The sequence below is a fragment of the Poeciliopsis prolifica genome, unplaced genomic scaffold, assembly GCF_027474105.1.
Source record: "Poeciliopsis prolifica strain line A6 unplaced genomic scaffold, Auburn_PproV2 SCAFFOLD023, whole genome shotgun sequence".
NCBI lineage: Eukaryota > Metazoa > Chordata > Actinopteri > Cyprinodontiformes > Poeciliidae > Poeciliopsis > Poeciliopsis prolifica.
Genome location: NW_026562398.1, coordinates 1,109,010 through 1,218,243, shown reverse-complemented (window position 1 = coordinate 1,218,243; position 109,234 = coordinate 1,109,010). Strand labels below are relative to the sequence as shown.

The following is a 109,234-nucleotide window of genomic DNA, read 5'->3' as shown; positions in this document are numbered from 1 at the left end:
CATTAAAATAAAATAGCTGAAGGTTATTATTGGAATAAATATAATATACATGATAGAAAAGTAAAACTGCACTAAGACAACACCGAGCTCAACTCATGCCACAAGAAGCGCCGCATGTTTAATAGAAATCACTTTGATTGGTTCTTTGCATAATCCTGCTGAGAGTTAGAATTAGAAAAACATGCTCAGATTTCTCTCGCTGAGGTGACTATCCATTGCTGTTTTGAATCGTTGTCACTCCAAATCAGGACACCTCCCTCATGTTCTCCTAATCCTGGACTTGAGATTTTTTTTTAATCTTGTTTATAAATTTCCAGCTTTTGATGCATCAAAATACAAACAAAGTCTGAAATGTGTCACTTTCAGTGTGCCTTTTTGTTTTCATACGGATCTAACTTGCACTGTCAGCCAGAGCGTACACAACAATGCTTTGGGTGGATTATTGTTTTAACAAACAAAGCATGCAGAGTGGGGAATATTTTGGAGGCTTCAACCATTTTAGTTAGCATAGAGGGTTGAGCAAAGTGGGGAAGAGTCTGAAAATCTATTCAGTTTTGGAAAGCAAAATTATTCAACAGTTTTTCCTTTTGTGTTTCTCCTTAAGCACAAAGACCTACAAATGAGACATCTGCTGTAGATTTCTCTTTTTTTTTTCCTCACTGAATAACATGTATTAGCATTCTCGGAAACTGTCACTGTTTTCTTTTTATTATTAAAATGCCAGGTAAAAGTATTCAGACCCTTTAAACGTTCACATTTTGTCATGTTGTATGTTTTGTAAGGAAAAATGCAGCTTTTACACAGTGTTTATTGTTAAAGGAGAAAACAATCAAAACCTACATGGCACTGTGTGAAAAATTGCCCACCTCTGTTAAAATATAACTTAATTACTGTTTATCACACCTAAGTTTACTGTCTCTAGCTGCACCCAGGCATGATTACTGTGACATCTGATCTCAATCAAGGTATCACTTAAATAGGATCTGCCTGACAAAATGACGTACACTAAGAGATCCTCCAAAGCTGGGCATTAAAAAAAAGAATGAAAGTAATTGAGATCTATCAGTCTGGAAAGGGTTACATGGTCATAACTAAAGTTCTGGGAATCCTGTGAACCACACAGAGAGCAATTAAAGAGGTTTTAAGCAAACAAAAACAGTCAGTAATTGCAGTTTTAGGTACCAGTAAGAATACCTTGAAACACCAAATAGATGTAAAATTTTATGTATCACTGAAAAATGGTTTAATGTTCCTGGGAACTAATACCACGAAGAAAGACTCTGCTGCACTATGCAAATGTAGATACATTAAAAGGAAAAGGCGTCTCATAGCTTTGTTGTACATGCAGCTGACCCTATTCAGCTGCATATATTTAGATATCTTCTGACAAGGATCCACAGAGGTGAGGTAACCTTGGACTTCGCATCATCGACAAATCTCGCCGACCTGAAGTGATGACAAAGTGCTTCAGAGAGCACAGCAGCAGAACCGTGCGAGTCAGCGGGAGGCTCAAGTGTTAACGAGAGGAATATGAAGGCTGACAGAACGAGTAACAGAGAAAAACATTATCCAGAGTGAGGGACAGAAAAGAGGAAGAGAGATCACCAGCGATATGTTCCCTCTTTCAAGGCCGTGGCGTTGCACAGCCTCATGGTCACATTCCCCATGCGACATCACCACGATGAAGTTGTTCTTTTTTTATGAGCAGGACTTTAACTTTGCAGCTGTTGTATTGTTTCACTGCCATGTGGAAGATGCTGGAGTAATAAATCACAGCCCCATCATCTTGATGCTGAATAAAATGACATTTTGAGGCTGAAATGAGGTCATTGCTCCAGCAGTTTATCATTCACCTTAGCACTGTACTGAGTGTTGTCATGTGAAAAAAAGATGGATGGAAAAGCTTCCTGATTGCAGAAAAAAAAAGCATTCTACTCGACGGTATAAAAAAAAGCTTCTGTTTAACTTTGCAGGTATTATTCATAAAGGAAGAAAAGACACAAAAGTCTGCTTTAGGAGAACTAAGGGAGATAACTTGTAACTCTTTTAAGACAAATGACGTTTTATTAAATTGTCTTGCAGCATTAAAACGAATAGTATTTATGTGAACTTAATTCTCATCTCTATAAAGCTGTAAATAATTATATCTCCAGAGAAGAAAGATGTGATTTGTAGTCTTTCTTTTACATTTAACATAATTTAAAAGAAACAAAGAGAGCTCATTTATGAGCTAATGGGAATGTGTTATTGAAGAATGATAGGGATGTTTTATTACCAGATTTAATTAATTTGCATCCATTTGCTTTGAAGGAAGGTTGAATAACTTACTGTAGAATGAAGCTCGGTTGTTGAAATGATCTACCTTGATTGATGGTGAGAAGCTAAATCAGTCTTGCCATTTGACCTTTCTACACCAACTTGTACAGCCAATTGTACAAAGACATTACCGTTTGTACTTAGCTGACATAATACCCAACCAGTTTTCATGACATTCTTTTAGTCCACTAGCAGGATAAATTCTTCATATTGTCACATGCAAATGTTTTTAAATCAGTAGACACAGGCAAAAAGATTATGTCTAAACATTGCTAATGTTAAAAAATGTAGCATAAAAATTCGATTTCACAGTTTAATAATTCAGAAGTTCGGAAACAAATGAAGAACCCTTTGGGATTCCTGGAAGCGTCTGACCTGGCACATTTACGCATTTCTGTGTGAGAGATTTCATTGTAGAGCAGTGCAATCTCATTACAAAATGAAACAGGTTAAAAAATGTAAAATCAAAAAAGAAAATGGTGACAACAAAATATAATTTAGATTTCTCTCTCTCTCTCTCTCTCTCTCTCTCTCTCTCTCTCTCTCTCTCTCTCTCTCTCTATATATATATATATATATATATATATATATATATATATATATATATATATATATATATATATATATATATATATATATATATATATATATATATATGCATATATATATATAAAGGTTCATTCTGCAAACATTTAAGACAAATTGCACAATTAGTGGCTATTATTTGTTGTTGCAAGTCATGCTCTCCTTAGCTTCTCCCTGTTGTGAAAATGTAGCAAGCCATTTTCATCAGTTTTGTTTAATTACCTCTGAGTCTTTCACCGTCGGAGGTTTCATACCAACCTTGCATCAGTTTTTAAAATCCAGATGTAAGAGGGGATATTCTCTACTCTCATTATTATTTTTTTTTTTTTTTTGTGGAGTTATATTTTGTAACCAAAATAAATACCCCTGTATATGCAGTAATTCTTTACACATGTGTAAACAATAAAATAAGTTTAAGTGCCTGAGAGCAGAAAACTCTTAGGTTTATTCAGAAACTCTGGTGGCATAAAGGGAAAAATATTTTTGTAATACCTAAAATGTCACCAAATGTTTTTCATCTGCAGTTTTTTTTTTATCATGTAAGTTTAGAAAAGCAAAATAGAAATACAATGTGTGAAACAAACCAGAGCAGCTCTCTTTTACAAGATTTTGACTTGTCATGATCAGCAGCGTCAGCAGAACAGAAATCCAACCGAGAGACTTCCATCACTGGCTGTGATCCGACTTTAAGCCCAAGGTCATGTTCAACGCCCGCATGCAGCCTGGCTGTCCCGCTGCAGGTCATGAGAAGTGTGGTCATTTATCTGCTGAGATCATTTATCTGAGTAAAATATGAGCTGCGTGTTGATCGTACCCCTGAAATCTACGGGTTTTCTAATCATATCACTGAGATCAGTGTGAATCATAATAAATAAAGAAATCCACATGTTTTCATCAAAAACTTTTAAAAATAATCATTGCATCAAAACTGCTTAATTCAAATAAAACTTTTCTTTTAGCCAGATCTCATCACACTATGAAGACGGATTGAGTAATATTTAGTAAATAGGTGAGTAAAATTTGATTTGTATAGCACCTTTCACAGATTAAACCACGACAAGTTCACAAAACACATCGAAAAAGATAAAATATAAACATCAAATTAATTAAAAGCTTGTCTGCAAAAATATGTTTTTAGCTGCATTGTGACATAATGAGTGAAATTGACATGATAGAAAAACAATGGGAGAGAATTTCATAAACAGGGTGCAACAACGTGAAACAACCAAACTGGGTTTCAAACTGAGTTCGTCGGGCTGACAATAGTCTGATCACTGGACCTCGTAGCTGTGGCAGAACAGAAGTGTATCGGGGAGTCTGACCATGCAGAGCCCAAAAGGTTCGAAGCAATTTAACCAAAAATTAACAGTGAACCAGTAAAGAGAAGCCAAGGCAGGAGAAATATGAGCTCCCCTGCTTGTTCATGTTAAGAGTCTTGCTGCAACATTCTGCAAAGTCTGAATTCACTGCACTGCAGCACAACAACATCAAAATGATTATCACTATAAATTAATGTCTTTTTAGGTCAAATGATGTGTGTAAGTTTTGAAATTAAAAGATTAGGACTTGGATTTGACTCAAAACTTGCATGCTTTGACTTTGGACTTTCATGCATTTGCTTGGCAATCGACTCAAAACATAGGTCGAAAAATAGAGACTGGCTTGTGACTTACAGTACTATGACTTGTTCCCACATCTGGTGTAATGCCTATGATACAATACAGCAAGCACAGTGAGGTCACGGGTCTTGCAGGTTGACACTCCCAGCTGAGATAAACACACAGAATATGAATAATATGGATGTATAGTGAAATTTTGAGAGCGATCAATCATAACTGAACCAAGACATCCCTAATTTCAAATAATGACAGATTTTTTGCTAAACTGAGACTGGGCTGAAGGCGACACAAAGGAAGTTTGAATGCAGTCATGTTTTTCAAGCAGCAACAGAAACTACATATTGTGGAATAAGTATTTATTATAATTCATTTGGCTTTGGTTTCAGTTGTGTTTCTCTCCTTTCCACTTCCTCAGTGTTTATATGTAATTTGGCTTAGTTATATTATACTGGATATTATTGCCAGAAAAGTCTTGCAATATCAGTTTCTTCCTTTGGGTTCAGTTTCTGTATTTAAACAATGCTTTGTTTCGGTTTACTTTGATCAGTTTTGCTCCTTTTCCTTATTTGGATATTTCTCTCAGTCTCAGTTCAGGTTCAAGTGTTAATCATTTTTCTTCAGTCTACTAGATTTCCTCCTCCACAAGCTGCTTATGCTCCAGAGGTTTTTTTTGTTGTTGTTAATTATGAAATATTTCCAGTTTCCCTCCATCCATCTCTTCACTCGGGTCCTTTCTACAACCTACAAATTTCTTAATCATTTATTAAAATATACCGCGCTCACATCCATGTGTACAGGGCCTAAATCTCAAAGACTTTGGTCAGACTCTTCCCTTTATAAAGTGTGCAAGTCATAGATTTTTTTATGTAGAAATGTCAATTTATCCAACAGGTGACTGTGCAGCTGCTTACGGTCATATTTTTTAACAATAAGCCAATAGAATGCCTCTGATTTTACGCTCAGAGGAAGTTGAATTTTCTTTTAATGCTGCGAAATAAAATCAGGTTTTCACAGGCTTTGATGTATATTTGTGAAGATAAAGAGAGTATTCTGCTGTCATTGACTCAACAGTAGCATGTCCTTGAACATAAACATCCCACAAAACAACCCCCTATAAAGCGGAAAACATATTGTAGTTTACCATAAGTAGTGGGTGCTGGCATCTATGTTAAAGGAGAAGGTTGTCAGGGTTATAAGTTAGCATAGCACCTCCTCAGGGTAGAAACTTAACTTCACCTGCAGCCCATTTCACCATATGAGTTAAAACATACACTCAGAGAAAATAAATGAGGGAAACAAGCCTTTATTTCCACATTGAAGGGTTGGACGGACTTGACACTCTTTATAATCATCTAGATCAGTCTCCCACCCAAACTACAGTGTCTAGCAGAAATACTTCTTGAACTTTTCCACATTTTTGACATGACAAACTCAAAGTAGCGCTTGATAATGACACAGAAGCAAAATAATACATGGTTCTATTTTTTTATTTTGTAATTTCAAACTGTGAGTTTGTATTCAGTTAGAGAATCAGTTGAGATAAAGTAACAAAGTCATGGCTTAGATCAAAGCATAGTCATCTGTTTGAATGGCCCAGTCAAAGTGCAGACCCTAAATCTGATTAAGAACCTGTGGCAAGACTTGATAATCGATCCAGAATGAAGAATAATTTTAGTCTGCAGTCACACTAGTTATACTCCACAGACGACAGCAAAAGGGAGCACTACACAATCCTGACTTAGGGACTTACAAATCTACACCACACCCTTTAGATTCCTCCATTCAAAGGAACTCAGAGGCACTGTAGTTTAAAGAGAGGTCTTTTGAAATTTAGCATTGCAATTTATAACAAATTTAACTGAAGCCACAGGATACATGATGTGGTGTTTACCTGATGGATTAAAGGGAATTATCTGATTTGTACATTTTTATGTCTTTGCAAGCAATGGATTACATTATACAATGTTATGAGGCATGGCCAGTTTTTGTCCTCCTGCACACATGATGTGTAGGTTCTGAGGTGCATCACATAAAAACGTCAATTATTGGCTGAAAATGCTCCCGCCGGATTCTCCTTTGGTCAACTTTCCCAGCATCACTGTGGGAAAGGACACTAATAATATCCACACAATGCAACAAACAGAGAATGCTTTAAAATACAAGCCATTCTATACTGGATAAAGGATGAGGGAAACTTTACAGAGCGATAGACGGTGACTAAAGTATAGACTTCCACCAGGATATTTGACAGCAGCAGCACAGTGTTACATTATGTGTCAAAGATTAGTGATGTCATGATAGATGGTGTTTGTGTTTTTTGTTTTTTGACTTGTTTTTGTGTTTGGGTGGTACATTGTTGCCATTAAAGTCGTTTTTTTTTTTTTTTTACATATAATTTGAGATTTTACCACCCTTGCTTTTCAACCTTGTGCTCCACTTTTTTTTTGGTAAAAAGCATAATTTGTAATCAAAAACTTTCTAATTTCTTCACTTTTGTGTGGTATATACATTTTAAAATTAAGGACTCCATAAACCTAACCAAGCTGGCAAAGGTGGCTAGTTAAATGACGGGCATCCAACAGAATTCATTAACAGCTGTATGGATAGCAGGTGGTAAAAGAAGCGAAAAACACCGTCTGCATTTTGAACTGCTTCCCTCGGGCCATAGATACAGAGGCACCTGAGTGAGGAGAAATCTGTTAAACACTCATTTTCCTTCTTACATTATTGTATTTTATTTTGGACCTGGTTGCAAACCGTTTCCCATCAAGAACAATGGAACTGATTGATTAATTTGTCGACTCATTGACTGGGTGAGAGACAGCCTCATACATGAATGATCTCAGAATGCCTTTCCATTGGCATGAGTCAAGGAGTCACGGTGAACAGCCTTTTTCCAAATGCCCTAAACAGCATGAAGAGGGTTTAAATAAAAAAAAAAATAAATAAATACAAACTTTACTCCAGTTCTTCCCTTCATGCCTTCATAGACACCGGACCAGTGTCCAATAATTTCTGCGCAGCAACCGGTTTATTTGGCTGAACTCTTACAGGTCCTGTGAAACACATTTTCTTCATGCCATTTTAAAGCAAACTTCTGCTTTTCTAATTCAGGAAGAATAACAGAGTAGTATAATATCAGCTGTACTGACCTCATTAACACGTTCTTTCATCTAACATAATTGAAATTACACTCGCAACTCAATCTAAGTTTTTTTTTTTCTTGTGTGTGTGATTAAGTTCATTTTCATTAACTTTGCATTGAACTGAATTTCAAATAAACTCTATTGACAATATTCCATTGCATCATGAAAACTGAGCCTGTAAATTCCATGTCAGCTTCAACATTTTTAAACCAAAACTGCAGAAACATATCAATAGCATAATGTCTTAGGAGGTTTATCAGTTAGAAAGAGTTCAAACAAAAGTCAAACAAAACAAAACAAAAATCACCAATGCAAATACTGTGGTATTTTAAGAGCACATATAATAAATCCGCAAGACTTATAGCATATTTTATAAATAAATTATCCAAAAACAAGCAACTTTGTATAATTAGGTGAGAAAAACAAAATAAAACTCTAGTTGCAAAAGTTCTAAAATGTTTACAGAAATGTGGAAGGGAAAGCCAGTTGAAGCATTTAATATTAATAGAAATTAATATCAATTGAAACTGTCTATTTGTCTGACAATGATAGAACCTTAATTTTAATTCAAGCTCGTAAATACTCTACTTTTAAGATGGTGGGTTTAAACAAAAAACTAAATAAATAAAAAGAATAAGATACAGAAACAGAAGTTATGGGGCAGTAGTGAGCTTTTTCCTCATTGGCTCAAACTGAAAATAAAAAAAATGTTTTTGATTTAGTCCAAAATCATCAGAATTTTTTACGTGTTCATTTTATTTGTCTGTTTATTCCAGTAGGTGTGTGTTGTGGTAAAAACAAAACAAAACAAAAAAATGTTGAGCACAACAATATTTAATCATTATATTTCTCTGCTCTGGAGTAAATCAATTCTCTCTGGTTCTCAGCTTAGGCTAATAGGCATCTGAAACACCCGGAAGACACAAAATGGCCCGTGACACTCGGCTCTCCCCTGGACACTGAAACATCTGCTCCCTCCAGATGTTTCTCAGAAAATACAGTCAGGGACGAGTATTGCATTGTTCGAGATCTAAATGCTGCGGTTTGCATGTATGTGAGCAGAATACAAAAGAATAGAAATGAAATTAATCAGAGAAGGTAAATATTCTTCTATAAAGATCGGGATCACTGTGCAGATTGTATTTCTTGAGAGACTTTCCCAAGAAACCTGAATTCCAATTATATGATAAAAAAGCAAACAGTGGCAAGTCTGATGGAGAATCAGTCCAACTCCATTAAGCTCAATTCTGAACAGTATTGTGTCACAAAGCTATCCATTAATTTTCTCCACCCTGGGAAATGTGGCAAAGAAACTTTGAAAAGCTTACAGAGTTAAAGCCACATGATTTTTCTGGATCTAAAATAAGGGACAATTTGAAATTAAACATTCTTTTTTTCCCTGGCAGATAAGGACAATCAGTGGTGGGTCTGATTGCTTTATAATGTTAGAGGCGGATTTTCTACACAAGCACAATTGACTTTATAAGATTAATGGCACAACAGGCCATGTCTGACTTAAGTAGCAGAGAGAAAGTGAAGGGAGACAGGAATGTATGCATTTAAGTGTCTTTGCCATTAGGCCACTATTTTAAGAGCAAATGTGAAAAGACATCAGTTCATCAGATTATTATTTCGTGAGGAAATAAAAAATAAATGATAAGACCATGAGACGCTTATAGAAAAGAGTCCCATACAAAGAATACGAGAGGAAACAACTAACTTGGAGAAAAAAAAAAAAATCTGACAAAGAGAAAACTGGAGTCTTAAATCCTGGGGAGGTAATCAATGTAAACTGAATTTGGTGAATCCAGTTAACCGGAATAGAGATCATGACAAGGAGAAGCAGAGGGAATAATATGCAGATATACAAACAATACAAAAAGGTTTTTATAAATATTTTCATGACTAAAAATAAAAAAAGGAAATCAGACACAGGAACACAAATTCCAGAAGACAATTTATGCAAATTAAAAGTATGAACAGTTTTAACAAAAATGTTATTTGTCCATGTGTGTAAAAAAAAATCTACATGTCAGGTCTGTCTGTTTACTTGAAAGAAACCAAAGAAGTCAGTTTTCTGTACTTCACTGAATACTTACTATCAAACCTCTTTGAGGAGCAGAAATAATCTGGGCAGGTTCTTACTCCACAATGCTGGTGCACCTTGTAATATCTGAGTCAACAATTAACTCCTGTGTATTCTATATTATTACAGAGTCAAATTTAAAGGCATCTTTAGCACATGATTGCTATTGCTTGACTGCAGCAAAAAAGAAAACGCTGAAAAAAGTAATCAAGGAGCTGTGATGGGGCTGTAAAAACTGCAGTCGGGAGATCGATTTGATTTCTTTGGGAGACTGTTTGGTCTGCAGAGTTTTTGTGCAGGAGGGTGGGTTTGTTTATGTGGTTCCTCCTACCTTCCGCAGCGCTGGATTGGCTCCAGCTGGTTCCAATTTACTTCCAATCAGAAACAGCCAAGAGGAGCAGTTCCAAAAAGCAGATGGTTTTCTCACCTAGTGGTAAAAAAAAAAATAAAAAACGTTCCACCTTAGCACTTCTTTAAATATTCCAGTGACAATTCTCCTGCCTCACGTAAACCCTGCTGGTATATCGTCGCCGATCATCTGACAGCACTGAACTTACCTGCAATCTGCTCCTTCGCCCAGCGACCTGTCCACCCTCCAACCCGCCTTCTACCGCTGCTTACCCTGGAAAAGAAACAATTACCAACTGTGCCAACTCCCTGCCAGTCACTTCAACTGCCCACCTACATCCATCTGCCTGTCTCCTCCACTCATCAAAACCATAAGACTGCATCCTTAAAATGTAATCCTTTCACAAATTCCAAGTAAAGATCCGCTTGCCTGCATCCTCTGTGCCAAACTGGAACCTGTTCAATTATTTCTTTGCTCAATAAACCATCTTCAGCCATTATTATGACAGAAACCTGAATATAGGATGAAACCGATGAACCAAAATAAAGTGAAGCCATTAAAACAAAAGCAAATACCTAAGCTACTTACAACAAAGTACAACAAAAATTTATTACTTAAATTCAGCATTAATGGTCTATAATAGTAATTTCTCCTCTATGATATCTAAGGAGAATAATAATTACTTTTAAACATCTCGGCTTTCCTTCTCACAAGAACTCCTTTGACATTAATCCATGTCTCACCATTAGCTGTAGTCCCAATAGTGTCATGCGCTGCAAGTGTCAGATGTCATGTCCTCAATGGCCACACATGCAAAGTGTTTGTTCATGTGTGATGCTGAAGGGCCTCCCACGTGATGTGCTAGACAGAAATAGCCTCCCTTCAAATGAACCATGAACAAACCCGAGCTCAATAGTATGAACATAAATCTTCATATAAGAGTTGACTTTGTATGAAACTGCTTGTACACGCAGGTCGTTTGATTAAAAAAAATGCTTATTAAACTCTTGTTCATAGTTTTTTTTTAATCCGGCTTATCTGTTCTGCTGGAAAAACACAACCATATTGGATCAGTGCTGAAAGGGTACAGGCATCAACTAAATCCTCCACAGCAGTTTTGTCATCTCAGACCTGCCTGGTGAAAACTCTTCTTTGGTTGGGACCTGAGCTGGGGTCTTACTGAGTGTGTGTGCACGTGTGCATGTGTTGCAAAACCTGATAAGAGTTACTTCGACATGTCCTCTGGATTTCACAGTACCCGGAGGAAGAAGGTGTCACTGAGGAGGAGATCAGCCCAACACTGAACCTCTCTGCTCCCTGCTTCTTAAACTTGTTGTGAGGCTTCACCTACAGCCCACTTCCTCAATTCATTTCTTAACATTATTCCAATGAATATGGTAAATTTTTAAAGAAATACATGGGTATGCCATGCTACCTTATGTCTGGATGTGGTCTGAAATTTCTCACTCTCGTGCAATAGCTAGAAAAAGAAGGGAGGCCAAAAAATATAGTTTCATATTCTGCTTAAAAAATACAACCTGAGAGACAAATTCAAGAATATCCGACACTGAAAAGGACATTTCTATTCCCTTTAAATCTGATACCTATTTCAATCAAAGGATTCAAAGAGTGAAATAGTTTCTTGAAGTATTCATAACATTTGAAATTTTTAATATTCCACATTTAGCCACATTGCAACCAAAAACCTTATGTGAGTTAAATGTGAGTTTGCACATTTTGCTGGATTTATTTTTCAGGTATCATCATTCTTTTCAACTCAAGATCTCTTGAGAAAATTGTTTCAAGGCACCTTCAGAAATACTCATACTACTTCTATGGCAAATGTCATAAACATACATCAATGATTGACACAAAAAGAGCTGATTCTATCTTAATAGCTCAAAAGAGCCAGAGATTTTCAAAGACATTCATTTTTCCTGAAGTGGTAGAGCTGACTGTTCTCTCTATCAAGGTCAAGACCCATTAATTTTAGTGGTGATGGTCAGTGTGCTCATCTCCACCGCAGTTTTAATGAGAGAGTGTGTGAAAGAAGCTAGATAAACTAACGCAGAAAGCTGGCAGTGCCTGACAGGAGGCTGACCTTGTTAAGGATTATTGCTTATATGCACATTACAAATCAGGATGCACCATGAGAAGTCACTCTACACCAGGTTGGAGAGATGAAAACAGAGGAGCCACAGCAGACAGATGTATAACTGAACATTTCAAGAGTTTGTCTTTACGATTATCAAACTGCACGCAATAGACAATGGTAAATATTCAGCAGCCTTTTGCAGATGAAACACCCGTTGTGTCTTTCACACACATTCAACAGGAATTCAAAGCTGTTCCTGCAAAAGCCTGGATGTGCTAAGACTCCAGATTAGCACATCCAGGTAGTCATGTACAGCTGTCCAGCCAGGCATGCTGGAGACAATTTATCAAACCCCCGTTAGGCAAAAAATTAGGCAGCTGATTTATTTCTTCTTATCTTTGACATTAGCATACAGTGGATTGTTGTTGGCTCTCTGAGCAACACAAGGGGGATATTTTAAGAATCTTGTCTCGGGTCTGAGCCATAGGGAGAAAGATCTCATCTTCTACTGTCTACTATTTTCCCCCTGTTTCGTTTCTCTCTGCTCGGTTTATGATTATGTAACTTTGCTCATGGGAACAGAGGCACAGATGTGAATCAAACTGACGAACACAGATTTGCAAGGACTTCTTATCAGAACACAAAGAAAACGCAAGACTTAATCAAGACAAAGGATTTTACTGATGGTGGGCTGCAGGGCGAGGAAAGCCCTACTTTCTGTTCGAATCACTAACATATAGATCCACAACCTAAATTATGTTTGTTCAATTAAATTGTATCAGTGGTCCATTATCTTTGTTTTGTAACATTTACTTCCCCGTGCATGTTTGTGGATTATCCTTGTTTTGTCCAATCAGATTTCATTTATGGTCTTCAAAACTGCCCTGCATGAATTTAAATGTTTTTTTTTTTCAAATCAGTCAGCTTTCAAATTTGCCTTTCCAGCTCAAAGGCCCACAGTGGTGCCATAAGTTTCCCTCTTTCTAATTGGATGGTTGGAGCACAGCTCTCATTGCCACGTTTTGCCAACAAAGCACAATCTCAGCGTTCTGCCCTGCACAAATTAACACTTGAGAATTTGTTTTAATTTTATGCCCACAATGCGTGATGAAGGAGGAGAAAGAGAAAGAAATTTGGTTTCAGATGTTATTAAAAAATCAGTTTGAAGGTGGACTTTTTTCAAAAGAACTGAACGGCTACGAGATGATTCCATGGATTTGTATCGTTAGAAACACATCAAGCAGTCACTAGGAGAGGAACAGACGGCACAAAAAGAGGTGGTTTATTTCCAAAGGTAAAAAGAGAGCGACGTGACACAGTTGTAAGATCAACAGCAAGTCCAGCTCTCTTGTGTGTGCGGTGTCATTTTGATTTCCCAGTACAATGTTTTTCCCCTCTTCTCTACATACCAAACTTTTCATTTCTCATTCTCCTCCAAGTAAACATGTTGATCTGCAGGAGGCTGGAAACAGCATTTTTGGAATAAGGTTGATTTGCGACTCTTTGCCACAAGGTTGACTACTTGTCAAGTAGTTTTATGTTATCTTAGAAGCACAACAGCATTTTACCAACTGGTCAGATTAAGAAATTTGATGTAATTTTTCAAATATATCTTGCTTTCTATTCTCTTACCTGTGTTGTGTGTTTTTTGCTTCCTGCATTGTTGTCAGATTTATAATTTCATTATGTTTTGGAAACTTACTTTTTCTTGGTACCACGCATTCAGTTATTTTTTTCACGATTAATCTTGTGAGTTTGTTTTTCTTCTCTATAGTTTTTAATTATGAAACTTTTGAAAATTGCCTCTATTGTAGATCAGACAGGTGTCTCAGATGCTGTGTTCCTGCAGTCAGGACATGCCAGTCTAAGTGTATTGCCCCCAAACACCCATGCTACTTCTTAGATGCATCAAAGCTGCTTTGGCTATCAAACATAGAAGCTCCAAAGGGAAGCATTTGGAGTCTGACATTTAAAATATCTGGTGCTTTAAGAAACTGTGAGTGTGCATCGCCTTCAATTTCATATCACTCACTTCCTCATGTTGCATTTGTACTAGCATAAAAAAACTGAATATAAAACATGTTTCACTTTGTGCACACTTTAAGCACTCTAACAGGAAAAAAAAACATCTGAGGGATTGTTTTTTTCCTCTGTCATTGTAGTTTGATGTTTTAAAAAAAGTTGGCTTGTACCTCAAGCCTACAAGTAACAAAGCTGGGAATGGATAAATAAAATGCAACCAGGTTAGCAAAAAGTTTCTTTGAAGAATTCAAAACATTTATGTAAATACCTATCCCTCTACTAACATACCTCTCTTTTTATGCTACTTTTATTACGTTTGTGTGACAAAAAAATAAGTAATTTATAAAATAGAGATGTGAAAAGAAAAGAATGCATGTTTTTTAAAATATATTTTATTGGATTGTGTGAGATCGGCTTGCGTATTCAGAATTGTGAGTTAATACTTTTGTAACCCACATTACTTTAGCGGACATGAATTATAGCCTGTAATACACAATAAGTAGTTTAAATCTACAGTGATATGCTACAGAATATGAGCGAGAACAACCATAAGAAGAAAAAAAACTTTTGTGGTCATTTTATTGATAAAACTCAGGTTTTTTTTCAATGTTGTTCCAGAATTAGTTTTCATCTATGTTTAATTTTTGTGTATCTGGATCCAGAAGAAGTTTGGTTTTTTTAGATCAAATTTCTTTCCTTTACTTGCTGCGAAACGTCACTTAAAAACAATAATTTCTTGTTCGTTTTAGTGATGTTTAGGGACCGTCTACATTTGACATATTAAAATGAATAAACACTGAATTAAAAACCATGACTGAATTCCCAGAACATCACAACCTGGTATCTTTTCAAAACATGAGAGAAATATGCAGCGTAACAATGACACTGTGTGCTTGTTTATGATTATTTAAGACTGAATGAAGGACTGTTTGATAAAATGTGTTTTTGTCTTGCTTTGTAAATCCTTGCTTTGTTTTTGAACCATTCAGCATTCCTACCTGTAATGTTCAGAGTCTAACTGGAGCAGAGTGGGAAAGACATTAAACGATTCAAAATGCCAAAATATGATTATTCTTGCTCATGCTTTTTCTTTGAGTATTTTTTCATTTACTCTGTCTTGAGCTTATCTAGTGCTAATACTCTTCAATTAGTGAGGGATAAACTAAGTTTGTCCTTGTTCTTGCTCATTTTCTGGTAGTAAATAACTCAGAATGTTATTTACTACCAGAATGTTATTTACAAAGAGGTGTCTGCACCTCTTTGTCAGAGGTACAGACAAAGAAAGATGAGCCATGATGCATTTTTTTGAGATGTTCCCATCCAGTTCCTGTGTGATGTTTTGGAGCTACTATTTTATCCCATAAATTACAGCTCAGATGTTTTTATACACTCATAAGTATCAGTGTCATTAATTTTAGGCATCTAAAAATGCCATTATTATAAACCTAACTGAGCTGAATGACCATGAAACAAAGTATTTTAAGAATTTTTTTTTAAAAGGAGACTTCGCTACATAAGTTCGGCTCTGTTGCATTTTTCCATAATCAAAGAAAGGTTCACAATTGCATATTATCGGATTTAAATGCTCGTCCACTGATGTTTGGTTGGCAAGCAGGCTTTAAATAGATATCCTGAAGGTTTAGTGGTTCTGGTTGGAGATTTAAATGCTTTTCTTGGCAGAGTTGATAGAGCTCATCAAAACTGAATGCTTTTCTGGCAGAGATATGGTTTTGAATGACCATGATCAAAGCCCAACTCAGAAAACTGCTGGAACATCAGCATAATGCACCACGGTGCCCCCTCAGTCCAGAAACTGAGAGGGTGATGGACTGAGTGTCCTCTCAGTCCATGGTGATGGAGCGAAGAAGAAACCCCAGATCCAAAACCTACTGGACTTTTCTGAAATGTACAGAAAATGCTGGTTCCTTTAAATCAGTGCTGAAAATATTTTTTTTTTAGTGCAGCATTTGATCAAACAATCTGCTTGAAATATTAGGCTCTGTTTTGTTATGAATGTGTGCATTTTAACATCTTTTTACTGTATGCAATGGTTTTATGATTCACTTTTGGTCTTCCTTTTGATGCACTTTGGATTCCTTTGTGTCTGAGTGGCGCTACGTAAATACGCTTGCCAGTAAGGAGGAGAGGCCAAAAGTTCATCCTCAATGATTGCAGCCTGTGAAGGTGTTTCTGGTTCAAAGCTTTGTGCATTGTAAAGAGAATGCTGTATTTTATCAGTTGTATAATTTTACATTTTCTTCTTTTTCTCAAGCACAAAACAACTACAACAGTTCTGTAGATTCTTATGTATAAATATAGAGGTTTTTTTTATTTTTTATACGACTTACACATCAAAACCTCCTACATTCATAGTTTCTAGTATTGATCCAAAGCAAATGTTCTGAAAGTCACAAAATATGAAACTCCTGACTCATGGAACACAATTTCTGAAATTGTGCTTAAGAATCTGAAAGGGTGTAAATGTTGTTTTGTATTTGCGAAAGGCTGAAAGAAAAACACAGTTACACAACTCCAATAGTAGCTTGTCTGCGACTTTAAGTTCACATGTATGAATACATGGAGCCAGAAGTTTACATACACGAAGTAAAGACAAAATATGTTCTCACTGTTCGCCAGAATTGGATAGTCAATAGAAATCATCCTGGAGAACAATTTCCAGATGCTGCAGGGTGCTGTGTTTATCCTTCCAGATAAAGTATAGACGTGTTAGAAATGTCCAATCATCATATGTCTTAGTAAGATCAATGCGTTTTGGTCTAAAATTGTGACAATCAATCCCAGAAGAAAAGCCGAAGACCTGGCTGATACAACAATGTTATTACCAACACAGGAAAATGTTCCAGCATGGACTAAAAGATGCTTTCCTCTCTATAAAACAAATCTATGCTAATGTTCCCGGGTATATCTACAATAACTAAATGCAGGTTTGCAAAATGTCTTAGACGCAGGAGCTCACAGTTCAGAATCATTGCAGATTTCCTTAATTTCTAGGTTCAGTAAAGAGACTGTCATTAGCGTTCTCTGTGATAGAATAAATAAAACCTGCAAACCATAGGAAACTCACATCTTGAGAAAATTAATTATATTTACTTATTCTCATTCATTACAATACTACTTAACAAAAGTAATCAATACCATTTGGATTCACTCAATTCTTTTGGTTTCCCCTGAGTTGAAATGTCTTACTTTGAATGTTTGCTGACTATTGACCCCTTAGGTTCTTTAGGATGTGAGCTTTGTATAGTTATCAGTTGTCCCTAAAATGCCATATTGTGAGTTCATCTTAGGATAGCAAAGAACCAATAAATAAATAAATAAATAGGCAAAACAACAGAAGGCAGAAAAAAAAGTATTACAAAATTAATAACCGGCTTCTTTGAACAGTGAACATCCACCCTGACCTGCAGCAACCCCAGGCTAGATCAGTCAGTTAGTCCCTCCAAAAACAAGTACTTGGAAACTACCACATCATGCCATGAATAGTTTAATCCCAAAAAGCTTAGTGAGACTTCATGGCAACATCCACTGCTAAAGTAACTCTGGAAACATTATTAATTTGCAAAATGTATTTTGACCCCCCCGCTCTGCATAAAATGACTCATCTGATCTAATCTCATGTTTAATTACAGAGGTAGCACTTCAGTGGTGTGTGTGAGGTAACGTGAAGCAATAATTGCTCATTACTCACCCACATCATTAACTACAGCAATATCTACAGATCATCTGAAAGGTCTGTCCCTCGGCCGCTCCATGCCAACTTCTGTTACCTGCTTCCATGCCAAGACTCGTGTCTCTGTCTTTCCTGCTGGAACGTGACCTTGCTGCTGAATGGTGCCTGCAGGGATGAGAGATGGCTGAGATGAAGAAGAGAATCTCCACATTAGGATTCAAGAGTCAAGAACCATAAGAACCTCAGTAACGTCGCATGTGAAGCTAAGATGAGTAAAGCCGGGATCACTTAGGCCCTGCACACAAAGATAAGAACTGAATTTTTTTGTAAGCAAGAAAAAAAATGTGCATCCAACAACAAAATGAAGTAATACAGAAAGGTTTGCCACGTCAATTGGTGGCATCGTAATACTGCCAGAAAAAGACACAAAAAAGCACCAAAGGGCGCCATATTTTTCATTTGTGAGAGGGAATATAAAGAGATGGCGATTCGATGTCATCGTTTAAAAAAAGACCTGGCCACACGGAAACATGAAACTGGTGTTCTGAAAGATTTCTTCTCCAGAACAGAGTTTTGCAAATTCTGGCCTCCCGAGATGCCAAATTCTGGCCTCCCGAGATGCCAAACAAAACAAATATATGCCGTTGAAATGTCACATGCCTAATTTAATCAGGATTCAGGATTCAGGATTCAGGATGCAGGAATTCAGGATAAACAACAACAAAATTTTGTTTCTTCGCCTAAACTTTTTTCTGTACCACCAAACATTTTTATTATCTCTTGCTCTCTTTGAGCAAGAGGTAAAATGCAAAAGTAACTTGCATTTTTATCAAATTACTTTTTGAAAAAAATGCAAAAAGTAATTTGCATTTTAAAAGAAATTATATGTACATACAATTTCTTTTTTTCTTTTTTTTTTCTTTTAATGACATTAAAACCATCAACCAGTCAATCAGAGTTGGTTCGTATGAGTGAGCATCAGTAATCAGCTTACCGGCTGACCTTCACAGTTCTTTTTAGAAACTTTTGCACGGTTTGCACTTTGCATGTGTTACCAGCACTGTTTGGCTTGCATGCTGTGCCACTTCCTCAAACAAGAGTGAGATGTCAGCCACACCAAAAGTACACTCTTTGATTGCCAGGAGATTGACTCCACATGGTTCTTGTCTTTAGCAGGCCGAGCAGAAAGAAGCACCAGAGGGGAGTGGCTTCCTGGCAGAACCAAACTACAGAGTAATGTTTTAGAAAACATGACAATGCAAAAACACTCTATTAGATAGTTGCTACAATCACAATGTCAGATTGTCTTTGTATTCGATACTTAGAGATCCCTCTCTTTTTGATAGAGAAAGAGAGAAACTGAGACAGATAGAGAGAGCCAGAAATTTCTTGTACAGATATCTGGTTCTGTTTAGTCTTAAGACATCCACATATTAAATAAAAATCAGCAGAGGACGGCGAACAGAAAGGTTTCAGAAGAATTTAAGTAGAAAACTGATACATCCAGATAATTGCTCAACAGACCAAACGTGCTTATTTGGTTGGCTCTTGGCTTGATAGCTGGGCAGTACATCAGTCACTGGAGGCATAACAGAATAACTCAATAGTTTTGAATTACCTGGCAGGTGGGCTGCCATTGCTCTTTCCACATTTCTGTCTCAGAATCGCAAAATTTGAACTCAGGCTAAACCATAGGCAGATATGATGAAAGGGATTAAACTTGGAAACCCTTAACATATTCCTATCGGGATTGATGCTTAATTATCTAATATAGGAGATAATTTTTAGATTCAGTAAAATCTAGCAATAAAATAAATCACCAATTAGATTAAATTAACAGTTCTGCACAGTTGTCTTTGTCATTAATCATCTTTATTTTTGCAGCACCTTTCCAGTGCCGAGGCACACACTCACCTATGTGTAAAACATGCTGTCTGGGCACGAATCAAACAAGCTGCAGTTTTTACAGTCACTTTAGTACATTCTGAAACGGATTGGGTTTTTTTTTCAAAGCCGTAAACTGCAAATTGTTTTTCAGAATTGATTACATATTTGACCTTTTCATCCAGCTGTAATAAAATTCTTGAGATCATCGATGAGGTATTGTCTTTGGCCAGTTACCACACAGTTTGTTTAAAGTGCCTCGCCAGCATTCCTTTTCTTTCATCTTTTCACCGTAATACTCCAAGACAGAGACAGAAAAGCCTCTGAGTCAACGAATGGATTAGGTCAATCTAAAAAACAGAAATGGGTATTTTCTCTTTGCCTTTTGAGTATTTGTCAGGTGCTTTGCCCAGAGATTTTAAGGTTGCTTTAGAAATCTCGAAGATGAATTGGTGTTTGCAACACCGGCTGACGACACACGTGCAAAATTAGCAATTTATGTGATCGAGTGACGCCAGTAAAGCCATTCCACCATGAAAGAAAAGTGAAACAGGTAGCATAAAGAGAGTAAGCAGCCAAGCATGTAATGCAGTTTCTGAACAACCAGGTAAGAGAAGCACATGTAACAAAATACAGATTACACAGAAGAAAAAAAAAATAAATAACAGAATTCAAATTAGCAACATTATGAATGGGTCTTTCCCTGTCTTGCACAGTTTATAAAATAAGTAATAGTATATCTTAAATAAAAGATTACACAGAAGTTTGGAATAACTGTTCAGCACAATACTCATTCGTCCTATTTTTGAAGTATGAGTAACACCTTGGCTTTTAGCAAAGATGGATGAGAACGCATATTCTATCTGACTGTCAAACTGACACATTGCTGTGTACTGCCAAGTCACACATTTCACCACGTGTTTAAAAAAAATTGCAAAGACAAAGATTTGCTGTTTTTCATGTAAATGAGGTCTTGTATTCGCAGAAGTAATTTTGCTGCGATTAGTGGCTTTTTGAACAAACCTTGAGCAAACATACAGAGTGTGTTTACTCCTGCCCAAGGTCACTGTCTTTGCTTTGTCAAGTTGTAAAACTCAATTAGTCATTAATAACTTCGTTTCTGTTGGCTGAGTAGATAAGCTGCTTCTGAGGGATTTAACTGGAATGGACATGCAAATTCATCACTGCCATAACTAAAGCATGTGGACTGAGTTTCATCTTTAAATCAAAAAGAAAAGCTCATCTCTTCAGAGCACAGAGAAGCTCTCCAGTATATATTTATTGAAGTTTGTCATTTTTTCCTCTGTTTTATACAAATAGATTAAGGATGAAAATATATTTTTCCGTGTTTTCACCTTGCTCATCAAAGTCATGCTTTAAAGCTGCAATAGTAGGTGATTTATATAAAAGTATGTCTTTTACATTTGTTAAAACTGTCACCATGTCATTTTGTCATAATATGAGACAGATACTCTCAGAAAACTTTCTAGCTCCTCCTTGTTGTCCTACTGCCATCTGCAAAAATGCACACCTCCCAGGTCAGAAACAATCAATCAGAGCCAGGACAGTGTCAGCACTGTCAATCAAGCTCATGTGTGCTGCAGATGTCCTAACATTACAGGGAATCTGTTTTTCTGCTGTGGTGACAAAAAAACGTTGGCGTCTTTACTGAGGGGAACGGGAACCTGGTAACAGAAGTTTTCTGAGAAGTTATTGTCTTTTTGAACTCATGAATAGTTGTCCAAGGTCACACAGCTGCTGTGTCGGAGATGTGAAAAGACTGTCTTCTTTGTTAAGCTAACGGGAAGGCATGTGTTTACGTAACTGGTGGATATTAAAAAGTGATGCCTCTATTTATTTGTTTACTGTTGGATTTGCTGAGAGTCTCAACGGTCATTTCCTTTTCTTTGACCCTTGAACAAAATAGTGACAGAATGCATTCTGTGTTTCTTGATATGCTCTTAATTGGAACAGTGTGTCATCTCGAAACAGGATAAATGAATAAATCTCCTTACCACTGCCGTTATTGGTGGCCATGATTACCAGCCTGAGCAGTCACGGTATTCTCTGGAGCTGCAGCACAGCAGAGAGGATGGTTATTAAAAAGGGAACCACCTGATTTTCAGAAATTTACATTACTGCCAGATGGAAGGCCTGTCCTTGCAAGCTCCTTAAACAACAACATCTCAGACACTGTGAACCAGCAGACATGGCGTCTGCAGTCACAGAGCTGCTTAGTGTGGAGGATGCAATGATGGAGCGCTGGGAGCACATGCAACTTTTGGAGCAGAATGATTTCACAGCCCGGAAAGCACCACATGGTCACACAATGAAGACGCCAGGAACAGTGCAGCTCTTATCAACAGTCTGTCAAAGCGAGTTACAATTTTGCATCGCCCACTGTGAAACGCTGACGCTACATACCGTTAGTTTGCAGTGATGTGCATATGGTTCTTTGGAAATTGTTTCCTTATCAAAAAAGTGAATGTGTTCTGAGTGTCATTGCAAATGACATTGTTGGTGCATTGACCACACCTCTTGCATGACCATGGCCTGTTCATATATTCACGCATGCAAAAGTAAGGAACACGCTGCCAGTGGAGACACAACCAGCTTGGCTTGAAGCATTATCTGACTAGAGGAAGAGCTGACAGTGGAGAAGGTGCTTAGGAGGCGTCTCAAAGAGAAAAATCTAGAAAGTAGCTCCAGAGGGTTAGGGAGTTAACAAGAGGCTTGAAACAACATTAGGAGAATTAACCAGAGATATAGAGGGCTACAGATATCACTAAAGTTGATACTGAGGCATCAAATGATCGGCAGCCAGCTCCTGTTAAGCTCCTGCTGATGGACTAGTTAAGAGCAGGTGTGCAGGAGCAAACTGTTCAGTCCTGCCCTGCACTGTAAACACACCACACAAACACAATAAACCCAGATTCCTGCCATCAGTTAAAATGCTTAAATCGACAAACTTACTAAACTAGTAAAAATCAACTACACTACTAGAGAAAAATGAAAGAATGAAAACTAATAAACCGGCAAAGGTAAAACAGTAAGAATGAATAAATTTCTATTAGCCAATGATGTCACAGTGCATTTGGGAAAAGTGTTTCTTTTTATAGAGGTCTCTTTGTTCTCTGCAGACCAGTTCTTAATGGCTTGACCCCAACAAGTGGATATAAAATGTCAACACCTGTTTGAGGTGGAAATTTTGGACACTAAAATTTGTGCAACAGCAATGGAGATAATATGTTTCTGTATTGTTTTCCAGATATTTATTTGGAAAGAATTTTGCTTCTCAGCAACTGACATAGTAACATGGAAATCATTCAGCTGAGACAACAGGTACAAGTAATAATCTCCCATGAAAGAGTAGACATTTAATGACAACTCATATAATGGCAGCAATGAGTCTGCAGCAGGAAGGAACGCCTTCTTTTCAACAGCAGAACCAGACTCAGATTGAACAGTTTTCTACCACAACCAACTGGGGCTTGAGAAGAGAGGTAACAGAAAAAACAGAAACACTAAGTCAGAAATTATGTCTGTGTTAAAGAAAAAGTACGTAAAGTAAAATTTGCTTCTGTGAAGTACTCGACTGGGTGAATGTAAACGTTTGAAATAATTTAACCACTTTGCTTATTACACCCATATTCTCTTTCTCTCTCAAATATGGAGGTGATAATCCATCACTTCGAATAGTTAATTTATCTTAATAGCTTTGTAAAGCAATGTTGTCAACATACAACAATTTTTTTCTTAGCTTTGAACCATTAAATTCATTTACACAAAGTTCATGTAGGTTCCCATAATGTCAAAGTCAGAATACATCACAGTCTGCTAGGCTGCATGAGAAGACAAGCTCTTTCCTTCATCTCCATGATGAAGTTTTAAAATGATTTATTTCCAGTGTTTCCCCCACTTACACATCATGCTGGGCTCATGCAAAGCTGGGAGCGCTTGATTTTTTTTTTTTTTAAGAAAAAAAACAAACAAACAAAAAAACACCCCCACCACCAAACATGTCATCAGTGCTATTCATTATGATATTGAAATGATAAGAATGACATCATAAATTCTTGATATTTGTGATGATTAGAAGGTTTTCTGGCATTTATTATTTAAAAATCAAATATTAGAGTGATCTATGATTCATGCAGGTTAAATAATTTTAGTTGCAGTTCCCTGTAACTTGGGTAGACCTACAAAAAAGACAAAAATATCATCATATTTCATTTCATTCTTAATGAGCCTTTCAAACATGTTGTCTAAAAGCATTTTAAGCACTTTTTTCTGACACAAAAAAGAGCACTTTAGTTGCTCTCTTAAAATTGGAAGAGCACAATATTGATCTCTTTCACAGTCTTTGTTTGTTTACAAAGAAAACAGATTGTTTCTTTACAAAAATAAAAACATAATAGGAGTGTGTTAAATATATGTACAATATAAATAGTATGATAAAGTAATGACAAAAACAGGATCAGTTTAAGAAGGACTTATGCAAGAAATGTATCAATAAACAGGTAAAAAGGACAAATCTTTCTTTATCCATAAAACCAGTCTCTCTGTTGGAATTATGTTTTGAACCAATATTATAAATTAATTAAAATGTAGCAAAGAATAAATGCAAAGCTGATAAAAGACAATAAAACACAGTGCAGCGCAGAAGTTTTTTTTCCAAGTTTGACAGTTCTTCCAAGTTTCTGATTAAGCAAACACAAAGTAGTGAAAAGAATGCGTCCACTTTTTGGTGATTTTTTTTTCCCTCATGATTTTGAAAATAAAATACTTTAATAAAATCCCAGTCTGTCAATATATTTAAAGAAGCTATAGCCTTTAAGAGTCTCCAGCAATGAGAACATCAGGGCCAAATTGGGACAGTACTCTGCCTAAGGACACCAAACTGAAATCCTCTAATTGGATCACAATCTCGAAAACTAGAGCTTTTCATTCGAGTTTCATGAAATACAAGCCAAAGTAAAGATGGAGCGTTAATAGGCAGGGATGTCTGGGGTACTTTAAGTTATGGATTTCATGTATTCCCCACCAAATACAGCTGTCTTCTTATTTTGTGAATTTACAACTTGTTACATCTTATTTTCTTTGTTTTTTTGTATAAAATGCAGACACCAGATGTCAGGAATGTTTGGCTGTTCACCAGGTATAACTCCAATGCTGGTGTCTATGTTTACTGATGATTCTTGGAGAATCAAGGTATTGTCGCCAAGACTGAACAGGTGGACAGGAGTTAGATGCAAAACACAGACTGCAGATAACCGGATGTGAACATGCTGCGTTCATTCCAAACAACTTTGTAGTGAAAGGTTTCATATTTGACAATTGTGTGCTCAGCTAGACAAAACAGAACAGTAAGTCCTACCAATGGCTGGAAAAAGCTGGACTCAAGGACAGCACAGAGGCCCTCATCCTGGCCGCCCAGGAACAGGCCCTAAACACCAGAGCAATAGAGGCCCAGATCTACCACACCAGACAAGACCCAAGGTGTAGGTTGTGCAAGGAGGCCCCTGGACAGTCCAGCACATCACAGCAGGGTGCAAGATACTGGCAGGGAAAGCGTACATGGAGCGACATAACCAAGTGGCAGGCATAGTGTACAGAAACATCTGTGCAGAATACGGACTGGAAACCCCGAGATCAAAGTGGGCAACACCCCAAAGGTGGTGGAGAACGCCAGAGCTAAGATCCTGTGGGACTTCCAGATCCAGACAGACAGAATTGTAATGGCGAACCAACCAGACATTGTCGTAGTGGATAAACAACAGAGGAAAGCCGTTGTGGTAGATGTAGCAATACCAAGTGATTGCAACATCAGGAAAAAGAAGCATGAGAAACTGGAGAAATACCAGGGCCTCAGGGAAGAACTGGAGAGGGCCTGGAAGGTGAAGACCATAGTGGTGCCTGTGGTCATCGGGGCCCTCGGGGCAGTAACCCCCAAACTGGAGCAGTGGCTACAACAGATCCCAGGAACAACATCAGACATCTCAGTCCAGAAATGTGCAGTCCTTGGCACAGCCAAGATACTGCAGGACCCTCAAGCTCCCAGGCCTCTGGTAGAGGACCCGAGCTCAGAGGATAAGAACCACCCGCGGTGTGTGAGAAGGGAATTTATATACTTTCATTTAATTCTTCCGACACAGATTTAATTTTTACTATTTACCGGTAGTGAATTCACCGGTAAATTCAGATAATCTGCAGAGCAATGGCACATGCAGCGCTGCCTTTGCTGGAGGCAATAAACTTTGCTTGTTGGCAAAGATTAACAATGACGTTTTGCACTTCAAAGTCTCAATCCCTCCATCCTGAGAACTCGCCCGGGTATCTTTTTATCCCAGTGTTCTCTCTTTGCATCTTTCATTCTGAATTCAGTGTTTTGTAGTGCCCCATATGCAGCACAATACTCACTGAAACCTCATTATAGAAATCAAATCTTATCATAGAGGAGAGAAATAATAATAAAAAACAAAAAAAAACAACAGTTTTTGAAACCACAGCAGTGGGCTACAAAGAGGGCATGGGGTGTGAAGCAAAAAAAATAAAATAAAAAAAATGCAGAGCATGAAGTGCTGAGACCGACAGTGCTGTGTGCCTAGCTCTGTTTCTGTGAGAGAGGGAGGAGATGCAGTGTGGAGAATTCATGTGCTGGAAGGAGATTTAAGTGGAGAGCAAGAGCAGAGCGGCAGAGAGGGGACTGGGGCGAGAGTGGGAGCTGAAGACTGAGAGAGAAAGAGGCAAGGGGGAAAGAGGAGTAAGGGAGCATCGTGGTCGAGTCTGCTTCTAACCACCGCCTGTCAGATCTCCCTGAGCTGACGGGCTGCTGCTGCTGCTGCTGCTGCTGCTGCTGCTGACTGGGGACTGGATCCTTTTGCAGCACACACACCAGAGCTTCCCTGTGGCTATGCGTTCAGCTTGCGTTAACCTCTGCTGGCTCTGCCACTGGCACACATGAGCGAAGGTTTGACCATCTTGGACCTGACTCAACACCCATGAACCCCTGCCAACTCTGGTGTACCCTTCCATTAAGGTAAGGGAATAAAGACTTTTTCTGACTCTAACTGGTGCTCAAACAGCATTTGACCTATTCAGTCATACATTTACATATTTATTTTTGAAACTGCTCTAAAACTAGCGAGAAGTTTACTATGTTTTCATTCTTTGTCAACAAGAAACAAGGCAGCAGCTAGGTCAGGCTGTCACTGTTTTCAATCTTTTGTAATAGATATTAATCATTGACCTCAGAGTTACTCTACATATTGCTGGTTCTTGTGCTTTCACATTTAATGCAAATGTTACTATTAGCTCCACACCATGTCTGTCTCCTGCAGGACTTCAATAAATTGTGATGTTAGGGTGAGATGTAGTTAGTGTGTTGGCCCGAGTATCTATTGCACACGCACTCAATATAGGTCGACTGAGCCAGATCTTAAATCTATTTGTTGTGCAGGAGAAATTGATTGAGTTAAAACCCTGTCCCTTGGAGTTTTATAGCTCTGAGAGACTTGCATTAAAAATCTATAGAAAGTTTAAGGAAAACAAATTAATGCACGTGCTGAATCCCTTCGCCCCCCCTCTAGTTTGTTAGATTTTGCAATGAACATGTTCTGGAATCTCTGCTCCACAGACGCCCCCCAACCTCCTAAAGCAGCTGCCTAAATATACACGTCTCTGTAACGTGAGCTTTAACTACCAGAAACTAACTCTGTTGCTGCATGTTTGTCTTATGTTTATGCTCAGTTTGTATCTTTTGAATGGATCTCTTTCTAACAAGTCAGAGTCTTTGAAAGACAGAGTACACCCAGTCTAACTTCAAGGATTTGATTTGATTTTTTTTTTAAATAAAACACATACAGTCATGGTGTTATTATCTAGTTTTGAATGATTGCTCTTTGCTCTCCAGAGCCTGATGATGATTTTTACATGAAAAGTCTAGAATTGATGGAGTACACTGAGTACTTTTGTAAGCATTCTTGTTCAGAATGACATGATCGTATTTTATAAATACAACATAAAAGACTCGCTGTATAAAAAGACTGCCTGAGCTCAAAATATTCTACACGGTTTTGAGGCAACTTTCTTAAAGTGCCGAAAAACACAACTGCAAAGACGTCAGTAAGTCAAAAATAATAACCCTCAAGACTTTTGCACTATTTATTCCATCGTTATTACATGGAGCGCCGATGGGCTTTGAACTCTTTAACTTTAAGGATGAGCAGTTCAACTACTTGGGTTGGGGTTGTCACAGAAACAGCATGTATAGTTGAAGCAGATACACTTTGTATTGTTACTGAGATGTGATCATTTCAAGAGGATGAGCAACACACGTCAAGTGAAGTTTGGCAGAGCAGACGTCCAAAATATTCTGCTGTTTGATATTCTGCATTACGTTGCCAGCTGTAATAATAATTAGTCTGGCCGTGTCTAAAAGCCAACATTAGGACACCAAGCTTAGCTGTTGTCTGCTGTCATTATTGCTGCGGGGAAATCTGAAATACCCATTGCTCCACGGCAAATTTATTTTAGTCACGTGACGGTCAGGACCAGAGTGGGAGCACAGCTGAGAAACTGCATGTCAAAGCAAGAGACAAAGATGCTTTTGTAACATCCAGATTTTGTTTCTTCTTTTAACAAAAAATTGAGAGAAAGTATAGAAAAATGCTATATTTTTACGCAATGCTCCTCTGGACATGTTTGGAGTTAAAAAAAAAAAATCTGGACAGAAAAATACCTTTGTACAAGTCCCTTGTAACTTTGAATAACAGCCTCACAATATATCGCAAGCACATCATCAATATCATCCATCTGTCGTCTTTCCTTTTATCTGAGAAGTTTTGCTAAAAGAAGATTCCACTTTTCCCTCGGTGAATAAAGGAATTTGATTAATTGGAAGCATTTCTGTTCAAGAGAACTCCCACAGTCATTGTGTAGAAACTTAGGGAGCCCTACATCTGTCTTATTAAGGTGAGGAGGATCACCGAATTATGAAAAAAGGATAATATTCTGCATAAAATATATATTTAGTTTTAAAAAAAGAATAAACTTAGCTGGTGTTCAGTATTTTTCACCTTACTGTCTTAAAAAAAGGAGCTTGATAATGATGCAGTTGACATTATTATAACCATTTAAGACATCAGTCTGATTTTGCAGGCGTATAAATGTTTTATTACTGTTTTAAACAGAGCAGTTACAGAAGATAGCATTATACAATGCCTACTATTGTGAAATATTACAGTGTACAATGGGACATATTCACAGATTGTCACCTGGGAAACAGAGATGGATATTTTCTTAAATAAATTATATCTTACAAAGAAAGGAAGAAGAAATGCAGTAATGGACAACTGAAAGCATCCTTTTCATCTGGCAATTTGTGAGTTTGCTTTTCTCACAGGTTTTGTTTTTGTTTGTCTTTTTTTTTTGGCAGCCGGCCGCTTGTATCTGTGTGTGGCAGGGCTCGGTTCAAGTGTCCCAGTGCTTGCCTCTGTCTTTTTTATAAAGTAGGCACAGGCATTTTACTTTGTATAAATAACCCATGACATAACCTGTAAAGACCCACTCTTAACACCGTAGAGCCAGTGCCTTGTCAGTCTGTTGAAAGGTCTGAACCCGCAATTAATCAGGTTTATGGAGCAGCTGAAGGAGAAGTCCCTTTTGAATCGGAAAGGTGATGTTTTATTGGACACAGTCCACTGGCTGATCCTGTTTTTACTGCATGGTAGATGCATCACATCTGTGCTGTTATCTCTTCAGATAATGCTCCGCTATTTTTTTTAAATCCTTTTTACTTTCATTCTGGGAAAGGCTTGTATTCTTATGATTGTTGAAAAAAATGAAAGCGTTGTAGAAAAGAATAAAGCTCTGATTTATTTTCTAGTAGAATATGGAAAAACACGATTGTACGCAGATTTCAGTGGAAGAGGTCATTGACTTAGTGTGGGAGTGCATAATGAATGGAGGTTTATCATTGTTCCCTTGTGGGCACTTACTCATGCATCTACCTGTTAAATACATACTCAACTTTACACAGAGCAGCAGCAGTCCGCCTACGTTTAAACCAGCTGTACCTCGCACTGTCACCGATTCATTCATATTTACCGGCACTATACGTACTATCCAAATGTCGCCTTTTATTGAGAAAAATGACAAAATGGCTTTAAAGTTGAGAGGAGAGGTCTAAAATTAGAATCAATGCCACAATTACATAGTGAAACCCTCCAAACCCTGGGTTGTCGTGGGCATCTTTTTATCCCTGTAGCTGCATTGCATGCATTGTTTTTTTTAAAATTCCAAATAGTCACAGATTTGCTTTGCAGTACCTTACAAAAAAATAGCAGCAAGAGCTATCAAGTAAACTGAAATAACGACATTTTAATAAGCGTCGCATCTCAGACACATTGTTAGGAATGAACTATTCAAGGCGACATGTTACTAGAATAAATACTAGACAGCTGTGATTAAAGGTTTTACATTTGGATATTTGATCATTTTATTTACTACATTTATGGCAGTGTTTAAATTACCTTTTTACACAACGCATGTTGATGAGATTATCGATGTGAGATTTTCACATCGTTTGTGAAAATGATAGTGATCCTTCTCAGCCCCTAAAAAGAACAATTTAACGAGCCTCCATAAGAACGTAGTTTGATCGTGCTCCACGCAGGCTTAAACATGGGTTAATTAAACTATGAGGGCTCATTCAGTTAAAGCTGTGTAGATTTTCCATCAGGTATAATTTTATTAAAAAATGTATTAATTTAATTTACTAAGTGAATTACATCCTTGAGATTAATTACAGACTGGATGTGTTTCTTTAGCACAAACTCTGACCATATGATCTTACTGCTGCTTGATTCAATCTATTACTCTGAACTTTTGTTCAGTTTACGGTTCTCATTGAAAGAAAATGCAGGTGGAGTTAGTTTTTCTCTGTAATTGTTTGTACTGAAAATAAAGACTTTGATTGTGGGATACCAGGCATCTCAGTGTTATAGAAAGGGCATCTTTTACAGAGGCTACAGATCTCAATGCAGAGATCAAACACACTAGAAAACATAGCGATTGATAATTTTTCACCTATTCCTATGAAGGGTGTGTTGAGAAGCCTTCCCATTTGGATTCCGTCTTTGCAACTGCATAATAGGGAACAGTACTTCTGCTCTGAGGACCCTCAGCAAAGCAAGACTGATGTTTAACAAAGGAGCCTTGCATTTTAAAACCACTCATCCTCCACAGGGGAGAAATTGTACAGTCGAATCACAAACCTGATTGTACCAAATCATTATGATTTCATTTCGTTCTAAATGATCTCTTTTTCCTACACTGTGGTTGAATATGAGGTCAACCACACAAAGCTGCCATTGAAAAATTATCAATGTTCTTCCCCTTAACATTGATGATGGTGTAATTCATCATCTTCTTCTTCTGAGACCTCAGGGTTTGGCAAGAGATGTTTGTGCTTTTGTTCTCCAGTCATTATACTGGTTATATTCTGGTCACCACTGCATATGTAGGAAGTGTGCTGCAGTTTTCTGCAAACATATTATTGTGTAAATATATCTTGCGTCAGCCAGAATTTAATCTTTTTTTTTTGTTATTTTTTCCATATAGGTTATGGAAATTTCTTATAGCCCTGTATATTTTTAAATTCACATTTACTTATGTACAAGTACAATAAATTCCTTACTATGGATGAATTCAGAAATGTGCTTACATATTTCCTTTAATTTTTTATTTTTTTTTACAAGCAGGAAACATGTTGGGGTCAGTTAAATAGCTTGTCAAAAATATTTAGTAAAAAGCATCAACCATAAATGTTTAATTTATGAATAATATTCAAACTGGAGTCTGGAGCCGACGGCAGGACTCAACATCAGCAGCATTTTAATAACGGGTGATGCATTATGTGCAGTTTATCCGAACTGGATCCAGTTTTTAACCAGTGAACTGCTGTGTGCGAAGCTTTCACCACATCATTTGTCCCAGCTGCAGGACGTTCATTAACCGTGTCATGACTTCAGCATGAGGGAAAATCCTGCTCGCTTCCACACAGGGTGCTGGAACAACACAGTGAAAAGTACAAATTAATTTTGCTCTTTAGTAAACATTACATAAGCAAAGTGAAAGCATTGCTCACTGAACAGCAAGTGGAACGCCGATGCAGCTCAGTGGGATCCAGAGCTTTTCCTTTCCTCAAGTAATTGAAAATACCATGTTGTTAAAAGAAGTGCTTTGCTGCGGGACGTATCATGTGAAAATAATTAAAGAAGATGCTCATTATCTGTGTTGGCTGGACGAGCCCAGTGTTCAGCCGGGAGGAAAGTTTTTGTACTTTGGACAGCTTATTGTACTGAAACAGTATGGGATTAAAGCTGAAATATTTGCAGTGATAGAAACCTAACTGCAAAATCCTGCTCAGTAATTGTACAGTTAAAAACACCAACATAATATGCACGTTTAAACTATGTTACCAGAAATCTGTTTATAACAAAGTGAACATTGATTTAATGGCTGGTGGTGGTATGACAATAAAAATCCTTGAATCCCTGAACTATATCAACAATGTGTGCATCAAGCAATACATACACTTAGCATTCCACAGATAAATGCTTTTAATTTGGTTAAGAATAATAATTGTACTATCAATAAATGACTTCTAATTGATGTTAGTTACCAGAGGAACAATAAGCCCAGAGGTTCAAACTGATGAAACATGAGGATGGATGCTCTGAATGAAAATATTTCTCACCATCTTCCATGATCTTTCAGCAAACAGTTGAGACAGAGTTGTTTTTGGTTTCACCACCATTCACCTGCTGCTTTAGTTGAAAAACTGCAGCAGCAGATTACACAGGAGAGAAAAAGTCATCAAGAGAAATCAGAGGAGGACCTGGCCATTCTCCATAACATCAGAGCCGAGAACGCCGTCCTCTTGGAAGAGACCAGACAAGAAATTAAAATCCTGCAAGAGAAGTTCAGCGGCGCCCAGGATGAGTTGCAGAAGGCTGACAGTTTGTACAAAGAGCTCAGCTGCCGATATGAGACAGACATCACTGCTTTGAAACAACAAACAGAGCAGTACCAACAGCAGGTGAGTTGTCTGAAAGATGACTTGGAGAGAGCAAGACAGGATCTGCTGCTGCTGCCCGACCTGCTGAGAGAAGAGGAAGATGACTCCAAAGACAAGGAAGAAAATCCTCGGTTAGCGCTGCGTCTTCATAGAGACCATCTTCTCCCAGTGTTTGCGTGGGTTTTCCCCGGGCGCTCCGGTTCCCCCCACATCTTCCAAAACATGCAGGTCAGGTCAGTGGGTCACTGCAAATCGCCCCCAAAAAGAAACTCCCAACACATTTTATTGTGTTTTATTGCTAAACCTGTCAAATTAATTCAATTTGCCGTCCATTAGACATTTTCCCTCTGCTGGTTTAGTGCCGCAACACTCGGCTCCATATTTATAGCAAAGTTTTGATCTAAGAATTAAACCTTCGTCTTTTAATGGAAATGATTTCTGCTTATTTTTACTGTTCTCGTGCTTTTATGGTTTGTCCTTTTGTTTACCTTTTCTACTCACTTTCCATATTAAACTGCACTGAATTGCAGCTTTTATGCTGTGTTTAAAGCTGTATCTTAAAGAAGACTAGCAAAAGGATCATGCAGTGGCTTCTTTAGTGCGACTGTGGCTCGGTGGTAGAGTGGTCGTCTTGTGACCAGAAGGTTGTAAGTTCGATTCCAGCTTCCTCAGCCACATTCACACCTGCTGGTGGTAGTAAATGTGTGGGTGGGTGAATGTGACTGTGGTGTGAAGCACTTTGAGTGGACAACATGACTAGCAAAGCTCTAGTTCAGTTCATTTACCTTTTGGTCTTTATTAAATCCTGTTTTTGTTTTTACACCAAACAAAGAAAAGCTGATTTAACAGGTTTGGATTTCTTCATGTTGCAGGGTGTTGATTAAGATTAGAGTTAAATCTGTGCATAACATAGATGATAATTGTAATCATAGTTTTATACTCTGGATCCTGAAGAAGCCAAACTTTGTTATGACTGGTTTTTTTGTTTGTTATTAGAAAAAAAAACAGGTTTGATCAAAAGTAAAAGTTTTTGTGTGATCTTTCTGTTAGTCTTTATTTAGAATAACGGATTAAATATAGTATAACTAACTTAGCAAAAAAGTACAATTTAACATGAAAACTGTGTAAAAAAGGGAAAAAGGAAGAACAATCCATGAAAGCATGTAAACAGAGAACTTAATCAGAAATCATTTCCATTACTGGAAAAAATCAATTCTTAGATTAATACTAAGCAATAAATATAAAGCTTTTGTGTTGTTGAGCTGCTCTCTTTTATACAAGCAGTCATGGGTTGTCTGCTTGTAGAAAAGAGAAGAAAAAGGGGCTCAGAAATGCCCAATTCAGGTATTTATTTTAACCAGCTTTATATTAAGTCTGAAAATTAGGTTTTGTTTAGGACGTTACTTAAAGGTTTTGTTTTTCAACCTGGGTTTGATTTCAAGTCCTGGGGAATCTGCTGCATGTCATCTCCTTCTCTCTCCTCCCAATTTCCAAATAACGGCCACAAGAGCCTAAAAAACTTAATTTGAGCATAAAAAACTAAAACAACTAAAACATTCACTTCACCTCACAAAAGGATAAAAAAAATACTTTCTTTCTCTCTCTACTACATAATTAACAGGTTACTTAACCCCCCCACCCTCACCCCCACCCACACCCACACACACACACATTTACGCATTAGAGTCTAAGAAAAATTATCCATGTCATGTACCAGTAGGAAGAACATACAGTATTTCTCAGTTATAAATTCTGAGTATTCCTTGTTATGAAAAGACAGATAAAATATCAAAATGAACTGGAAGCAAAAATCCTTTAAATATTCAGATCAAATGATGAAAGTCTGAGGGTAAAGGCAGGGTAAGGAAAGAAATGATGAAACAGTGGCAACAACACTCAAGTGATGCACCAACTTGAAGGCAACCATTAATGAAGAGTGGCAATTTTATCACAGAAAAACATGCACTAATGATTGTTGATGGTGTACACAAAAGAAATAAGTTTGTAATATCTTGTGTAAAGTGTGAAACGGCAAGAAGAGTTTTGGCAGAGATTTAAAAATATTAGAAGTTGGAGAGTTAATTTCTTTAAAAAAAAGTCATAGAAGATCATTTGAGACGAGGAAATCCAACTTTTGTGTATGTAGCTGCTCTAAGTACAGTAAATGTAATGTTCTTGTCATCTTGTGGCAGCGTGCTGGAGTAGCTCTGTTTCGTTACTTCTGATATGTTTTCTCTAGACTTTTGTTCGTAATGTTTTGGTTGAGTCACTGCATGTTTAAACTGTCTATTCCCCCTGGATTTTGATGCTGTGCAGGTGGAAGGACTGTCGGTCTGTTGCCTGGACTTTGAGCAGCTAGCATGTCATAATCAATCAAAATTAATGAAATGTTATTTGTAGAGCACATTTCACCAACAAAGCATGATGTAAAGTGCTGTACATCATAAAGGACTTTGAGATGTGCAATAGTGTCTTTAGTCAGAGGACTCTTGAGATTGGTTGCAAGACTGACTGCTACCAGAAACTCTTCCTCCCCAAAGGAAGGAACAAATTCTTTTCTAAAAGGAAAGAATTTCTCACCATTTTTTCTTGACATTTTTTTTGTACATAATTTTCCCTAAATATGTTTACCATAGAAGAACATGTATGCATCCTGCTTTTGTAAAAGTGTCATGTTGTTCTTAAACCATACAAATACACATAGATAGGTGGTTCTTTTAAAAATTGGATTTTCTTTAAGTAGATACTTCTTAAAATTGTTGTTGGTTTTTTTTTTAAATTAAGGACTCTAAAGTTTTATTTAGCTTCACTAAACAAAATATAACCTGTTTGGATTGAGAAGAAGCCAAAACAGATGTTAGGAGCCATCTTATTCAGGTTATTTAGACTTTAGCTGTAGCACAACCAAAGTTTTGACAGTACTTTGGACAGCTTATTGTACTAAAACAGAGGCTGCTTGAGACCACAAACACAGACTTTAATAAGCAACAAGGGACAAGCTCCAAATTCGGTCCAAGGCTGCCCCATGAATATGTTTCCCTCAGAGCCTTTTGAAGGTGCAGGGTCTAATCCTCTGCTGTGATTGGTGCCGTGTCCCACAGCTGGTCCAATGGGCTTTCCACAGGAGGGAGGCAGGCCAAAGGCTCCAAACAGCCAAATGTCAGTGTGTATTGCCACGCTCAAATCTGCATGAAGAAAGGCTGCCCCACTTCTTCCAAGGCTAGGTCATTCAATAAATTACAATGTGTAACATTCAGAAATTTCCCTGTTGTCGGACAAGAAAGGATATTTCTATTTGTCTGTGAGATTAAAATAATCTTTTAAAAATAACAAGCATTAAGCAGGTATTAAATGTGATTTTCAGGCCCCATTTTGGCATACATATATTTTTATTGGTCTGATGTAATGTAATTTTAAATGTTGTGTTTTCATTTGTTGTAAGCAGAAAATAATCATGATTATTTACTGACTTAAAAAATATGTCTGTGTGTAATTAATCTATATAATGAGCTGGACTCAGTGAATTGAGTTACTAAAATAAAACATTTTATATTTATTAAGTAGGATCGTTGAACTAAACAAAACATGAGAAAAGCCAAAGATGAGAAAGAAATATTTACTAAAAGTGAGAAAACAGATCAAGGAAAACAGAAAGCAGCAGGATGCAGAGAAAGTAAAATATTAAAATGAAACAGGAATTGCACTCAAATGAAAAGTCAAAAGTCCAAAACCAAAGCATAAAATGTCAAAGGAAAGGAAAAGGAAAATTGATTTAAAATATACTTTTTTGAAGAAAAAAGCTGTTTGTGATCTATAAAGATGTTTTTGCTTGAATCACTTGTTGCTTTTATCTCACATTGAGAACTGGCTGTATCATTGCATCTCTACTTAATATTTATTGGGAAACTATTTATGAATGACAAATGTGTAGGAAGGTAAACAGCTAACAGGCTCAGTCTGGTGCAGAAGAACTGTTTAGCTCAGCATACTTTATTTCCCAGATGCAGCTGTGCAGCATTAGCAGAGTCAAAGGATGTAGAGAATTTGAACAAAATCTCGATTTGTTTAGAAATAAGAGCATATCCAACATACGTCAAATCTCACTGTCATTATGTCGTAATTCATTATTGTTCATGATTTATTCAAGGAGTTTAACATGCAGGTTAAGCCAGGGCTTGACTTTTACCCCATGTGTTTAAAATAATGTTGAGTTCTTTTAAAAATACAACCTATTGTTGAACTTTATCAGAAACATTGTTCTGGTTATATTCTTTCTAAAAGAGACCCAATGAAGAGCTGAAGTTAAATCTATCTAGCTGGCAGAGGGCCAAGCATAACTTTGTTGCCACAGCTTGTATGAAATAGTTTCCTGCAAGTGCAAAGAAGACCGCTACATTAATTATACTCAGCCAACTTTCACTTTCTGGCTTAATGCATATTGAATGAAACACTTTTAACATGGATCTCGTCTCTGTTTTGAAATGTATTAAAGGGCGTAGGCATTAATTTGCACATTGACTTAAATATTCACAGTTTTGTCGAATGGAAATGGTTCAGGTTCAATCATGTTCCCTTGATTTAAGATCAAGGGAACATGGGGTTGAATATGAATCATTTTAATTACTTACTAGTTTCCATGAACCAGGTTAAGGTTTAATCTTAACTTTCTCTTAATCCATATATGTCAGTGACTCCATTTTTTTTTTCTTTTATTAAAACACTGTTTTGTGTAAAATCCCCATTCAAATCTCTGTTGAGACACTGTTGAGGTCTGAGGACAGAAGAGGCTCAGTGTTCATGAGTTCAAGTCAATGCTGCAGTGTGACAGAAGTGAATGTTATTACACAAACTGGATAAAATATCCTCTGACATGTGGCACTAATATGAGATGAATTATGTTGTAGATCATCAGGTTATAAAAGATTTATCAAAACGAAAACATACCCTGGAACTCCTTGAATTATCATGACTGTCAAACAAATACTGGTGAGTGGCGTTATTAAAGGAAAAATGAGGGCAGTCATTGAGAAACAGTTCCAAAAGATAAACAATTTCTTTAAAGAAGTTCATGTCACTCTCGTCATTTGGTCTGCTCTCTCTGAAGAGACACAAACTGCCAGCTTAAAAATAAAGCTGGCAGTTTACCCCATGTTTGACTGCAACAGTATGCTGCGATCCAGACCGAGCAGCTGCCTTCTCCACAACTATGTTGCAGCCGTTGTGTGTATTTATGGCTTTGGTTTCCTAAATGGTAAAGGGACTGTATCTTTCTTTTATGTATCTATTTGAACCATTTTAAGCATTTTTTAAACATATGAATGTTTAAAAAATGCTTGTAATCCATGCAGTCTAAGACTGAATCCAAATCTCAGAAGTGGAAAACATCTTTCATTCACACCAGGCTAACGACAGACAGACATTTGTTGATTTAAGTACTGTATGTGTATGGGTCAATAAGCCAACGTGATTATCAGCTAGTGTGGTCATTCCCTCAGGGGGAATGATTCTTGAATGATGAGAAACCAAATGCCAATCATTCTTCCCATTCTCTGCTTCATGCCTTTTGTATGAGGGTGTCTGTCCCAGCTTAGACGATATAAACAGCTCCAATGTGGTATTCAAACAGACATAGAAATCACAGGAAGTTTTACAGGGAAGATAAGTTATGAGGGTAAATTCATCAAGTGAATGTCCGAAAAGTGTGGCCTGCATATGTACTTTGCCCTGCTGACCCAGTACTTTGTAGAACCATTTTTTTTCTTTCTACCAGGTTTCCACAAGTTTGTTTCTCTAGAAATTATAGCAAAACCTAAAAACTGAAATAGAAAACCTACTCTTTACCCCCAATGTTGGATAAATATTTATATTTTAAAACTCCTCAAATTGATGTTTTTATCCCTCGCTCGATTACGGTGCTCAACTTAATATTCAAAATTTAAAAAATAAAATATTAAAGTGCCTTGTGTATTTTACCTGTCTTTGTGCATTTGTATTAACTTTGTACTTACTCATTTCAAAATAACACTTATTTATCCTCCTGACTTTGGCTTTGAAGTTTGCAGAACATGTTTGATCCCTTGGTGTCTCAGCTTCTCATCTCATGACTTTGAGGTTTGAAAGATTACATCAGGTCTGTGTTGCATTCCCTCTGAAACTGAGCTTCTTATGTCTGTCTGATGCAGAGCTTGATTCACTGCCGCCTTTCCTTTCTCAACATGTGTAATTACGTCGCTGTGTGAGGTCTGCGGATGGCACAGCAAGACGTTGTTTAAGGGGTGAAGGTGAATGGATGCCCAGCACTTCAAGATGAAATTTAAAATGAGTAACAAAAGCCAGGTGGAGGGTGGAAAGCGAGACGAGTGCATCAGGTATTCGGCTCACTGTTGTTGATAAAACCTTCAGACTGGGATCAGATTTATGTTGTCGTACAACAACAACTCATGCTGTGTTCCCGCCTTGACCACCGCTATGTGTTTACAACTCTGCAGCACGTCCTGCTCCAAAGAGTAAAAAATAATGCCAAGGTGAGGAAATCTCTGCTGTCGATGCTGCTTTCACTGATTGGTGTGCTGACTTGAAAATATGTCCCAAGAGTTTGATGACAAGGTGGATGAGACAGTGTATTTTCGTGGGAAGTGTAATGTTGAACTTTTGAACCAAGTCAACAACCTGAGTCTATTTTGTTTCCTGTGGGTAATTCATTTATTTACAATAGGCCAGAGTGTTTGTCTCAATAAATCGTTCACATGGAGATTACTTTATTTCCTCTCTTGAACATTAAGTTCATATTAAAATATTCTAAAAACAATCTGAAAACAAGAAAAGTCTAAAGAAAGTGTTACAAACAAATATAACTTTAGTCCTTGTCAATAAAGGAAGATGAGAATGATTTATAACTTCAGCTTAATTTGACACATTTTTGCTTTGTTGTGCATTATAAATGAAATATACACTAATTATTTTTATTAACAAAGGCAAAAATAAGTAAAGATAATAGTTAAGAAATACAGCAAAAGTCAGCTAGACCCATTTAGCCATAGGTTTATAGAAACAAGTCCTGAAACTCTATTTCACACAAATGTTACACTCTCAGGGGAACCAAATCAGTCTGTGTTGTCCTAGTTTTACATGCATGAAGTAACAGACCGACAGGATGGCTATGCCAAATAAACACAATATATTTGGGTCAAGGAAGCTGTTTGTGCAGTCTTCTCACCTCTGACCCCACTCGTGATTATTTGAGAAGTTTCCTGTTGCTGGAACATCCAGTCAGTGCTACTTTGTTTCTTGGAGTAGCTGTTTGCTTGAGTAGTCTGAAAAACTTAAATCACCTGGGGCTTATTTTATTTCCGGTGTTGAACATTGAAATTCAAGTTAAAACAACTGGAAACAAAAATTGTCTAAAGAAAGTGTCACAAAGAAACAGAATACAGGTAAAATTGGAAAGATTATTTGCAACTTTTGTATTCTTTGCAGTTTCAACAAAGCAAAGGAAAACGAGGTTGGTCTGAAACTTAAGTTTCATGTGAGTTGCTTTATTAAAGGCTGCGTGTAAAGTCAGGGTAATATGTACATCTTCTTTAGCTTATTGCCCTGCAACATCCTCATTTTATTACCCGACATAGCTGTCCCAGCTTTATTTTTTTCTGGTTTAATTATTTGCCCTGTTCTCTAAACAATGCCCGAAGGTTTCAAGCCGCTTAATATTTTTTCCACAACTTGGAATTAAACGTAATAATGTAGATTTTGTTATTGTTTTTGTCTGAGCAACATAGTTTAGTGCCACTTTAAAGGTTCAACACGTTTTTTGGAAAATATCTGGGAAATAAAATACAAATTATTTAATACTGCTCTGGTATTCAATTCCCAAGATTATGACTTCACACAGCATTTTTACAGCATCTTTTATTTGAAGCCTAAAAAATGTTACTTCAATCTAATTCCTTGATTAGATTGAAGTCTGATATTTTTAAGCTTTTCCTTTGATCATTTGATTATTGCCTTTAAAATATTATTTGTTGTCAATCTGGAAAAGAGAATTTCCAGTCCTAGTCTAAAATGCATTTTTATGATACTGCCTGCATTTCATCCATTGCCAATTTCTTTGGTCCTGCAAATAAAAATGATCATTTTTCATTTGGGCCTATCTTGGACATTGTTTTTTGGTCTCAATAAGATATTTTTGGTTTGTTGCAACACAGTAATTTACTTGATGGTTCAAGAAACAAATCTCAGTCTTATTCAACCCAGTGCCTCTGGTACTGAAGAGATTACACTACATCAATTTATGAGCATATGTGTTGACATAGAAATTGTCCCTTGGATCAGTTAATATTTTTTCAAATAGCACAATTAAAATACAGCCAATAAAATTGTCGACTTTATTAAAAGTTGAGGCTGCCTCACTTTGAATGCTATGTTTTCAACTTGTTTATTTTTGCACTTCTTGCAGTTTCATTGGGGACACAATGTTTCTTAATCAGACACATATTCGAAATGGCTTACAATGCATCACTATAAATCTTTTTAGCTCAGAATTTTTCAAAAATGTATTTGACTATCTTTAACAACACACTCGAGAGAAAAAGAAAACAGTTGTCTTTGCTATTACAAAGCACTCTATGTAGACTGATGAGAAAGTAAATTAATTATTTTTTTCAGACTGATTGTCAAAAACTTTAACATTATGAAAGCTTTATGTGCAAATATGCGATTTGTTTGGACTCTGAAAGGTATTACAAGTGAGCATTGCAATGATTTTGTAAATGACTTTCGAGGATAACAGTCTGAATGCTGTCAAAGGTAGAAGCTAAAGCTTCATGAGCAGGACTAGCATCTCCTGATTAGATGCAAATGATGAATGGTGCACTGACAAAGTACAAAGGGGCTTAAAAGCACAGCAAGCAAAAAGAAGAAAGGAAGGAAAAATAAATAAATAGAACAGGGAGAGTGTCCTTCAGATAATTCTCGAAAGCCTTAACCTGAATGATAAACAAAACTAAACAAAAAAAAAAAAGAACAAAAAAAATCACACAAGAAAGCAGCTAATTGCACTAGTAATACATTTAATCTGCATGCATATGGACATGGCAGGCATTTCACACTGCATGAGGTTCCTGGCACATCTCTGCTTATCCTCTAACCAGAAACCTCCAGATTCGCAGCCAGTTGCTCCACCAACTGAGCCACTGTCTCTATCCTACCCAGATCCACTCATCAGCCGCTTTATTTGGTACACCTATTGAATTGCTGGTTAACACACATCGTGAAACAGCCAACTCTATGGCAGAAACTCCTTACAAATGTGCTTTGACTCAGTTTGTACCAGTTTCCATGGGACTATTGCTGGAGCTTGTTACAGTGGAAATACGAAAAATGCTGAGAACAATCACAAGCATGAGGTAAGCACTCAAACCTCTTTGCATATCTTACTAATTATGTTGGTTGTAAAGTGGGCAACCCACTCTAACGTGCACCAAGGTAATAGGATTCAGTCAAGCATTATTATGTTGCACTCATGTTTAAAACAGAACAAAATCAATAAAAGTAAAAAAAAAAAAAAAGTTTAATGAAAGATTTAAATCAACAATGCCGAACAATTACATATTTATAAACCTTTTCTGTTTCTCTTTTTAATTTTCTCTGTGTCAAGAAAATTAACTACTACAACTTTTCATCATTTTGTCCTTCTACTTGTATTGGTGTGATAAATTAATCTGAGGTGCATCCAGACTGTGCATTAGCACTGCTTGGAGAACGTGTAATGAATGCCAGCAGTCAGTATGTCTTTGCAGATATCTTCCAGTGTATATTTTTTTTAAACTTGTACCTGATATTAATGCACTTATTCATGCACAATCATATCCCACCCAGGACTAGCAAAGAATATATACTGGACACTTTATTTATAGGTAATAAAGTGTCCAGTGTTCTTGTCATGTCATTACTGACCCTCAAATTTACATCATTCAGTGAACAAAGACAAAAGACTTTGAACCCAAAGGAAAAAAAGACCTTTCTTGTGGAAAAGAGTCAATTTCAGGCTTTTTAATTTCAACTTATGAGCTCATAATACTGACACAGAGGTCAACTAATCCTTTTCCCTTGCAATGTCTTTCTTTAATCCCACCATGCTTTGTTCCTGTGTGTCTGAACAAATGAAGAAAAATTAACATAGTTAATTGGCTGGTTAATTTCACTCACCTGCATTTTGCAAACATTCTAGCCATTAATACCATATGTATCATTTTATTTTATTGCCTAGAATTCAATGTAAAGGACCATATTAAAATCCTTTCATGGAGCCAGACATAAAAAAAAAAATCCCTTCACACAACATTACAGTCAGATCATCTAGCAGGAGCCACTAATAAGAAAAGGGGAAACCCCATGTGTCCAGTGTAAAATATTAATAGCAGTGATACTAACATACTAACAGTTGTGCAAACAGTGATTTTGTCACAAAACAATTATTTCTTGGCATAACATTTTTTTTTCTTTTTTTGCATAGTTTTATTTTGTTACAAATCTGAAAGGTTTTTGTTGACACAAGGCAAAGGATGACATCTTCGCTGTTTAAAAATGACCCTCAATTGGTCTGTGTTGTTCGTATTAACTGGTGTGTTTCAGTTTTCAATAGTTCTGGTTGAAGTTGATTAAGCTTTGGCTTGAATTTATTGTTCAGAGAGACTAAGTATCTTAGGATTTCCTACATAATGGCTCTACTGAATCTCTATAAACATCTTAATTAGGACACCAAAAACATCTTAAGTGATGTAGAAATCTCGTCTGACAGTGTGGAGAAAGAGCTCTGCCAAAAGATCAGAAAGCAGTTGAGCAGGGAATTCAATCCCAGCTTGCACTGGGCTGCAGATCCACACCCCAGGTGGATTTTGCCCTCTATATCTATGGTTCCCTTGATCTTTTCACAGGACTTAAAAACAAAGTCCAGCTTGTCTTCACTTTTAAGACATGCTGGACTCTTCATAACCTTAAACTTAGTCCTGCCAAAGCTTTCCCATGTCAACAATTCAATGATAAAATCATCTGCACACTATATTTATGTAAAAACGCAAATTGTGAAATCCTTCCCTTTTTTTCTTTTTGAATAATACAATATGTCTCATTGCTGTGAAAGTATAACATGATGTTGAACGGCTTGTTGTTTCATGCTGCGCCATTTCTGTTTTTTATATTTATATGTAAAATGGTTCTTATTATTTACATTACAGCATCACTTACATCTGAAAATGACTACATTAGAAATGGTGAAAGAGGTCAATTTCCAGCTCTACATCAACACCTTCATTCACCTTCAGCAGTGATCTTCATTAAACCATTTAACTAACACATATGTTCTGATTACTCTTCTCTGTAATATGAATGTGAATAAGATTGCTTATTTAATTCTTACCAGAGCTAATTGTTTTGTGCAAGTCAAAAATGTATGTGCTAAATGAATTGGGGGGGGGAAAGCGATGCTGCAGCAACTCTGGTGCTCCTTGGTTTTTTGTTGTTAGAATCTTGAACTTTCCCAGATACATGCAGGTCAAAAATGTTAATATAAGGATTTGAATTTAAGTACAAATAATAACAAGAAAACAAAGTGTGGCTTGCATGTTCTGAAATGAGTTTCAAGAGAAAAATTAGAGAGTGAAATCAAACCTTATTTTAACAGTGACATAGAAAATGTGCAAAATACTTGTTTTATGGAGGAAAAATGAAATAATTAATGATAATTTTTTTTGTACGCTTTACTGCTATAAAACACAAGAGAGCTGTTATGTGTGACCTGAATTAAAAGCAACTCAAAGAGCTTGACAGAACAAATAGAATAATTTGGAAAACGAAGATGATAAAAACAGTTAAGTCTGAGGCGTGAGAAAAATGCTCATTTACTTTTTGTTTTTACATGTTCACTGAATGACGGAAAAGGAAAATATTTAGATGTTAACTATGTTCCCAAAGATTAATAAAAGAAATAGAAAAAGCAGATCCAATCTTTATTGTACTTTGAAAAGTTCTCCATGAAACAAATTACATTATAAAAACGACATGCAAACATGGAAAGATTTGTTGTTTAGCCTAAATCATCTCATGAAAGACAGCAGAGAAATCATTTTCTAGTGATCGAGACTGAAACTGGTTCATGTCAGTGATTTCTGGTCTGCAGAGCCAGCTGCTACTCATCATGTCAAGTATAGGTTCAACGATACGACCAAATTAATTTTCCCAGTAGAACATATAAAAGCTTTACTTACTGACTGGTTTAGAGAAACAATTGGCTCATTATGGTCAGTCTTACACAATACTGTCTTGCTAGACAACCTTTATGTGATCAGTGTGTTTTGTTTTCTGTAGCAGTGGTCAGTTCAGCAGTTCACAGTGAGAAGAGGAACAACACCACCATTGTTTGCTTTGTGTTTTTTTTCCCTTTTGATGACATCCTCGTGGGGAGCGGCTGGCCAAATGGTTAATTTGTTGTGTGCTCTGTGAGATTAGAACAAAGCCCTGATCAGAATTGTTCACTTTTTGCCATTTAACCAGATGACAGGACCCCCGGCCCAGCCTGCAGTAGTATTCTCTTTCTGGATCCACTCACTGAGTTAACTTGTTTGTGTTGATTTTAGGACTTGTGTTCATTCATTGTTATTCTGCAAATGCCGCCCTCCATTTTAGAGCTGTTTCATAAAAAGAATCTGAAGTTTTAGTTTTATTTTGAATAAATTGTCCATCTCATAATTCAAAGTGACAAAAGGACTATTTATGTTTTCAGGAGAACAGTAAAAGTGTAGTGACGATTAAGGCTTTTACCACAAGCTGTGGACCAGGTTTAACATGCTGAATAACTTTATTTATATGATTATTTACGTTGTATTTTAATTCACATGTTTAAAGATGCAGAATGTGCTCTCTTATGTTAAGTTCTTGGAATTAATTCCTTCAGATCAGTGATCATTTAGAGCTGTCTATATTTAAAGTGTGGAGGTGAGACGCTTTTCTTCAGATAATTTTGTTCAGGAGCAAGGTGACACAAAATCCAGGGTTAGATCTCATCTTCTTGTGTTCCTATTTGGCATTTTTGACAATATCAAATTGATAATAGTGATGTCAAATCAAATCAAAGCAAATCAAACTCTAATGTCAATTTGTGTATTAGAGTTATATGGGAGGAAACTGAAAGGGAGTGTTACATGGATTAAAAAAAAACAAAAACAAGTATTTTTAAAAAAAAGCCAAACCAAAGACAAAGAAAAAGAGACAAAGAAAAAATCTGCACATATGAATCAGTTTGTATATGTAGCCTTCTTCCTGTTCCAAACTACTTTTTGATCTGCCTTCAGACAAATCCGAGTGACAGCTTCTTCTAATACTGCAGACATCTCAGAACAGATTATTGACTGGACCACAGTCATTTGACTGGAAATCCTTGACTGTAGTGCATTTGCTAGAATTGCTCGAAATCTTGGTTTCTTATGTGGATTCCAACCATAGTTTTCTGAAGCAGCATTTTCTTAAGTGTTTTCTTAAGTGGTTTTATGATGGGGCAGAAAAACATGTCTCTGCACAGGCTTTGTGGATTGATAGATGCAGCTGTGTATTTCTGCATCTTTCTCTTTTGCAGATGTACTTTAACTGATTGTCATGGATCAAATTAAATAGGATTCAGGTTATGTCCTGAAGGTTTTAAGAAGTTTCCATAATGACATTTTTAACCAAAACTAATTATTTGAGATTAAGTAATTCAATAATGCTTTTTTTTCAGAGTTGGAACTAATGTTTTAACCAGAATCATCTTATTAGATTTCTAAATTGTTTTATCCAAATAAATGCTGTTACGTGAAATAGAGTCTAACCACAACACTGTTAATTTGATCAGGGGTTTATTATTGCATTATTTTTTCTAAAATATGAATGAAAGGATGTACAGGCAGACGTGAGGATTCTATAATCTGGCCTATGCTGCATTAATAGTGTGTTAAATGCATTTCCACAGCTGAATAGGCACAGCATATTTAATGTCATGCTAAAGTGCTGGCTTTTACATTCACTAGATGACCTTAAACAAGTCTAATGGCTTTCAGAGTTGAAAAATACCACCTTTGTTCAAGCTGTCAGACATTCTCTGTCTCTCTGCAGCAGTCTTGTGACTTTTTAGAGTGATATAATACAAAATAGTTATTTGGTTGTAACACTTTGCTGAAATGGTCTATTCTGATTTTGTTTTCAACTTAATGATAAAGGCAAAATTGTTTTATCTGTAAACCTATGAAAACAGTTGGCAGAAAAGAAAACTCACCGCAAAGACTTTGAGGCAACAATGACAGAATCTTCAGTGTTCATTATGCCAGAATTTACAATCACTCATTTGTTTAATTAAAGTCATTTGTTTAAACATGCATTTAAATAAAGGTAGAAAAAGAAACAATGACCAGCTGTCGTCTCATAAGGGACATTTGCTTCCAATCATTTTGTGGCTTAAATTTTATAGTGGACAATGGGCGGCTCTGAAGCTGTGCAGTCCTGCACAGATGGGACATTGACATAAAAAAGTGAAAGTTTGTCTCTTCTCAAACCTCAAAACTATTTTCTTTCCTGAACTGAGAGTTGTGACCAAGCTTAAGGTAGTTCCTGATTTCCACCAATTGGGCATTGAAATTGATACATTTAGTCGGACACAAAGACGTGTAAAAGTTATGGGTAGTCACACCTTATAAGAATACAAAAATCTAAAAAGTTTCAGTTCCTTTCTTTGAATTTGTTTTTTCTTCTATTGAGAAACACTCTTGCAGCAGCCACGCTTTCCTCAAGTGTTAGTGGCGGAGAAGGAATTAGGATGTTATTACTTATGAGGCTCATGATGCCTGGAAGCAAACAGCCCTGCTGGAAGTAATTTCTTGTCCAGCAGTGAGCCTTTCCCACAATCTCGACTAAGAAAATAAATAAACAATCTACTCCTGAAAATGGCTTTTTGTTGTTTGCTTCGGAAACTGACGTAAAAAAGAAAACGCTTGTTTCCTTACCAGCTCGGTCAGGAGAGAGATGCTGCCAAGGGGCCATTTACTACCTTTGGATGAATTTTTTTGTGGCTTCCAACACAATTGCATAACTGGTTCAAATCTGACCCCCAGCAAAGAGTGCTGATGCAGATGGGCACTATTTGTAACTTCTTTGGATGAGATTTATAATGCCAAATGTGTATCTTTGTAAATGGAAAATATAAAGACACAGCCTATTTTACTTTTATTAGTTTTGTTTTTAATATGATAGTAGCAGGGGCAACAATAATCAAACTTTTTGTTGTAAAATGGACTTGAGGACATCCATTCATTACATCTAGAGCAGCAAAATAGAAGACCCTCTGCTCAAAAAGTTAAGAAACTGTTTTGTGTGAGATTTGACCTGCAGTGCCAAATATTTGAACACAAACATAAATGGTGTTTAGAAACCTTTGATGTCAGTAGTTCTAAAAGCTTTAACCTATAATGATAGATGATAATCACTATATAAAATCGGTTCTTTATATTGACAATATATCCACCTACTTCATGCAGACTCGCAGAGTCAAATATTTTAACCTGAAGGAACTCAATGAATACACTGACTGTTACTTCAATACTCTCATACGTCAAAGCAAGAGAAAACATCTCTTCATCAAAAAACAACCTTGAACTCACCTGACTCAGCAATGTCTAAAAGCTTTATGGTCTATTACTCTTATAGATGTGATCTCCCCCTTTTGAGTTTGACTTATGTATTTGGTGTCATTAGATCAGTTAATGCTAAAAAAATAAATAAATAAAATTTTAAAAGCTGGACCTACCTGGATCAAAGCCAAAAAGAACCACAGCAACCAAAAACCCATGTAAGATGTTTCAGTAGCTGAGGCCTTTGCTTGCTGCTTGCAGAAGGTTAAGTAATTAAAGCATGCAAGATGAATTACATGTATTATAATTTATTGTAGGAACATCTGAGTATTTTTTTAAATAACTCAATACTAATTATTTCTACTCTATGGTGATATTACAGTAAGTGTCTACTAGTAGAATAAATATTTAATTTGAAGTCCCGAGTTGAAGCTAACATAAAAACTCAAAATATATGTTTGTAAAATCCAATGCAAAACAAATTTAGCCAAAAAAAAAACACAAAAAGGAAATGAAAAGAAGATTTAACAAAGAATGAACAGAATAACAATGATACTCTGTTTGGAATGTTAAGTAAATTATGCCCCAAACAAAAACCATGGGTGTTCAGTGTACTTTTGTGAAATTATGCTTTATTTTTCTGACTACTTGACATGTCTGAATAATTCCTCTATTTAACTTTACCTTGATTTTTGACTTACATCATTCGTGGTGGTATGTCTGTTTCTGATTTGTTCTTTTTGTCGACATTGGTTCATCATTTTTTTTGTTTGAGGCATTTCATGTTCAGTTTTTCTCTTTGGTTTTAGATGCTGTACAGCTGTGAGGATTTTTGCTGTTATTTTTTTTTTTTTACTTTTGGGGAGTTGCTTCCAGTTTTTTTGCAATTGTGAGCAGCTCCATCTCAAAACCTCAAATAACGGCTGAACTATGAACCCCAAATCCCAGGGGAGTTGAAAAGGAGACTTTGTGGATACAGAGCAAAAGCAAAGAGCAAAAAGACAGGGATGGATTTAAAATAATCTCTTCCATTGTTCATAAAGGAAAACAATCATATTGCCCATGTTACCTGGAAATTGAGCTGGTAGCACATCATGGCACTCATGAGACTTTCATAGAGCAAGAGTCTTCAGATTTATTGCAGAATTGACAGGATCCTTTTTGCCCTCAGCATCACCATCCACAATAATTATTTGAAAATATTTGGATGATATATTTTTTCCATTTTTGAATACAATTGACTGAATAATTGTTTTTCACCTATTAAACAAGTTTGGCCAAAAGGGTTTCATGGAAACAAACAGTTGTGGATGAACTTCAGGGACGCCAAGTGTATTTTTATTTTTTTGTTTTGTTTTCTGAGATTCGGAGATAAGAACTGTGGAACATCCAGTCAAAAGAGGATTTTAACACCTAAATTACTAAGTCTTTTATTGTCAGGCTTAGACTTGTGAATCTGTCTAAACTTCATGCTTTTTTGTAATAGCACTTCGGCTTTAGAAATGAATGATAAATGTATGGAAGTCAGTGCAATGTCCCTGTTACAATAGAAAGATATACTCTGTGCAACACATATGCGTGTTTGTCAAAAGAGATCTGGTCATCACTTCAGTGGGTTATAACATTTCCACATTATAGAGAGATGCCCAAAGGTCATCTTAAAAAACTGCGACTTTATTTAGAGAAATGTGTTTATTCTTTCTACAAGTTGCACAGCTGGTTTATTTTTCCCCTGCTACAACAATTACATATAATTTAGGTTTCAATAAGGCTGAGGGAGGAATCAGAAACTCTTCTGTTCTTCAGGTAACCTATTTTATTTGCTCCTTTACTAAGTTATCTGATTTAATTACAAATAATTCAGTTTATATTAGTGACAAGAAATAGGATAAAATATGCTGCTCATGTCTAATCAGTACATTTAATTTTTTAAGGGTAAGTTCACCAAATTGCTACCTTAAGACTTCTATTTTTTACACAAGAACCAAAAGCTTTTTAACATTTAATATGTCATGATTAACTGAGGAGAGGAGAAATATTTCTTAGCAGCCTCTAAGCCAGGCTGCTTGAGGTAAAGACTCAGCAAGACAGAAAAGTCAGAAAACCCAGGCAATTTTTCGCATTTGTCATTATCTCAAAGTACAGAGACTATGTAGTGCATATTCTTCTAACGTATTTTTAAAGCACTATTCAATCATGACATAAATATGAAATGATAGAAAAAAATAAACTCCCCGAAGAGCCTGGACCTATAGCAACGCAATTAAAGGATGTTTCATTGTTTGAGCCAGCTCTAAGCTTTACTGAAAAAGACATCCACTTTACTTTTAATGTTGGGTCATCAGGCTACCAAGAAGAGGACAAGAATATATGCTATAATAACCCAAACTGTGGAATAAAAGTCTCACTAATGAACACTGAAAACTGCAGAGTCAAAAATACCTCTGCTCACTAAATGTGAAGTGTTCTGTTAATATTATATGGCAGCGAGAGGTTTGATGAAGCTTGTCATGATGGATTTTAGATGTGCAATGTTGGATCTTAGAAGACAATAGTGTAGAAAAATATATCCTTTCAGTGCTGCGGCTGATGTGATCTTTATAGCCATGTGATTATATTCAGTATTTTGTAAGAAAAAAAAATATATGTATCCCTATGTATTGTATTTTCCGGACTATAAGTCACAGTTTTTTTCATAGTTTGGATGGTGATGCGACTTATGTGTGGAAATTAACACATCATTATATGATATTACATTTTATTTTCACAGTAAATGAAGATTTCATTGCGTTTACTGATTTGGAGTGACACAGATGGTTTGGTGAACTTGTTAGCATGTTATTTATGCTATAATTATCTGAATGACTCTTAATATGTTATGTTAACATACAAGGCACGTTCTCAGTTCGTTGTTCATGTGTCGCGTAACGATAGCATACCGTACAATTGTTTAGCCTGTTGTTGCCACTATTCTATTTTTATTGCCTTTCAAGATGACATGTCCGTACTTGGTGTTGGATTTTATCAAATAAATTTTCCTCACGAATGCGACTTATACTCCGGTGCGACTTACATATGTATTTTTCTTCTTTTTTTCCGGACTGTAAGTCATATTTTCCGACTTACAGACCAGAAAATGTGGTACTACTAACGTAATGCTGAAGTGAGTGACTTCCTATCTGGAAAGAAAAATCTATGATTCTATGGCAATAAAACCATTTTAGTTTGTGGTTGCAATGTTTTAAAACCAAAGAACAGCAGGTAATTAATTACAGAGATCCCACCTTGAAACAACAACCCTGTAGAAAAGCCGTGGATAATGCCTTCCATTTTCTAAGCACAGCCTAATCCATCAGCAGAATATTATACTTCTATATTTAACTTGTTTTATCAAAATAAATGGGGAATTTTTAACTGTACAATGTTCCACTGGTAGAGAACAAATACCCTTAAAGCATTCGACATCAAAGAGTCTTAAACAAAAGCACATTGTAGCTACGCCAGTGAAGTCAGTAGACTCAACCACAACTAAAGATTTTGCCCCTGCTGTCATCCCTGAAACCTTCAACTTCAACAAGACCCTATTAAACTTCAACAAGACCCTATCAAAGACTGTAATCATTAGCCTGGGGCATCTGGTGTCCTACATGTTTCAGATGTGTTTCTGTTCCAACAGAACTGATTCAAATATATTTTAAATCACTTCTGTGGATGATTAAATGAATCATCAGTTCATTTTCCCACTTGAAACGAGATGGATACATCGACAGACTTTTTAATAAACTGGATGAAGAACAAATAAATATTACTAACCTATATTATTTAAGTTTACATAAATTAAAATACTAAGCACACCGTGAAAATGATACTAAACAAACCACTGTGAATCAAGCTACAAAGTGATTAAAGTTAAATGAACAAAATAAGTCGGCTTAAGTTCTTTAACTTTAAAATGCAACATTTGAAATGAATATTTACCTTTGAAATGTTTACTTTTTAGTATTAATCATGAATATTGATTGAACATATGTATACATTTTCAAGTTAACATTTCATTACCCATTATAAATTATTTAATATTGAATTCATAAATAACTGCTAATTTTAATAAATCTGTCAATTGAAAAAATCACGATACAACAATCATTCCAATTTTCAAAATCACCGATTAATATGCTAGATTTCACAACAACAATATGACGTCCAGGTTCAGATATCCAACGAGGTAAGTGCTAAACAAGCATTTAAAAACAATATAATATAAAGTAGACTGAAACTGGGGACTAGCTGAATGAAAGCCTTAAGGAAAGAACAAGAAAATGAAATCTGAAAACATCAGAGCAGTGGAGAGATGAGATGACTCTCAAAAACGTTTTCAATTTTACTTTGTTACATCAACTTGTTCACTAAAAATCCAAAAAGCAGTTACTCTGACACCAAGACTGGAAGAAAATAAAAAAACAGCAGTGCAGGCATTCTGAGGAATGGGAAAGTTGTTGATGAAGTGACCTTGTGAGAGGTGATTTGTAACAAGAGTGAAATGTGACATACAACAGACACTGAAAACACAAGCGCTGAAATTTTCTGGCTCTGTGGTGAGTGAAAAAACCCACCACCGACTGCGACTGTCACTGCAAGTAATGAAAACCTTCGTACTCACATTTTGAGAGTCTAACTCCCCTGCTGTGTTTTTCAAGTTGTCCCAGCATAGGGCATCTTTCAGATTTTAAATAATTTTCTGAACAAGTCTGTGCCTATCTCACTTTTTGCATAACATCTGAGGCACATCTCTCAAGAACAGTGGAGGAATGTATGCATCAGCATTTGCAGTTGAAACCAGAAGTTTATCTACACTAAATAAAAAGACACATATTTTCTCACAATTTCAAGATAAATAAGTCCAAACTTCTCTTTTTATTCATTAAATGCTACAATGACAGAAATGTCAGTGATTATTTAATCAATGTCTTGAAAATCAAATGACATACATTTCTCCAGTATTTGATAGCATTGGCTTTCAATTTTAATAATTGGCTAAGCTTCTCACAATAGTTTGCCAAAGTTCTGATTGATATTTGATTCCCTCATCGCTGAGTGGTTTTTAGCCCAGGTCAGTATCAGACATGCTTCACTGTGAATAGTGAGACAGTTTTACTAGCTTTAGCCAGCATTTTCAAGAGGTCTTTGGGTTTTGCTGTGGGGTTAATTTGCCCATTTTGGACCAAAACACATTTATGTCATTGTTTAACTTGTGCTAATCTTTATGTGAGGCAACATCTGATCTTGAAGACATTAGTCCATTAATCTCAGACATATTCTTTTCCTCATTGTGGTGACAGTTTTCAAATAGTCTTCATTACTCTAACTGACCTAAACAAGAGAAACTTAGCCTGGTTTAATTTCAGTAAGTGAGAAAAAAAAAAGTATTTTTATTCTATGTACGTGCATCTGTGTTTCAAGTCGATGAGTTATTTGGAGCAAAAAGATGAATACCTTTTTATTACAGGAGATATATTTTTGTTGGGGAAACAACATTGTGAGGATGTGGGGTTTTGTATTTATTAGTTCATTTAGCCTCTGTGCTGTCTTGTCCTGATTGTTCTCAGCTTAATTAACAATGAAAGCAGTTTAAGAATTACGTTTCAGTGCAGAGGCTGAAACGTGGCATTTATAAAGACAATGAAGATGACTAAAGACAAATAGGTGGTCTTGCAAACAAGACATGAAAGTCTGTAATCAGGCAAAAGGCTTAAGTTCTGCCTTTTCCAAGCAGAGGCAGAACTAGTTCTACAAGACCCTATTAGTAAGGTATTGTAACCCTTTGCCCTTTGAACTAACATAACTCTGAATCAGCATAGATTCATGAAATTGTTGAAAATATGCTTAAGATATTTTGTGTACTGTTGACATGATATAATCCTGCAGCTGCATCAAACCTTTTATTCTAAAGTGATGATGTGAATCCCCTGTTTCACCTCTTTCTAAAGGTGCCCAGTTGGACTCTGGAGGCCATTGCAGAACAGTGAATTCATTTATCTGTTCAGGAAACCAGCTTGAAATTCAATGAACGTTGAGACATGTCACGTTATCCTGCTGGAAGCAGCCATCTGAAAATGGCTTCACTGTGGTCATAAAGGAATGGACATGGTCAACAACAACACTCAGGTAGGTAGAAGTGTTTAAATTATACTTATTGTTGTTTATAAAGCTGACTGACAGTCATTGTTACTATGTGCTGTAAGGTCCTTCAGAGATGGCAATCTGCATTATTTGTTTGTAACAAGTGGATATTTGAGAAGCTGTTGACTTTCTAACATCTCAAACCAATCTGCCCTATTTTAGCTTATTTGGAGTATCAGCTCACTTGATACCATCATCCATATAACTTCTGAAGTTCTGATGCTCAGTTTGAACTTCAAGTCATCTTGACTGTCTGACATTGCATATGTGCATGTAGTTGCTTCAATGTGGCTGGCTGATTTGCTATTAGTATTGAGAATTGAGCAGGTGACCCAAAAAAAGGCTATTTAGAGTATATGAGGTGTGAGCATCAAGAGTGATGAGTCTGTTAATGCATAGCTCTTGAATTAATATGACTTACCAAATAATCCAACTAAAAGCCTTTTGTCAATGTCATTTAGAGGGATTTTCATACAAATTATTTCTTAGTTATTCATGACATGCATGAGCAGAGACAGGTGAATGACTCTTCACAGTGTGGTTGTGCCCCGCAGACTAGATCCTCTGAAGTTCACTGCAAGATTCATTTGTGCCTGGTTTTCAGTCTGTCTCTCTGTCTGTCTTCCCGCTGGTCACTGTCTGCGTTCCCCAGACTAGATTGAAGGATGACTTCAAAACTTTGCAGTTTTGACCCATGAACACGACCTCTAGAATATGGTGTAATCCTGTCCTACTTATTGACAAATCCTATTTTTATTGGAAAGAAAAGGATCAGAATGGAAGTACTCCATGACCTTTAGATAGAACATGACCTACAATCTTTTCATGACTCACAGACCAAATTAAAACTGTGCAAGAAATGATCATGACAGAGAATGCAAATCCATTTTTTACTAAAGTGAATGCATATTATTATACCACAATTTTATTCTTTTTTGCCTTAAAATTAATATTATGTTATGTTTTTTTTAAATGATGTCAAGAATGCATCACTTGAGCTTACATGAATAGCTTTTTAACTGCATTTCTGTTGATATTACCTGACAGCAAGTAATATCTTACCTTCAGTGGGTGATTCTAATGTTGTTTTCATTTAGCATAAAGCCATATTATTTGGCCTTAGAGGCTGAAGCTAATGGTTAGAGTAGATGGAACAAAGTCGTGTCCTTTGATGTAAAATAGCCTATCTCAAAGCTGTAAACACCATTTTAAAGCCCTGATCAGAGTTACACCGGCAATGATTACACAAGCAATGGAGGAAGGAGTTGATGCACCGCCGCTAATTTTCCCGTACGATCGTGTTTCCTATACGAAACACGATCATGATCCTTGACTGTGTGGGATTTTGTTTTTGTTCTTTCTTCTCTCTCTTCTTCCTTCTCCTGAGGAAATAAATCTCCTCTTTGGATCGGGTTAACCTGCTGTCAGCAGTCACACCCTTGACTGATTGATTTATTACCGGTTGGATTCGGACCTCCTCACCCAGTGTCTTACTGTTTTATTGGTGAGGGCATGCAAGCCTTTTTCACTTTCTGTCCCTGTTTAAATTTAACTAATGAATCAACTCCTGTGCAAAGCTAGATGTTTTGGGACTCACATTGAGGTACCTCATTGTTCAACATCTGCTTCATGGAACCCCATCATCTCCAGAATATCTACCTGAAAAGTTACCTTTGGCAGAGGAGCTGCTGTAACTCATCTGGTTTTCCTGCAAGAAAAAGAACAAGTGAAGAAAATGCTCAACTCCCAAAACAGGTCTTTTTTCCCTGGTCTACATCATTATTGACCCACCTGAATAAATGCTGCCAACAGGATTCCAGTGCCAGTCTTTTCACCCAGAGCATGCAACACTCCAGAGCCACAACACTTCATGAAACAAATAAAACTTGTATCCACACACTTGCCTGCAAAACTTGAGCCAAATCAACCCCCATGACTCTCTTCTACAGAAAACTGCTGATTGCAATTACTGGAATTACTTAAGATAAATCAGTAGTCTTTTCTGCAACCGAGTCACATAGTTAATCAGTATATAACAACCATGCATTCAGCATCAAATAAGTATTTGATATTAAAGGAGAGTGGTGTAAAAAACAAAACTATTATAGGATAGTTTGACAGATTTTATACTTTTAAACTTTTGTGGTTGCAAATGGTTGTGTGTTCTAAAGAAGTTTCACACAAGAAATTCAATGTTGATTCTCCTGCCTCCATTTCTCATGAAAATAATCAGCAATTCTGGGTAAATATATCTCCCAATGTAAACCTGACAACACTTTATTGGCTCTTAAAATATCTTTTGAAGATGGTAGAAAGATGCTATAGCCCTTGCCCCTTATGAACTAGTTATTATTTTTAGCTTTCAGGAATAACTAACTTGGATTCATACAAAATGAAGATTGGTAGAAAGTTATCTGCTGCAGATAGATTAGTAATTGCTCAGAACTTGTTATTGTTTCTTCTTTCAGCTGATTATGTGTGCAGCGGACTCAACGTCATAATCAAAAATCACATGGGTGCAGGGGATGGGGGCTCACACCAGGTTTATGATTACAGGCCAAATTTAGGTGATTACATTTAATTATTTAAGGTTCACACACAATTATCTTTAAAACTATCATTAGGCTGTGATTCTACCTCTCTAGGTCAGTTGTTTTTGACAACTTCATATTTGGAATTTTTGCCTTTGTGAACTTTTGTGCAGGAACTGTTGCACCTTTTGCCGGAAGACAGATTCAGTTCTATGTATGCCTTAGTTGCAGATAACCTGCTTGACTGTCCTCTAATCATACAGAGAAGGCAAAAAGTATGAATAAATATGTTGTCATAGCTCAGTGGTTAAAAAGTGGTTAAAGGTTGAAATGCTATGTAATTTGAATGAAAATTACAACTCGTATATCGTTCCTCCAGACAACACACACTCTTCAAATATGCATCTGCTAACTTAACAGCTTATGTGATGTGCTGACTGCAAATTGAGAGATTGCTTCTGAAGAATAACGATGATGAAAATCACATAAAAGCAGGCACACAATGATAAATTAGGATTTTAAATTGAAGATGACATATGACAGCTGAATGAAAAATGACTGCAAGGAATGATCTGCATTTAGTCACACAGTTATTAGTATTGAATATAACTTCTGAACAGCAGTAATGGATAGCAAGTATAGTGATATTTAAATCAATAAATCAAGAGAAGTTTAATTTTAATAATAAAAAAAAGGGGTGTGAATTGAAAATAACTTTCATTCATTGTCACTGAACTGAAGGAGAACAATGTAATTTGGAGTTGCATCCTGAATTTTGCTGTGCTGCTTCAGTTGATAAATGCTTTCATTTCATGTCATTTTAGGGCAGTTCTCGATCACTTTAGCAGCTCATAGGAATTTTTTGGAGTCACAAGAAAAAAAGTTCATAATGTACAATGATTTATGAACTGCCTAAGCAAAGATTGAATGCACTTATCCAGTCCTTGCCGAGGTTTGACATATCAAAACTTCCTTTGAGAGAGATCACACTTCACAAAATTCAACAACGAAAATCAAAAGTGAATTGGAAGTGAATCAAGGAGTGTGCATAGTGATGCTGAACACAGAGGGTTAGCTTTAGAGACTCGATATCAGAGACAAGGAACAAAGAAAGTTTCAGAGATTTTAATCCTTAAAACCTAAGAGTGAGAAACTTCATAAAATCAATCTGTGCTTTAGATACACAACCATCAATTGTGCAGAGGCATCTCTCAAAAAGATCTAGTGGGGAACAACAGTGAAAGCTGTTCATGCTCTGCTGTTCTTAACATCTTTCTCAGATAATTGATCAGTTAAGATCTGTCAGCATTTTCTACCATGCTGACACATCCAGGTGTAAGTTAAACCAGAGTGGTGATACTAAGAATCCCTTCGATTATTAAATCAATTCCTTCACTTATGTTTAGTTTTTCAATATATCTATGTAGAGATTGATATATTTGATAAAAACCATGTACTTGTGAAAAAAAAATATCTGGATGTTTAAATTTGTAGCTGAAATGATAACTCTTTGCAGGAAAAATAAGCTCACTTTCTGATGTTCACATAATATTGAAGTTACCTGTTTGCAGAGCGACTTTTCTGTCATCACCTTGATGTCAAGGAGAGCTTTTCGCCCATTAACTACATTTTGTAAAGAACTTGAATTGAGATTTTTCTTTGAGTGCTTTGAGCTTAAAATACATAATCTAATCACGACCCAATTTAATGAACAAAGCATGCTGTGAAGATAATTCTTGTGAAAAAACAGGATACAGCTCCGACATTGTTTTACTCAACCTAGCTGTTTTTGCCAACTTGCCAACTGCTATGTTTGAACTGGGGATCTGTAAATTGAAATGTGGTTGTAAACTCATGCCCTGGGGATCTTGAAATATTGCTGTTTTCCAAATATATTCAGTGGAAAAATCACCCTTGTTTTTGATTTTCACTTTGGCTTTGCTGTCCTTAGGATGTTCACTCATCTGTATGCACTGGTTGGATGCTTTCAGTTCTACTTTATTGTTCCTCTGTCCCATTTTCCTTGCGGGTAATCTCCATCATTCTGCCTTCAATTCTATGCTTCTGACAGTTTCAGTTATGGGATTTGTCTCATCCCTCTCTAGTCTTCTCCTATTTGTTACAGCCTCAAATGATTTTTACAACATCTCTATCTCCCTCAACTCCTCTCTGCAATATTGCCCCTTGCCCTAGGTTCCATTCATATGACAGCAAGGCTTAAGTTGTCACTGGTGTCCTCTCCGATGATTACCCTCAATTCTACAATTCAGCACCGGGTTGACAGGCACTTTATGACTTTCAGCCTCTCTTTGTGCCACTTTTCTCCTCTTGAACAAATCAGCATGAGCATAGGTTCTTCTCTTCTCTTGAGCCCTGCCTCACTGCTCCACCTCACACTTATTTAAAGTGTCTCTCTCTAGATTTCATCCTCTCAAACTGTTAATTCAGCCATGCCCTTTGCACCGGTGACACTGCAGAGGGAGGACGAGGGTGCATTAGGGGATGTGGTCAACAATCACACAAGATGGCAGATAAAGTATTTAAAGTCATAGTTTCAAAATGTTTTCTGTATCAAACTAACAAAGTGAGAGCAGAAGAGTATATTGCTGTCGGTTAAGGAGTAAATAAAAGAATAAACACGTCTCTGCTTATATGATGTTGGTAGCCATCCATCCCTTTTCCACACTGACAAAAATCCTTACAGGGTCATCGGCATGGAGGTAGAGATTTTTGATGGACGTCAGTGAATAATTATGGCAGGAGAAAACTTAGACAAGCAACTATGCACACAAACTCATTCCTTAGGGCGATGTAGGCGGACCAATTACTCTGACATTCATGTTATTGGAGAGTGGGAGGAAGCCAGAGTACCCAAAGAGAATCCATGCATGCTAGCTCAATGCAGAAAAGCCCCCCAGCCTAAATGTGATTAATCTGATTATTTGGTTTTAATCAGTTGACAGCACTAGTTGAATATAAAGACCAGGGTGGGGCTGTAAATATTTGTTTTTTGGTTTGGGACCCTGAAAATCTGTGATGATCATAAAATTTCTCATTTTGGTGTTGGTAGTGAAACAAGTCGTGTTGATCACAGAATATCAATATATTTCTCAGTCTAACAGTGAGGAGGCAGTAAAGATTATCATTATATATATGTATGTATGTATGTATGTATGTATGTATGTATGTATGTATGTATGTATGTATGTATGTATGTATGTATGTATGTATGTATGTATGTATGTATGTATGTATGTATGTATGTATGTATGTATGTATGTATGTATGTATGTATGCTAAATGTCATTACTGTGCACTCTGGCCGCCGCCACTGCTTCTCCTGTCATGGAATAAAAAGAACAATATTTCTTCTTTGGCATATATGTGTGAATTGTGTTAATCACCCCTACTTTCAAAAGAAAAAGTTAAATGGCATAGAGAAAAAAAAATATTGGCTTAATTTTTTTATAAGCATCAGTGTGAAAGCAAAAGCTTACAGGTCAGTGTTCATTGCAAAGTTGGCTTATTCTTCCGCATATGAGCTGCTGGATTTTCACAGAACTGAGTTTAGTCTGTTTTGCTCAGGTAAAACTGGGAACAACCTTTTTAGGAACCACATAAATACGCAATTGATAACTTGCAGAGTTTTGAATTTGTAGTTACAGATCATCTTAGAATACAATTTTGCACAAATCAGTTTTTCTTTTGTTGGTTTCTTTTCCTGTTTGTGGTAAGCATTAATCCCCTTTGATTAAAATGATGGATTGGTTGAAATTACAAGCATCTCCTACGAAGACGCTATTGTGATTGACAGCAGCTGCAAAAAACATGCTGAAGACTGAGGATGTTCCACTGAACGGCAATGGAATGAAGTAATTGCATTTTATATGGATTTACTGCTAAGGATTTTTAAGTAGTGTGGAGTCAAGGCTTCATGACAGCAGAGTAGAAATGCAAACTATTCCTTTCACACAACAGATTTATTTCAACTGTATTTTTGTAGCTAGCTGACTGCTTTGCTTTTTTTCAATAGTAATAATGCATCTTTCTCCAGTGGAGCGTGTCATAATTTAAAGATTGATCAGCCCCATTAAGTGGAAGCAGAAAAGACAGTATTACAAATTCTGAACAGCACTTCAAAGAATATAAAAAAAGACTGAGTGAATTATAATCACAATTTTTGCCATATTTTACAGAAATGCATGTGCAATTCTGTTATTATTGTTATTGTCTGAGTAAATTTTAAAGAATAGCCTCCTTAATCTTGATGCTTTGTCAAAAGACTTGTCAAAATATTTGTTAACACTGGGATGTTTGCATTTTTACAATGTTTGCATTTTTACAACCAGTTGTATCTTTAAATGACGCCGTAATGTGTGACCATCGCACACAATAGGAGCTCTAGCGCATTAAATATTATAACCCACTAAGCTATGGTTGCTACAAATTTCTTTGTTGAAAAACTCCATTGAAATAAGAGCTCCTCATTAAGATAACCTATGCAGCACAAATGCTTCAGCGTCACAGAATCTGAATGATAAATAAATGTTGCAGCAATAATTGAACTAAATGGGAGGTTAGGGTAGAGTTAATGGGAATGGGATTTCTCTTCTATGATTTTGGTGTGCCTTTAGACAGCTCTATGTGTTGTACTTAGTGAAATAAGTTATTAAAATAATCATATGTTATATGGGTGTTTCCTGTGTTGCAGCTTTTCTAGATTTCTTGATGACTCACAAAAGTATTGTGAATTTGTTAATACCTTCACTAAAACTCAGTTTGACTGAAAGTATAGTTTATGAATCATTTTAAAGTAATTTCCATGCTGATGTTCCTGCATATTAACTTTTAAGTATTTACTTCACTGCCAACTTTTCGCATGTAATAAAATTCATAAGGCAAATTTTCTACATGCTGATAATGTTCCCACATTTTTAATATTTTTGGATGCTGTTCATTTTATCACAAAAATAAATTATGTCAATGTCCACATCTGAAACTTATCTCTGTAGACGTGTGTTGGTGAACTTCTTTCTTGACTTCGTAAAGTCCCATCACGTCCCATTTGTTTTCTTTATAGTCACCAGACCTCCCCAAACATCAGAGGAGACACATTAAAAACCTAAAAGGCAGATGTATGATAACATCACAAGACGCTTTTTGTGATATTTGAAGAGTGGTGCCAGGATGGCCCAGAGTATTACAGAGGCTCACAGTCAGCTGTAGTTCAGAGGAAAACATATGCAGTCATGACAATAAAGCCCCAAACAGGATACAGGCCATATATGTTTTTTTTTTACATAAACCCATTTGTGTCTGTTTCAGAGCTACATAAAAGCCACATAAAGTCATAATTGAACCTCCACACTAACTCTTGTTATGTTTGAAGATTAGACACAATCTGTGTGGAGATTCTGACTTATCCACAAGCAGCTCCTGTTTAACACCCAGGTGATTGTCTCTCTTCCTTCAATATGTAAATATAGGTAAAATCATTGGGTAAATAGAAAGGCTATGAATACATTTTCTCCATTTTTTTAAGGAAGATTGCCTCGGCACCTTGTGTTTTACACAATAAATTTTGTATTAGCAGTGGGTCATGTAGCAGGTCATGCTGGGTATGCAAATCCCTCACAGGTTTCTGAGCTGACACTGATGTTGAAGTGAAGGATGGCGTTTCATTTTGTCCCCCTCTTTTAAGTTTGGTGGGACAATGACTTGTCAAGATGATAAAAACAAAAATGGATCTGAGAAGAGTCCAATGTTAAGTATAACCAAGTGAGATCTGTCACAAGATCTATTGATTGGTGTGACTGTAAACTATAAAACTGGAAACACTTTAAAGATTGTCGTTTTCTCTCTAAGTATGAAGTTTGCCAGTTCCATATCTTGTATGCAGGACAAGCCATACCATATTCCAACCTGAAAACTTTGCTTGTGCCATGGTGCTTTAGGGATAATGTCTTCCTCCAAGCATGGCGATTGCAATAAGTTCATCTTTGGACTCATCTGACAAGACTTTATTCTCACATTATTTCACTGGGTTATTCAGCTACCATCCAGAAAGCATCAATAGCCTTTTTCTACAACATTTACTATTGAGTGTGCATGGAGGCCATTATGGTTGAGTGCATTGTTTCCTATTTTTCATGGGTAAAGGTATAGCGGCTGTGTCCAGGTTATTCTGAAGCTGCTTAAAATTTGCTTCTTGGCTCTTGAACAAATTACTTTGATGATTCTTTTGGCTTTTCTCAAAAATCTCACAAAAAAGTTTCTTGTTGGATTGGTTCATGGACAAATGATGATCTTTCAGAAGTTTATAAATGTATATACAATCAATGTCATTACTATGCTTTGCAACATTAAAATATTTTATGACGGTATTTTCCCCTGTATTTATCATACCTCTTGGATATGGAGAAGTTAATACTAAATTAGCTTATATTGTTTAGCACATAGCAGCACAAATGACAGAATTTAGTATTTTAGTCATGTTTGGATTTATTTGTTTTTTTTTTTTAGATTACTTGGATTGTCATTCACATCTAGTGTTATTTTCATATTGATATAAATATTGGAAATATATTTACTTGGAAACATTTTGATGCATTCAAACATTTTTTTAATGGCTGCATGTTAGTTGTGGCAAACAAATCAGCTTAGTTATCAGAAATCATTAGACTTAATACTGTTGTAGATTTTTATTTTCTGTAATTTCTTCTATTCTGTTTCTCGTTTCTTTCACTCAAGATGGGAAATGCCTCCGAAATTTTTCACTTCGTGTCCAGAATATCAAAAGACAATGACATCATCATGGGAACACTCTACACCATATTTGGTAACTTGATTAGACTCCTCACTTTTTAATCAACATAATGAAGGTAAAAATGCTATTTTCCCTGTTGTTTTGCCTCTGTGTCTTTCAGGTGTGTTGTCCATACTGGGGAATGGGATCCTGCTGTTTGTGGCCTATAGAAAGAAATCCTCTCTGAAGCCAGCAGAGTTCTTTGTCGTCAATCTGGCCATCAGTGACTTGACCATGACTATTACTCTGTTTCCACTAGCCATTCCCTCCGCCTATGCTCACATGTGAGTGACTTTTGAGGTGCTAACCAGGAATATTAAATCAGGCTGGAGTTAAGAAATTTGCATGTTCTTATTATAAAAATGAATGTCATTATTTTGGATTTATAAGGATACATTATTTCTTAATAATCAATCATTTTCACATCAGAAACAGTATTTGTTTAAATAGATCAGCTTCCTAGAGCCAACCAAGCTTTTTAGAAGAGTATACAAATTTCAAGCTCTGGGATTCGGGAACCCTACTTTGTTTCACTTATTTCAAAACCAGCGATTGTGTGTATTTGCGATTGATTTTCTACCGGAACACAAAAAGAAGGAAAAGAAAAAAGCATGAAAGAACAGGCTTAGGAAATGGAAAGAAACAACAAAGAACAATGTAAACTGATGAGGTAAAATACAGAGGAAGAGGTGAACGTGAATAACCACACAGAAGAACTCTCCATCCATTATCTTTATGTGCTTATCCTTGCTGGGTCTCGGGGGGCGGGTGCCTATCTCCATCGGTCATTGGGCAGGCATACCCTGGACAGGTTGCCACGCACCAGAATAACTAATTACTGTAGAGGCAAAAGGGAAAAAAAGCTGAAGGAGAGTGCAGGCGGTGAGAGCCAGGTGACAAGGACTTGTTTTGAAGGGGAGAAAGAAGGCCAGCTGAAGTAAGGTTATTATATACCAGAGAACTTGAACTAGGACCACAGAAGTAAAAATCATGGGAAAAGACAAACTTTTGTCAGAGGACAAAATTCAAAGCAAAACGCAAAAATAAATAAACTAATACAAAGAAATGAACTGGTAAGGATTAAAAAAAAGTAAACAACTGATCAAAGTGTGTCGCTGTCTGCCTGCCGTCACTTGTGACCAGTAGAATGGCATTAAATTTATTGCCTTTGTCTTGTTGTCTATTAATGTTTAAAGAGAGAGTTTGCACATAAGTATTTGTTTAACCACATATGCTCTTTTCTGCTTGTGTTTCTTTTCAGGTGGTTATTTAACCTAACAACCTGCACTGTCTATGCCTTTTGTGGTGTTTTGTTTGGCCTGTGCAGCCTGTCCAATCTCACGGTGCTCTCTTGTGTTTGTTGGCTCAAGGTCTGCTGTCCAAACTATGGTAATCAAAGCATTTTTTTATACTGTTTATTATTATTATTCCATGTGAAAACAACCATAATTGCAGAAACACAATATAAAGTGTGATCACCAGTTTATTTTAAAGATGGAAATGATCGAATAGAACAAATAAAATTATCAGCTCATTTGCTTTCTTGGGTTTTCTGTTTTAATCTTCCTTCAATACTTAGACTTTACAATCTCTGTTTGGGGTTTAGGTGAGGCGTGTTTCGAGCACAGTAACACTGTAATTTTATGTCCAGTCAGCTTTCCATTAAGTTGGCGAGATGGAGCATTCTGTGAACACCTTTGTTTCCAATGTTCTTTGCAGCTTTTCCCCCTGTTCCACGGTGTTGATGACTGCAAGATAGCTGCCAAGTCAGCAGCTTCCCCTATTGTGTGACCCATAGCGTTTCGATATTCAACATCCTTTTTGATAGTTGCATATATCTGTTTATTTCACAAGCGAGAACATGAACATTGTGCATTACAAGTGTATGTAAGTTTAATTTTAACTAAAACATTTAGAATAAAATAAGTTAACTTATTGACAATGTAATGTTTTATTATTAGATATTCAGTTTCTTTAAGCTGGCACAAACAGCATGGAACAGAATGCAAAATTTATGATGGGAGACGCTGATCTGACTGGATTTTGAACCCATGACATTTCTGGTGTGAACCAACAGAGGCAATAACTTCAGTGAAAAAAAAAAATACATATAGAAAGTTTGTTGCATAAATTTACATTGTTTTCTAGACAGCAAAGGGCACAGTGTTAATTGTTTGCATAAAATATTCTTATATTTGCATGACCTAAGAGACTTTGCCTTTTGACCTGAAAGGGCTTGTTGTTTCTTTGGGTTTCTGCTGTAACTTTATCTTTTATGCAAAAAAGATTCAGAATGTAAGATTCCTATAATAACATTTTCATTGTTGGAATAAATCCAGATTTGTAGTTTTCATAGACATGGTGTGAAAGTAAATAATCTAAGTAGTGGATTTTCCAAATGCTCAATTCATCAGTTTGCCCCTCTAATAATTCAGCTTTTATTTGCATGATTACATCTTTCTGAGCCAAATCTTTCAGCAGCTCGAACAGCAGCTCGAACAGTTGAGATATTTTCGCAATACTCTGTATGAACTTCCAAGGACACTTCCAAAGGCCATCCATGTTTCTATGTCAGACTCAATTAGAGTAATTTTTTATTAGTCATCAGCTTTTTTCAGAATTGCTCGTTAAACCTTTCCACCAGCATTTCAGGTTTATTTGAGGAGCTGTGATAGTTTGTTACTGCGCTACTTAGCTGCAAGCCTTTATTCACTAATCATGATGGACACTTGAAACATGGATCATCATCTAACCTAAACTGTGTATAATCTAATTTCACTTACTAAAGTATATGAAGTATGTAAACAAATTACATTTATTTAAACACTATCATTTATACTTTTGTGAATGACAGGAATTTGGCAGGAATATTTGATCCTGAATAAGATCCAGCTAGATTGTCTCTAGCCATAACTTAGTTTAAAAGTAATTGAATAAAACCACATCTCTGTCTCAGCCTCTTGTCATTGTATTGGCCAAATTTCTATCATTCTGCTTTATAATTCCCTTCTCTCTAATCTAATATAGCTAAAAGGTCTGGTTTTCCTTTCTGTCAAAGAGCTTTCAGTAAGAGTTTCTAACATTCTGTAAAATGTCTGTGATAATGTAGAGTGGATTTTTATGAGCTAGGTTTGTTAATAATAAAGTCCAGTTCATGCACAAGAATCCAAAACTCCATCTAAACTTGGAGGATATTTTTTATTGTGCTTGGGGTCACTGTGTCAGAATAAAGTTGTCTTGCAACTGAAAGGTTGTAGGTTTTTCCTCCCATCACATCTATGTGTCCCTGGCCAAGGCACTTAGCCCCAAGATGCCAACTGCTCTGTGCATTGATGTATAAATGTGAATGTGGCTCTAGTACAAGTCAGTCAGCATGTAAGTAAGGTCAATTTAACAGAAAAGGTCTAAAAATATAGCCATGCTGGATTAAAGTAACATTTGGTAAAAAGTATGAATCCAACTTATTTTTATTTTCAAAAACATGTTTTACACAATTAATTAATCAGTGATGAATAACTAATTCCAGGCTTGACTAGTCCATGTGTTGTTTCTTTGGTTGATATTCAATTCTATGGCATCATCATCTTTTGTTGTAGAAGTAACAACATGACAATAAAAACAGTTCATAAAAAATTGTTAATATTTGTGTAAATACATCTGTCAGAGCCAACAGTATAAGCCACACAATAAAAGTTATTGCTAAATAAAAGCAACTCATCCATTATTAAACGCAATACTTCAATACACCAATTACATTGAGTTGTGTGATTGCACCCCTAAATAGTACATAATAATGTTCACCAATATTTCAAAATATATTATTGTTATTGTTTGAAGCCCATATTAAATTAAAATTTGTTAGGTAGCAGCTGATAAATTCTTAATATCACAATATTTGCATGTCCTAATAGGAGTAAGTGAGATAATGATGGTCAATTCCTGTCTTAATGCTATAAAGCATAGAAAATGCGAAATTATCTTTTCACACACACACACAAATAAAAGACTCATTAATCTCAGTCTTTGCTATTTAAAATATCTGTTCAGTAAAATGAACAGGTCCAGTTCTAACCACTAAATGTTCCAGCTTTAGTGTCTGCTTATCACACCAGATAAGCCAGTTGTGTTATTCTGGTGATGCTCATAAATTGTTAAACTTTGATACTTAAAAATTCTCACAGCTTGTCTGTTATTCTGTCCCTTTTTTATATTCCTGCTGGGATCCCAAAAATCTGCCAGGCAAACTGAGTGGCAGCAGCTCTTTTTCTGCTTATGTAACCGAGTCCTGGCGTCGAGTCTAACATGCAGTGTTTAATAGCTGACTCCATGCTACTTAAGCCACGCACCTACATATCCGGGGGCACATAATAACACCTTGCACTTTTTGCAGCAGGGCAGAGCTTTTTTGGGACAGGCTGTGCTGTGACCAGATAAATTATATCATCACATTTCAACAGGCCAGCTTTACTTTGAACCAGGGCAGAAAAATCTTAGATGCACACAATTAAATAGAAGTTCCTAATTTATTATTCAATATAGTTGTTAAATTGGGGAATCTAATTAAAATTTAAATTGTACATATAAATGTCAGTTTTTTTTATTTTTATTTCTTGCTGCTGTCTCAAAAAACTAAAAAACTAAAAAAAATCATCTGATTGGTTAACCTGCACCAAAACTCAGGAAAAGACTAATCACCTTTCAATAAAGTTTATTATTTCTTTAGATAAACCAGCTCGATTCATGTTTCTCAGGTGAAAGTCATGGTATTTTTTTCTCTTACACCAAAGTGATGGAGGCTGGCTAAAGTTAAAACAGTCTGTTGTTCTCTATGTGTCTGTACCACACCTGGTCATTTCCTCCTATTCACTACTGAAGGGTCAATAAGGAAGAAAAACAAAGTATAGGTACATTAGTCTTCTTTTTTATTAATGTTTCAAAAACATTAATCTCGATCATAGTTTGAGGGGCCAATATGTTTAGTGGCTTTAACCAGTGGTGGTTCAGTGATGAGGTGCGATACCTGTCTGCAACTCTTCCTACACATAACCCCTGTGTTTAAAGTTCATACTATTGATGAGCAACAATTTTTAAACAATAAAAATAGACTAGATATAAATCTGCAATTTATTAAGGCTTTTTGACTTTGAGTAGGTTTCTCAGTTAAACGTTTCAATACAGCAAACCTAAATGCTCATCTGTTTACTAAGAATGGGTTAGTCATATGAATCAATCAACTGACTGATTGATTAATTGATCGATTTCAGCAACAAGGCAGTTTAAAGTGCTTTACATCACAAAGACGCAATAATATAAAGTCATAAAAGACACCAACAATCAACGATTGAGAAAACCAGTGAACATTTTACATTTTGTCAAGTGCCATCATCAGATATGCCGGTCAATGTTTCATTTATTACGTCTCAAAACAAACTCTAAACAAGTGAGTTTTTAGTCTAGATTTAAAGGCGCTTCAGCTGTTTTGCAGTTTCTTGGAAGGTTGAACCAGATTTGAGGTGGATAGAACCTGAATGCTGCTTCTACATGTTTGTTTCTGTGGATGCAAAGCAGAGCAGAACCAAAAGACCTGAAAGGTCTGGAAGGTTGAGACAACAACAGCAGATCTTTAATGTATTGTGGTGCTAAGCCATTCAGTGATTTATAAACTAACGACAGTATTTGAAAGTTTATTCTCTGAGTTACAGGGAGTCGGTGTAGGGACTTTAAAACTGGGGCAATGTGCTCTGTCTTCCTTGGGAATATGGGGAATAATTTGATTGCTGTGTGGTCTTTTGATTACCTTTTGATGAAGCTAATATTTTGATATCCCAGAAAGCTAAACTCAATCAGAGCAATCCAAGTCAATCTCTATATGTCTGTATTTCAGTGGCTTTATGGTGTTGGTCCTTCACCCAAAACATTACAACTAACTGAGACAGAGATGTTTCTGTTCATATCCCTCACACATTTTTGCTGGTCTATTTGCCCCACAGGGGTTTGCAGAAGACGAAGATTCTGAACATAATTTATCAGTTTGCATTACCAATGCTTGACAGACACTTCTGCAGCAAAAACCTGCTTTGATTAGAGAAGACACAAAAATCTAGAGAAGCAGATCGAACTGCAATAATGCAACAGAATGTATGTTTTTAGATCTCATATTGCGGACAATTTGTTGTCAAAACAGAATCAATTTCACCTCATCTTTATGCAACCCCACATAATTACAATGGAGTGAAATATGCTTTCTGCCCTCAATCAAGTTTAACTTTTGCTCACTATAATTGAAGTGTGTGTTTTCAAAGAGCTCCTCTTGTTTAGTTGCAAGTCAACATTGTCTATAATAAAGTGTGTAAAACACAAGAGACAGCGAGGCTTATAAATAGAGTCTGAAGTGCAAATGAGTTCAAATTATTCCACTTTTATTAGACTTCAGGCCAAGGAACCCCGTGCCATCCTGTTGCCTCTAAGTTAAGTTTAGTTAAACATTTATAACACATCTCATTCAGGGTAATTTTGAAGTAAACTAACTTCATGACAAAACAAAAAAACACATGCTTTAACAGAAAATAAAGCTTTAATACATGCAAATATATGCTCTTTTAAATGCATTTGAGTGTAATATATATATATATATATATATATATATATATATATATATATATATATGTATATATATATATATATATATATATATATATATATATATATATATATATATATATATATATATATATATATATATACATATATATATATATATATATATATATATATATATATATATATATATCAAGTATTTATTTAATTAAGACAAACATGGAAGATGTCATTTAAATTGAATTAACTTCCTTTGATACTTAACTTTTATAATTTTATATTTACTTTATTATTTAAATTTCTTTCATTCATATCTACTTATTTGTTGCTATCTTTTTTGTAGTGGTAATTTTGATTTGCCATCTTGCTGATTTTGGAGTTGATATGTTAATATGTGAAGATAAAAGGACATCACTGCTGGATCTTTAGACGGAAAAATACTAATAAAAACTACAGCCTTCCACTAAATTTTATGTGTCCATTTCACATTTTTCTGAGCATACTGTCAAAATGGCTAAATTAATAAAAGGACAAAATAAAAACTCATTGTAAAAAATCCAGTCCAAATATGTTTTCATCCTATGACAATCCGGATGATTCTAACTTCTTGTTTAATCATAACTAATAATTTATTATCCGAGTTTGTCATCAGAACTCCTTTCATCTCCCTAAGGTAATGTTTCTCCTAATATATTTCTAAATGTTTATTACAATGTTAATCTCAGAAAACAAAGACTAAGCAATATGTAAATATTTTAATTTGCTGGTATTTCAATATTGCAATTAGAAGAATAAAAAAGTTTGAGACATCATTGCTGAAGATGTTGGGCCAAAAGAGTGTGGATTTTCACCTGAACTGGTGTTCAGTTCAGTTTTAAAAGAGATGAAGCCTTGACGTGTCACTTGGATAGTTGGAGTTTTGTTCTCTGGAGTAATGTTCCACCACAGATAAAAGCTATCCATCTGTAAAGGCTTTCCACAACTCCACACAGCTCAGCGAGGGCCACTGGGTGTAATCGCCTCCCCCACCCTCAGCTTGAAGAGTAAGAGGGGTTGACATCCTGCTGAAGAGGCTGTGTGGTGCCAGATTATACTGTCCGTGTTCTCCTTCTCATTGAATGTGCTCTGTAAAAGTCCTTGCCCAAATCAATTATAGCAGAATGTGGTGAGGGCTGTTGCAGTATTTCTTACAGAGCTTCTTATTCAAACTAAGGCAAGAGCGCTGCACCAGAAGTTCAGCACAACTTCTCATATAACATGATGGAAAATTAGGAGCAAACTCTTAAGGTGGACACTGCAGAACCTGAGCATGCGGTTTCACGTCAGCAAAAAAAGACCTTCATAAAAATTGTGTTGAAAATTCCTTCCCATTTTTGGCTTATGTTCTGCCAGACTTAGAATTTCTCTATTTTACTGAAGCTTTGCAAGCTGAATAAACAGTACCGTTACAAACAAACTACATTGGAAAAACACTGAAAGGACTGGACTACTCTGTGATTATTGTTAGTTTTAATTATCCACTTAAAGTTCATAACTACATTAGGTAAACGCATATTTGCATATACCATTATTCACCACATATGTGCTGCCATATGTGTGCTGAAAAACCTTTCCAAATTTAAAAAAATGTACTTTAGTTGGGATAAAAATATATTTGCCATATCAAACTACCATTTGACTAAATGTTTTTTCACACTTTTACCACATTTTGTGTTTTTAATAGCCACTGATTTATCTGCCATCTCCCATTACAGGTAACAAATTCTCATACTGCCATGCCTCCCTGCTTGTCGCGGGCATCTGGTGCTACGCCGGAGTGTTTGCTGTGGGTCCACTGTCAGGTTGGGGAGAGTATGGGGCTGAACCTTATGGGACTGCGTGCTGCATCAACTGGCATGCTCCCAACCACAGTTCTGCAGCAATGAGCTACATCATCTGTCTCTTCTTCTTCTGCTACATTATTCCCTGTACTGTTATATTTTTATCCTACACCTTCATCTTGGTGACAGTGCGAGGCTCTCGGCAGGCCGTGCAGCAGCACATGTCTCCACAGAACAAGATCACCAATGCACATGCACTTATAGTTAAGGTAACTCCATAAGCTTACTTTTTTTTTTTAGAAATACTTATTTTGTCTTAATCATCTTTTTTTTTTTTCATGAGGAATGTCTTTTAAGTATCATCGTGTTTACTTTTCAGCTTTCCGTGGCAGTTTGCATTGGTTTCCTCACAGCTTGGAGTCCATATGCGATTGTTTCCATGTGGGCAGCCTTTGGGAACGCAACAGATGTACCACCAATGGCTTTTGCTTTGGCAGCCATTTTTGCCAAGTCCTCCACTCTTTACAATCCCATTGTCTATCTGGTCTTCAAACCCAATTTCCGCAAGTCTCTGTGTCGGGATGTAGCTCACTGCAGAAGCACATTCTGCAGATGTTTGTGTCAACACAGCTCCGCACAGAAGGGAACTTGCAGGCAATCTCATCACATTGACGAGTGCAACTCTACAAGGTTGTCTAACGGACTGCCAGAGAACCACCGGACTTGCAGACATTGTCCTTGCACTGAAACGGTCTCCGGTGCCAAGGAAAATTTCACAGATTACAGTCCTCAACAGACTGCCAGAATACTGAAAGGATCTGTGCAAACCGAGGTCGCTGTCAGTCAGCTCTCCAATGAGCTGCAGAGTGACTTTCTTTAAAGAGAGAAAAACGGCGCCTCAGAAACAAAAGCTGCCAAAAGAAACCAGCAACAAAAAACTGCGAGAAGTTGGATTAAAAATAAAAAAAAACGGCTCATTGCAATTTCAGGAATAGTCAAAGGCTCAAGACTTACTCACTGATGAAAAAGACTATCATTCAGTATTATTCTTGAGTTTAAAGCTTGTTCTATGCCTCAAATATTTAATACTGCCAATAGAAAAAAAGAAAACAAAATAGAAATCAAGATTTAATCATGCAATTAAATACAAATACAGTAAAATAAGCAAGCCGACCAGTTCAGATAATAAAGTTGTCAGGTCAAAGTTACAAGCATCAACTATTTTATTGCTCTGAACAATCAACATCGAGGAAACAAGACTGAAGAGTCAAAATACAAAATCAATTTACGCTGGATTTAGAGGAAGGAACTGATACTGAAACTGACTACTTCCTCATCAACCCTTTATGTGTTTTTACAAGTACTGTACATTATGGGATATTTGTATTTATTAATGCATGCCTCAAACTGAAGGACAACAGGGTTGCTGCTCTTATCTAAAGTAAGTAAACATTGTGCCCTGATTGCTATTGGAGAACAACATTTTCAAAGTCTCAATTAATTTGCCAACAATTTGTCAAAGTTGAGGTTCACCTTTTATAAGTAGGTTCATCAAATAAATAAAGAACAATTCAAGCTCACAAAGCTTTTTATTACCCTCATAAAAATTAATATCCTAGTAACAGAGTAGCATTAGTTACTCTGCAGTGTTATATTTGTTATAAATGTTTGGATGGTTGGTTTAACAGCTCCTTTGGACCAAGACAGGAATAATTTATTTGTTTCGTGGAAATATTTATTTTCATTTTACAGCTTACGTCTTTTTTATTTTTATTTTTGACATATAATTTGTGATATAAAATTAGATCCTCTAGCACCAGAGCCAGACAAAATGTACAATGAATGGATTATCTAATCAGTTGTCTCATTCTAAAAAAAAAAACAAAAGAAATCACAAAAGTAATTAAACTAAAAGGCTTGTGCTTAATTTATAAATGCATCATTATTATTATTATTATTATTGTTATTATTACTTACATATTAGCACCTTACCAACTGAGAGATTCCAATGACAAAAGAAGTTATATAGTTGATCAGACTGGGTCAATGGTAGAGACAAGCTCAGGAGAAACAAAAGCACACCTAAAATACTTTAGAATGGTGATTACAAGGATTACAATGTACAATTTAGTAATTTACAACTGAGAGACTAGTTTTCTTCATAATCTGTGAGATGACTGGACATCATCCTCATGCTGCTTGTGTGTTGTTATCTTGAGAGTTGGCACATTCAAGCATCTGAACATTGTACCCAAGATGAACCAGGCTTGTGAAGATCCATAGTTCTCTTCTTGATATTTTGCTTGCATTACTTCTTTTGAATTCGTCCTTATTCATGAAGTGAATGAAGTTTTTGGTTTGAGATGCTACCTCAAAATAAAATTACAGTTGAACCCTCCAATTAACTCTGTCATTAGTCAGTTAGCAACTTAAAATCATTTTAGCAACTCTAAATGAGCTAGAACAGGTTTTCCTGATTTGTCTGAGAATAAAAACAAACATACTTTGAGAAAAAAAAAATATTTCAGTTATTTTTCCAATTAAAGAGGGTGCTGATTTTTTTAATTTATACAAAACAGGAAAAAAATGTTTATGCTTGTGCATGAAAATGGATATATTGTCTTCATTGCTTGTCTTGCCAAATATAAAAAAGTTGATAACATGAAACATAAAAGGCTGTGCCTCAGCAGATACCGACATTATCCAAATGAAAGTGCTCATGGAGCATAGCTGAGCTCAGTTTGCCTAACAGACAGTTTTGTTCTTTTCTTCCGGCAGCAAAGGTCATCAACTGAAGTCAAAAAAGACATGCAATGTACAAGATGTATTAGATCTGCTTGAGTGTGTTTTTGTTGACTGTCGTAGCTTCTGTGATATCTTTACTCATTATGTGGGGAAGGCTCCGGTTCTTCCTAATTTTCACAAATTACCTGACAACAAACGCAGCTCATATTTGACTTTATATCATGTGATACAAAGTGATCACATGAGGTGATCTAACAATCAGTTGCAGATAATCTCGTGAAATGATCTCAACTCCCTAATGACTCAGAAAAAAAAGTGAAATTTAACAAATTCAACAATAAAATAAAATAAAAAATAAAAAATCAGCAATAAAAATACACCGCCCTCTTGCTTTTTTATATTTTTATTTTTATAGTTTTTACACTTGGCCATGAGTTTGCAAGAGGCCTGTGATTGAAGGATTACTGCCTTTTAATAGTTAAGGCTACGACTACACATAGCATTAGCACATACTCAAAACATACAAAGAACATACAACAAATCTGTTCCTAAATCACTTTTTGAAAAATAAAGTGGAGAGCATGTTCAACCCACAGAAACAGAGTAGGAAAAAAATCCTAAGAATCCAAGTAAACTGCTCTATTAGTATTTGCAATCCCGTTTCCTATCAATGCAAATTAACTCACCTGGTTTAGTCCACATTGATGGTGTATAAGAAGGATTTTCATTACTGAGGTGAAGACCCATGCAAATGGCTCTGTATGATTGCTTAGAGTTGTTATTAAACTTAGAAATTAGCCAGTGACCAGAGTCTATGACACTGAAGAGGAAACAATAAAACTTTAACATAAACCAACCTTAACCAAGTGTTCCTCACCAGATTTCTGACAATGGAGTCAAAAGAAATAATCAGAAGACTTCAAAATAATCAAGTGCTTAAGGCCAATCATGAAGAGCTTCAGTGAGACCTGGAATTAGCAAGTACAGTTCTTCTCTTTAAGTAATTCACTAAATCACAAAGATTTCTTTGCACAGTTATTGCACAAGACTCAATAAAAAGTGTTTTTTTTTTAAAGCTGTTAAGGATTTGCTCTAAACTTTGTACACAAACTGTGAAACAGTGGGTTAATCTAGTCTGGTTGGTTGAGAAAAAAAATGTAAGTCTTTGAATGCAATTATTTTTATCACCATGTTGGATGGAGAAAACATATAAAACAGCATAAAAAAGGTAAAGTTTGCCAGTGAAACTTGATGGGAGCATCATTTCCTTGGATTATTTAAATTTTATCACTTGATGTGATTGAATAATCTGGTTTTAAATACTAGATATGCAAATAAGACAATGATTCCAAAAACATCAAGACACAATAATTGGGTTAAGAGAACAAAATCAAGTTTGTTAAAATGTCCCGGTTAATGTTTGGCTTAAATGGAGTGTACTAAAATCAACTGTTTAGAGCTTTATGTGATGTTACAATGTCATTCCCTCATCAAACACATAACCAGACTGTTGCTTTAACTCATTTATGCATGTCTGAGAAAACCTTGAATCTCGAGTGGCAGCCATTTGGTGGAGCCTTAACGCCTGCTCATGCAATGCGCTGCCTCTTTCCCCAAAACTCCACCCTGGAGCTTCATTCCCCAGCTGACTAGCGACGGCAGCGAATAGCAAGCACCTGGTGGAACTGTGAGTCTGCTGAGCTAATCACACAAACTACTATGTTCATAACCCGTTTAATCCCACCGGCAACAATTGCTGCCAGACATTTTTTCTAATTTCTGGAACCTCAAAGTAATTATTTTGACTTTTGGCAGCTAATTGAAGTTTTAAAATAAAATAGTAATGTGTCTACTCTAAGCGATATCAGTTTCATGTAGCAAGTGTGAAAGGTCACATGACCAGACCGCTTTACTTCCTGCTTGTAACGCTGGAGGTAAATGTCCGTCACAAATCTAGTATAATTAATTGATCAATAAAGTGAAGTCTAAGTCTAAGTCTCTAATACAGAGACAGCACTAGGCTAGATGACCATTTCTTTGCTCTTCCCACACAGATTAAAACTATCAGATATTTTAGATCTTCTAGACCTGAAGGAAACTCAAAATTATGTCTTTACATCAATGTCATTCCTACAGTTGAAACCCTTCCCACTTCCATTCAGTGCATATGGCCTATGCACTGAATGACCACAACAAGATGATGCCACGCCTGAAACTAGTTTAGGACAAGACCAGGGTGTAGTGCTTGGTGGAACAGGGACATTTTCCTCCCAGATGCAGATTTGTTTATACAAACATTTTCACCTGACCTTGCCTCATTGAGCAAATGACCAGTCATGAAATGGCCAGAGGTCAAAGGTTGCTTGGCACATTGAGACTATGACATCTGCAGGCTGTGAGATTGAATTTTTCTATGTCTAAAATATTTCTTGTAACCATTCTTTGTCATAGACTATGCATGTCATAATCCTTCTTATTTTTTTCTGTGTACAAATTGGACATATTTGTGTAATTTAGACTATGCAGTTATTGGCAAGTAGAAACCAACATTTTCACTAACATAACCAACATAAAATGGAATAATTCATAAATATCATGTAATAATTCAGAAATGCATGCACTTATTTTGCAGAAAAAAAGTTGGAACTAAACGGGTCAAGTATGGCTGTAAACATCATGACTAAACGGCATGAGGAAGCATTCTTTGTATGAACAGAGGCACATTTCAAGATGTCAGGATCGGCTTTGACATGAAGTCAAATTTCTTAAGTTGTTCTCAAATTATTTTTAAAATAGTCAGAATTTTTATAACAATTGAATGTAACTGATTGTGCCATAAAGTGACTCTACATTTCTGAAAAATATACAATACCTCTCATTTGAATTAAATTTGAAAATCTTGTGAAACAAATGAATCAAGCAGTTTAGACATAGGCATGTTTCCCTGAACCTTAAAGTTTTGGAGACAGTTGATTTTGAAAAATCAGTTGCATCACAATAATGCATGTTGCTGGTTTTACCATTAAAAAAAAACAAAAAAAATAAAAATAAAAACGGATCTCGTCAGGATGCACTTTTCTAACAATTAAAAGAAGATAAGTAATTCTTCATTTAAATCCACTTACTTTTTTGACGTTTTGGTTTATTTGTTTCTGAGTAACATGGGTTGTGACTGATATACGGTCAATAGGAACATCAGAGACCGGGAAAAACAATACATGAAATTCATCTTTCTGCAGGTGTTTGTCCATTTAGTTGGACACTGAAATGTAACTACGTGTACACATTTCTGGTAACTCAAAATGTTCATTTCTACCTCTTTACTTTCAAAGTGGAGGACATAGACTAATGCTTCTATGACAACTTTCAAAAATTGTCATAGTGTGTCTTAACACAAAATAAACAGCTGTGCTGTCACTATGAAAGTGTTTTTTGTTATATTTTATGAGTATATATTTTTAACAATGTTCCAGTGAATCTAATTCAAAGTAAAGCCTATTATTTTTTTCTATCAGTACATATAGTTGATGATTGTAGTGGTTTCAGTGAAACATGTCCACAGACATAATCCTTAGCAGCATAACATCGACCTACCCTAACATAAATTATTGCTACATCCAAAAGTAGACTTGGAGCAACACTATTTACAGCAAGTATTTACATTAGGAACAACTGTACCGTGTTTTGTATGAATGCCTACTTCAAACCCTGTGGCAAGTTTTTGCTTCCTAACCCCTTAACTAAAGTCAATATACTTATTCATAATGTTGTGACTGTTGTGTTAAAAGGAACTATGACAGAAGACTGAGCATCTGTGGTCTTTAAACCAAACGAGTTTATTCTATGAGTGTTGTACCATCAGCAGAGACTTATGGGCTTGAGTGTGAATCCTTTAACACTGAGCTGTGAGATGAAATGAACGACGCCTCGGGCTGTCTGTAGCCTGAGTTTATTTCAACTGACACGTGTAGCTTCATGTGAAAACCTTGTGGTCATAAAAAAAGAAGAAAAAAGAAACACCATTTGCAAAGTGAAGTTTTTCTGAGGCTTGTATAAAGATGCTGCTGAAAGTCCTTTCATCTACAGCTTTTACTTTACAGTGTATATTGATCAACTCCCACATGTACAGGGTGGCATCTCATTACTTTATCTTGTTCTGTAACCTTCAGAATGAAGTGGATAAAAAAAAAATAAATCAAAGCGTGGCTTGGTATGGTTATCATTTTCGGAAAAAAAAACAAACAAAAACCCCCCGAAATGATTGTACTTCTGTGATGTTTTCACACCGATGGTGGTTTGTTTGTTGCTGGGACATTACAAAAGAAGGAAACGATTGTTAAGACTTGAGGATCAGTGAAGGCATTTAAAGCTAAGTCTGCAGCAACCAAAGGTTACGATCACTTTCAGATTCTCCGTCAAAGCCAAAATGCTCTTTTCAACGCTTAGATTTTTCTACAAATATGCAGATGCACATGAGAAGAATATACATATCAGAGACTCGGCTTCAAGCCATGAGCTGAGGGGGTTTGTTTGGCCCTGCATTTTGTGGGCAGAGATGGACACTGAAACCAGGAAATACAACTGTGAAAATCTGCTTGTGATGTCTCTTTTCTACTGTTTTTTTTCTTCTTCAATATTAAATGCTACAACTCCCTTTGTTTTTACTCTGTATCGTGAGCCATTCCCTCCTGGGTCATTTACACTGGCTTTACTCATAAAGATAATATAGTGTACATACTGTATAGGCCTGCATGTGTGTATATGTGTGTATATATGTGTTTGTAAAGACGCCAACTATAGATAAAATACCACTCATGAATATCAGCCAAATTATATAAATGAGAAGGAAAATGTCTCTTCCAGTGTCTTGAAATGGGGATGAAGGTTTTTTTTTTTTTTATGTAGTTTAGCAGAGTCACATTCAAAGTGTTTCCATAAATGTCTGTCATTACCAGATTGGGGCGCGTGTAAGCTGTCGGATTAGTGGGTTCGTTCTCTGCAGCTGGATCTGTTTTACTTAAGCTTGTCTAAAATTTCCATGAGACTGCTAAGACGATGCCTCCATAAATGGAGCCAAATGGCATATTTGTATAAGGCTCTCTGTCGCACAAGTCTTACACAAATATTTCGTAATTGGTCAGTTCCAAAGGTTTTGGTACGCCCAACCCATTGTTCCACATCAGGTGTCCACATGTTGCAGTGTAGATGTACTCTGTTGAGATAGAAACACTTCTAAATAACCCAGGCGATGCCACAGATGTCATTGTCTTTTATTGGGATTTTAAGTGACATACAAACACTAAACAGTGTCTTATTCTGAATTAATAGGAACATGATGATGTGTGGCTTGCATTTTAATTTCGTCCCACTGAGTTTTTTCTAGAATTATATCCATTTTAGGGCCTCACTGTGGTGTAGTAGAACAGCAGTTCCCTTGAATACCGAGGCTGTCAGCCCGTCTGAGGTTTGATTAAGGACAACAGAAGTTTTCCTTCATGTCTTTGCCATTCTCTCTCTCTGCCCATTACTTGTCTATAACTTTGTAAACGAATGCCCCATTTACAGAGTTTTAGAGAAAAGTTATCAATTACAACTCTGTGCTTTTAAGAAATTTCTCTGTCAGCTTTCTCATCTAAAGATGACCCTTTGCTACCATCAATTTTGTTTTAGTTTTGCCACAGATTCTGATTTGGTATGGACTTTGTTTGGGCCCTTAAAACATATACATATTTATGCTTGGGTGTAATTATTTCTATCTTCACACCAACAATGACCAGCTCCCCTGTCCTGGTTGTAGAAAAGCATCCTCACTACGCCACCAACCAAAGTACCTCCTTCATGATTGCTTGTGTTTTATATGACAGTCTGTCAGACTGTTTATATTGGAGAAACAATTTACACACAACGTTTAGAGCTTTCTTTTAAGAGCATCTTTCTTTTTGCTACTCTTCCATGAAGGCCATGGTGGAGCAATGCATTGCATTTGTTGATAAATGAAACTGTGAGATAGAGGTGGGTGGATGAATCCATAATATTGATACCAAGTTGGTATCAGCTTCAGATCAATACTCGTGGGGTAAAATTGATACTTTAGTTTCAAATTCCCCCTTGAAATGTATTTTATTTTTGTATTTTAGTTTCTAAGCTTTACCAAGAAAAAAATATATATATACATATTTTCTCTCAAATAATATTTTTTTTGCACTTTATTTATACAGGGGTAAAACAAAAAAAACTTGTTCTGTGTTGTTTTTCTATTTCTGCTTATTGTGTTGATATGTTTTCAACATATTTTGAATCAACTTTGTTAAAATTAGTGCCTAGGTTTCAACAAAAGAATTCAAAAGGAAAAACCACAAAAACACCTAATGGTCAGATGCTTGATGAATTAACAAAATTAAATGATGATATATATTGGTATCAATAGTGCTGTCTATGATACAGGCCCTGTTTTTACTTGGTATCAGATTGACACCAAATATGCAGCTTTGCACACTTTTCCTGCAAAACCTTCACAGAAAAGCCATAAATATTTATTAAAGCAATTAAGATAAATATGTGTTTTATTAATGACATAGCTTTTGAAAGCATTTTGATTGCATTGCATATTTGTAGAGGTGTCGAAATGCAAAGTGCTGAATACTAATGCATGCCACAACTTTTACACTTTTATTTGGTTAATTTTATTTTTGTGTGGGTCAAAGACATAAAATCTTCTGCAAAAATACATTGAGGTTTTAATTGTAGCATGACAAAATCTGGAAGGGATGTTTGAAGACATTTGGAAAGCAGTGTTCCATAATGTTCCTTGCACTAAGTCCATAGAGTGACAATATCCATATGAGAAATATGCCTCTGTGCCATTGAATAACAATGGGAGATTTAAAACATACATTATCTGTAGCTGAATTTTAATTCAAAGAGCTTTCATTGTTAGGAAATCCAGGTAGCAAAAGTGAAAATATTACATTACACTTGCATGGATGAGTTGTTTACTGCACAGAAGCTTAATTAAATCAGTGCTGATTTAGCAGTGTTCATGGAGAGCCTCAGGCTCTGTGCAGCAGTCGTTGCTCCCTGCATTATGAATTCAGCTGTTCCCCTCAAAGCATCAAATCAATACTTTTGTTAGGCATGTTCTTCTTAATGTTGAATCTTATCTGGAATGATGGGAGTACGAGAACGAGATAAACCTGATTCCCCTCGTTCTTTTCTGACTGTGAGATTCTGAATCAGCATATTTTGAAAAACTAAAGAGTTGTCTATTTTTCACTGTGTATGTACTCTAAGCACCTCTTTAGACTTGTGACAAATCCGAGATGATTGCTGTTTTTTGAAAAAGAATAACTACCAAACTGAAGCAGAAACGTGAAAAGTCACATTTGGGGAAACAAAACAATCGGATGAGAAAGAACTTGCTGTTGGGAGATTTTATCTTTGCACATGTATTACGACAACATAACACATGAAATGTTATGCAGACCTTCTTCCCCAATTTCAAAGACACAATCAAGGGCGAATGTGATGTGTTGTACATTTATGTCTGTTTATATAAGAAAATATTTATCTAAATAGAGTTTCAAATTATATCACTTTGCATTTAATAAATTATTATCATTGTTGTCAGTGGAGTTACAAATGCAATGTGAAAATGTTTACACCTATTTTTTGTTGAAATATATATAAACGATTGTATGAAAAGTGTAAAATATATCCATCCCAGGGCAAATCGTTTGTTCTTGATTAGAATACAAATGTTAAATAAAGACATCTGGGAAATTAATTTATGCAAATTTCTTCTTTTACTATGAAAAGGTCTCAGTTGTAAGTAATGATGTTGAAGAGAAGAGCCTGGGTGATCAGATAATTTATGTTTGATTATAATAATTATGGGCAGCTGCACACCTTTGTTGCTTGAATTTGATTTGATAATCAGTATAATTCAGTGGGAGGTTTATATCAATATCACCTGAAAATTTGTTTTCCACTCATTTGTGCTTCACTGGATGTGCACTAAAAGCTGAACATGATCGTTTTAACAATATGTGGATTTGAAGCTGATTTTATAATTACGTTCTCTGCTTGATTTGAAAAAGATTAATCAGGATTTTGATGGGGGGCTGGAGAAACATCATCTTCCATAAAGGCTGGATGTTAATCTGCTAGATTAAATAGCTCATCTGATCATGATCCCTATTGAGACATTTTTAAATGATAAGAATTGGAGTACCTGACTAAACTCAATGCCCAATATTTGTTGTTTTTCTGATTGCCTTTGTCAGTCGAATCCAAAGAGTGAAGCAGATCCATGTGGGCTCAATTTGCAAGATCTTTTTCTTTTTTTTTTTTTAATCACTGCTTGTTGTCGTCTACCAAAGAACTGTATAATGTGAACATTATTTTAGTAATCCCATGAGAAATTCTATATTGTCCTTTCCCTCCCAAAAACATTTGAAGACAATTAAATAGAAATTATGTAAAGCGTTAAAATACTAAAAATAACTAGATTTGAAGACTCCAGTTACAGGGACTGCAGAGGATGTAATTTCAGTAGGATAAATTCTCTGTATTGAAATAACTTTTTTGTAGGTGTGACACAATTTATCTATTTTTCAGGACGCCCATCTCAAAGGAAAACAAAATCTTAATTTATTGCCTCACTGTGGACCCTGGAGACAACCTTTCTCCTCGCCTTTTATTTCTCAACAGAGGGTCTTTGAAGTCTTCTTCAACTGCTGCGAGATTAGTTTGAACAATGCGAATGAAAGCAAGTGTCTCACACTAAAGCCTGAAAGTTGGCAAGCCTTCTGCAGCCGTCAGACTGTTTATTTTTTTCTTGCAGAAAATTTTATTTAGCTTGCTCCCTTTTTTCCTGAGCTTCACAGGCTTGAACAGTTGTCAGAACCTCGAGCCTCAGCAAGGTGCTCTGGACAGCACAGACATCTGAATCAAAGTTTCCCAGAACTTTGGATGAAAAAAAAAGTTGTGTGTACAATTCAAAGACTGACTGAGAAATCAACTGAAACCACCAAAATTATGTAACAGGCTTTAATCCAAAATGCATGAAAAAAAGATATTCTGTTTTAAAGTTAATCTTTAATCTTCATTTTAGTAACATCTCTGACCTTCCCGGAACAGTAAACTCATTCGCACACTTTTTAGAAGTTTTTTTTTTTTTTTTTACAATTGGATACTGCTCTATGTACTGTACTTCCTCTTCCTACTTTGTCCTTGCATACCTGGCTTACTGCATTAATCCTCCAGATTTGGATGTAGCTGGGCGAGTTGCACCATATGCAAACAGATGGGTGAGATTTGCCTGCTTCACCTTAACAAGATGTCCCTGCTGAACACCATCTGCCAAGATACTTTCACTTTGCCAGGTCTGCAGCTGGGTGGGATGGATGGTAATGTGTGTAAGTGAATTGACTGCAGGACAGTGTCATAATCTGGCTGTCATCAAATTGTCAGTTGCTGCATTGCATATCAAGTTTATTATAACCTGCCACAAGAATCTAAGAATCAAAGACTTTGAATAAAAGTGTAAAAACTGACAAGAGATAAGCACTAAAAACAGAATTATATCTATTGTCAGCTACCTGAATAAAAAAAACAAAAGTGTGATCTGCAGAGAGATTAGCAGCCTGAAGTTCACCCTGAGATATGTGTGCTTCACTACACCTGTATTGTATTATGAGTTTATGAAAATTATAATACTGTTATACTGGAACTGTTAGAAGGGAGCTTTTTTTTTTTCATTATTACTCATCAGCACCTTGTAACTCACTGGTTAATCATCAAACAAAGCAAATGCTGAAGGTTTTCCAGTTCACTGTGGATTTATGATTTAACCTTCACCTCTGAGGTATTATTTCTAGTGTCACACAACAGCAGTGTTTTATTTGCAATACAAACTTCCTTTTTGTTGTTTTCTGAAGTCTTTGCATGAATCATCTTTTGTTCTCTTAGTTATTTTTTTTTTTTAAATGTAGTGCAACAACCCTTCTAATTTACCCTTTTCTGCTTACTTTCTCCCAAAAGATGTTTAAATGAATGAATGAGTTACCAGCACAGTCTGTCTATGGATATTTCTGTCAGAATCAAATATATGCTTCATTTCCTGGTTGAAGCTCAAGGGTCTGGTGGATTCAACTTGTTGTGAGAAAATAATCATGAAGGATCAAGCAGGTTTTGCCAAAAATACCTAACAAAACATTACTTTCTTAAAAAAAATAACTCAGTAAAATACTTCTACTTGCCACTGGTTTTGTTGGTTTGGGTTATTCTCCAATAAGACCTGCTGAGATTGCTACTGTGTGGAAAAAAATGCATTCAGCAAATGCATTCAATTGTGTAATTCTGCTCTCAACGTTAAAATTATTACAATTTTGTTAATAATTGGTTGGCTTATTGAATGAAATAGTGCAATAACATTGTCATCATTTAATGAGCATTTTTTTCAGTATTTGGTTTGAAAAAAGTTAAGTTTAATACATTTTTAAAATTGTAATACTATCACATAAGTTGACGTTATTTTTCTGTAAAGTGAAGAATACATAAATGCCTGGGGAAGGGAAGCTTGTTTTCGTGTGGCCAAGTGAGAAATTACTTGGCTGATTTTTTACAATGAAATACTTGAAACACCAACCACTACATGTTTTAATCAAATGATTAACTTTCTGCTTCGCAGGTTTTCATTTCTTACTGACACAGAGCTTTTAGTAAAAACTTTACTGACCTCGTCATACCCTGTTCACCATTATCGTTGCACTAAAACATAGAAACACAGGGACACTCGAAAATCCTACATTTAGAAATGAAGGATTTCTGTTGAGCAGAAATGTTGCTTTCCTGTGACTGCTTTCACATTTTGCTGACCTTGTACTCTCAGCTGACATTCCTCATGGTGGATTTAATAATCTAAGAAGTGCACATTAACTGGATTAAACCCTTGAGGCATCTCAAAACAGAGACTCGTGAACTCAAACAAATGTGTGAATGTTTACTTGTGTTACTCTTTTTGAGTGGACATAAATCTGTGACAGAAATGACCAGAGGACTGAAAGAGAGAGCTTAGAAAAATGACTGATGAAGGTCGAGACTTCTTTGCTGGGAACTAGGTATGCCTATGTCATTGGTGATTTTTTTTCTCATCTTTTCACTTCACCTTATAATGCTGATGTTTTTTTCAACTGAATCCAGCTATTACTCAGTATCTTTGCATCCATGTACTTCTCCTTACACTTCTTTCTAAACTTGTACACTTCAATAGTTCAAACTAAACCTCACATGGTTTAGTTTCCAACCGCGAAGCTCCTGCAGGAAAAATTACACTCACAATCTATTTTCTCGCTGTATAACATATTTGACTCTTGATTAAAATGTGCTTACCAATTTTTTTTCTAAACTTGTGTTATGTTATCCTGAAATGGCATTTGCTGACAATTTGACTAATTAATCTTAACCTCCATGTTGAGCTCATTTCACCCATTTATTAACATACAACTCCGGTCGGAGTGAATTCTCAGTTCTGATTGGCTGCCGAGTGCTCCGTTCATTCTTAATAAAGTGCACCCACTGACTAGCTTAAATTAAAATGTCTGTTCACCATTTAAATTCATATGTTGCCTCAGTCTGCATCTAAAAGCCTGGGATGGTAAGAGGGATGGAGGAAAAGCATTGCTCTATGCTTACACTTCAGTTCTATTCCACTTTAAGACTTAAATATTTTTGATTTATTTCCAATGTATTTAGATTATTGCATCTAAATAAATCTCATTCTCATTGCATTTAGGTAATTTCAGCTGCAAAGTCCATGAATAAATAACTAACTTAAATGTGACCTGAAAGCCTTTTCAGTAGCTTTGGTCAATAAAATTAAATGGTTGTTTCAGTAGGTCAAAGGGTTTTTTGTGCATTTCATACATAAGAATAAGTATGTTAGGATTATTTATGGAGAAATTAATTATGTGATATAAGGTAATAACTGGCAAAGATCAAACATAGTTTACAATATGACACTGCATGCAATCAACATCTACAAAGATTAGATGAGTCTGACTGCAATGACAAGCAACATTGGCTGAAGATATTTTTATAAGAAAACACTGGGACAATGCTGATGTTGAACAGTATCAAAGATTTCTGTAGGCGCAACAACAAAAAGTGACATTCCTGAAATACTTTAGAATTGGACAACCTCTCTTTACATAATTTTAAAATATTCTATGCACTGTAGAAATTAATTGCAGTGGATGTTTCCCTGAGGGCTGTTAGAAATAAAAATGGCTTCCTGGAGTCATCTGAAATGAGAACATTTTATTTCAAGTGACAAAGTACATTGCAGCTGCAAAGAAAATTATGCAGTTCGAACAGAATGACATGACTTTATATTTTTTGAATAATTGAGTTTGCCCCCTCAGATGGTGTGAGCTGCTGAAAAGGGCAGTGGAAAACAATTTCTCATGCTGTTTGGTCCCCTGAGACTATTACGCATTTGGTTTTGCTTCAGTACCTTCTTTGTATCTTTTTAGGTTTCCTGAATATGTACACAAGACTACCACACTTTTTGGTGAATGGAGGGCACACATACAAGAACAAGCATGCTGAAGACAGATAGATAATGGAAACAGAGAACATTGTCACACCTCACTGCAACTAGGTATCTGACATTGATCAATAGAAACCAAAGGAGCATGCAGGCAAGGTGGAATGATTAAGCAAGTAGATGAAGGGAGATAAATGAGAAAGAAAAGGCATACTGTGAAGACATGACAGTCTGCACTCAAGTTATGGGGAAGTTTAAGTTTTGTCACACAGAAGAGCATTAGAAATTATGATTAAAAAATATAGAAAATAAGGATTTGATCAAACAAACCTAACAAGGTTTGTTTGATCAATCAAACAATATCTGAGTTACAGATATTAAATAAATGGAAATCAACATAAGAAAATTAAAATTTATTCTAACCAAATTTACTAAATTCTACTTTGGTTCAGTTTTACTGTAGGTGATTAGTCTTTTCAAGCTAAATTTTTATATAAATTTGGCTTTATCTTTAGCCAACTAATTCACAATATTAACCTATTATAGGCACAATGTAGTTCATATGTTTGAGTTACTATGTGCAGAATATATGTGCATTGCATATAGGTGGAATGATTAATATAGTTTACAACGTTTCTAAATAAAATAATAATAAAAAAAGGTTTATTTTCACCTAAAACGAACTTCATTTCTGTGCATCGACTCCTTATTTTCCTAAAGTGCACCATTTATTTGTACTCAGGCAATTCAGCTGTGGTGTTGAACTAAATTTAAAACAAACTCAAACAAAGTGACTTGAAAGTTGCCACCTCGTCAAAAAAAAAACAGAAAACCTGTCTCCTCGCTTTTACACCTACACAGCCTAACCACCACCTCCACAGGTCAGCACCTGATGCCTTCTGTTTTTCTTCTTTGTCTCAGAGATAAACAACAACACCTCCCACATACCTGCATAAACACACACACACACACACACTTGTAAATAGTAGTTCTCACAAATTACGTTTTTTCATCAAGCTCGTGTTTTTCGTTTATTTCTTTCAAGAATTGATTCAAGGTTATTGCTTTTAGTGCAATAATCTTTTGTTTATCCTGTGCTGCTGAAATGCTCCTAAAAGGCTTTTGTTATGTACATTTCTAATTAGTATAATTTGTTATTGCAAAAAGATAATCCTTTTAATCACAGATGCTTTAGATGGTTGATCTCTTAACAGGCTTAAAATCTCACATTCATGACTAAGCTATCACAAGTAATCCCCTTTTCTCTTAAGCTTCACGTGAACACAGTTCTTAAATGTCAGTTTTCCTTCTGATAATTAGCTTTAGTTAACAAAATCCCCAAAGTTCTTATAAATGTCTTTATGAGTTTTCCATGTTTACTTAGGCTAAGCTTAGCTGCCAAGTGTTTGCACCACTTAAAACCATACAATGGAAAAAAAAACAACAACTGCTTGTTATTCCTTAAATAGAAGTTGGTCAGTTTTAACCTCCTGATCAAACAAGTGCCAGAGGATAGCCGAAAAGCCAACTCATGGATAGGGAATGTGTCCACTTTAGTCGCCAGACACTCACAGAAATCAGATGACTCCCAGCTATCAGTTTTCCATCAGCAGCTGCTTTAAGAACTTGTGTAAATGCAGTTGAGCTGAACTGACAGAGCAAAACTTGCGTGCGTGCCAGGATATGAAACAAGAAACTGTTTTATACTGCTCAAATGTAATTTACCGTTGCCAAGGTGGTGTTTTCCAAATGAGCAGCATTTATCTCAGCCTAGTGAAGGATGTGTTTTAGTGAACATGAAAACAAAGTGTGCAGGGGGTTTATACCTCACTCTGCTGAAAATTGCTGTCTTTCAGCGACAAGAACTACTTGAAAGATTTTATATGTTTTAATCAGCACTTGGGGCTCTCCAAGAAAAAAAAAGAAACACTTATTGAAGTTTATTTTCTTCAGCTTTCTTTAGTATTTGCAGCTATTAATGACCATAAGAAGCCAAAAGTCTTCCTAGATGCCCTTATTTGGATATATCTCAGAGAAAATAATACTGTGACAGAGATTGTGATCACAAGGGAAACAAGGGTCATCCCCTCTACACTGGTTAACAAAGTGAGGACAAAAACAACAAATATTTTTTAAAGTGATGTACATGTTTGGCAGCTGTTGCTGGAGACATGCCTGAAGCAAAACTGCCTGACAAGCTTGGGGAGACTGTGGTGTCTCCTGTGATGTGACACTGACATGCTTACATATCAGGCTTCCCACTGGCAATGTCAGCAGCTTCCATCTCTCCATTAGGTCTTCCTGTGTGAGAGCAGCAGGGCTGGAGAGTCAACAGCTAACTTCATCTGACATTTCTTCTTTCTTTTTCAGAAAACAGTCTTCCTTTGGAACAGCAATTTCTCAGTCAAACCAACTTTATTTATAGAATATTTTTCATAAAACAACATATTTGATGAAAAGAGCTATATATTGTTTGATTATGGGAATTCAAAGGTTATGTTTTCAAAGGAACAGTTTATGTAGTTTATGTAATGCCTTTTAGCTGCCCTGCACTGCATAAAAATATTCAGAGGGTACGATTCCCAAGACATTAATTCCACGAGGTTGCCAATCCTGCTGGCTTTCACTTAAAAATTAAGCTAAGCAATAAAAAAGATTGAATTTATTTGTACCCTGTTTTACAATGGAAAATATGCTCACAAAACTGGAAACAAATGTGGCTGATGCCTATCTCCAGCAGTCATTACATGTAGGATAAATCATCTCTCCTCTACTGGACAAAAAAAATACCTAATTTCCATTTGCAGTACAGATCGAGTCTCTGCAGTTTGGTTTAGTTTTCCATCTAGATATACCACAGTGAAGCTAGGAGAATGATCAAAACAATCTCAGTAAAATACTGTGAACTATGTTTCTGTTTTTAATGGCATCACTCTTTATATATATAGCCTTTAAGATGTGAGTTTCTCTTTTTACATATAACTAAAAGAAATGACATTTCATAGTTAATAAGAGTAGAAATATGACCACAATAGGTTAACATATCAGAGTAGAAGATTTGTTCTGGTGAGGGTAGGAGAGTCCTCTTCATTAAAGACATGAAGATGGATGAGCTGCCTGCTAATCTCTTTATCACCACTTTTCCTTACTTACGTCACAGCTGGAAGAGTGTTTTTATAAGAAGAGCCCTGACTACAGATTGAAAAATTAAAATAGTCGCACATTCATTTGGCTATTATCTCACAGTAAGGTGGCAATGATTCTTTCAAATTAATGCAAGCCTATGAGACCAATTGGAGTCTGTCAGCAATTAGGATATTTCCTCTTTTATATTTTTGGTTTCAGCTGCTGGGGATGAATTTTGTGAATGTCCTTGTATTGAAATTCTACCCTTTTTCACTTCTGTTATTTACATCAATTTACATTTTGATGTAAATTGTCATAGCATTGATATAAAACACTTGATCATATTGCAAATCCTTGTTTTAAATTTTTTGATTTTTCTGTTATGAACATACATAATTTGACTTTCCCATCCTGCCTTAGGTTCAGTGGAAAACCAAGACAAAAGAAAAGCTGGACACACTCTTCAATAATGAAGTGGTTGAGTGTTCCTATACAACTAAAGCACTGCACTTACACTGATTAATGCAGGACCACAACATTAATCATTTTCTATTTATTGACAGTTTAATCAATCCCTCTTCTGATCCAGGCATCAAAATGTCCTTGATGAAAACATTGAAAACAGTTAATTTTTGAAGGTCAGGCCAGTGACTTGCATGGAGCTTTTCCATCAGAATTATGTCTGAAAATGTGTCCCTGCATCTATTTATGAATGGGAAAGTATGAAACCAACTTGATGAAAACAACATAGAAAATATAAAGAAATTGCCCCCGACTCTGTGTTTACATTAGCACCTCAGACACATGAAAATGGCTACAAACACATACACAGTGGTACAACCATACATCTTTGACCCCAACGCAATCCCAGAAGCACAAAACAAGTTTTTGTTCATTTTTGCTCACAATTGTGTTCACTTATCAAGATAAAGCTTATATATATATATATATATATATATATATATATATATATATATATATATATATATATATATATATATATATATATATATATATAGAGAGAGAGAGAGAGAGAGATATTTTTGCTCTTGGACTGTTTCTAGAAATAAGAGATATCAAAATAGAGGTACAGAAACAGGAAAGGTGAATAATAGTGGAACTTTAGTTATTTGTTTTAACTGTGGTGAACTTAACTTATTCTTAATTTTTGTTTTTGGTGCACCACCACAACATTATGGTCAACATTATTTCTGCCTCAACAATTCACACCAAGTTAATTGGCTTAATAAAATTACAAAATAAATTATTCATCCTAACAATACACTGAAGAAAAGTGAAAGAGGAACTAAAAAGAAATTTTAGACAATCCTACAAGAAACTAGGAGAACTATTGATCAAGACAATGTAAAAACAAATCTAACGCATTTGACCATTAGGAGAGGTTTAAAACCTTTGCAAACTGGGGTATTTCACAGTGCTAAAAGTTGAAATAAAATCATAATCAGTGCAATGAAATCATCTCATTTTGTGCGATGTCTACTAAAGAAATTTGTATGAGGCTGAAGAGAGAGAAGTGGGGTGCCTCTGACCTTTAGGTGTATTGCTTATTTCTTTTAAAAAATATTATTATTTTTTTACTTTCAGTTTGATCTGCACAAAAGATTTTTTTCAAAAGTCTCTATGATCCTAAACATTTAGTGTCAAACTCAAATAATGTTGCGCAATCCTGCAAGAAATACCCAATTAGTGAACTTTAGTATTCAGCACAGGCCTCTTTCCAGAGATGCTGTCCTTGCACTTTTCCTGACAACAAATTAGGTGTAGGAGCATAATAAGGAGAAACAGTTATTTATACTAAAAGTAGACTGCAAATTCTCAAAGGGAATGTGTTTTCAGCCTTCTTGTAGACTTGGAAAACTCTCCTGTTATTATTATGCAACATTGATATGATAGGATTTCCAGCTGTCTGTCAGACAGACTGTAGCTAATCTCCCAGACTCGGATCTACAGCTTCACGGTGAAGGAATTCCTGCCCCTAATCTCTTTACTCACTTTTCAAGATGAAGCTTATCTTAGTATTGCCTAACTTCCAGATGCCTACATCCATCATTACATCTGACTGAGCTACTCAGGCACACACCAGACATGACTGACATCTTAAGGGGAAAACAGGAGTGAAAGCTAAACTTATTTGTTTAACTTAATTTATACAAAATTTTGCATGATTTCTATGCTGTGATTCACATTGCAGGGTTGTTTTATAGTTGTCACCTAACTCAAGGGTTGTGGCTATTATTTACACTCTTTCTTATTTCCAGTCTTGTGGGTACGGTTAATTCTTACCAAGAAAAATAAACGTTGCTACTGGATTGGCTGCTTTGCAAACACCTGTCAAGCAGCTTTGCGGTAAGGTATTTTATTTTTTATTTATTTATTTATTTATTTATTTATTTTTTATTAAAGTTTTTATTATTTTTTCAGAACACAAATACAAATATTCAACCCTTCCCGATCCCACCTCATAACCCCACATTGAGAACTTAAAAGGCAAACAAACAAAAAAAAAACAAAAAAAGACCAAACCCCCCCCCCCCCAAAAAAAAAGGCATCCAGGTCTGCACACATCAAATCAATAAAATTTTCACGGAAAATTGACATATAAAGGCATCCTCGGTATGAGCATAGTCAACCCTACCAACCAAAGGTTTATAATAAGTAATGTTTTCACAACAGCAGATTCTCAAAGGGGTTTACTTGACCCGACATTGCAAGAAAGAAAGTTGTTCCAGGATTTCTTAAAGTTTTCTAAATCATCATTCAGCTTAGCCAGCATTCGTTCATATGACACTATTTCAAGCATCAATCCCAACCAACTTTTGATATTTGGGGCAGTCAGTGATTTCCATAGTCTGAGGACTATTCTGGCAGCCGTAACAGTCCCCACCTGTTCCACGATGTTTTGATGCTTTGAAATGTTAGGTATCACTGTTTAGCTTGCTGAGTTGCATTTTCTTTCAAATTTTTATACATATTCTACAAAAAAATAGACATGAACAAGTTCACTTTCCACAAATAATTTGGAATCATGTTCCAAAGGAAAATCACCAAATAGGTGAATGAGAGAATGCTGAACCGTGAATATTTAGGGTCCTCTGTAAATTAGAAAGAGGGTTGAACTGTGGCAAACTGTAGCTCCTTGTAGCATCCAGCGTGTTGCGGTGTATGAATTTGGATCAGCCCAGATATAGCTTATGCATTAAAAAGCAAGAAGGTAAATAAATTATTAATGTGTTGACATTGTTTTTATTTCTGTGCTTTCTAATTTTATTTTTTATGATCTGCAATGCTTCTGGAAAAGTATTTATTGATCAAATTCATATTTATTTAATAGACAATAGTAGCAGTATGATGTTTTTTTTTTTTTTTTTTTGCACAGTAAAATATCAAAGAAACAAACAAGCATCCAAGCCAATTGGCATATAAAATCACACCCCAAACTATCACAGAGAATAAAAATATAAACTTCCAAAGTAAAGTAATTCTCTGCCCTTTGCAAAGTAGCAAAGCATTTTCACCAAATAATGCCTTTACATGATCTGTAAACCTGACTGACCTGAATTGTCCTGCTGGACAGAAGTCATGTAACAGCAGCTACCGAAGAGAAAATCATGGCATCAAATAGAGCTTCCACTATCCCAGCGAGGAAATTCAAGTCTGTCACTCTGAGTGTTACGTCATGACGCTCATTAGCAGTCACAAGGCGTCACTAAGGGTTTCAATTAAAGCAGCTCCTCTCAGACAGTTACTCTTAGGTTCATCCATTTGTTTCACAAAATCTGCTGGAGAGAAAGAAGATGGCATGACAGCCGAATGAAAACTCTATTTTTCTATGAATACATGCTGATAAGATGTATTTGCTCTTTTTGTTTTCTCGGGCAATTGTCGGGCTGATCAACAGCTAGGGCATTAGTTTGTGTTCAGAAATGCAAAACTGGATGGCATCAAATCACCCATATGCCATTTAATATTATTCTTCCCCTCTCTCCTAAACAATTTGGAAAACTATTAAAATTAAATATAGTGAGAGAAGAAATATATTTTCCTGTGAACCGATCTAAGGTATTAGATGAAGACCTGAAATAGAAAAAGGTTCTTATTTGAAACAAAAAATGTATTGCGATTACTGAGCTTAGAATTCAGTACATGCCTCTTTGCAGTGCACCGCAGAGCCTTCTCCCAGCATGATGTCCAGATAATTTGATTTTAAAAAAAGTTTATGATTAAGTGAAATTCGTTTAAAATGCCATGACACAGTAAAGGACATAATTCAAAATATTTCATTACTATATGAACGGAAATCTGATAAAGTTCCCTTTTTGCCATTCATCTACTTCTTACCCACATAGAGAAGGTCTTAACACATTTTAACTCCCTTTATTTCCGATACAGACTTTGCAATTCCAGTTCTGCCTTTTATTCCATTGCAGTTCTTAAGGCTTTCTGAAAGTCTTTAAAAGCTTTTCTTTGCTCCCTTCCCCATTTATCTTCACTTCAGTCATTGTTGATGACCATTTTAACACATTCCTATAATGTATTCTTACAAATCAAGGATAGCAACAATTTTAAGGGATTAAGCAGTTGTGTTTCAGCGCCATTAAAAAGATGTGACTTTTTATTGAAGTTAACAAATAATGAAACTCCTGCATCTTCATTTTGCCCACAATAACAAAGGGAAAGAATGGTTACTTATATGTTTAATTACCTCTTTTTAACATCATGCACTTCACTTAATCTTCCCTGAACTTTTTCTGTTGAAGAAAATATAAAAGTAAAAGAATATTGCAAAAATTGTGTCAACTAAAATCAGAGGCCAAAACTTTGCAGTTCTTAGAAAATGTTATTTTGAAGACAACATGGGTAGCAACAGCAACATACAGTATGTACTTATATCCCCACAAGAACAGAGAAATATGTTCTTTTACTTGAGGCTGGAAGAACTTGAGTTCTTTCTCTCCAGAATATTTCATATTTCATGAGAACAACAGTGCAGAACGATGGAGAAATCCTCAAAGGTCCCTCCAACTGTAGCATTTAGCAGTGCAGTAAACTTACCCAATATAAATTTCTGGTCGGTTCATTGTGACAGAGCGTAAGAAAATAATGTAACCCTGCTCCAAAACTTCATTCCTGACCTGTCTGCTGTGTTGCTTTGTATTCATGAGGCATTTTGTTTACTAATAACTTCTTACGAACCTGAAGAGGCCTTCGCTGAAGAGATGTATGAATACTGACAGTGCATTTTATGCATGAGTAGTTTACAGGCGTGCAAATTTAGGGATTTCTAATGTAAGTTTGAATCAAAATAAAGTCAAGAAATACATATTTTTAAAAAATCTATCAAAACAAGGAAGTAATGACCAAAGAGCTAAAATAGCTTGTTAGAGCTGCCAACTGAAACGCTTTGCTTTCAGGTTAAACTGGTTAAACTCAAGACTGAACATTAACAAACAGAATTACTGTCAGCCTTTTGTAGGTGATGAGTTTTTTTTCTCTAATAACTTGCTGGAAAAGTCATTGCAATAATGAAGAAATAAATCTTAAATAATTATTCTGTCTCTCAATATAATGCCACTCAGGTCTTAAATAATTCAATTGCTAAATTATTGAAAAAATGTGAAAATTTAGTATATTATTATCTATAATCTATATAAAATCTACTACATGTTTTTTTTTTTAATAATATTACTTCCAGATGGTTTAGTAGCACTATAAGTGTAAACATTTGCAGAAATATTTGCAAATAGTTTCATTTTGAGCTAATATCACATTTTTAAAAAAGTTTTTAAAAAATCACCCAAAAAACTTGTCTTTTATCAATATTTTGGTAACAATGTAGCTGATGAAAGATAATTGTCAGAAAGGGTTTTTTTTGTGTGTGTGCAGTGAAGCTTTTAACACTCAGTCATGTTTGCTGTATGGTCCCTGAAGCAGGATTGCCTAAATTATAGCTTGCATAAACAGGGAGCGCAACAGGAATTACCATCTCTGTTTTGTCTAAAGAATAAATCTGGGCTATGATTTGTTATACAGAATAATAGCTTCATGCACCAAGAATTAGCTACCAGTTTTGAATCTCCATCTTTCCGCCACCCTTCTCTTCCGGCCCCTCCATCTCTTGCTCTCCTTACTTCAGGCGTTTCCACTGTCATCTCTTGTCTCTCTCTTTCTCTCTCTCTGTGTCAACACATCTGTCTGTCATCATTTCATATCCGCAGATTCCTCATTCCTTTAAGCTCTTCTGCTGACTGCTCTCATTGATCTTCATCTCCTCTCAGCTCGCCGTCTCTCACTTCTGTCTCATTTCCCTGAGTATTGCTCAAGTTCTATTTTCTCTCCACTGCACCGCTGAATTTCATTCATCCATCTTATTGTTTCCCATCACTTCATTCTCATCTGCAAATGTCTTTCTTTAGCTCTTTACCGATCAGTAAATTGAAAACCCTGCTCTCTTTGTGTCTGATATAAATATAAAGTATACACAAAAGTTCATAAAAGTCACTCCAGGGTTTATTTTTAACACACTTGACTCTTAACTAATCAGAAGTTTTCTTCACACTCGCGTATTCACAAAGGCTCAAACAGACACACATCACCGTCTCAGAAAAACTTACATCATGGACGTCTACCTATAAAATAAATTCACTCACATAGTTGGGACATTAATTGATAAAAAAAAAAAAAAAAAAAAACAATCTCTTCTATTGATCACATAATGAGAGTATGAAAGGGAAGTGCCATGACCTTGTGCTGATTTGAAAAGTCCTGATAAACATTTGAAAGACTTCACACATCCAACTCCTAGGACCTGTCTTACCATTGTACCAGTAAAGTTACTCTAATTGATTTAATTTTCCCTTTACTGTATCCACTGTAATATAATCAGTAGCTACAAAAGATCTATTTCATCCTTCGGTGAGCATCAGAAGGTGAACAGGCATCTTTTTGGTGCTGGCATGTGAAAAGGATGATGAATAGAATTCCCTTATTAAACAGACAAGTAGATTGATGATGGCGAAATAAATTAGTTTTTGAAAAGTGTTGAAAAGTTGTGTTGTTTACAGATTTCTCCTGGAAAATGACAATGTGGAAAGCAGTTAGCAGTGAACAAAGAAATCTGCTGAAAGCAAACCAAAGGCAAAATGGGGGTGTGGGAGCTGCTTGTTATTCAACAGACCTCTGAAGTAAGCAAAAAAGAACAGGGCTTTGCATTGTAAATGTTGTAAAGTATATTTTTATGCAACGTCGCTTTTTATGTTAAATATAATTTGCGTTTCATTATTTCGACTTTTAAATTTAGCTGAAAGTAATTGGCTTGACCTTTTTGGTGAGGTAGAGAACACATGCATGATAAGCTCTATTTGGTTCACCCAACATTTTTTTTTCTTGTTGTTTGTACAGCATTTTCATAAACATTTATAAGCAGATCATAACTTATGGGAACAAAGTCAACACTGGATTAAGAAGAAAAGAGTTTTAAAATACATATTGTAATTTATGGAAGTTTCACAATTTCAAGATTTTTAGGTTTTGTGGCTCTAAAATATGAGTTCCCCTTTAAAGTGTATTAAATGAGGAGCAAAAATGCTTAAAAGTGGAAAAGAGATTTATTCACATCCAGTCATAATAATTTACCCCCTCCAAAAACAAAAAAAAACCCAGAAACTTATTCAACCATAAAACTACCTTCTTTTTATTGCCAAATCATGACACAAGCACAGGGAAGCAGAGGCTTGTCAGAATGCCCATATTTGAAGAATGTGAGACAAACAGACTAACCCTGTGTTACCTTGGCTGAAAACAACAAAGCTTCAGTCAATATCATTTATATAACAAGGATTATCTCCTGTTTTCTTGAACCCAGGGTTTAGGCTATAAAAAAGTTGACATTTCAGGCATCATTTGACATTTTGGCTAATACTCAACGATTGCCTAAAACTTGACTGGAAAACTCTGCTGTAAATAGGTCAAAACAGGACAAATGTCGGGAACAAAACTTTAAATCTCAGTCAAAGTTAAATGCTTGCTTCATTTCTGCAATTTTATGTATAAATGAATGCTGGACCACTCTTCGATTTTTATTATCGTGCTGGATAGGTGCATTTCTTTAGGTATTACAGCACTAGCAGCTTTGTGTAAGGCGTTCATGTGCAGTGCACTGACTGGTTTCATGTGGCGTCTCAGGACAGGAGGTTAGCAAGTATGCTTTTAGGGCCCAGCATTCTTGTTAAATAGGGAGTCACAGTTACACAGCAGGCTGTGGTTTCTCTCATATTTAGCACATGAAATTACAGCCTGGATGATTTCTCTTCTTTAAATCCTCCTGTCAGCAACACTTTGTCTCTTTTTATTTTCCTCCATGGGACAGGGAGGTAAGCAGGGAGTCCAAAAAATACATTAAAAATTAGGTCAACTAGCCCTGAGAGCATATTAGGATTTTTTTTTTCTCTTTGTCTCATCTTGAGTAAGTGTGTAATTGAAAAGTAGCCAAAGAAGTAGATTGTAAAACAGCCAAATTATTTACATTATGGTTGTTATGGCCTACAGAGGTTCATCTGAGGACTTGAGCAAGCACTGGAATGTCTTGAACAGAGCTCACTTCTTGAAATGAGATGAAGAGAAGTAATTGTGTCATCATCCACAAAACTGTGCACTGGAGCTAAGTTCTGATGCCAAGGATTAGCTGCGGATAAGAGGAATTTTAACTTAACTTTCTTTCCTGCGGCAGTCTTTATGTCAGGACACATAAAAGTATTTTCAAGCCACGCAAAATAATCATAATAGTTACAACCTTTACACATTCCAGATAGCTAACCTCATTAAATGTAATTGTGAGGCTAAATTACTATTCTTCAATTTTCTTTTTTGTATTGTATATATAGGTTACAATATGCGTTATAAATCTGGATGCATGAGAAAAACTTCTTTGCAGTGCGATGCATTTTTTGAAATCATTTTAATGCACAAGCAAAAGGAAACCATTGAAGGGGAACATACACAGCCAAGTCCCCAAGCTGGACTTAATTTATGAGTTATGCAGTGAACCAATATGCGGCTGCCTGCCCTGTGCACTAATTTAACAAATTTTGATCCCATGTTAAAATTTGTCAAATTAACCTAGTAGCCAGTTAGAAATTTCATAAAATGACACTGAAAATCATTGTAAATATGCAACATGGGGAAAAACAAGAACAGCACTGAGAAAAACAAACCAGGCAGATTGATAGAATTAGCCATAGACTCAAATTTAGAAAAAAAATAATAATAATAAATCATGGTTTTAGACCCAGAGATTAACTCCTATCCTTGGTTTCTTTGCTTTTTTTTCCTTTTGGACTACAGTCACGTAAAAGCCACAAGTGCCAAAAAAAATGTAATTCAAAAAAATAAAATAAAATCAAACTAAATGTCAGAAAATATAAAAAGAGTCCAAAAGTTTGAGAGTTTTAGGCCTGTGACATGTTTATAAAATTAAGCATGTCACAGTCAAGTGCAACTTACGTCAGAGAATGAACCACTACATAGATTTCATAAAAGAGTCAACCTTAATGTTGTTGTACTACAAATTGAATAACCATTGAATATGTTCAAGGTAAAACCCCCACTGTTTTCTGAAGCTCACTTCCCTTCAAGCACAATTATACAGAGGTGTCTTCAATACTTATTGTGTCTGCCTGTGATGAACAACATCTAGGTCATTTGGATCAAGTGAGCAAAATTTAAAGGACAAGGCCACAATCAGCAAGTTATAATATTTCTTTAAGAAAACAAGGTATTGTGTTTCAGAGCCGCCCTGATACTGACGCATGGAAAGGACACATTGAGTCAAGCAGATATTGCGTTACATCACTGCTGGAGAACCAAACTGGATAGATGTAAATGACTATATGAGAGAGAACGGAATGTCCAAACAAAGAAGATGCAGCATTTACTCCTGTGTATGCTTGGAAGCTTGGAATAAGAACTTACAGTGGTGCGGGTGTTTTGAGAGTGTGCCAACGCTTTAAACCCATTGAGTAGTTCAGATCCAACCAGTGTTCATCATCCACGTCACCCATCTGTACCAGCTGGGTTGCAGATTGGTGGAACTGCTCAGGATGAAATGGAATGTAAGCACAAGCCTCCTGTGGGAAGAGAGAAGTTGGCAGTGGGTAGAATATGAAAATGAACCAGATAGTCAAACCCGAGAGCACAGCAGAGGGTAAGACTAAATTGATGAAGCCAAGAGTACTGGAACTACAGCTTATCTAAAGAATGTATTTACACTAAATCTCCTAGTCTTAAAACTCCACGGGCTCTAATGAGTTGTAGAGATTTTAACACCACCAGAGCTCATCTTGAGTGCATATCAGTCCTGGTTTTCAGGTTGAATTTTCTTTATTTAGTCATAGAGAAAAGTTCAGTTTGGCCTGTCCCAAAACATGAGAACCTACAGTCAATTCATTAATGCATTAAAGTCACTTATTTCAGCTAAATATTTTTGATTGTCATTAATTTGTTTAGATCAGTTTTCATGGTAATTTTGCTGATCATGGTTGATTTGCGACAGCAATAAAAAGTGTAAAACATCCAATAAGGTGAATGCATTTTACAGGCACTGTTTCTCCTCTCTACAGAACCGCATACTGTTCTTTTCACCTCAAATCCCATATTGTATCATTGTGCACCTGCCTTGCTTGCCAATTGGAAATAAAGGTACACACTTCGAAGAAAACCATTTTCTGCCATCACCTTTTTATATATCTGATACTGTGGCATACGAAATGTCATGCCCATCCATACCAGGCCGCCGAGGATTTTGAACCCACGTTTTTAGATGAGTTGACATCCATGGAAAGATAAGAGAAAATGTAATAGCAGCTTAAAATAGACTGTTTGATTAAATCGCCCACACTTGGGTTATGAATCTTCCTGGCCAGATGAGCACCAGTGACCTACAGGATCCCAGATACAAATGTTAGGATTCATATTCCATGTAAGTCACGCACGTTTAGTCATTTTAGATAAAACATATTTAAATAACCTGATGACACATACCTGAGCAAAAGGTTATTTTAAAAAAATAGTTAACCAAAATAAATAAAAATTGCAACCCTGCACAGAACTGAGCTGGAAGAGGAAAGTAAATGAATACATTTTGAACAGCTGCCAGCGACGATAAAATCCAGGTAAAAATTTACAAGCGTAGTGTTTCTCACTTCATCAAGTGAGTATAAAATAACACCTGTCAAAAAATTAACATATTGATCGTTTCAATGTAACAATTTGGTTACTGTGGTTGATTTTATGTTTCTAAATTGCTGACTTGCAATAGACTTCTAAAATGTCTCTTCTTGCAAGATCACCAAAATAATGCTTCTCAAATCTAGCATAAGATTTAATGCATAAAAATATAGTTTTTACTTTTTTTAATTTATTTACCCCATTGATTTTGTTGACCTATAAAATGCAAAGGAAAAAATATGCACAGTAAATAATAATTAATGCACTGAATTATTGGAACATATTTACTAAATCCTGTCCATGACTGCTGCCGAGAGTGAGTTGACTCATTTGATGTATAGGGGAGGGCAGAGAAAAGGGAATGTGGAGGCTGCATGAAGTGATGATTCAGTTGACCTTGGCAGGCCGTGTGCGAGGGGGAAATGCTGCCGTTTGTATTGGCAAACTTCTGAAAGCAGTCCAAGAAGCGATAACCAGTGGGGGAGCCACAAAGGAAAAGAGGGAGATGATAAAATTAACCACTTAGGCAGGTGATGTAATTTTTTATTAAATCATTGGTGATACTATTACAGTGCTTGAAGGACAGCCTCGTCAAGTACAGGGGCAAGTGTAAATTAAAATAATGAACAGAAGGTAAAACGAAAGATTTTTATTAAAGGGGCAGTATTAAGTAAAATTGACTTTTGTGAGTATTGAATCATATTATAATGACATTCCCTATTCAAAAAGATACCTGGAATGTTGCCTTTATTCTTTCATGCATGTTTGACAAATCCGTTAATCTTCCGTGGCAATTGTTCAGCTGTGCAAATTGCTGGGTGGACCGCCTTTGAGACGCAGAGTCTCAGTTTCCGAGCTTTCACTTCACAGAGCAACCCTCCGACGTCACTCCCCCACTCCGCTCCTTCAGACTAGCCGGCAGCAATTAGAAAACATCTGTTGGAACTGCAAGCCCAGTTCATATAATGCCGAGCTCATGATATGAATTACTACTCAGTACAATGCAGGTTAAAAAGAAATAATAATAAAAAAAATAAAAAGGGTTAATAAAGGTGCACTGATGAGATTAGAAAGAACAGGAGATTTTAAAGAGACAGGAGCCCAATTTCAAGGCTTTAAATTACAAAGTTAAATTTCTTTTGAGTGATATTTTACAGAAAGAGCATTTTTATCACAGCTGAAGGTAACATAGTGACTTAATCATGCTATAAAATGGCACTATGTGCCTGGAAAATATAATGCTGTCCCCTTAAATTACAGAAATGACTTGCAGATATTTGGGTAAGAGTAAAGAAGTTTTTATCGAAATGTGTTTTTAATGAGCAACTTACTGAAGCATTCCTTTAGAGAAGCACAGAAAGAACACCTAAAGAATTCAATCTGTGTACTTAGAGTCCAATAATGACGCAGTTATCCAATTGTAGTCCATTAAGTGAAAACTTTCTTCGTAATAAAAATGAAAGAATCCTCAAACTTCTGTATTGCACTTTACAAACTTCACAACAATCCAATGACAAAGTCTATTTTTCTATTTGGTGAGTTGAGAATCACGATGTCTGTAACAACACAAAGACGCGACAAAGATCTTTTCATTGTCAGAGAAGTTCAAACCTCATTCCAGAAAATGAATCAGGGACAAACTGCATAGATGTTCACCTTAAAAAGAACACGTCCTTCTCTCCTTTTATTAAATCACAGAAACCTTTCAACTTTTGTACTTTTTCTGTACATTTTGCACAGTTACTGACATTTTGCTTCTATAAACCAGATGCATTTTAAAGAACCGGATAGCACTTTACATAAAAAAAATTATGTTTAAAAAATTTATGTTTCTTTGAAAATACTGCTTATTACAGCTCTGTATTTGGTTTCACATATTCAAATTAAACAGTTACTTTTCCAAATGAGGTCACAAAAGAGAACAAACACACACGATACTGAGAGGTTAGCTGTTTTACTGCCAGCTGAATGAGAACGGCACAATCAGGCTGTTCTTGATTCAGTGGAGCAGCATCATCTTAAAGCTGGCAGGAGATTAGAAAGTCCATTGGGAAGCGGGAGAACGATGTCTCGCAACACAAAGGGCTTTCTTCTAAAAACATTTCTTCAAAAGTGGGGAAGTGAGACCCCAATGACTCGCTAAGTCTCGAGTCAGAAAACAGAGTTTTCCTGTGAGTTATTTAAGCAGCGGATACTGTGGCAACATGTGATGCAGCTTGGCGGGATGTTATCGGCAGTGCAATAGTTGTTGCTTTCTTTCCTTCCTGTGTCCCTCGTTTCTCCGCTGTTCCCAGGGTAACTAATTTAGATACTTTTGTCAGTGTTGCAGAACTTGTTCATCCTCACAAGCTGCAATATCCAGTTGTGGTTTCCATACAAATCTATAACTTTTGTTGATATAAAAAAATACAATATTTCTGTGGCTAGTTGCACTGCTTTCTATACCAATGCCATTGACAAAACTATTAACTAAAACTATTACTGATTGGACTTTCTGAGACAGATAACTTTTTTATCAACTGGCATATAGTAAGAAACTTAACTTTAGCATTTAGGAGTTCGGCCAGAAGGAGAAAAAGACACATTATTCAAAAGAAAAACCTGTGAGGTTTTTCTTTTGGCAGATCAGGCAGATCATTCAATCTCCACGCAGAAAGGATGAGAAAGAAGGACAAACAATTACACAAAAAATGTAGAAGCAGTGTGAAAAAGTCCTTTCCGTAACACTGATGGAATCAATTCAGGTGCACATCTCCTGAAATTATTCTGTCACATTGCAGAGGTACTTTTCCTCACCCATATTTCCACTGCTGTAATTCTTTGAGGTGTGGCATTTGTTTATGCAGAGCCCACCCAAAGTCCTGCAGCAGCGTTTTAATCAAGATGAGGTCTGAATCTGAAGAATGACTGAGCACACCATCATTCTTTCTGCTGTTGCACTTTGGTTTTAGGACTATTAGCTTGAATACAAGTCTGTTTTTCATTGTTCAGAGAAATTGTCCAGAGAACTGGTTACACAGCACTGATCACCATTTACACTTTAGAATGGTACTACCTGTCCATAAAGGCACGGTTAGCATACTAAGAGGTTGAGAGAGCGTCAGGGTCAACCTTAGACTGAAAGACAGTCTAAAAACGGCTGCCATAAACCACAGAACTTATCAGTGGAGCCCACAACATCATAGTGCAGTTTCTCCAAATGAAGAATCTCAGTAAAATCACTTGAACACCTTTTAAACTGAGGAACCTTGTCAGTTTTCCACAATCTTAATATTACTTTCTTAGCTATTACCATTCCATTCACCACAGTCGTTTGCATAGAAATACTGCGATTCCTAAGTCAAGGAGAATATCCAAACAATGCAATCTGGGGGTCTGGAACCAACATGCAATTATGAACTTCAGAAAACAAATTAAAAATGTCATACCATTTTTAATATTAGAAGAGTTTGGGGCATGACCAGAACAGATGAGACAGGGAGCCATCAGCAGACTTACATTTATCACAGTTTGAAGATATTGAGAGGAATATTCTGTGCAATTTGATTTTAGAATAGTGGAGTCTATGAAACACCTTGAACTGAATTAACTGGTGCTTCACATTGAACATGACTGAATCCTCCCAAGACTATCCTCCCAGACCTCACTCCCACTCTGCAAACCCAGTTCTGTAAAGATATCAACAAAACTCAATATTCTGGGGGCGGAGGGGATTCTGGAAAGCCCAACAGCATTTTGCATATCTTATTTTCTTCTGGAAGAGATCCGAAATTTGGGATGTTAATCCGAGCATAATTTCTAATTTGCAAATATCTGAAAAAATCTGCATCCAGAAGAGAGAAAGAGTCCTTCAACATTGCAAAGGGAGCAAACTTTTTGTTGACATACAAATTTTCCAGTGTAGTGAGGCCTTTCAGTCTCCAATTTTTTTAATGATATATCAAATTGTGATGGGGAAAAGCATGGTTACAGTAAATTGGGGAATGAATTGAGGTCTCCTGTAAGTTACAGTGTAACTTAATTTGTTACCATATTTTCAAAGTTGTTTTGTTTGAGCACAAAAGTTAATTAATCAAACCTCTGCCTTATATCAGAAAAAATATTAATTCTTTCCCAATTTCGTTCCAATACATACAAACATCATAACTATATAACGGAAAACTTACAAAACAGTTTCACAAAGAATGTGACTTTTAAATAGGACCTTGAGTTAAGCAACTGAAAAAAAACCTCTGTGCTCTGAACTTATGGAAATGTCAAAAGCTTATATAAAAATGTTCTTTTTTTATATAACTTTAGGAAGTCCTTGGTGATAAAAGAGGCTGAATCCACAAAACAGGGACCAAAAGAAATCTTAGTGACATTTTTCAAAGCTTCCAATTTTTTTAGTTTTCATGTTATTTATTTATTTTTACAAATTGTCTTTCCTTTATTTTGAAAGAATGTCAACAGAAACAGAAATACTTTCAACTGACTCCAGTCCAACCTTGAAAACTATTAAAAAGCTGGCTTTTTGCTGAAAATGAAGCAACCCTCCATTCTACCTGCTGCTACTAGTTGGCTTGTCAGGTAAGTTCCCCGTTTATCCAAAATGCTCTAACAAAACTTTTATAATGTAATAAGATGCAAAAAAAAGCAGTCTTATTTGAGAAAAAAAAAATCTCAGCACAATCCATGACTTACTTGGAAAAATATTTTCATCTGACAGAATATGACAAACAGACCTTGAAGGACAGAAAGAAAAATACTTTTCAAGCTTTGACAAGCGAGTACAAGAGCGGATATTAGCCTTGGGTATGCATGAAATCGAGGCATTGACACATTTGGAAAGCATTTAAATTTTATGATTACCTATAACTTTTCTTATGCTTTCCAGCTTCAATGACAATACATTACAAGTATGGTTAGTGAACTGGTGTCACTGGATTCATTCTGATAAATTACTTTAGTAATCCATAAGCAATATTGTAGTGTATTCTTGGAGAAAGAAAGTCCTGGGTTCAAATTCTGGCCTTGGTTCTTTTGGCACAGAATTTGCATGTTCTCCGTGTGGATGTGTGGGTTCTCTCTAATCTTTCCAAAGGTGTGAGTGTGCATGAATGTGTGTCCTCTTTGTCTCTGTGTTGCCCTGACAACCTGTCGAGGGCGTAACCCTGCTTCTCGCTCGTAGGCCACTGGAAATAGGCGCCAAGACCCCTGGCGACCCTGCAAGAATAATAATGTTAGATAAGTAATTAACTAATTAATTAAAATAAAAATCATGACATCGGCTTCACAAGTACAACTCCACGTTTTTATACAATGTTCTCACTTCATCCTTATACTTCTAAAAGCTACAATGTGTGCCTTCAGTCTCTATTTTTTTGTCTTGCTGCTCTGTAATGTTCTCTTCTCAGTGTGTCTCTGACTCCCTCAAGGCATGTAAACGCTGTTACTCAGCACACTTCTGACATGTCCCACAGGAAAGGATGATGCAAGGACACTCCTCATGCTACTTCAGCATTTCAGTTCCTACAGAGATCTCAGTAACATCCATCGCTGCTGGTACCCTATTGATGAAAACCCCTACTGCTATTCAAAGCAATTGCTGGAAGCAGGTGCATTATGATTCTCAGTTTGTTGTGTTATTATGGTTGGCGGCACATTCCGTACTCCAGATTTTATTTGCTAAATCCCCCTGAGGCATCTACAAGACGATCCAAAGTATGAATAAATCCCAAAATGTCTCTGTTGAAGTCAATAAAAATATCCCACATAAGGACAGAACAAGATATATTATGTAGGAATGCAAATATAAAAAAGATTTTATCTGATCCAGTTTGCAAATATTTTTATTTTTTTTTAACTTTAGTGATCCATAAGAAAAAACAAAACAAAAAAAAAAAAAAAAAAAACAGTGCACTGTAGAGCAGGAAAGTAAACGTTCCCAAACTGTGGAAGACAACAAGTTCTCTGTTGATTCTGATGAACATTTGTTTGCCAGTTTTATTTGGGGTAGATATGATAATAAATTATGAATATCAGTCCTCTTTAACATTCAAACACTGATCTGCATTAATAAGATGCATTACCTTCTAAATACAGCGTTTCCATAGAAGTACAGGGGGCGCTCCTGAAGTCCATCGACTCTATTGTGCAGTACGTTGGAGCAGCAGCTTATTTACAGCTGAGAGGAAAAGATTAGATAAACAACTCAGGAAGGCCTGCGAGGTTGCCCCCTCGACCCAGCACAGGTGGTGGGAGACAGAAGGACTATCACATCCATGATGAACAATGTCTCCGACTCCATGCATGAAGCTGCTGCTGAACGGGAGAGCTTCCTCAGTGGCAGATAAAGTCATCCTAAATGCACCAAGGAGAATTACAGGAGATCCTTCCCTCCAGCAGCAGTCAGATTCTACATCCATTACTGGAAGTTGGACAATCATTCAGTCTAAATCACTCATTTTTAAATAACGATTTTACTGTTGTTGCACATCTGTGTTTCTGCACTGCACTTATATACTGTGTTGTAAACAGTTTGTCTTTTTAATGTTTAATACACATTATATACATTTAAAACAAAAACATTCTACTCAGTTTCACATCACTTGGATTACAGGAATATTTCTATTTCTGATAATTATTTCATTTATATTATATAAATTAGCTTTTTTTTATTATTATTATTGTTTGTGTAAACCTGTATGTCTTGGTGCTGCTGTTAAAACTGAATTTCTTCCTTGGGGACATTAAAGGCTATATCTACTCCACAAAATATATTTACGTTCCACAAAAGGACAAAAAATAAGTATTATCTATCGCCATCTGGTGGTCAAGTTTGAAAAATTACACAATTGAGCAATGGACAGTCCAAACACCTTGCAGTAATAGGTGCTGGGGTAAAAGGTAGATCAATAAGCAATTAACTATCTATCCATGAATTTACAGTGAACAGAGCATCCTGAGCTTTTCAGATATGCCCTATTTGAAGGGCTTCAGACTTCATCTTCCATATTTCATGCTATGAGATAGGAAAGCAGTTACATGCACATTTTAAATCATTTTAAGTTTTCAAGACTGAAGACTTAACTTTAACTTAACACTGCAGTTCAATAATTGCAACATTTTCTGAATATTTT

At 36.0% G+C, this 109,234-nt stretch overlaps 1 protein-coding gene across 2 annotated transcripts; it reads left to right on the top strand.

Annotated features, from left to right (window-relative positions):
* Positions 1–26,479: 26,479 nt before the first annotated feature.
* Positions 26,480–79,852, top strand: opn7b (opsin 7, group member b). Of its 2 annotated transcripts, none has more exons than XM_055046327.1 (7): positions 26,480–26,832; positions 54,509–54,686; positions 63,983–64,070; positions 64,159–64,321; positions 65,299–65,426; positions 72,389–72,723; positions 72,834–79,852. In XM_055046327.1, exons 2-7 carry the CDS (start codon positions 54,660–54,662, stop codon positions 73,332–73,334), a joined length of 1,242 nt encoding a protein of 413 aa, XP_054902302.1. In that variant the 5' UTR covers positions 26,480–26,832; positions 54,509–54,659; the 3' UTR covers positions 73,335–79,852. The 2 variants fall into 2 exon arrangements, with proteins under 2 accessions (XP_054902302.1, XP_054902303.1); XM_055046328.1 differs by lacking the exon at positions 26,480–26,832 and adding an exon at positions 41,580–42,275.
* Positions 79,853–109,234: the final 29,382 nt, after the last annotated feature.

Coding starts and splice junctions, on each gene's coding strand:
- opn7b (XM_055046327.1), top strand. CDS start 54,660: ATGGACATGGTCAACAACAACACTCAG. Junction 54,687..63,982: donor TGGTCAACAACAACACTCAG/GTAGGTAGAAGT, acceptor CTTTCACTCAAG/ATGGGAAATGCCTCCGAAAT. Junction 65,427..72,388: donor GGTCTGCTGTCCAAACTATG/GTAATCAAAGCA, acceptor CTCCCATTACAG/GTAACAAATTCTCATACTGC.